The sequence below is a fragment of the Fringilla coelebs genome (genome assembly GCF_963513975.1).
Source record: "Fringilla coelebs genome assembly, chromosome: 7".
NCBI classification, from domain to species: domain Eukaryota; kingdom Metazoa; phylum Chordata; class Aves; order Passeriformes; family Fringillidae; genus Fringilla; species Fringilla coelebs.
The window spans coordinates 12,799,650-12,943,828 of NC_140035.1; positions in this window are offsets into that span (position 1 = coordinate 12,799,650).

A 144,179-nucleotide genomic window follows, 5' to 3' on the forward strand; every position below is an offset into this window, starting at 1 on the left:
TTACACAGCAGGACCCTAGAGGTCTGTGACAGCTGGTAAAGAAATGTTGTGTTCCTTTGAATCCTTCACAGTTTGGATGTGTTGTTGCTCTGCTTTCAAAAATGCAGCAGCTTGTTACTTCTGTGGTGAATTGTACAGCTAAAAACTCTTTGTAGCTTTTGATGAATGATCTTTATAGCTGGTTCTTAATCTTTTGATGAATGCCTTCATGAGAATAGATAAATATTGTACTATTTTATTTTCTTGACACAATCTTTGTTACACGAATGAGGCAGTAACTTTTAATGTCTTGCGCCTCCTGTGAATTATAGAAATCTGCTTTTAACTTTCTGACCTTTTTCAGTGGGCTGTGTTTCCAATAGAAGGCCACTCTGCTCTATTTTATCAGCTTCATTTAATTTGTGGGGAAGGGACAGGCATGTTCAAGTACAAACAGTAGAAAGTACTTACTCTTTTGTGCTTACAGGATGCTATTTAATGAGTGATATACAGCATCAACATCCAAATGCTTTAGCAGATAAGAAAATGGAAGACCTACTAGCAGAAATGTATTCCCACAGCAACAACAGGATGCAGCACATTCCTACTGCAGGTTTGTTATGAAGCTGAGACAGAAGATCCTGCACTTCCTCCTAGATGAAAACACAAATATATCCAAGGATCTTCTCATATAAATGTAACCAGTGGTTATATTTCACGTTAGTGCCTTTAAATAGCAACAGCAACAACATAAATAACAAACAACACAATTTTAAGACCTAGTACCTAGAGTCTCTGACCTTAACCAAAGAGTGACATTACTTATTAAACGGAGTAACTTCAAAAAGCACTAGGGTTTTTCTCAAGGATCAACCCCTTAATAAAAATATTAATTAAGGGCTTAATTTGGTGTAGTTTGTTCAGCTCTAAACCTAAATCCCAAGCTGAGATAAAATATACCATGTGGTGATCCTCAGATGTGACTGTCATAGTTTGCATGCTAACATGGAGCTGATCCCCAGAGATCTCTTCCAATGCCAATCATTCTATGAATCTGAGATTGTCTGAAAGCTCTTCTCTAACATTAAAAAGAATTTCCTGTCTATTGATTGTCATTAGAAGAGGAAGCAATGTTAACAATTAAAGTGCAACTAAATTAATTAATTAATTAATTAATTAAAGTGCTGTTACCCTTCTACTTGAAACAATCCAGTTTGTCATTTAACAGAAGTTAAATTCACATTGAATATAAGATATGAGGTTTAGAAATTCAGGGGTAGTTAATATTCCTAAACATTAGAATAAATAGTAGGTAGACTACCAAACCCCACAACCTGTGCTTTCTTATCCTCTTCAGTATGTGTCTGATTAGACTTTGCACAGGGAAGTCCATCAAACTCCTAAAACAAGCCATGCAACAGAAAAGTGAGCTCATAATTTATAATTTTAATTGTAGAGCTTAGCACTTGCAATCAACCACTCACCCAAAAACAAACTCTGTGCTGCCTATTTATTTTTAGCCACTGCACAATTAAAACTCCATTAAATATTACACCTGCAGCTCCTTTTTCTTTCAATCTGTTGCTAGGTCTTTCAGCCTCTCTGAACCTTAAAATGCTCCAGAATTTTTCTCTTTTTTCTTCCTTAAGAGTTTCAAGTTTCAATAACAGTTATTGACAACAGTCTAAGGCTTAAGACTACTACTTATTTTTAAACTAGTCATGAAAGGGTTTTTTGAGCATGTACAATTACACAGCCATTGTGCTGGAAAAGAGCAAGGATACAGTGGTATCTTGCCTGTTGTATTTTCCAGATACCTGTGGATAGGTAGGCTAGATCTGTATTTGTGTAGCCTTTCTGGATTATTCTTCAATAAAATGCATGCAATATTTTTTGCCCCTAATTCTCCTTTTTCCACAGGAAATCTAAAGCATAAGCACTCCTACCCTATTCTGCTACATGCATGTGGCTAATCCTATAGAGGTGGTGTGTAGGTGTTTGGACACCCCATCTACAGCTCCAGTGCTTTATTTAGATAACCCACTACATACCCCACTTTCTCAATCCTCTTTCATCCCTCTTTCTGATGTGGATGTGGATGTGGATATGTTTGGTTGGCAGAATGCACAGGTAGAACACTCACATCTGCTGAAGCCCAAGTGACACACCTTGAGTAAAGCCCATTGAGAAGGAAAAACATATTGGATGTTTATTTAAAGGTTGTTGAACTGAGCTGTGCATCCACAACATTAGCTGCTAATATTATTTCCCTAGCCTACAGCTTTAGGAAAGACCTTTACAGGAAAATTTACTGCACACTGCTTTAATTCCTTGTAAACCAAAAGCAAACAGTTTAATCCTTGCTGGCATTACTTGCGCTTTATTTGTCAGAGGGAAACAGAGAGGCGTAATTAACTGTCATGTTTTGCATGGACAACTGGCTCACAGAGAAATAAAATAAATAAAGGAGAATATGAAACTTCTGTTAAGGGCCTGCTGGTGCCCCCATAACACATCCCAGACTGAAGCTTTTATTTTCAATTTGAATGATGTCTTCCATCCACAAGGGTGTCCAAGTAGGGTCTCAAAAGGGAAAGTCTTTCATTTCTGTCACCAATCCTCTCTTCCCCTTGGCTTAAACAAATTCCATTTGAACCTTAAAAAATGACATTTAAATTTTACACATTAGTGTAATGAAGCAAGGGAAACAAATCACACCTCTTCCAAAAGTCTGCCACAGCTTTTTTCCCTCAAACATCAAAATCTCCTATTTTCTATGCAGCAGATGGCAATGTCTTCAGACAACTCCCAGCCTTATAATGACAGAGAATTGTGGTGTTACATGCACCCCTGATTTAAATCCCAAACAGTCTGGGTTTTATTCGGATCATCAGAGAAGGATGTTCCAGTAGACAAACAGCCAGACGACTGCCTCACATCTTTAAATCTGGAGAGTATAACAACATATGCCACAGCCAGTTTGGACTGCTGCTGGGAGAGGTGGCCAAGTTCCCAGTTCTCTGCAAAGAGTTCTTGCACCAGGCAGTTATACATAAGACAATAAATTCTTACTGTATTTATGCAAAAATGAGGAAAAAATAATAATCTTTTAGGATGAGTTGAATTCAGATCTAAATATCAGTGGTACAAATTACTATTAAGAAGCTGTCATGAATTTGTGTATCTGTCAGACATAAAAAAACAAAAGGTGTAGAGAAAAGAGGAAAAGAAACTTTCCTATTTCTGAACCTGATTCAGTACATTATGAACATCACAGCAGGTTGCCTCTTGAGCAAGGCATGACTCACCTCCCCTGCCCACACCTACTGCCTCTCCCCTACTCGATGTTAAATAAGCATCTGCAAAAGTGCTAGTTACTAACAGAAATTCAATTCATCACACAGAAGAGTGAAAAGAAATATCAATCTTTTAAAGCTTTTGTGTTTCTTCTTCCAGCCCCCACCACCTCTTTTTCTGGCTCTTAATTTGAATAGATTTGCATTTGAGGACCTTTCAAGGAAGATAAATTGAATTAGGTGCCCACATCTGATTGACATTCACCATACTAGTTTGAAAATTGCCACAAAAGACATTGAAGAAATCAGCACAACTGATTCTTTTCTGACACCTTTGTTTCTTTTCTTACATCATTTTCCTCCTGTTCCAATCAAAGACTTTCTTCTCTTGACTTCTGGATTGTCTTTCACCATCTCCTGTTACAGCTTCTTCTGTTCTGGGCTCCCAATTATGGTTTTTAAATTTCTGGTTTGTTTTGGTTCTATTGGTCTCCATCTTATATCTTGAACTGTTTACTATTATGTTATGTAAGTTATTCTCTTGTTACCAATGCTGTTAAACATGGATTCCTTATTTTTAAGTGGAACTTTTTATCTCCCAGGTTTGGGAGCTTTTCACACGTTTTTAAAACAGAAGAGTTCTCTTTGATAGCAGAGACAAATGTGCTGACTTTTATGCAGACAAAGTGGGAATTGAAAGCATCTGTAGACACAAATGGAGACCTGAGTCTGATCTCCAAGGCCACTAACAGAGTACTACAAATAGTGAACAGTTGATGGGTAGGAGATGTAGAAAAACTGTCAATACAGAAAAACTCAGGGAAAACTACTTGCAGGAAAGAAATTGTAGAAGTGCTTATATAATTAGGGGGCCAAGAGAGGTGTTGTTTGAAGTCCTACCACTGAAAGTACCTTTAGAGTTCCTGACAAAGAAGACTAATAGGCTGAAGAAACTCTAATGTCAGAGCAAATTGCTAAGCTGGCCAGGTCTACAGAACATTTCAGAGAGGACATATATAGATGTATTTACTACACTAAACATATCCAAGAAAGGGGAAACCCTGTTAAAACTTGTGTGTGTGCGTGTGTGTGTGTATAAGGTATCTGTGACACCTAAAGATGGAAATGGCTTGGGTGGGATGAGCACTTCCCTGTTCCCTTATCATGGCACCAGTCATTGAGGATAGTGAGGCTGAGGGGAACAGCACCACAGCTTATCCCTCCTGTCTTCCTCCCAGGAAAGGCATTTTATTACTTTCATTGAAACATATTTAATACACTCATTAAATATAGGAGAACCACAAGAACTTCTTGTCCTTCACATGTTCCCTACACACCTGCTCCCAACCCTAGCCCTTCTTTTGCCATCAGAGATTTCAAAAAAGTCTTTTCCATTTAGAAGACACAGTTGTTTCTTGAGGAGGAACACACACATGAAATATATTAGGAAAAAAATATGACTTCAAGAGTCATTAGAATCTTCAAAAGACATCTCAATTACTTATTTGGTGAAGAAAGGAAAGGGAATAGTGTGAAGAAAACAAGTGAATTAAAATGAGGAAATCAAAGAGAAACCAGCCTAGTGGAATCCCTGTGGTCTTTCTTTACTTGTTTGTTATGACTTCTTAACAAATGTATTTGAACCCCTTTCATCTATTGCAATTCTTCAACAATATTCCATTAGGATGTGAGAAACCATCCATTTAGACATGAAGAATATGTTTCATTTAATTTTATTTCATTTCATTATTTAGTGCATTTGGAAGAGATTTATCACGATTAATCTCAAGAGGAAGAAAATGAATTAGATACCTTTGGTGTAAATCAACCTTGTAGATGATGAACTCAACGGTTTGTCTGGCTAATTACAAAGGCAAGTTGCCACAATACGAATCCTCCTCTCTAAAACCTGTTTAAAATCCTCTTCCTCTTCGGGACTTTATAATGAAACATATACTTAATTGTAAGTTACACACATTACCTTTGTCACTGCTTAGAAAGATGACAGATTTGGGTACGTTGAAGTGCCTTTCTGATGTCTAATTTTTTAATAGTATAGTGACCATCATTTTACCCCCCAACCAGATAGAGTTTGTTAAAGTCTGAAGGTACTTTATACCTCTTCAAGTTTTTTTTATTTCAAAGTCTGATTTTCTAAGTTTCTAAGTTTCTAAGGACATAATTTGGCTGGCACTGCTGCAGGAGAATCCCCAGTTCACATAGACACAGTCCTTACCCTCCCAGGGCCCCCACCACAAGACATCATTTGCAGTTCAGTGAGGTTCCATGACTGCATCCATCCTGAAGGTGTGCTGGCACTGTGAGCCCAGGGTGGCTGCCAGGTGGGTGAAAGCTGTGTAAGCTTTCATGGGTCACAACTCACTGACTAAATGCCTGATCTTAAAGAACATTGACTGGGTATTTCTTGTTAATGGCAGATCTTGGTGTGCAGTTTGGTTTATTTACGGGAACCAGTATATGCACTTCTCATTTTAAGTGAGGCTAAGATGGTGGGAACTCCACATTTCGTTGTAACAGATCCTCAGCCGGTCTTGAGACAATGAGCTTGATGAAATTATATGACATCTACACTGAACGGGGATTTATTCTGAATCCTCCTTAAGATACAGCACTTGCACCTTTCTTGCCTGGTGCTTGGGAGGCCAGAGCTGTTCTTCACTCCGAAGGCAACTTTCATTAATTCTATATTATCTTGTAATGGGATGAAATAGTGTGAAAAACATAAGTGAAAGTTTTTTTTCCAGCTTAAATTTTGCCCCAAAAGGATTTTTACTGCAACAAATAAAGCAACATACAGCTGGCTTCATCAAAGGAAATTAGTTTTGATATTAAGGCTACAAAAATTCTTCCTTCCCTGTCTACAACACATTTTCCAGGGAATTTCATTTATCTACCCCTTGCCAAAGAGAAAACTTTCTATGCTATGAAAAGGTTTTGCCTTCCTCTTCCTCTTCTTATCCACCCCACTAATCAGTACTGAAGCTGCAAGGTAGGCCAGAATGGCTGTTTAACAGATTGACCAGTGGCCAACTTTTATCTAGAATGAAAAAAACTAGCAACTTGATTGTAGTAATTGTGCTTACAATTCCTTTGAACCAGTACACCATTCCAAAATGCAGGATCCAAATTTTAATTAAAAATTACTTAAACATTGTCTAAATTGGCCAGATAAACTGAATCCCTAATGTGAAGTGTTCTTTGTGGTTAATGAACCATTCCCCTGACAGTAAAAGCTTGGTACAAAATCACTGGTGTTCATAATGTGGTCCAATAATAACACTATTCATTATAATGATGATTACTTTTTGTTACAGTACAGCTTAAGGGAAAGGATGATTCATTAATAAATTTCAATTATTTTTTCTAATTCTGATAATTACTGCCTTTCTATTTTGTACCAGCATGATGTCTAAATTCAAAGGTTAAGCAATGAGTCCTAAATACCTGGTAGGCCTCCTGCATGCCTCAGGATATTTTATTTGTGAAAATTTAAGAATTACACAGAGTTCTTCTATCAGTCACTGAGGTTTTCTGCATGTTGTATGTACTGAGTTTATGATATATTGCACCAAAGCTGATGATAGATCTTTGTAGCTTTCAATCCTGGAGGAATTATTAATGCAAAAGGCTTGAAAATAACATGGAGAAATGAGAGCAAAGGGATGTCTTTTCTGTGGAGATATTCAGCTTTTCCTAGGATTGTTTAGGTTGGAAAAGACCTTTAGGATCACTGAGTTCAACAACGAACCCAGCCCTTCCAAGTGCTGGATCCTAAGGGTCCTAAGGGTCACAAGCCTTTTAAGTACACCAGCAATAGTGACTCCACCCCTACCCCTGGGCAGCCTGTTCCAGTGCTTGACAACCCTTTCAGTGAAAAAGTTTTCCTGATATTCAAGCTAAACCTCCACTGGTTCAACTTAAGCCATTTCCTAATATCCTCTCACTTATTACTTGGAGGAAGAAACCACCTCCCTCTGTCCCCCCCAGCTACAACTTGCTTTCAGGTAGATGAAGAGGGTGCTAAGGCCACTCCTGAGCCTCTTTTTTCCAGGTTAACCTCAAACAGTGGGCTGACTCTAAGTGTGATTTTTGTCATGGACAAATATGTGTGTAAGCAGTAAAATATGTGATTAAACAAATCTTTAATTTGCTTGTGCAATACATAAGTGCATGAGGACAACCTTCCTCATGCTGAATATAGACAGTAGGAGCCAGGATTGGTGAATAGTTCATCGCACAGAAACCGTCTTCATTGCACTTTTGATCAACTTCAAATGGCTTGATTATAAAACTGCCCTAATTTCAGGAATATTTTGATATGTAATGTACTTTAAACACATGCATACATGAAGTACCATGCCTTGCTAAGTCTTTGCAGTGCAGTAACAGGAAAGCAGTGTGTAGTTATGGACTCTATTTCCAGAAAGATAAATTGGATCTCATCTACTGCAGAATAGATGGAGCACAGGTGAAACAGTTTCAGACTGAGACCTTCTTGCTAAAGGAGCTGTCCTCAAACAGCAGCCAACAGTGAACGCCTAGAATCACACCCTGACAATTTGCTGGCCCTTTCTGAAACTACAATGTACAGTTTTTAGATTTTCCAAAATAATATGCATATCTGCTCCCAAGCTCCTTTAGCAAACAACTCAGTAAAACAAGGTTTCTGCCCACTGTTATGAAGCACTAAATGCCCTGGTTAGATTAGTCTGAACTGTCCAGCCAAAGCATTCACTTGCAAAGCAGTCACACTCAAAAAATACACAACTGTCTGTATTTACTTCAGTGGCTTCCTAATCTCATGGATGATATGTTTTAGAGATTTTAGGGGTATAAAAAAATGCCATCTATGGCAAGAAACCTATTGATGGTGGCATGAAAATATAACATAAAGCTGAAAAAAAGTAAAGTGTCTCTGTGTGAGTTCAGCTGTGAAATCACAAAGCAGCTAGGTCAGGTAAGAGCACTAGCTCTCTTTCTCATATATGCCACTGGCTATCTCCAGATGCTTTATATAAACCAAGATATTGGCAAGAGATATCTCAAAAAGTAATTAGCTGGTATTTTCAGAAATAATAGAGAGCAGCAGACTGCCCTAGACTGGAGTGCTGAGCCCCTTCAGCTCCCTTGGCTTCAGCTGAGAGAGGAGGAAGCAGAGTGCTGGCAGGCAGCCAGTGCAAGGTCTTGGTCTGAAGCAGCTGGTGTAAATGTAAGACAAGATAGGCTATGACTTCCAACTTCAAGACACTCACCAATATATATGGTTTGGTATATGTATTAGCTATAGGCCTGAGGCTTAACACTGAAATCCTTAAGACAAATTCTTGCAGATTAATAAAATAATGAAATGTAACAGACACTTGAAAACTTCCATGGACATAAAACAGTGAAAAAAAATCTCGATCTCACATCATTAACATAGTGATTCAAAGAAGATTTGGAACAAATTGATGGAAAAATTGAAATTGGCTTAACACACTCCTCTTCAGAGATTGTCTCTAAACCTGCAAAATCCTCCTCAACACCACTGAAGTATCCCAGACTACTTCCTCAGACACCTCTAAACTGCGCCAGAGCCTAGCTGTTGTAAAATTCCAGGTGAGAAGTCTTTTGATTCTTTTATTTTTTTATCAAATTTCACAAAACCTTCTATCTCCTCACAAACTTTTAGAACATCTGTCCCAGCAGTAGCCTGTAGAATAAGTAAAATCCTTCTCCCCATAGGCACAGCAATGCAAGATACTTCCAATATTTTGCCAGATCTCTATCATTGTGACCAAAACGAAAAACTGAGAGTAAACAGGCCTTATAAATGCTACATGTCATTGTGATGTGCCAGTGCTGTAACAAAAGCACGTGTTTGGGTATCTTTTGGTCTTCTTTGGAGGGCTGACAAAGTCCAGCTAGATCCACCTGATCTGTCTGACCAAGTCAGAACTCCACTGCAACTTCTCAGAAACATATTAACGTGTTTTCTATATACCAAGACATAGCAGCAATATAATGCCAATGTATTAAACATAATTTGAGTCTGAATTTAATCCACAACTCATCTTGCCTTGTTGAGACTTCAGAATGCAATTATTTTCCTTATTTTTGTTAAAGAAAGTATAATGTCATTGCCATTATAAACACACAGGACATGCATTGATCTTTTCCAGCTCCATTCAAGTTATTGGAAAACTTCCTATTAATTCTGTTTGGAATTTACTCAAACCCTGTGAAGAGAAATGAATTCTTCTCTAACTTTAATTTTTTTAAAAAATGCCATAATATATTCAGGGCGGAGGCACATGCTCAATTTTTCTGGTGGTGTATTCATTACCTGTAAACCCCAAAGGTGATTGGTGGACCTTAATATAGGCTCAACAATTCACAAATAAGTCTATAAAATGGCCTATGCATTCATCTTTTCTTGATGGTAAATGTTTATGCCAGTGGCATTGCAAATACAATTTCAGTGGGTAACTGAGAAACACATAGCATGTGTTAGAGTGAATAACTTATGACTTGTTATTTGAATATTACTGTTAGGGCATATTTTGGATAATTGTGTCTAACAATTTCTTACAATTCACTACAGTGGTTTTCTGTAATAGAGCCCCTTATCTCACAGTTGCCTGGAGGGAAAGGTTTTGAGGGGAGAACACTTGAAAGAAAGGCTTCTAGAACCACATTCTGGCAAGTGTGATGGTTTTGGTTGAGATAATTTTGCTCACAGTAGCTTGTATGGGGCTGTGTTTTGGATTTGGGCTGGAACCTGTGTTCATAATGCAGAGTGGTTTCAGTCATTGCTGAGCAGTGCTTGCACAGAGTCAAGGCTTTTTCTGCTCCTCACACCACCCCAGCAGCAAACAGGTTTGGGGGCATAAGAGGTTGGGAGGAGACACAGGTAGGGCAGCTGTGGGAAGAAGAAGGGAGGGGGGACATTCAGTGTGGTGGTGTTTGTCCTTCCAAGTTGTGTGATAGAATCCAGCTGCCCTGGGGATGGCTGAGCCCCTGCCTGCCCATGGGAAGAGGTGAAAGAATTCCTTTGTTTGCATGCGTGGCTTTTGTTCGACCTTTTATCCTGTCTTTACTTCAGTCCAGGATTTTCTTACTTTTACTCTTCTGATTCTGTCTCCCATCCCACTTAGGGAGGGGGGAGTGGATTAGCAGCAGTGTGGGGCTGAGTTGTTGACTGAGGTTAAACCACCACAAGGAATGTTATTTTGCCTTCTTTTCCAGTGTATATGTGAAATGTGGATAAATTTCAACAGAAGTACTAGTGATAAAAGGAGCTTTAGAAAATAAAAGGTGATTTTCTTCTGCCAAATACAGCATTTTGCAAGGAACAGATTTTTATCCACACTGACATATAAATACAACAAAGGAATCTGATCAAACTTCAGAAATGAAAAGCAGAAGCTTGTGTATCCCTAGGGTCAGACAGGGAAAACAACATGCAAAATGTCAAGTGGGAGTAAAACATGCAGGATATTCTGGCAATATCAGTCACAAGAATTGCAATAGAAGAAGCAGCAAATCTTTTTCAACAGTGCATTAAAAGTTAATTTTTGACTCTGCCCACTGCTCTCTGCCAACATGATGGGATACAGCACTAAAATGCCTCCATTTCTTTCTGCCTTGGGATATAACAAACAACCTAAATTTTCTGCTTGGCACCTAAGAACCATGAAGGCTGTTGCTCAGTAGAAAGTTCTCAATAAACTCTGAGACTCTGATGTGACTATAAGGCATCTTATATGTGACTATACTGTCAGACTCATTTAGTGGACTGTGCAAACACAGACACAGAAAGATTGTGAATGCTTCAGAACAAGAGGAAAATTCTGTGGGAACCAAGATAAACTTCAATTATGTACTTCAAACTTCACCCTGAAAAATAATGAAACTATTTTGACCCTGTATCCTTATCTCTTGTAACCCAAATCTAATGATAACTTAATCCAGATGATGATGATTTAGTCTCTTATTTGATAATTCACACTAAGAAACTGATGGGAGAAGGAGAATTACTGGCATTTTTATTCATTGAAATGAAGGAAAACCTTTGGGCAGAGACAGGAAAAAGTATATTAATAATGCTGCAAGAATGAACAAGATATGTGAAGGGACAGCTGAAACAGATATCACAGCTATAGACTTTCACAGACTGAAAAAAAAAAATTTGAATTATGCTAAGCAACACTTTCAAAATGAAGCCTTTTAAAAGACTGAAAAACTGGTTCAGTTTCTTTTCTTCACCCTCATGCACTGTTTCCTTGCAGCCAAAACTGAAAAAAAAAGAAGTGCTGGCAAAGTCATAGCAGGACATTTGTACTTGTGACTAGAACAGTTTTTTGCAGAAAAAAGAAGATTCAGCTGTCTAAAGTTATTTTGCAATCATGAGGAAGTATGGCAAAATATCTGAGTCAAAGTTCATTTAAATAATTTTGCCCTTAAATAAAGATAATAAAATTATTTTGACATTTAAAAAAATTAAATATCTTTATACTCTCTTTTGAAACAATATTGTTTTAAAATCTGCTTGAATTCAAAATTATAAGAGAGAGAAGGAAGACGAGAAGTAAAACTTATAAATAATTTTGAGGCGGAAAAAGTAAATATTGTGATGAATTTTTAATTCTTCTGTTTTAATCAAGTGGAATATCAGCTGTCCCAGAAGTTTAAATTTTGACAGGTTTAGTCCTGTTTTATTAAACCATCTTCCCAGATGTGGCTTTGTCAAAGTGCTGTATGCTTTTCCCTATGCAACTGCATGTGAAGGGAGATTGTAATTTGAATGAGAAAAAAAAAGAGCCAATCATGGATGTTTATGCTGCTCTGCTTTCAGATAGTCAACAGTGAATGGACTCTAGATCTCTAGTCTCAAATAATTTTCAATGGGAAATAGAGGTTTTATTTCAGAATGTACAAGTGCTCCTGGTTCTAAAATGCTATAGCCCTTTGGGATTGAACCAACAAGAAAAGAGCAAGGGAAAGAAAATTAAAATTTAAGACCAGTTTGATTATTTCTTTGTGATCAGATGGAAATTGCCCTGTACTGAATGCATGTAGTTTAATTGCAATGTTCTTTTTGAAATTTAAAAACTCCAGACTTGTAGTTTTACTTCTGCTGTGGAGATGACATCATTTTATGATACCTCTTCATTTCTGCTAAGGAGACAGAAAAATTCAGTGGGAACTGGCAGTGGTCTCTCTCTGGTGCAATGTGCTCTTTTAATTGTGAGGAACAATTCCTATTCAGTGATGTTCATCAGGAGAACACAGTAAAATAAGGATCTTTTTACTCCTTTATTGCGTAGGCAAACCTTTAAAAAAAAGAAGTGAATAGCCTAAGGTGACTGGCACAATAATCATATTGATTTCCAGTCCATTTGACTGGACCATGGGATAGGAATTTTTGGCTGAACACTCAGCATATTTTTATGTATGCCCCTTCCTCCTCAAGGGGACTTGAGGCTATAAGAATTGAAATTGATATCATAATGAGTAATATATACTGCAGAGAAGAAATCCATCAGATGGTAGTAGAGGAAAAGCAGTTTTCCCATTATCTTTGTATTTGCATTATTTGTATGATACAGACATCATTTTTCTTTGTCACAGGTATTTATTATTGACTGTGATGAGCCTATTCCTTGGTTAATGAGTTTCCATTTTGTCCAGTAAATGTAAAACCTTTGCTGTATCATAAAGGTTCTATCCACGATCCAGATCCTGAAGACTCAGAAAGACTACTTCAGGTGCACCCTGAGAAAAATGACAGGTAGAATACATGCCAATTGGGACAGTGACATGGGAAACAGATTTTTCTGTGTGTGCAGCAGCCTGGCTCCCAAACACACCTCGTGGTGATGTTGTACACTGAGCTTCCCCTGACAGTTTTCAGGCAGCCAAGAAATCAGCTGCACAGAATGAAGAGTAGGGTGGAACAACACATATGAAAGGGAGGACTTTCAGTGGAAGAATGGAAACAGACCACAAGATTCCAAGATTGCCATTGCCCATACTTGCTGAAGGACTGGTGCCTTCTAGGATGAATAACAAGGTTTTGAATGCTTTTATGTTTGCATCTCTGGTCTCAGTCTAAGCTGGTCCTGAATTGGAATTATTACAGAAACAGTACCACCATATGAAACTGGTCATTTCCACCAGTTTTCCAGTGACCAGATATCCACACTATGATGTCATGATGAGGAGTAAGAGGGCAGCTGCCTTCAACATGTGCCTTTTCTACTGGGCTTGTGGGAAGGCAATAGCACTGAGGAGTGCTGGGGAGCTGTATTGTCATCACTTGTGATGGATCAGCAACAGCAGTAGCTATGGTTGGAAACTAAAGTCTTTGGTTTGGGTCAGAGAAATGAGGTTCAGTTCCCAGAAACCCATCTCTTGCAAAGCTTCCAGTGGTCTGTACAAATCCAGGAGCTGGTGCTTTACAACAGGTTTATTAAGGAATAATATTCCAGTCATGCTTCAGGACTCGGGTAACAGAAACTTGTTTGTCAGCCTGTATGAAGTAAGGATAAAAGGTGAATATCGCTTTTTTGGGGAAGAGGAAACCAAATGTCTAAAGTAACCAGAGGAGATGAGATGGGCATTTCTCTGTTTCTGAAAAAAAATCAGTGATCTCTAGGTATTACTGGCCTCTGCAATTTGGAAATGGGTATTTCACACTATCCTCAGGATGCACCTGATTGCACTAAATAACATAGTGCTTTCAAAACCTAAAGGATCAACTTCTCTGTGTATTGGTCTATTCACCCACTGAAGAAAAGCTTTCCAATATTGAGAGAAATGAGGGGATTTTCCCTTCCAGGGAAGAAAAGCAAGGACACAATCTGCAACTGTGAAATGTGATACAGAATTAGATTGAAAAGCAATAGAGGAGAGCCATCATCCTGTGCAATTCTTTGATTTTAAGCATCAGCGAGCAGCGAAGCAGATGCATCCCCAAAAGCACCAGTCTAAGTTTGTGAGATATGTGCCACTCACTGCCCGGGCCTCACTTGATAGGGGCTTTTGCATAAGGAAGACCACGAAGACCTAGAAAAGAAAACATAACCTTTGGCACCACAAAATTTGATTGTAAGGAAGATGAATGTCTCCTGCCAAAAGGACAAAACCAAAGTAATGAAACGAGGATTTGATTGACAGGTATGTTAACTGATAAGAATATTACCCACGCTATGCTATAGGTCTCTAGCATGGTCTCTAAAAGTGGAAAGGGAAAACATAGAGAGATTCAGGACTTTATGAACTTGAGAATGCAAAAAGGATTTTTCATAGGACATCATCTAAACTTGAAAAGTTGTCAAGGCAGGAAATAATCTGTTCAGTAATGAAAAAAAATTACTCAAGCTTTAATAGAGAGAAGGAAAATCAACGAAGTCACAGATTTTTTTTTTCCCCCACTTACGAAGCTACAAACACTGGGACTGATCAGGGTGTAGAGGCCTATGGTTTGTGTAGATGTAACAGATTCATTCACTCACCTGTCTGGCCACAAAATTTCCTATTCCAGTAATGGTTTTTCATTCTTTAAGACACTGGTTAATCTTAATTGCCCTTGCAAACTCAGGATGCCAAAGATAAAGAGAATTTTTTGAGGACAAGTAAAAAAATTATTTTCAGAGGTTTTTTTTCAATTTTTGCTTATTTTTTAACTATGATATGCCATTATTTCAAAACACTCTGGGTTACCCTTGTTATTTTGATTTCTTCCTTGGTCTTTATCTGGAAAATAATCTGAAAAGACCTCATTCACATGGTAGTTTTTGGGGGAAAAAAGACATCTTTCCCCCATAGTTATTATTCTATGGCACTTGGTTACACTTGTAATGTGCAGAGTCCTGTGGTTCTACAGTCTACTCAGAAAAAGACCCTAAAAAGATAGGTAAGAATTTGTATTTTTAATAAATTAGTTACTTAATTAATTAATTTATTTCTTTTGTGACTGTAAATTCAAAAATATTAAGAGTGTTAGTCTACAGATATCACCCTGAAATTTGAAAGACAGAATTTAGAAGAACCTGCCAGGACTGTAGCAAGTCTCTTGTTATCTCTTAAATACATTAGAGGTCACAATTGTTAAATCCAGGCCCAAATAAATAGGCCCAGAGAAAGCAAGGCCAAGATGAAATCAATGCTACAGGAAGAATTGGAATAGATAGAGAAAAAATAGTAAAATTTCATTACAACTTTGATGCTTCTAAATTGTTTTTTGCTGCTCTCTGCCTACCCTTCAGTGTATTCCCCAAAGGATGTCAGGTTAAAAACTCCATTTTCAATAGGAAGTGGGTGGACAGATTTTAAATTTAGGTGAGTTTTTGTTTCATTCCCTCAATACCTCCATTAGAACTCCTCTCTCCATAAAACTTTTTGGCTTTGAAAGTGTATTTCAGCATAAATCTGTTTTGTTGAGACAAGTTCTCTGAACAGATTTAACTAGAGTTTAGGCAGCGCTGTAGGTCTCTAGACCTCATGAGTGCAGCATGAAGGGCAAATGCCTTCAGTCTGCATTAGCCCAAGGGAATGACAGAAGTTCCTTCACTGGGAAAAAGGGAATGTGTTTGATGAAGTAGAACAGTTGCCATTAAAGGTCTGTGTTTGGGGGAAAGCAGCCTAGGTTTGTGCCAAAGGCAGTTAACATTTCCTTCCAAGCTTTTTCCTTTATCTGTGTGGAACTCTTAGGTGAATTATTTTTAATCACACACCACAGGTTGAAGTCCCAGCAGGGAGAATTTTCATCCAAAGCATCAATTCTTTCTTCCATAAAGAGCTCCAAAGCCAGGTGGCTGTGTTTTCCAGTGCATCATGAAACATGAGATGCTATTCCAGCAAGCACCCAAGTGCGTCACACTTTACAGGATATTTTTGAACCTGTTGAAAAGTGCTGGTTTTAGTAACTGTTTGCATGTAATTTCTTTTCCCTATAACTGGTAGTGTGTTAGTATTTAATGAATCATTTCCTCATTAAAAACACTAAGCTGACATTTTCTCTGGACAGTCTTTTATGTTAGATTATGCCAGACCTAAGGGTGATATCAAATTGTCTGTGCTCCAGAGAGTTCCAACATTCAGCATTACAAAATCCTCAAAGGTGAAGAGAAAGAACAGTGTGTTGAGTAGGAAGATGAAGTAAAATTTAGAATATCTTTTTCTAAACAGGCTGCATCATTTGTTTTTAGTTGAATCTCTGCTGAAAATACTACTGTGAGTAAAAATACAGGCTCTCATTTTTCTGATAAGGTTGTATTTTCTTCTTTGTAACGGTGACACTTTTGACCAGGTCTTATAAGAGGGTAGGACCGTGATGGGTTTTCTGTGAGAAAAATCTTACTGAGGCAAAAAAAGGACAAGATGTTGAGTATATATTTACCCAAAAAGGGGTTTTGATTGTTCAAGAATGGAATGGAGAAGTGCTTTTTAAACAGACAAGTACCAGAGGGGGCACATACTTGGATTTGGTTCACTGTTACAATCCTTTGTTAAGTCTAATAGCTGAGACAAAGTCAAGTGATTAAGCCAGGAAAACACACGCTCTCTAAAACAGCACCACATAACAATGAATTGTCAAGTGTTCTTCTGCAAGCTATGATACAGGATTATAGATATTTTCTTGGCTATGTAGTAAAAGTTAAAACCACACTGGTGACCTGAGGTGGCTCTGTAGTCTACAAATCAGATGCCTGCATTTCTCAGTACAAGTGACTGGAATAAGAAGTTAAATTAATTATGAACTGCTGATGCTAACCTAACCAAAACATTGATCTGATATTTTTTTAATTTTTTCCCCTTCTTTTTTTTTTTTTTTTCTATTTAGTCTTGATGTAAGTTAACATTTATAAGAAAAATAAAATATTCTCTTTTTTCCAAAGTTTCCTTTTTTAACAGTGTCCCATACTATAATAGCTGAATAAAGACAGAGACAAGGTGTCCATCAGTTCTCTGTAACAAGTGACTATCTGATGTTTAAGAAAACAGACTGGGCATATGATGTCCTGTTCTACGCTTCTATCAGTCACTGATTTTAAAAAGCTCTTTAAAAAACAGCAGAGGAATAAAAAATCATTGGAGGCAGGCTAATTCAGTGTCCACCTAGAAAGACAACTCTCATATACCCTACATATGCTGGTCATTTTGAGATATATTTCAGATGTAAATAAAATTTTTAAAATTTAAAGTAGAGTATTTGTGGAAAAGCAAAGTTTTTAAGATCTAAATAAATGTCTTCTCTCTGCACTCCTCCTACACTCTCTGCCACTAATGAAAGTAGAAGAAACATAGCAAAAAATTGGATTTCTGAGGCTGCTCTCTTTGAAGTCAGTGACTAAACTCCCATTAATTTCTATGGAAGTGGGTTCAGATTTTTCATTTGCATTGACCATTTCATGGTGGAATGTATATATTGCCTCAGCAGCACACCTTTGTGCTGCCAAAACCCAGATGCTCTGCACTGACATTTAACAGAGCAGATTAAGTTTTGTTAACAGTTAGCTAAACGTACAGACTGGCTGCTTTTCAAATGCCAAATTTTGAGATTTTCCCTCTTTTCTCTTCTACTCTGGTAAAATACCCGACATTCTTTGGGTATTCTGGGCAAAACAAACAAGATCTTAAAGCATATCCTGTGTATTGATTGAGCCCTCAATAATCAGAGGGGGTGCCATTCACATTTCTAATATCCTGTCTTTGTAGAGTTCACAACTGCATCTATGCACAAGTGATGTGTAAGAGACTCAAACCTGGATAAATCATGTTAAAGCAGTGCAAAATCTACCATTAAGTGCATTTGACCAAGTTTAAATTTTCCTTCAACTGATTTAGCTGGTTGACCTCTGTAAACTCAGCCAAGAAACTACAAGAGATGAATTGGCTGAAGTCCATCATATTAAACTACCACATCTTTTCTTGCACAGTTAACTCTTAAAAATAAAATTTCAGCCAAAAAAAAGGAACTTCTTTCAGAGACTGCAACTCATGAATATGACAAAATCATAGAATCATTTAATAGTTTAGGCTGGAAAAGACCTTTAAGATGATTATGTACAACTGTTAACCAGCACTGTCAAGTCCACCACTAAACCATGTCCCTAAGTGTGACACCCATCTTCCAAATTCCTCCAGGGAAGGTGACACAACCACTTCTCAGTGCAGCCTTTTCCAATGCTTGACAACCCTCTCAGCGAAAAACTTTCCCCATATATCTAGTGGCTGGGGTGTATCAGTTATATCAGTTTTCTTTTCACAAGGAATGCCCCTTAGGGGCTCAGACAGAGTAGGTTTTTTGGATGTTCAACTCTTCTTGCCCCATCGATTGGATCACAAAGCTTTTCAGAGTCCCTGAAAGTGCAGGTGCTTTGTGATGGGCTGTTTGAACCTTGCCAAGGGAAACTGGCTCAACTTCTGTCCTTCCTGCAGCAATTAAACACCATGAATAAAGCTGCTCTTAGGGTGCTGCCAAGGATTCACAGTAGAGTCCAGGTAAAAATCCCAGAAGCACTGGAATAACAAAGAGGGAAATGGCTTCTAGTTTGTGCTCAGGGCATGTATGCTCGAAACATTAATGACTGGGAGATGAAACACTGACTGTACTCTGAAGAGCAACAATTATATTACATTAGACAGTCAAAGAATAATGGAAAAATCATCAGAAGATCTATTGCACCAGGACTGAAATGCATATATCCCACTCTGAACTAAAACCAAACAATGCTAAAAAACTGATTCATGTAGGTTTAAGAGATGAACTTTGAGTTCTGTCTTTTATACGTAAAGAATGGGGGTGCCAAAGGCCAAAGGTCTGTTGAGATTTTTGGAGAAGACGAACAGAAATGCAGCATAGGAAGCAGAGATTATATACGCAATTATTTGTAACAGGTCCAACTCCAAAATTTTCATATAGCTGCACTACACTGAGAACCACTGATAAAAGCACTTCCCAACTAAGTTTTCTGAGGCTTCAAGCAGTTTCTTGAACTAACATCTTGGAAAACATATTTCAGTTTATTTTGATGGAGGAATGTTTTCCCTCAGTCATAAATGTCCCAATAATCTTTTGTGAATGGCTGAGGATATTGAAATCTCTGGCACTGCAGCAATATATTCCTTCCTCTAACAGACAGCCTTCTTTTCTGAAGGCCTATTGGAAAGTAAAAATCTTATATAAAATGTACTTCAGATAATTTAACTTTTCTATCTCCTTTTATCATCCAATGAATTTTATTAATTTTAATAATCCCTTTGTGGGCGAAAAGATTGTAGGGCTGAGATTAAAATGCAGTGCATATGAATCTGGGTTCATTACAAAAAACTAAATATCTTCTTTCTTATAAGGTTGCTATTACTTGATTCAGACAATGCAGCTGAGATATAGGATAAGAGCAAACTACCTGCTAACTGATTTTTATTCTTCTGTGTCTACACAAATCAAGTAGAGACGGTTTAGCTACTGTCTAAATTAGGATTTATAAACCTGACACATATCTGCAAAGAGTCCTTTCTAGAGATATTAAACCTGCAGCCCATATCAGTATTTTTGTAGCACTATCAGTCAATGCGATCAGTGACAAAGATTAGCAGCGAGCTTATGTCCATGGCAATTTTTCCTTTCTCTGTTTCAGCAGAGATGGGCCCAATACTGGAAATACAGATATGACTGATTGTAAAGGTGTTAGCCTTTGCTGGCAGTTGCCTTTTGAAAACAGCAAAAAGTGAAACCCCCCAAGTAAAGTACTTATCCTTTGATAACTGTAGCCTTGATTGAAGCCAGTTGAACTGTAGCCCTAGATACTTGTAGTGAAAAACCTTTGTATTCCTTGGCTTTCACCAATAGCTGAGAGAGACAAACAAATGAGAACTGCCTTATTTCTTACTTTGCAACTTAAGAAAAAGTTATCAAACTTAGCTTCCAATAAAGAATACATTCCTGTGAAACTGAGTATGATTGGTGTCTTCTTGTAAATTTAAATAATGCCGTCTAATGCTTTATTGCAATTCTTACAATGCTTTCATTTTAAGACTGTTATTTCTGACAAAAGAAAAGGAAAAGGAAAAGGAAAAGGAAAAGGAAAAGGAAAAGGAAAAGGAAAAGGAAAAGGAAAAAAGGAAAAGGACCAAAAAGTCAGAAATGCAAAGTACCACTCTGCTCTAGGGCCAAAGTTGCCCTCATAAGACACTACCCTCTGACAGGCAAGGAATAAAGATGAAGACACCTTTTGGGATCAGCTTATTTAGAAAGATCAAAGAAAAGACAAAGGTACAGCTATATCCACATCCTTATCTTTGATGTTGTGCTTTCAGAATAAATTTTAAAATTCCAGTTAAAAATTGGTTTGTATGAAGACAGTTCTGCCCTGTTCCTTTCAGTAATCTTAACCACGTCTAGTTCTAATGAGGCAGATCCAAAATCTTGATGGGTGAGAGAAGTGCTCAAGTACAGAGTGAAAAGAGTTCTTCCATCTTGTTTTGAAGATGGAAGACACAAACTGGACGTCCAAGAGCAAATAGCTCATCCCAAGAATGCTCCAAATCCATACTCAAGCTACTGATTGAATGTTGCATTTCTGAGACATCTTGTGTTTCTAGAAATGGAAGGCCTTATAATCACCGTAGTGGTAATTTATTTCAGTAGCCAAAACATAGGAATATGGTACATCCTAATGTGATATATGTACATTAAGTTACATATGCTAAAGCATAGAAAAATAAAGTAAATAAAGCTAAAGCATAGAAAAAAAATTTAACTGTTGAATTTTATTCCTCCATCTCCGAAAGACATCACTATCTGAGATGATATAGTATTGTAAAAAAATGCTATTACACATTTTCAAGTGTGTCTCCAGTTTAAAAATACCACAAAACAACAACTAAAACCTAGAAGAAAAAAAAAGTCTGGTTTTACTGTTACTGTTGCTCTTTTAAATTTTTTTAGAAGGCTTGTATTTGGTGAAGAACTTCGGGTAATTATGCCAATTTGAAGTGTCCTTACAACCCAATGGCAAGATGTAGAAGATATGATCTGTAAAGGCTCAGCCCAATGAAAAGCAGTAAAATCTGTGTATCTACTTCATGGTCAAATAGAGCAAAAGATTTACAGAAACATGAATAAGGACAGACACATAAATCCTAGACATATACAAGACAGGACTTATTTGAATTTATCATGAAAAATATTGGGCATGTTGTATTTTTGTCCTCATATTTGTGTAAAGATACAAATAAATTATACTTTTCACTTTCATAAGGTCATTAGAGACTGACTAAGATTAGTGAAGGTGTAGGATGTTACACTACTGCTAAGCAGGGACATTCTGGCCCTGGTCCAAAATTGTTTCTCAAACGCCAGTTTCTTCATATCCCATTGAACACATCTTTGTACTTGTGAATGGCTCCTACTTTTGGGGTCTTCTCAAAGTGGATGTTATGATGTTTACTCCTATAGATAAAGGAATATAAAGTGTTTGTATCTATAAAGTGTTTGAACACATTAAGTCCCATGGCTGTAAGGAAATTGGTCAAAGCTGATACAGAGAAATACATGGAGAACTTCACAGCATTAGCTGAAGACAAACATTGTCTGGATAATCACAAATCACAATATGACATAACCAAATAAACTGAAGGAATGCATGACCTCATATAGTGAGATTTTCCAGCTGCAGTCGAGTTTCCATGGTAATTCATATGCCTAAGCCAAACTATTCAGAATTGAATTTCTGCTTGTCTTTATGTTGAGAATTTTTCCTAAACTTCAGTTCCTTTAGGTCATAACTGAAATATTAATTAGTCTGTAATGTAGACTTGAGGGACTTCTAACAAAATGCAGAATAGAGATAGATTCAGGTTAGTATAATTACAGTTTTCCACCATTCTTGGTGAGCAGAGAAAGTTCAAGATTAGTTTTTCTTGTTGTTTTATACTATTTGAAAGTAAATGTCAGACACATCATGCTAAAATAGGATATTTTTCCTACACAAACACAGACAGTGCACTAATGAGCTGACTCTTCCATCAAATTTGGAACATGCAGGAGTTGACCAGGGAGCATGTCAAGAAAGCTTCTGTAGTACATTATTTGACTAGTAAATAAGAGGAAAAGTAGGTCAGTGGTGCTTACGACTCCTGCAAACCAGTGAATTTTCACTGAGAAGTATTGTCTAAGCAGCATTAAAAAAACCCTGGAACTTGCAAATTAGTAGAATATCATGCAAAAACTCTTTTTAGGAAATTAGATAAGTTGGAAAAATACATTGAGGCATGCTCAATTAATGAGTGAGAAACTTTTCAGATAGTTTTGGAAAAAATAAGAGCTGAAACCAAGATTTGTTAAGAGGTGAATTACTACTCACTTTTCCCTCTCCCTACCAGAAAACCTGATGTGTAATGCACAAACACTGATGGCTCACTGTTCATCCTCTAATGCCTTTTTGCTTATATATTTATTAGGTGGGTGACTGTCTTCCAACAGCAATGCTTAATTAGAAAGCTTGAACTCCCATTTGTGACTTTAGCACAGGCTGATGACGGTCAGGCACAGAGTGGATCACAAAGTGCTGGGAGCAGAACTGACTACATGAAATGCCCATTACATCTCCTAACTGAGCTGCATTTATTGAACAGGTGTAAAAAAGGATGCAAAGGCCATTTTAATGTCTACTGTCCTCAAGGAGTAAACCAGAGAGAAAACTGCACTCCTTTGTGCACAGTGCTCAGGATTATCAGTCTCTGCAGTGCTGGCAACATCTCAACAATCCTGGCTAGGCTCTGTGTGGCACCATAACATCCTGAGTCAATAAATATTAATTCATATTCAAACGACATCAGTACAAGGCCATAGCAGAGTCTGCATGTCTAGTATTTAAATAAGGGCAGTTTTTCAGTGATTCCAAATATGTTGATTTGCGACAGTCTGGACAAAGTTCTATCTCATTTTACAACATGATGTAGCTAAACCATGAGATTCTATACATAAAGTGGGACCCAATAAACCTTTACAGTTACATGGCAAGAGATGATGGAAGGTTCCCCTTTTTATGGAATGAAAACCCAGAGGTGATGCAAATAAGCACAGGGAACATTTACAACACTGGACAGTGATTGATCGCCTGGTTTTCATTCATTGTCCAAAACATGAATCTAAGTCTGTACAAAAAAAGGCACATGAAATGATCATAGACTATTTGCCCTGACACCGATGAAGTCTGTAATTGATTGTTAACCTCACCTTTAAACCGAAGGAACTTCTGTGATGAATTAAGGTTTCGGCCACCTCAAAGCAAAGATTTTTCATTCCTCATCCCACAACTTAGCCATGAAAACACCTAGTTTCTGCTTCTGGTTCAGGCTCTAGGTTCAGACAGTCTTTTCTATAGGTATTTTTCCCTTTTTATGCTGCCCAAGTCAGAGCATAACTGCAATAATGGAATTCCTTTTCAGAAATGGAGCATTTAGTAAAAACTTTCTGTATCAAATAATTGGGTTCACCGACTGTGAAGTTAGGTCAGATGAAAAAAAACCATATAAAGATCTTGTATTCACTAGAATGAGAATGATTCTTGTTATTGTACGAGTACTTCTAGACTTTTATTCAGAGACAAGTCACAAATTCAGGATGCTAAATAGGATGCGGCTGAGCAACCTGGTCTTCATTTTCCTTGAGATGTGAAAAAAATAGAAGAAACCATACACATTGCAATTTATGGAGCAATAAATGGACTGAATAGCGAAATAAACATCAGTAGAGAACATAAAAATGCCATGAAACATTTCCACCAAAATGGTTGAAGTCTCGCTTCCCTGACAAATCCACCAAGAGACATTTTCATTCCTCTCTATTTCTGTAAAACTAAGGATAGTATGAACAAAGGGAAAAGAGATCATTAAGAGATTAAAAACAAAAGAAGTTTTAAGTTCGCACATTACATGTCTTTCAGTGATGCTATTAGGGAAATTAATGAAACCCATTTTCTTTACTCTGGGGCTCTGGAAAAGTCATTAGATTGGAATGAATATATAACACTACATCAATCTAATTTCAAGAGAGGGAATCGGCAAACCAATGAGCAGATGCAGCTTCAAAAAATTCACCTTAATGGCAGTAATGTAAGTTTCACGAGTTACAGTAGAAAACAAATTAAAAACAACACAAAGAGACAATGATGCAATGGAGCACAAACACAACAATTAAGTGCCTCTGTCTATTCAGCATCATCTTGACAATTAACAATGCCACTTTACTAATCTCAGTATTTGGATCGTCCTATTTATTTGAATGATACCCTCCCAGTGCACTCTTCCTCAGACACAGATTGAAAACATGTTCCCTTATATAGCAATGCATTTGGTGACTTTGAAATTTCACTAAGGAGGCAATTTTACAGAATATTAATTTGGAAGAGTGGAAAAAGGATTTCTTGTAGCGTTTTAAAAATGTAATTACTTTAGAATTGTACCTGCTTTAGAACACTTGAAACCTTAGCATACACTATCCCTCTTTTTAATGATGCATTTTTGTTCTTTTAATTAAGCTTTATTACTTGTATTTGCTTTAAGAGTCACTGTGATACCAAATGAAAAACCAAAATTGATGCATTAATACAAGAACCAGAAACAAATACTGAGGATATCTGTGAAACCATGAAAATAAGAGAAACTGAAGATAGAGAATATGCTCAGGCATTGCAACATAGGTAACTAAGCTCCTGCTTGTAGTTTCTGCAGTTTCACAAAGACCTTTGCTGATTTATAGAGGTTTTACATACCTCCTGTCTACAGTGACACTTGAAAAAACTCACATTCTTCCTACAGAGGTTGCCCTTGGACAAATATTGCATGATGAAGAAAATGCACCAAAATTTCCATGCACCCAGTGGAACACAGTGCTCCCTGGTTCTAACAATGCTATATGCAAAAGGCTTATAGTGCCTTCTGAGAGCAGCTGCAAACATATACTGCATGGTCTGCAAAGTAGCCTGTAGGAGCCCATAAACAGAGTAGTCAGTTCTACCTCAAATCTGTGCTTGAAATAGTCCTATGCTTTTCACAGGCTTCTGACTTAGCCTTTGGAACTGACTTTTGACCAGGTGGCCAAGTAAAGCAAAGCCAAGTCCATATTCTCACTGTTCAACCACAAGCTTTCAGACATGGGTTTCAGACCAAGGTCTAGTACAGCATCCTACTCTGCCAACTTCTACGTCCTTTGGAAGAATTAAATGAGCTAAATTCCCACATCTTGAAGTCAAATTCTGCCCTTTCATTCAAAATCTTAAAGAGATAAATGTTCAGCTCTCCAGTTTAACTCCTTAGTCCTTGACAGGAGTCAAACAGGCAATTTGCATGGGCAGCATGTTCTCAGTACTAATGTCTAATTCTTTGTGTGCATACCTGCACAGAAGCACAAACACCCTTGATTCCTTTCTTACTTTATCACAGTTCATTTTTTATTATTTCTCTTCTTCGTAATGTAGAATGGTCCATTTTCCAATGAAAAGTCAAATACAGTCTGTCTAAAGCAGCCAAGTGCTCACTAAGAATATCAAACACCAAGTCAATGGTTCACTGGAGTCTGCTGCATGGAAATCTTCCTGCAGAAACAACTTTTGCTGGTAGTGAACAACAGTGAATAATATCCAGTGCAAAGGATAGAGGCACACTGCTGATGTCACATCAACAATAGCAGGCTATAACAATAGCAAGCATCCCACTTAAGGTTTACCAGCTGCCAACTAAGATCTGTTGGCAGCTGGTAAATCTTAAGTGGGATGCTTGGATCTTCAAAATGTGTGTGAAGGAGCACAGAGCTTGCATGCTGGCCAAAATAATCACTGGTGCAGGGACTGTATCTGATGCTGTATAACAAGTGCCCTTGTTGAAAAATAAAAGACTCTGTGACCCAGCACCTCTGTGACAAATATTATATTCTCAGCAATTCTAATTCATCTGCACCTAAGATTTAGTGTGACAACTGACTGACTTGTCATAAGAAACAGGCTTGGAAGCAGTATGCATTGCATCTTTTCACAAAAATGCTGTATTTTCTGAAGTGGTACCTATCACTCCACTAAATTTAATGAACAGCAAAAATAACAGAGAAGATTTACAAGCTTATTGCTTTATTGCAACTGCAACAATGTTTTTGTAATCAACTAAACAACTACACTATAAAACTATTTTATGTTTTTCCTGGTAGAAAGTTATATAATATTTTATAAATGTCAAGAGAGGTAGGAAAAAACAAGTGAGGGGGAAAACGTGGAGGAAGTCTGGTCTATTTATTTATTTCTGTCTCTTGGCAGCTCTGTTCAAGAGACAGTGATGATATTTGTGAATAAATGGCATGACTTCAGAAACTAGTAAGTTTCTCCAAGAGGAGGAATTTAAGAGGCTTGAGGAATTTGGTGCTAAATAGGAGTTATTGTAATTGTGAAAGAAAAAACCATCTGGGCTGTGCTTTAACACACAGACTTGGGTGGGAAAAAGTTTACATTTTTAATAAAGTCTCTGAAAGCAGCTTAGATAGGCGCTTAAGCAGATTCTGACTTGCACAGTGGTGCTGTCTTACTCTTTCCCCAGCAGAAGTTTGTCTGGAATGTCACTGTTGCCAGTGAAATGAAGAAAGCAGAGTTGTGGCAGTAATTACTTGCTGCACAAGGCACTGACAATGACTCCTCGCTAGCAGTAAGCAAGGGGGCACTGGAGGAATTGTGATTCACTGAGGTGCCTTTGCTGTTCTGCATATTCTGAATGTCCTGGATGCACCAGCACAATATTTTAAATGTGACTCAAACATACATGTGTTGTTTCCCTTCTGGTGAATTGAGGGTGTGGTTACAACCACTGTTTCACTGATGCTGCTTCAGGCTTTTGACAGAATATGCTTTACTGCTGTGCCCCCCTGTCCTGTGGATCCCCTTTTCCACCCTTCTTCATGGTGGGAATAGTGATCCTACACTGAAGTCACACCTGGCAGTGGGAATGAGCTGCTGACAGGAAATGGAGGAGCAGAATTATTCTTTTAACAGCCTCTTGGTACTGAGTTGGCTGTAATGTGAGCTCGATCCTTAGCCAGAGTACTTTCCTTCGGGATTATGCTCCAGCTCTAGCAATTAAAGTCAGAGTGATGCAGGCAGGTAGAATGTGATGAAGTGTGATATCTCATGCAACAGGTTCACCCCATATGAGTGCTTTTAAACAAATTTAAACAATCAGTGTGAAAGGTATGAATTCGCATAACTGTGGCATTTTTGCAGTTACCTTAGGAGACTGAAAACTGAATTTACTGTGCCAACAAACCACAGTGTTAGGCACTATGTCTCTTGAGACTCCTCGTCAGCTGGTGGACCTTATGCATATTCCATTGCCCAAAGCACAGCCTCAGATCCTCTGGATTGTTAGAAGAGAAAGAAATAGCATAAGCAGAAATTTTCAACATCTGGGTAGCAGAAAGTTTTTATGACAGCCACTGCTCTTAGTATTAATCTATTCTTAGCATTAGCCTTCACATAATAGCTACATATCAGACATATCCATAACAGCTACACTAATGCAGCTCTGAGGCATTACCTTACTAATTAACACCTTTATTTTGCCCTTTAAAATAAAGGCAATATTGTTTCAGTCGCTACAAGAGACTAATTCTTGAGAAAAGTTGGCTATTCCAGTGTACTTAAGTAATGTTTTGCCTCAGCTTCTACAGTAATTGGGGTTTTTCCTTTACAGTAGACTCAGTCGATTTTTTTTTTTTCATGCAGCAAAATATTTAGGTTTATTATTACTTCATTTTCCTTGCAGCCTAAAGGTAGGCTTTCAACCATGATACATAGTACTTGCCTTTTCGTTAACTCTTGACCTGCTCGATTTTGGCTGCACCTTATCACAACACTGTGAATATTTCTGAAGAGTTTATCTTGAGAAAGTTTGTCATAAATTTGCTATTTACCTAAGATCATTTATAGTGGACAAAAAGTATGCATTCACCCAGAAAGATGCAGAATTTCATTGATGCTTTGCAAGCATGTTTTATTCAGACCTATGATCTAGGCAGGACTTAGCTTAAGCTCCTTTCATTGTGGACCAATTTTCTCTGGATTAGCTACTTGTAAGAAGTGCAAACACTGGCAGTTACTACAGAACAGGTGACAACTTTCTATATAGTCTTTTTTTTCCTATGCAACTCTTTTTCTAAAATTTTTTTTTATAAATCTCATCCATGTTTCCAACAGACTTCTACTTATTCATCAATTTATCCCTGCCAATGAACACAAAGACATATCTTTCCAAAGCACTGGATAGAACATGCCTTAAGAAGCCCTTTTATTTCTCCTACTATTCTGTATTTTAATGGTTTGAACATGAGAGGATCTGAGAAAACACCTGTATGAAAAGTCCCACTCTTCTTGCATTGCTGAAGATATACCTTGGAAGAAAGTTTCCTAGTGATGTAAGTGATTCAGAACCTAATGTTTTGGTCTTTACAGTCTGGTCCTTAGATTTTGCTTTCAGTAATGAAAGTTACCCCAAATTCTGAGATGGCAAGCAGAAATGGGGTCGTGAGTTGGGCCATTTCTTTGCCTCCAGATTTTTCTTCACTCACTTTACCTGTCCAGGGATTTCTGGAAAGAAGCAACAAACTACAAGCAATTAGTAATTAAAGTTACTAAATCTGAACATCTGTAAACATGACAGAAGGAAACTTGAATGCTTTCATCTTGTTAACTTAACATTAAGTGCTTAAGAATAGAGAGGCCTGTGTTTTTTGAAAATCAGATCTTGCAAAAATTAAAAATTATTTTATTTTTTTTCCCTGAAGATGGAGTTGTTCAGACAAGTGGAAGCACTGTGGAGAAAAGCCTTCCTAATATTTAGATGAAACCTAGCAGAGAGGTTGCACTATACCTTTCTCCTTGCTTTGCACATTTCCAGGAACCCTCTGAACTGTAAAACCTCTCTGTGCCTGCCCATCAAAGTGTGTTGGCTTGTTACAACCTCCATCTCTTCCTTTACCTTGCAGTGAGCCCTCAGCCACAGGAAGTTCTGAAAGAGCCTGTGAGAAGAAAAAAAAAAGGAAAAAGAAAAAGAAGTATGATTTATGAATTTAAATGAGAATTGCAGTTATTATCTCTTTAGGCCAAAATAACAATGTTAATGTCTGAGATCCCAAGAGCAGCAGACTGACCTGAAACTGCCAGCCTCATTCTCACGTTCAATTACACACAACCTTATTTTCCTTACTTCCAGAGTAGGGACTATTCAGTATGCAGATGCACGAAGCAGCATAACACAGTATGAATAGACATGGGCTTAGACTCTGCTGTTTGTACTCATGATGATTAATATTGTACTAGAGCTGCGTGAAAAATGGATTTTTTTGTTTGTCAGCCAACAAAGTAAACAAATGGAGAGAAATTGGGGACTGAATAAATATTCAGTTCCAGCCTTTTTTTCCCCTCAATTTTATTTATCTTTAAAAGAAAAATTTGTTTGAAGACAGAATTCATAATGAAACACATTAAAGTATTCTGTGTGGAAAAAGACAAAAAATGGAAAATACTTTTTTCCTTTGTGAACTCAGTTTTCTCAGGCAGTCTTTATGTTGAAATCAGTTAACATATGATTTAAACTGCAATTATCCTGCAATTTTTGGTGCTTTTTCGTTGTTCAGCAGCCTGCCTTTCCCAGAGGCTCTTCTGGGACAGCTGCTTCCCTGTTGCTGCCTGCAAAGGTCTCCTAGCCCCCCTGGTCTGAGCTTGTGGGCATCCTGGGCCAGGTGGTGAAGCACCTGCTCCAGGCAGAGCCAATAAGCCAGCAGCCCCAGCAGTCCTGTGCTGCAATGGGCACTGAGTGCACCAACAACCCCTTCTGGTTTAATTTTTCCTTGAATGTAACTCATTGTTACAGTCAACATGCAACATCATCCACAGATCCTGCCAGTACCTGTCTCAGTATCCTCTCTGCTACACCATGTTCCTGAATTCTTCTGAGCTATGTAAGCTGGCAGTCAAGTCCTTTTTACCCAGAATCTAAGTGTTTCTATGTGTGACAGGTGTGTGTAGAGAAATACTTGCTTCAAATGTAGCATTGCTAACCTTTTTAAAAAACAAAGAAATGAGCAAAGTCCTTTTATCTCCAATCCACAAAATTTCTAGCTTTTAGATTCCCAGAGTTTGGTTCAAATTATTTTACAACCTTGCTTAAAGACAACTTAGCTCATTTGTCAAAATATGAATTTAAAAAACATAAGGAAAGATTAAAAATAGAATCAAAGATAATAAAAAAGGCAGCTCTGACAAGACTGGCAATGAATATAGGTGAATAGGTCTTGGGCCCCTGTCATCTTTCCTCCTTGCTTCATTTCACAGCTCAGTGCACTACATCTTCTCATTTCACTGGTGTGAGGTGGCCATTTAAGGGTCATTTTGAACACAGTGTGCAATTCTGGATATACCACAATTAACAAAACACCTGCTCTAAACAACTGTGCTAATATGCTAGACACATCCTATGAGCATTCTATACAGCTCTCATGCTTCTAGCTGCCAGTATGTAGCCTGCTGATTGTAAATTTGTCTTTGCTGGACAATATAAGGGACAATGAGTTGCTGTTTACCTTGAGAGCAATCTGCTTACAACTCCAAACAACACTACAGGTTGCCAGGAACTCAAGTGTGCATTTTGGGACAGAGTGAAGGACCATCTTCAGCTCAGGAAAGAAACACTGTCAATTTGGTCAGCTATAAAACACAATCTGTACTAATTGGAACACGACCATCACTCAACAAGCAGTATTTTGCACTGAAAGAAAATATTGTGTCCTCAAGAATTCTGCTAAGTGAAAGACAGTAAAAGAACCAACAATGACATAAATAGTGAGAAATGGCTGGTGAAAGCATTGCAGAAGAGCTGTTATCTCATCTAGCTCACCGCTTTTTATTCTCTACAAGATTTGATCCCATTTGCACAAGTATACAGGATGTACCTTGTAACTTCTCCAGTGCTGTTTTGTGTAGCTCTCCTGAAGCAAATGGAAAAGAATGGGAGTGATGGTTTCCTATGCATGAGATGTTAAACTCTGCAATTTTTTTTACTTCCTTCCTCATAATTTTTATCTCATTGTGTTCACAGGTTTGGCCTTCTTATATTTATCTCTTCTGTTACTTTTGGGTTTGCTTTCTATGCCATCTCTCTGAATTGAATCATTGAATTGGTGTTTCTTGTTACCGGAGATAAAATCTTCATTATTGCAAAATTAATTTTGTTCTACAATCTTAAAAATTTCATAGCTGACTACATGCATAAACACATAAACACCAGACACCACTCCTACTGCTAATTCATAAGGTTGCATTGCAAATAAAGATGAGCAAATATAGGCATAGCTGATGACACAGGATCACAGGGCTCTCCTCCAGCCACCTGCTTCTTGAGACAAAATTTCTTTCCTTTATTTCTGAACACCCCAGTGAAGGAAACTATTGGCAAACACCTCTGCTTTTGGTGCCTTCAAGAGTCAGATGTTTTGTTCTTAGTGTTTTTTACTTGCCTCTCACCTCTCTAATCTGCTTGGCAGTGAAACATCACTAGTTCTTTATAGTCTTGATAGTTCTACGGGGTGTGGAAACACAGCACATGATTGGTGATTACTGGAGATACCAGATAATGACAGATCTGCTGATCTGATTTATTTCTACACATTCACTTTCATTCATGTTACAGAACACTCACTCCAGCTTATACTAAGAAAAAGGAAAGATGAGGCACTCCAGGTTTGCCAAAAATCAGTGGTTTATGTACTAGAGAGACAAAACATTGAGAGTGGCTTTGTGGGAAGCTGGCCCTGATCACTTGCATGTCTTCCTGTTGCTGTTCCCCTGCCCAGCTGTGAGATGCAATGGAAGGTCTTTAAGGATCCTCTTCATTGCCCTGGCACACGCTGAGCACCATGGTTGCATGCCCCGTATGCTTTCTGTCTTTGCATATTTTTCTCTTTGACAGCCAGGCAGAGAGATTTATCAAATATATTATCCCTAAAGCAGACTGCCTTTTTTTTTTTCCCTTTGAGGAGTAACCAAAGGAAAAAAAAACCCCTCACTCAATTTCTGCACTGTAGAAAATATTCTTCTGAAACTTTGCATCTTGCTGATGAGATAGCCATCACAATCCTGTCCAAGAGCTTGGTTCTGTCTTCACAGTCTGCTTATCCTTGCAGAACAGGTTTGACAAACATACGGCCTCTATCATCAGTTGAGAGCTCAATACAAAGTACAACAATCTCAAATGTTCAAAAGACATTGCCATTCTAAGTAAAAAAGTGCAAAATTTTAATATGGCATTATATCCTGAACGTGCAACAAGCCTTCTTTATTAAAAAAAAAAAAACCACATACAACTAATGGTGGCAATAATGACAAGTTGTCTTCTATAACAACCAGGTTTAATTGTTCATTCTGACGTGCTCCAGCACTCTATTAAACACAGATTACTCAGGATTGAATAAATGAATACAAAGTAAACTGGTCCACTGCTCTGCCGATATCAGTGGAAGTAATGAATTACATCATTTCATGAAAATGCATAAAGGGCCATGGAAGGTCAAGAGCTTGTTATAGTTTCACATTGACCATTTGTACTCTAGTTTTCTTGAGTATAATATATCCTGGGAATGCCTTATTTCTTGCATGAGAGGTCATTCTATTTTACAGACTGAATTTTCTTTCCTAAACAAGAATTTTGTATTATTTAGCTGGCAGGTTGTTTTCTTTCAATTGTTTTAAAATTCTAGAGCCCGTATTTTTTGCTAAGACACTTACGAACTGATTTTTTGTTGTTGCTCCTTAGGGTAGTGATTGATTTTCCTAAGAACACACAGCAGGAGACATACAACCACAAGCAGAGGGAAGGGGCATGGATTGTCTAACATATGCATTGTTTTTCTAATTTACTGTTCTTGCAGCACCTTGAGATCACTAATAGAAGATCCTATTTTGTTAGATAGCATGCAGTGACAGTTACTGCGCCAGCAAGGAAAACCATCTCACTAGTGCTTTCAGAATGTACATATAAAAATTGCATTGAAAAATTATCAAGGATTTCTGGGTTGTGCTTTAACAGATTTGGTTAGTTTATAAGAGAATGTCTAACAAAACAAACCCACCAACAAAAAAGGATGCCATGCATGTTATTGCCTTATGTCCTAATAAACCCTGCACAGCAATTAAATGGGTAATGTTCTGTGAAAACACACAGTATACAAATGATTCACATGAATGGTGTGCATTTTACTAAACCCATCAACCTTCTTGCTTAGTCCAAGGGACAAACTCACATTTTCTGTAGTAGCCCAAATCTGTGATGGAATAGATACAGTGTCCTTTTCCCTTTGCTCATGTTTTGACATTTCTGGAGGCCTATGCAATTAAATTCCTGGAAAGAGGAAAAATAAAACTGCTGCTAATGGCACTAGTGTTCCCCAATGAAATATCTGCCCTTTAATGCATTTAGGAAAGTATTAAGAACTCTAGAATATGCCATATAAGTTTTTTGTGAGGTTGGAAGAAGGTCTCTCAGATAACCATTTACAGACGTGCGTCAAATAAAATCAAGAGCTCAAACAGTTGCTTTGCCTGGGAATATGACTGTAAATTATGACTCAAAAGGCTTTTTCAAACTGTATATATAGGAATAGATCCAAGGCCTCTTGAAATCATCAAAGCCCATTACTGGCTATGAAGACTCAATACCAAACCCCTACTTACATGGAAAAATCTCTGTCCTTTTCTGTTTTATTTTTACCATTTATATTTCAAGAGCATACCAAGGTCCTACACTGAAAGCCTACACTCCTGAACTCAGCTTCCCAATTTACACCGAGTCAGTGCCAGAGAACTGGGCACAGACTAGTTTGACTCTCTGAAGATTTGATTCATCAAATATTCTTTCAGTTTCTGTGGGAGAGCAACCAGCAAGATTTGCCAGCATGAGGAGGGATGCTGACTCTGCCCTACTGCAAGAGATCATTTCTTCCCCTAAGGAAACACAAGGATATACATTTCTGTAGCACAGATACCACTTAAAGATATAGCCAGATGCATTTCAAGGTCCATGGCTCTCCAGAATGGAGAAGGCAGCATCAAAGCCCAACAAACAGAGCACAGGTTATCAAAGTTATGTCAAAACATGTTTGGATAAAAGAGATGATCACACAGACACAGCAGGCAACTCTTGAGTCTCTCAGGCCTCAATCACTTCCTAGCATTAGGGTTTAGGAGGACTGAAGGAGGATTATGGACCACCTGTCTAAAACAGGAGGTCTTTGAAACTTCTGAAGCATCTGGCGGCTGATGGACCATGTAATACACAGCTTTGTGTCCTGATGGCAGTTCCAGTGCTGTGACAGGAAGATGAGCCAGATGTGAAGCTGAAATTCACTTATGGTAGGTTTCATGCCACTGGACTTAATAAAGACACCACTAACTTGTTTACTTTCCCTGCTAAAGCTTTTACAATGCCTCCAGGGATGGAAGTGAGTATACAAAGCCTTTCTTCAGGAAGTTATGTTCTGGACGCAAATTTATGGTAATTGTAATTGTTCATATAAGTTGCCTCTTCTGCATCTGCCACTAGCCACTATAAGCACCTAGTGACTACTGGTAACTGCTGGATCTGCAGGTTATCCCAGGACCCTGACACTGCTCCAAACTCTTCCTATAATCCTCTCTCTTCCATAAAACTATTTCTTTAACCCTTAATTGGAGAAACAAGAGGCAACTCAAAACTGGCTTACTTCTATGAACAACAAGTACAAAGCTGTACAGTGGAAAAAAAAAATTGGTAAGTGATTAAAAGCCTTCCTATAGTCTGGCATCCTTAATCTAAAGGATCCAAGTTATATCTTCCTTCCCTCACACAGTATATAATGTAATTTTTTAATAATTATAATCTCCCATTGTGTAATTTTAAAGTGATTAATTACTTTACCCATACACAGTGGGCACACATGCTCCAGTCATTAGCAGCACCATGTGTTCAGTTCATGCCACAAATCTTTAAATAGTATTTTGGTCTGCACATAATGTCAGTGTTGTCTGTGGTGTCTTGTACAGATATTTGGCAGTCCTTGATGGAAGACAGGCATTCTGCTCATTAATTTTCTAGCCGTTTATCAGTCATACTGTCAAGTCCCCATTATTTCAATTGTATGCCTACAATAATTAGTGTCTTTAGACCACCTTAGCCTTGCTCCAGGCTACATGCTGACGTCTGCTGGGTTTAAAGTTTATTCCAAATGATTGTATGTTTACTTGTCTCCCAGGTGTTGTATTTTTAATCCTTATGGGGGTTTTCTACCCACTTCAAACAAGCTCACAAAAAGTAACATGCTCAAAGGACTAGAGTTTCCAACTGAGGAAGCTAATTAGGAATTATCTGACATTATTATATGCAGATTCAGTATCTGAGTGGCCTGGTAGCCGTGAAAAAATCACAGGGTATCTGGATGCTTAGAACGTCAATTTGCTAAAGGTGTCTCACTCAGAATATATCTCTTCATTTTTCACAATGTCATATTAGCATTCTCAAACTGAGTATGTGTGTATCACAAAACTTATTTTCCACCCCTGCAAAATATACACTAAGACACTGACAAGAAACCACGATGATATCAGATTGAATCAGAAAACTTCAGTTGTATGTTAAATCAAGTTTGAGGTTGTCATGACCTGAACTCTGACTAAAAACTTCGAGCTGTACCCTGCACAACACCGAGAGCACGAGAGCAGGCTGAATTCCCATCCATTGCAGATTCTACATCCCACGGTAGGCTCTCCTCCGTGGAAACAGCAAGATCAGGCAATTCCGTGAGTCATCTCCTCCAGAGCCGCTCCAAACACCTCCTGCCCAAGCAGCACCTGCCCCGCTCCCGGCTCCGCCTTCTCAGCTGCAGCCCAGCGTTCCCCGCAGCCCCTGCCCGCGAGGTGCCCGCGGTGTCCCGCTCTCCTCAGCCGGAGCCACGGAGCAGGGCGCACATCCCGCCCCGCCGCTGTTCCCGGGAGAACGGAGCGCGGGCACCGCGCAGCGCCGCGCCCCCGCAACTCCGCCATCGAGGCTCCGCCAGGTGTGCGAAGGAGCCGTGACCCACCGGGGCGGGGATTCGGAGGAACGCCCCACCGACACCGCGACATTCCCGACACCGCGACATTCCCGACATTCCCGACATCCCAGAGGCCCCGCGCGCTCTTGGAAGGGCCCCCAGAGGGCCTCTCACGGGAGCGGCAGCGCGCGACCGGTCCGCGCGCACGGGCTGTGCCCAGTGTCCAGAGCCCAGCGCCCAGAGCCCAGTGCCCAAGATCCAGTGCCCAGTATCCAGTGCCCAGGATCCAGTGCCCAGGATCCGGTGCCCAGGATCCAGTGCCCAGGATCCGGTGCCCAGGATCCGGTGCCCAGGATCCAGTGCCCAGGATCCGGTGCCCAGGATCCAGTGCCCAGGATCCGGTGCCCAGGATCCAGTGCCCAGTATCCAGTGCCCAGAGCCCAGTGTCCGGTGCCCAGTGTCCGGGGGAGCAGCCGGAGGCGGCGGGAGCAGGCCGCGAGTGGCGGTGGGAGACCTGAGGAAGAAGGAAGGGCCTTGGAGTCCCCAGCCGGCCCGTCCGGTTAAACCCAGAGCGTGATCCCGGTCTCCCAGCAGGGCTGCGCACGGAGGCGCAGGGAGGCCAGTGCTGCGGTAGGTAGGTGTTACTGCTCTGCATGGAGCAAAAGCTTGGAATTGTTCCAGGTATCGCCTTTCCAGTGACACTGAGAAGTGGGAAGGCAGGTGCCTCACCCCCAGCTTGTCACGAGAGCAAGCCCATGACTTTCTTTCCTTATCAACATTTCTCAAAAATGCTCATAAAGAGCCCCTGGGCTGGGGCTGCACAGGCTCCCCGGAACTGCTTATTCCACGTTACATTTGGTATTTTTACTTTGGAATGATTTTTAGGCCTCACCAGTTCTGAAATAAACTTTGCCGATGCACTGCTGAGCACAAGGTGATACTAATGACCTAAAGTATGTTTGCTTTCCTTGCTAGTGCTTGTTTCAAATGATCTGTTATTACCACTGGAGGAAAAGAAAAACCAAACCAAAAAACCGCAATCCCCCCAAAAAACAATAACAACACAAAACACAAAACAAAAAACCAAAAACCAACACCCCCCCCCCCCCCCCCAAAATAAGATTTACCAAAATCAACCACCTGAAATTAAAGGTCATAAATTCGATTAAAAAACATAGGCAGGTGTGAACTAAGGTCCTTTTGTAGAAGAGGTGGAGTACAAAACAGCAGTGGGAGGCTTAATCTCATAAAAGCTCCTATCCAGCTTAAGACTAGCATTTGAAATGTTTTTGGAAGCTGCCTGAGTGTGTACTGTGGGTGTTTTCCATTGTCAGTGAGGGATAACCCAGAAAAACATTGATATGAAGTGGATTGCTACTACAAGTTTGGCCAGTGCATTGTTCAGTTTAATTTTCCTTTAAAATCAAAAAACAGCCATAAAAAATAAAGCACAAAAAAAACCCTAACCGAAAACCAACCACAAGGCCAAACCAATACTAGAACCACCAGCCTTGCAGAGTTGAGAATCCTTGAGATGTCACTTGACTGTCCATTGCAAGACAGAAAATACCTAAAAGTTCTGCCAGCTGATTTACCTGGCTTGTTAAAAAGCAGAAAATACTGAGGGAGAGTCCTTTCCTCAATCTCTTCACTTTCAGTTTCTCCCTTTAAGTGTCAAACAAAATAATTTCTGTATAAACGAGTTCCAAAAAAATGTATTTGATTTAGGTTTTCAGCTGAACACCAGAACTTACTGGTAAAAATGTATAGTGGTAAAAAAGCAAAGAGGATGACTTTCATATAGTATCAAAGCAGATTCATGAGCATCTTCAGTGTGTCATTCTAAATACGGCACATGAGGAGGCAGGATAGCAAAAAAAGATGAGAATCTTATTAGATTCTGGCTGGGAAATTAACACCTCAAACCTCTTTATGAACCTACACTCTATAAACAATAAACTTGGTGATTAAAATTATCTCTGATTTTGTTTATCCTCAAATACAAGAACTCCACTTATTTACATATAGATTCATTTTGCAACCTAATTATGCTTATCTAAATTCTACCAAATAAGTGCACCAGTTGATTGCATGTGTTTTAACCCTAGTTAACAAGGCTTTGTCTAATTGCATACTTGGATTATTTGCATAAAGCATTGAAATCTGAATGGTGTTCTCCCCCAGGTAATCATTTTGTACACAAAACTTGTCAGAGCACTGGTATTACTGTGTTCTTGAGAAAACGATTTTGAAAAAGCTTTATTATCTGCAGCAAAACTAAAATGTATTTGAAATATATAAAAAAGATTTGTAAGATCAGCTGTAATTGATTAGAAATTGAAAATAATGTGCAATATCAATCCAACCTTTTTTTTTCACTGTAGTTCAATAGTGCTTTGTGAGTACTATTGCTAGCAGTACTATTCAAGGGATAAAATTCTGTGTGAGACAGAGATTTTCATGCTGTAATACCAAGTGGAGCTGTGAAGCTGTGTGAAGGCAGACATTATAAGCACAATCTACATAAGAAAGTATTCAAAAAAGCCTTCATAGTTAGTCCCTTTGCACAAAAGTAATGACAGTATTCATGTGTTACTGATTAACATTCTGACATGGCAGGCAAAGATTTACCAGAAGAAAGGACCGTGAAATAAGTACTGTTTTAATTCTCATTAGAACACAGGAATCCTGCTTTACCCAGGGGGTGTCACCTTGTCCTACAGCCTGATTTTATTTCTGCTGCAATTAAAAGCAAAGCTGCCATTAATATTGATATTACAGGACAGTGGACTAGTGAAGTCAGTGCTCTACGCAAGTATTTTAAAAGTGTGGGTTCAAATGGAAACTCTTTCTTCATCTTGTTCCTTGCTCTTGAAATACAGCAGCCTGAATTCTGTGAGAGCAAGGCAAGAAGTAAAATTACTTGGCAACAAAAAATGCAGGAAAAAACAGACGTTTCAGCCCCACAAATTGCTAATGTGATTTGAGTAAAATAGATTCCAAAGCTGTGCTGAGCCTGTTAAAAACTATGCTTTGTAAAATCAAGCTCAACCAACAGTGAACTAGAGAAAACAATTTTAAGGTTTTTATGGTAGTGCTTTTTTTTTATGTAGCACTGGAGGGAAAAACATCTGGAATTCTGTGTCATGTATTATGATGGTTTTTACAGTGTGAAAGCACACAGAACAATCAGGAGAAACTACAAAGCATGGCTACAAAAATGGTGCACACAAAAGAAAATGAGATATGTGAGCTAACGCGCAGGGAACTAAACTAATATATGGCTGGGAGAAGAGGAGCCTCAGGGGGGACATGATCAAAGTCTATAAATACCTTCTACAGTCTATAAACACTTTCAAGGTAACCATAAAAATAAAGGATAGAATTATAAAGCCTTAGAAGGTGGCAAGACAAGGATCAATGAAGTAAAGCTTGAGAGGGAAGAAGTTAAATGTAAAGGTAAAATGTTGGGAAATAGATGAACCCCAAATATGCCTGGTAATTAGAAGCTGTCCCTACTCATACTCTAGAGCAGGATTTAAGTCATTATCATTAAAATTTTATCATAGATGCACCTCTGAATTTCGGGATGACTGAAAATAGAGTGGGCTTTTTGGAACCACTGTCTAGACAAAGAATTAAAATCACAGGTTTATTTTTAAATGTAATGATATGTTGCATTTAAACACATAAATCCACCACAGAGTGCATGAAGTATCGTAACAGATGCACACCTGAAAATTATCTTTAAGGCCCTTTCAAGATGAGCGGCATTTGCCTTCCTGCCCAAATGTATCTGAGGGGCAGCATCATACTCATTCTCACCTCTTCTTGTTTGTACTTTTGAGCTGTGCCAGACAGGCTGTATCCATGTTCTGTAAACATAAAGGCCAGAAAGAGTTTGAGAGAAGTCCTGATGCTATTAAAATCAGTAGCAAAACTCTGACTGCAGTAGGTCCAGGATTTCACTTGACTGTTTGTGTTTCTCTGGATTAATTTCAATATAATATTTGCCTCTTTAGGACATGAGGTGGTAGAGACCTGGAGGAAAGCTTCTGGAAGAGGTGGAAGAGGATGAATCCTCATGGATTCCACCATCTGGCTCAATCCTCAGCAAGAGTAAGTGAAATACAGACAAAAAAATTCTTCCCCTATCTTTCCACAAGATAAGGGTACATGAACCAAGTCTATGATAGTAGAATATGTATATTTCATATGTAATCAAGGTCCTCCCACCTTTTATTTGCTGAGGTAACAGTGGTACCTTTCAGAAGCTGGCACTTATCTGTTCTTCTTTCCTGAGCTGAGACTCAGGAATACATGGAAAAGCTGCTTTGCACTAGGTTGTGCTGCTTGCACAGTTTGACAGTGACATATGTTTCTGACTTGTGCTTAGAGCCTACGTCAATTCACAGGTGAAAGCTGCTCATTATCTCAACAAGAAGCAAACAATGGTAAAGTGCTAAAATAATAACTGGTGAAGTTACTGAACACGTGCATTTTCCAGTGACTTCAATTGGAGATACTGGTGCACTTGCATTGTTAAAATATGAAAATTAAATATGGCATGTCTCAAATTGGTGAGACAAATTAATGCACTATTTTCAGTGAATTGATCTTAATCTACTTCTCAAATTCTCTGAACCAGTATCTGGCAGAAGTATAAACTCTCTCTCTGAACCAGGGTCTGGAGAAAGAATAAACTCTCTAACTCTCAAGCACTACAGGCTCACCTGCTTTCTCCTGATAAGCGAATGACAACTGCAAAACTCCCGTTACTTGAAAGTGAGTTGGAAGGAGATTTGAAAAAGAGAATTAGCAATCTCCAGTGCTATGAATAGTAGAAGTTAGAGTAATATTAAACATGAAAGGAAAATAGGAAAGGAGGAAACATAGAGATGAGATCTGGTAATATGTATCATTCATTGAGCAATTCAGTTTTTTTAAAGTTCTGTGCTGTGATAAAAAGAATGGTTCTGCTTTGACTAAACCTTTTTGTTCTTTTCTCAAATTACATATCAGAATGCAAATACTTATTTGTTCATCACTCTTGCAACCTTCAATATTTTCAAAACATTCCTTTTGGAAACTAAAGGTTAATTATAAAGCTTTGTGATTCTGACTGGAAAACTGCGGCTTAGATAGTCAAACACTGGAAGCTGCTTGTACCTGCAGCCCCTTTGCAGTCAAAATCCAAGTGCTATATTGATCACAACTGATCAAGGTCAGTGGCCACTTACTCTCAAATTTTGCATCTAGTAACCAGTCACAGAGGATTACAGGAGAGATCAGATTATCAGAATGCATTCAGAGTCATTTTAAAGTTTTCTGTTTTGCTGGTTAAGTGCTAACATAATAATTGGTACAGTAAATTATGGTACTCTGTATTTAGCAGTGAATTAGGAAAAAACTGTCTCTTCTGAGTGAGGTTCTGTCCATGCCTCAGACTTGGGACTGCTGGAAGTCACCTATTCCAGATTACTTTTTTAGGCTTCTTCATAATCAGACCAAAAGGATGTAATTCAGAAGCCAAAGACTGTAATCATGAATACCAACATAATCAAAGGAGAATTGCTTAACCCAATCCTGCTTCTGTTTTGGATGTGTTCTTAACTGTAGGGAACTCTTGAATTATCAGGTCTAGTAGTTATGGGCTGTGAGTTTTTAAAGCATTCCATTTTTAGACGTGTGATGAAAAGGAAGGGTCATACTGGTTAAGGTAACAGCTTGATGTTTAGTGCACTCTCCCAGCATGTGCCAATATTGACATTTTATGAAAACTTAGCAACAAATAAAATAAAACAGATCTATGCTAAAGAATGACAGGAACATCAGGCTTCTATGTGTAGGGACCGGTGACTTAGTGAAACTTGGAAATACATATTAAAAACCACTCAATTAGCAAAGTGTAACCCCTAAAAAGGATTTGCTTATGGGGCAAACTTGTCCCCTGTTTAGATACAGGTGTATATTAAGGCCATAAGTTCACATGGTTTATTTCATGAGGGTATTTTGTATCTGGATGTTTTTCTGCTCGGGTTTTTGTCAAAAAACTAGTGGCACCACTGGACAACAATTGGAAAAGCATGACAGTAACAATGTGATGGTGACTTCGTTAAACTAAGAGATCAAATGGAGAACTACTGTTGTATCAATCCACATACTTTTGAAAGATTCAGTTGTGAAATTATTAAGTCCCTCTTGAATGAAAGGTTCATGAACCTGGGTAAGATGTAACCTTGTAATGAAATCAGAAACTGGAATCAGTTGTCATGGTTTCCAATGTTATAGCAACATTTCCATAGAGCTGCGAAGATAAAACTATTGAATATAAAAATTTAAATTACGTTCTTAAACAGTGACACTTATAAAGGGATGCATTAAGTATAACCCTGGGGAAATGTCCTGATAAAAATTATTTCTGCCATAGGATTCAGTGACTCATGTCTTAATGTGAATGTTTATGTTTTGTTCACGTTAGTAAATTTCAAAAAACCCTATCGATATTATAAGTCAAAATCGTAAGAAAATTTTATTCTTTGTATACATGCTCATATATCAGTCTTCTTAAAAAACAAACTAATGATGTTGTGTGCACCTTGTCAAGCAATGAAATCTTTTGGCTTCTTTTTTTTTTCTGCCTCTTTTCAGATTTCTTTCTTGGAAGGCTGGAGATAAGCAAGCTGACAGTCACATCAGCTTTGCTGAGCCAGGCTCTCTTCTTGATCTGGGATTAGTATTTTAAGGAAATCTTTTTGCTTTTATCAGTTTTGAGGTGTCTTCCACTTTTATCTAAATTAGTTAATACCAAGTTAGATAACTAATGCCCCCTCAAAATTATGTAAAACACCCTATAAGAGAGACATGGGAAACTCGTATCTTCAGAAGTAAATGTTAAGATCACCTGTCCAAGTCCACAGATCTTAGGGAAGTAAATATTTATATCCATTTGACCTAAACAGCCCTTCTGCAATAAAATAAAGTAAAACCATTGTGCAATCTCTGAAGCTTTTTCAATAACCTTGTCTCTTAAAGTGGTTGGATCACTTCAGAATTCCTCTGTAGATTCTTTCCATTCTATTTTTCTCTGTTTTATAGCTATGATGAGAACATTATTAGAAGTTTTGAAGAATGACTATGTAGTTTCCTTATATTTACAAGTAAGTAGATACTTGCAAAGGTGGAAAACTGATACAATCCCAGTACAGACCAATACTTATAAAAGTATGTCCATTTAAATGCTCTCTGTTCCTTCATGAGGCTGATAAATTAAAATGTGCTGAAAGATATGCAAGAGTTCTATACTTAGGGAAGATTGTGGTCTGACTTGTAATTGTTCTCTGCACTTCTGTAATCAGTACCAGGAATAAAACACAGCACCGAGAGGGAAACACAATTGCCTTGAACATGTTGTGTCTCTTTTGCCCTCACTGTAGGGAAGCACTAGTCTATAAGAAAAGTACTGATCTCATATCTCTTATTAATCCCAGAAGGACACTTTCTGCATCATTTTCTCTTTCATGTCACAAGCTCAGATTTGTTTTGAACCAAAGTAAGAGAATGGCTTTAAATGAAAATACCAAACCTCTGGTAATACTTCCACAAAACAAAACAGAAAATAAAACTCCCAAAATGTACCTAAATCAGGGACAAATTTGAAAATTGGTGTGCAGGAGTAAAGTTTTTTCCAAATCATTTGGGGAGGCTATTCTCTGTCCTGCCCAGACCCCTAGTTCCTGAGAAAGGTCAGGAACAGTCAGCTGTGAAAATCAGTAATCTGAAAATCTTGGCATCCCAGGGGCTATGGAGACTTATATGTCTGCAGAGACATACAGCTTGTGTAGAATTGGTCTAGGTTTCTTAAGAGATGAAATCTTTCACCTCTCAAGCCCACAACCCTTATATAAAGAATCCTTCAGGAGCCAGCAGTGGCTAAGGCCACCTATAGGTCACAGGAATCTAAAAACACAGGCAGCCTCACAACTCATAGAGGAAAATATCTGGAGACATGGACAAGCATCCCTGAGACTCCACGAGCTAAAAAAAAAATCTTAGTTTTTGATTCAGATCAGATTTTTCCAGCACAGTTATTGTTCTGTCAGCCAGATCCTGAGATTCATTTGTATGGTGCAAATCCTGGTAGCAAAGCAGATCATAGATCCTTGCGGTTGCTCTGAGTAAGCTGAAATATCTTGAATTATGCAATATCATGCAGAGACATTGTTTTGGGTTGCTGAAGCAATTGAGACATACCACGTTGGCGCCGTGTGCAAGCTAAATAAGTCTGTCTCTGAAGAGCTTAATCTTACTACTCTAGTCAGTGAGGTTATTTTTGCTTTTCAAGCCTGGGTTATCTTGAAGTTGGACTTCCTCTCCATGATGAAAATGAATATTTTAAGAATTTGTTCCTTAATCTGGTTGATTTCAAATGTGGAGTGAAATCTATTTGAACGAAGCTACTGTAGTGTTTCTCATGGTTCAGTAGCTAGCATCTAATGAAGTCACAGAAGACCCAGTCTGATTCCAGAAGAGCTGAAATTGCAAAGTCTACATTTTTTTAGGTCTTTGTATAAGACTTCTCTTTATTGTCAAACTTTTATGATCCCTGCAGTGTTTGCAAACTGAGATAGGTTGGGGTTTTTCCCACTTAACTGTGAAATCCCAAAGCCTTTTTGCTCATATTACTGTAACGGTAGCTTGATGCTAAATGTGTTTGCTTCTAGTAAAAAAGAGTGGGACATTCACTTATAATTTTAATACTTATTTGGATTGTCACCTCCTTCTCCCAGGAAAAATAAACAAGATCTCCCTTAGCATGAAACAAACACAGTGTCAGCATTTGCATTTGAATTTGCTGAGAAGTTCTTCTGAGTGTTAGATTTAACATTATGTCTGGTTACTGCAGAGGAGTGTGCCTAAGGATACTTTCCATAATTTCTCAACTGTGTGTCTCAGCAAGATCTCACTCTGAATACATTTTTCACTAAGTTACAAACTTCCACAAAGATTTACATTGGGCCTACTGCATTGTGAAAAGTGTCTTTCTGTTTTTTAGCTTTGATGTGATTTGCCAGATGCAAGGTACAGCTGGTACCTGAAGTTTTCAGTTAAATAGGTAACTAACCAAAGTAAAGTTTGGTGTAGACTCACTGAAAGATGATTCTCACATTCAATAGCTAGGGTTATCTAAAAGCCTGTCTTTTAATTTCTGAAGCATGTAGAGCTTTTCTACTTCAAAACAAAGGAAAACTTGTAATTAAAAAAAAAAAACAAAAACAAAAACCCAGCCCTCAAATAGTGAGTTGTAAATTTTCCAGCATATAATTATATTTAAATTAACAAAATGTTATAAGACAAACGTTTCGTGTCAAAAAATCATAAGGCATCTTGGAAATGTAATTTTAAAAAATATTTTATTTATATTTTTGGCAGAAAATGTGTGGCTTTTTCTACATCCTGATGCAGCCTAAAATTTTTTCTAGTATTATTCCAAGCTTCCCAGGACTAGCACTAAGTTAGCCACTATCAGACCACTTTTAGTCCTCTTTTACCACTTGTATCAATGAGACTGTTGTCAGAATCTGTCTCCAGATCAATTGTGTCACTCTTAGTACTGAATGAAAGAGGCTTACATTTACTTTACTCTGTACACCAGTTAAGGCAGAGATATCCAAGTGTAAAACTGGACCTTCAAAGTTGTCTCTGCACTGAGTGTTTAAAATTGATATAGATGAGAATAATTCCAGGACTAGAAATGCAAGCATGATTAACATGTTTGTTAGAACCTAGGGTAGCTAACCTACGTATGAATATGGGGGCAAAATAGGTTTTATGTGATGTCAGCAGCTTTGGAAGCTGAGGGTCTGTTTCATAGGAGCAAAAAATGGCTGCACTAGAGAGAAGGAACATGTTGCATTTCTGTGGCTCTGAATTGCTTTTCTAATTTCTGCAGTGAATTTTGCTTATTCAGATAATTTCTTGAACTTTTCATAATGAGATTAAAAGGGAAAAAAAGGATCCTTATTTTGATGCACTTCCTATTACCAAAATTGCAATTAACAAGAGAGATTGTCTGCCTTTCAAGCTTTCTCATTAGTTGTTGGGGCAGGGGAGCGTAGTACAACAAATTCTTCTTCCAGTTCTGGCAATAAAGCCAGGCGCTTTTTGTTTTTGTAGTTTGTCATCCAAAAAGCACATTTCTCCTCCTAAGATCATATCATCATTCCTTCCACAAGGGGTGTTACAAGTTTTACATTTACCTATTAGGGTCCACATGTTAAGATTTGAGAAGGTACCAAGGCTTCAGCAAAATTATTTTTTGCAAGCAGAAGTCATTAATGTCTTGGTAAAAGGATTTTCTCTGTCTGTGTGTACATGCACGTGTATTTATGGATATGCATTTACTATGAATAAAATATAAAGTGAAACCGCAACTGTAAAAAAATGAATTGCATCATTTAGAATATTGAAGGATTGAGAGAATAAGAAAAACCCACAAACACAAAGACACCAAATATGTTTAAAACATCATTTTAGCTGCAGCATATTAAAAAAAAGAATTACTAAAAGTCAGCAAAATGCCAGCTGCTCATTTGCAGCAAATAGAATGCAGAAATATATGCATTTGACTCCTCCCATGAAAACACCACCAGCCTTTTTAAGAGCCTTTAGTAACTAGTCATACATAATCCTAATAATATTTCACCTTGCCTTTCTTCTCTGTTCAGTCCCATCTCATTACTTTCTTATTATGTGTTGCTAAACATTTGTTTGTAAGGTTATTGTAAGGAGGTGCCATGTATCTTCTGCCTATTTGGGTGGTAAATCAAGGCTGCTTTTACTGCCGAGTGTTAGCGTTAGGGTTCCGCTTAGGGTTAGGGTTCTGAAAACCACAAAGCCTAGAGCTCCAAGCACACTGCAGCTGCAAAAGCCATGCCAAGGGGAACACAGGACTGCCACAACATGGCTTCCTCCACAGCTTTCTCCTTTCAACCAGCCTTAGCCCAAGGTTTTTTTTACTTCTCTCTCTAGGGTTTGGGGTTTTTTTTTGGGGTAGTGTTAGGGTTTGAATTAGGGTTTACTCTGTTAGGGTTACGGTTATGTGGTATCCTTCAGCTAGTCTTTAGGCCTCTAATTATAAATAATTTCAAATTTATTGCAGAAGTATGTGACTAGGGTTTGATTTCGGCTTAGGGTTAGGCTTAGGGTTTAGGGTTTGTGGTTTGTGTTAGCGGTTGGGCTTAGGGGTAGGGATAGTGGTCAGGATTAGGGGTTAGAGTTAGGGTTGCTTTTAGGGTTAGTGGTCAGGTTAAGGGTTAGGTATAGGGTTAGGGCAAGGGTTAGCTTTAGGGCTTGTGGTTTGGATTAGGTTTAGGGCCATTTGGGTTAGAGGTAGGGTTAGGTGTTAGGGTTAGGGATTAGGGTTAGGGATTAGGGTTAGTGTTAGGTTTAGTGGTTAGGGGTAGATGTAGGGTGAGGATTAAATTTATGGTGAGGGTTAGGGTTATGTAATCGTGGTTAGTTTTCCTGTAGGCCTCAAAGTGTAAAGAACTACAAATTTATAACGGAAATATGTGATCAGGTGAATAATTAACTTACTTATAGAATTTGACTGGTAGGAGTAGTCCTAGGCCATTGGGATCTCAGGCCTCTATCGGCTGGCTCATTAGGAAGTAATTTGCTCAGCCAGTAAGGACTAACCTCATGAGCTGCTTCGTTATATAAGGAAGTAAGATCTGAATAAACACATCTGTTGTTGCATCAACCCAGTGTGTGTTGTCACTTGTCTGTCTCTGAAACTGTGAAGGGGTTAGGGTTAGGGTTAGGTTTGGGTTATGTGGTGTCCCAGAGCTGGCCTGCTGAAATAGTTTTGGGAACAGGGACATGACATCTATGTTCCCCATTTCTTAACAGCTAGCCTAAGGTGCACTGCACTGGATGACAAAAATGCCCTTTTGTTCCTTCCCCATTCAGAAATCCTACAGCTTTTTTTTTGTTTGTTTTTTTAAGAAAAACTGTGGCCAGCACAAATAAAATCTCTGTGGATCTTTCTAGCCTCATGAAATCTCCATGACAGAAACTGGTTCATTCACAGCTAAAAACATTTCATTTATGGCTCCGGCCTGAGTAAAACGATGGTATAGTGCTCATCTACTCGCCCCGGGCGCACGTCAGAATGTCTGTGAAAGTGGATCTAATTCAACAGTCTGATATTCATACTATGAGAAGAGATGATGCAGAATTAATTATCTATGGGGACAGTGCTTCACTTCCGCTGTTTCAAGTGTTCTCTCTGTGATTGAACTGAGCTTCTCCAGCAAAGCAGTCTGTGATAAAGCTGGTGTTACTTTTTCCAAGGGATCTCTGTATTGTCACACCAATAGTCTGGTAACACTGACTTAACTTTTCCAAAAGAACACACATACAAGTTCTTGAATTTCTGCAGAAACACAACATAAATTTCTATGAAACATGGATGTTTATCAACTCCCCTCCCACACCCTCCTCAGTGCCCACTGGGAAATGAGATTGTGTATCTCCTAAGGCCATCCCAGAGAGAAATGTTTTAAATAAATAACTAAGACCTATTTGTCTTTGTCAGGAAATATCTTTTAAATAAATCTCTGCTTGTCCCTGTTGACTGTCACTATGCACAGCTGCAATTCGTATTTCCCTGACATCCTATTCCATTATTGTTCTTGCTGCTCAATACAGTGCATTTTTCTTTTTTACTCTCATCAAATAATTTTGTTATCAGTTTAAAATCTAATTTACTTTCCTTGCTTACAGTTTTTCTCACCAGTAGATTCCCTTTTGCATTATTATTAATATCTAAAGTATAGCTGATCTTTTCTATACCCTTTAAAAATCTTCATTACAGTTATCTCTGTTGTAAGATAAGGATAGCAATGAAAGCCAGAGACACAGATGAGTTTTTTATGCTTGACACAGTACAGGGACATTCTTTAGGGATGGGAAAATCAAGTAAAAATTTTAGTGCTATTCAGCCAACTGAACACTGCTTGAATGAGGGAACTGCAGGCCCTGCTGCAGACTATCCATCTGAGATACATGTGCAATGTAAGAATTGTAAGCAAGGAAAGAAGAGACTGGGATCTATAGCTTAACAATTAAATGTTGATTAATATCAATCAAAGTTTTAATTTGAGCAGTTTCCCAAGCTGTAGACATTGCAGAACTGTGTTGTATAGGACATCCCATCCAACACACCATAAAATAAATCCATGTACATTAGCATCTAACAAACCTCACAAATAAGTTGGGGTCTTCTGCAGAGAGCAGTAACATTTCTTTCAGGAAAAATAAAAATAAGAATTACAACTAAATATATAAGAGCTGTATTCAGTGTTTATCAGAAGGCAGATTTGCCTGTCTCTGCCGGCCCTTCTGGTGCATTTCTGTAAAATGGCATCTAGTTATCAGACTCTCTAAACACCACTGAGGCATGAAATATTCTAATGAGTATTAAAGACAGTTCTAGGGTCTAGGGGAAAAAAAAGAGGTGTTCCTGTGGATGCTCCAAAGTAAAGAAGTCTTCAATCCCATGCCCTCATCCTCAAATGTATAATTTAGGTTGACTACAGACTTCTCAGAATGGTCATTATCTGCTAAAAAGGGTAGGCATCTGTAAGCTTACAAAGTATTTGCAAGGCAGTAAAGAGCCAGTTAAATCTCTGCCCTGATACACTGAAGTTTTTACAATGTGCTCTCCAATGAATCATATCTTGACACTCTCTTCACTTTTCAGTTATAGTTGAAAGACCTAAGGGTCTGAGTTTCTTATCACAAGCATCAATACACTAACCTAATTCTATTGGACTTAACTCATAGTTATACTAATGTCTTTTTACACTATTGAGCTTTAAATTAGATACCAGTATACAAGAGTATTAATCAGATTCAGGTGCTGAAGTCTTGATTAGGATTCCTCACTTAGAAAAAACTGAGAAAATAGACTCAGCAGCTGAGGTGAGCAGCTGTTTTAAGTGCGGAGGTTGCCCTTTCTATAAAGAAAGGAGCTGTGAAGCTCTTTAGTCTGATTGAAAGCTGAAATATCTTTGTTTCTATGTTCTTCTGCTTTTATCACCATAAAACATAAAGTCAAGAGAAAAAGAAGGATGATTAAACACCCACTAGTGGAAATCCACAGATGCAAAGCCTTTCTCATCTGGGCTCTTAGCTGTCAGGACTTTTGTTAGGCAAAGGTGGTTTGCAGCAGCATACACCTGTCAACAGTTACAGAAGTTACTTTAAAAAAGTTTATCTGCATCCATCTGGAGAAAAATAACTCTTAGTGACAGAAATGTACATACCCACAGTCAACAAAGATGATGGCAGTGAACAAGTCAGAAACCAAAATGATAGCTATAAAAATGTTTGTTTACATTTGCAGAAATGTATGTTTTCTATAACAGCCTGAAGTCTGGAAGGCTTCAATGTCATATACCATCAGAGGCAAGTGTGCACCCCTCTCTCCCAGGATTTCTCAAGGCACAAACTGCATCAGAGTTATGAGAATGAAGAAGCAAAGAAATACAGCAAAAGGTAAAATGAAGGAGAATAAACCCAAGTACAGTTAAATCAGGCTTTCTGAATATCAGATCAAGGGAAAGGGTGTTTCTTAGGGAACAGACAAATGAGCTCAAGAACAATTAATCATAATACTGCTTCCCATATTGATTAGGTAGCTTTGCTCAAATTACTGAATTTCCCATTCTTCATTTAACACGGCATGCTGGTTTTAGCTGAGATAATTTTCTTTACAATATGGGGCTGTGTTTTGGATTTGGGCTGGAACCTGTGTTGGTAATATAGAGGTGTTCCACTTATTGCTGAGCAGTGTTTGCACAGAGTCAAGGCCTTTTCTGCTCCTCACACCACCCCACCAGCAAACAGGCTTGGGGGGCATAAAAAGTTGGGATGAGCTGACCCCAGCTGACCACAGGGATATTCCATGTAGTGTCATGCTCAGCTTACAAAGCTGGGGGAGGAGAGGGAAGAAGGGACATTCAGTGTGATGGTGTTTTTCTTCCCAAGTCACTGTTGTGTGATGGAGCCTTGGCTGTCCTGGGGATGTCTGAACCCCTGCCTGCCCATGGGAAGAGATGAATGAATTCCTTGGTTTGCTTTGCTTGCATGTGCAGCTGTTGCTTCACCCATTAAACTGCCTTTATCTCAACCCAGGATTTTTTCCATTTTACTCTTCTTGTTCTCTCCCCCATCCCACTAGGGGCAGTAAGCAAGTGGCTGTCTGGGGCTCAGCTAATGACTGGGGTTAAACCTCAATGCACGGACACACACAGGCACACAGACACGGGCACACACACAAGAAAAGACAGGTTCAGTTCATTGTTTAGTTGGCTTGAAATTCTCAGATAAAGCCTACTGAACATGCCTGTTCTAAATGTCAACAGCTTGCACAGCTGAGGCAACCTGGAACTTCTCTGACAAAGAAGGGTGGTTGTAGAGCTTTGCCAGCCACTGAGGAAGAATGAATGTAGAGAAAAAAAAAAACTGCTTCTGTAGAAAAGTAAAAATGGGTATATATTGACCAGATGGTAAGAAAGTCTTAGTGTGGTAAAGGAGAAACTGCAGTTCTGTTCTGGGTTACAGCTGAATGAACCTTTAGTAACATGATATTTTAGAGATCACGTCAGTTTCCGCATCTTTAATAGAGATATGGTGTCTACCTATATCAGGGAAGAAGAGAAGGCTTGGGAACAAGTCAAGACTTGAAAGTCACACTCCCTCTGAGCAAATGTTTTTCTGCATAATGCTTCACTGTGATTTCTTTTATGTAAGATGAAAATGTGTAGCATTGTTGTGGAAAAAAAATTCTGTGACATATTTACTACTTCTACATATGAATTATGCTTGGACTGACTTAAAATAAAGTCTAATTTTTTTTACAACACGATCCTGCAAAGTTCCTTCGTGTTCTAACTCCAGAGTGATTATTCTGGAGATGACCAATGTACTTTTTAATACTTTGTTTCTTCCCAGATCAGATCACATTTCACATTAACAACTTCACTATTTCCTAGACACTAATTTGAACTTTGCCATTTTCATTTACTTTCTTTTTCCACTATATGGACTTTTAACAGTGTCTGCACAAGTGTTCCCATCAAAGCCAATTTGAAATTAATCTTTCAAGTAGGAGCTCATGTCACAGTATCAGATGTTCTAACATAGTCACTAACGTAGTGCATCTGCTAAATTTCCATCATCCCATAAGATTGTACTTCTGCTTTAAAAAAAGCACTGACATTTTTGCCTGTCAATATTTTCTCATTGCTCGTGACATAGTTGTTCTCAAAACTCGCAGTGAATCCTTTCTCTCTCTATATACACCATAATTATGCAGGACTGAAATTTAGATTTAACACATATAATTGCCATAATCATGTATATGGACTTCTTTTTTAACTTGGAACAAATCCTTTCCCCACTTTTTCTCTTGCCCCAGCAAATACCCACAGATGACAGTAAATAAATTGAAGGTCCAGTATCTGCCTCATCAGATCTTCCTTTGACCAAGCTGTGTAGCACCTCACTGGCTTTCACTCTGAAGCTATTTGGAAAGCATCCTAATCTATGTTACCAATGGGTGTGCTGTCTTCCATTCTTTATGAAAGACATTCTAAAGGTGAAGTCAATTAAGGCTACCAAGTTTATATGAAGCAAAATTACTCAGTGAGTCATCCTTTTTCATTTGCATATAGTGCTTATTCTGTCTTTTAATTTTACCAAATAGGCAATAAGGATGGCATTTACCTCACAAAAAATTAGATATTGCTGGTATATAGTTATATCTGATCTCATCACCTTGGGCTCCCTCTCTAGCCAGTGGAGAGACTGATCTGTTTCAGAATGATTAATCTGATCTACAGGGTATGTCTAATTTTGGCAGTAAAATTCTAGGCAGAGGCAGAACCAAAAACTCAGTACTGTGTGCGTAACTAAAGAATGAACCCCCAAAGGACTTTCTTTCAATTAAAACAGGATCTTGTGTAAAACAGTATTCAATGGGTTGTCTTTGATTGTTCCCATTTTGATTATTTGATATACAGTGAAAAGAGTGTTAGAAGGTGAAAGTGCTTTCCAGAGCCAAAGTACATACAATAATAAAATATTAGTTTATAGAACCATAATAATTGGTTATGTTTTATGATGATGGATGTCTTTCATTAGTAGTACTACTGCCATTATTAATAATGATTACCATCTATGATGATTCTTACATAGAGGGGAAATGCTGGTGAGTGTAATGAAAAAGAGTGCAAAAGATCTTTTCAGACCCTGAATGTTTTTCATTTGGTTTGCAGTTTGGTGAAACATGTTCAGAAAGGAATCACAGAGCGATGGGGTGAAGCAGCTGCCCAGCACATCTCTGGTGCAGTTCTGCCCTTCTGGTGCAAAACACCAAACTGTTGCACTTCCTGAAGAAAGCACAAGCCTAAGAAGGAAACCTCAATGTTTTTTCTGATAATGATTCCTTTGTGAAAGAAATTGGTTCTTTTTTTAGCAGAATATGTTCCTCCAAAACTGGAATTCTGATGCTTAGTAATGCCACCACTTCATATATCTGATAGCACCCATCAAAGATATTTATAAGGCAGCACAAATCATCTGCCCTATCTCAGTTGTTTACTTTCAGCAGTTGCCATCCTCAGCTGTTTTCCCTCTATTGTTAGCTTTGTTTCACATGCTGTGGATAAAGGTTCTAAAGACTCGTCTTTGTCTGAAGCATTCTCATTTCACCGGGGTCTTTCTGAGTTTTCAGACCTCCTCATATCAGGAGGAAAAAATCCCTGCCTGTCTGAAAAGTCCAAGTTCCCAACAAGTGAATAAAAATTCCTGAGAGAGTGTTTTAAGTTACATTCTTGATAAAGTTCCCTGACGGTGCACCTAATATTCAGATTTTTTTCAAACAGAATGCTAGTGTTTTCTTGATCATTCACTTTCCTTTTCCACAGGGTAGTACCAATCTGACAAGGAAAATCATGATCTGTGTTTATATAGTCTAATAGGAACTGTCAAAACAGCCACCAGTCAATCAGTCATCTGTCTCTCATTTTTCAAAGCATTTTATAACTCTTTGTGGACTTGTACAGGTTCCAGACAGATATGGCACAAGATACAGTTGATTTAGAATGTCATGCATTAACAATAAAAACCTTCAAGGACTCCTCCTTTGTCTCATTATGGAACAGAAGGAAAAGTGCATAGCAGGGAGAATAATAGACATGAATAGACATGATTTTTTTTCCCCTGAGTCCTTAACATGTCATGAAACATACGTTACCTTGATCTTTACCTAATGTAACACTGAGTGCCTCATACAGCTCACTTGCCCAGAGGTGCTAGAGCTTTAAAGTGTAGCATTGCTCTGCTATATTGCTGACCTCTCTGTTCCCTTGGGAATTGTTTTAACTTTCTCTTCCATTCTGTCAGAGAGAGCTCTCGTTGCCTAGAGGAGTGCTGCCTTTCTGTCCTGCATTTCCAAGACAGACACCTACTTGTGTGTGGTTTGCAGCAAGAAGCAGCGGCAGTCATTTTTTGCATGTGCTGCACATGTAGTCTGAGAACAGGCTGTGTGTCCAGAGGACTAGAAATATGTTCATTAAAGGAGCAGCAGTCATGCTTTTGTGTTCTACCTGTATCCCATATTTCCATCTGGATGTATAATTTAAGAATAATTTTAAGTCTAAGATTAAAGGTTCTCTCTCCAGCTTAGTTTGCAGAGAACATGCCTACACTGAACAAGGATCCCTCAAGGTAAATTATTTATAATCATATATCATCTAAACTGACAGGATTTAGAACAGTTTCCACATCACTTACACATGTTGTTAACTTTTTGACCCTCTGCCACTGAGGAAGGTACTACATTGTTCTTCCAGGAAGGAAGGAATCAGATCTTTCTAGACCATGGTAAATGAAATGAGACCAAGAGCTAAGAGGCTGATTTATTTGAGTCTGAAAGCTGGTATTGACAACTACTGGTCAATCTCTTTAGCACCAATTCTAAACTTCCTTCTGAAGACAATGGAGACATTTTGACTTCTGTAAGTTGAATTGTAATTGACTTTAGTTTACATAAAAATTGACAACTTCCTAATTTTGGAAAGAGCTGCTAGAACCAATGAAGGAAAAGCATATATTCAGAGGTGTGAATTTTTTTTAAGCTCATTCTTCTTTTAAGCTTCTGAGAATGAAATACTGTCAAGATTACTGTAAGCCACAGTCTGATAACTCAGGACACAGTTTTATGCATATCCAGACATAAATACCTCAAGATTCATGTTTATCATACTACAGACTACACAATCTAAGATCCCATCTCCCACAACGCATACATGGGGTATAAGATAATGGCATGAATATCAAAACTCCCATTCTTGTTAAAGCCTAAACTCTTGCTTGCTTGCAATGTTCAGGATACTTCTCAAGATAAACCCCTTTAGAAAGCACAGATTAATAGAAATTCACCCAATATATCCAAACTCAAGAAATTAGCATTACCCACCTAAATCAGGCAATCTGGAACTTGCATTCTGTCTTCATAAACTCTGAGGGATTGGGCATCTCCCAGGTGCAGCCTGACTCAAACTGCTTTTTGGAACCACTTGTTTCAATTGCCTGCAAGAAGTATCTAAGAGGGGTAACTTGTGTGCCATAAACTCCTAAATTATAGAGGAAAATTCTATGGCACAAAGATTCTCTGAGTTGGCCAAAATTTTACCCAGAAAAAGAGGGCTTGCCTTAACTTGTTTCTGTCTTTTAGCCCATACTCTTTCTGCTCTTTCTCAGGAAAATGTGAGAAAATGCATCACGTGTGGTTTATTCCTTGGCTTTTCCCTGTCTCCTATTGTATAACCCTAGATGAGGGATGATAATTTAATTGCAACTCCTTGCACAGAAATGGCATTTCTTTCAATGTTTCTAGACAGATTATAATGGCTTTGAAGGAATGTTTCACTTTAGATGCTGAGGAAATACAGAAAGAGAGATTGCAATTGAATGGTATGAGAAAGGATTCTACAGTAATACTGTAGAATGTACAGCTGAAATGTTACTGAATAAAAATCAATAGTAAATTGCTACAAGTGCTACCTAGACCACGAAGCATAAAAATTTTTTAAAAAGTTAGAAAATACATTTAAATTAACTTTCCCAGGGAAAGGGTACTGGTTTTGTTCGGATGAAACCAAGTCTATCAAGTTGCTGTGGGAATCAGTTGTAATCAACAACCATAATAAAGAGCCTAATAAAGATTTGAGGAAATACCTGAAGTAACTAAATTGTTTCTTTCTGAGCAAAATGCAATGGCCAATCCAATTTTATGATTTTTCCATCAGGAGTCCTGTAGTCAGAATTCTCTAATTCTATGCTATTTTCCCCTCTTACAAAGGTAAAATCCTTTAGAAATGTTTCAGTGCTGAAAGGTTTAGATAGTCACAGAATTCTTTAGTCAAAGTTGTTAATTTAAACCTTAATTTAAAATGAGAAGTAAAATTGAGATATTTGGAAGTACACAGCTGGCCTGAGTGTGGCCACTCTTGAAATAATCAGCCAGAGAGATATTTTACTCAATAGGAAACATGACAAACTGTAGCCTTCAGTTTTGGTATAAAGCTACACTGCCAAATTACAAAGAACCAAAGATCACTGGTTAGTATTATTAGCTTTTACTTGTAGCTTTTGGTTTTTACTTGGAGTTTGAGTTAAGAAGTTTAGGGGACTGAATTCTCCTCTCAGTTATATCCATGCAATTGCACTGAGCATATATATATGAAGATATCATGATGACCTTCAATTGTTTATGAACATTGGTGAATCAGTCAGGAAATCAAAGTAAATATTAAATCATAAGCATCTTTCTCCAATACGAAAAGGAAAAAAGTATGAAGAAAGTATTGCACCATAGGATAGCTAAGGAAACTGTCTCCTTCCATTTGTCTCCAGTGGCAGAAATGCTTGATCCAGACTAAATGTGGAAGCACAAACAACATGGTCAATCAAGGTGTCTCTCCAGGTCTGCGTTTCTATGATTCCAAATTCACACATAATTCAGCCTTTAGCATGACAGGGCTAGCCTTCAGGTAACCCTAAACATACACTGATCTAGCTGGTCCAATCTTTGTGTAGGAAAGCTTCTGTAAATCCACGCATGATTTGCACAGTTTCAAATAACTTTATTTCAGCTTGAAGAATTCAGACATTTCACCTCCTCTAAGGGGCAGTTACAAAAATTTTCATGGCTAATAGCTTTTACCACTTTCAATTTCTAATGGGCTAAGGCTGGTTGAAAGGAGGAAGGTTTGGAGTGAGCCATGTTGTGGCAGTTCTGTGCTCCCCTTGTCATGGCTTTTGCAGCTGCAGTGTGCTTGGAGCTCTGGGCTTTGTGGTTTTCAGAACCCTAGCCCTACCAGGCAAAGCAGGAAAAGCAGCCTTTGGCTTAGTCTGGTACCAAGCAGTTAGGTGGGGGGGGAGCCATATTGTGGCAGTTTTGTGTTCCCCTTGGCATGCCTTTTTTTGCGGCAGTGGGCTTGCAGCTCTGGTCTTTTTGTTTTGACTTAGGTCAGTGTTTGCAAAGGTGATTTCCCTCTTAGTGAAATGCAGTCTATTGTATGAATTATTACTGTGTTTTGAGGGATTAATACTTTTTTTTGGCCGATTTTCTTCTTGATTTTGCATTAGTGTTGGAGATATTTTTTCCTGTGTTTTGCAAGCGTGTAAATGAGATAAGCGTCATTGTTCATTTGCACCTAAGCCTTTACTCAGATGGGGATATACTTCATTCCTCCTTTCTTTGTGACATGGGGCAGCTTGAATTATCAATCAGCTTGTTTAAGGATTTTTCCGATTCCATGGTAAAGAGATGAGATAATTGAGAATTGGCAGTTATATCCAAAGGAAGCTTGACTAGAGACATATTATAGTAGTCTGCTTCTTCTGGATTGCATCTTGAAATAAAAAATGTTCATTTTTCTATCTTCTTGTTTTAAATGAAAGAAGTAAGCTGAGTAGTGAAATCACAATTTTTTTTTGGTTTTTACAAAAAACCTTTAAAAAGTGGAAACCAAAAGACAGATGATTAAGGCTATAGTCTAAGAAATAAGTAATAAACCTCATCATTGTGGTTTAGGCTAGAAAATGTGAAGAATTATCTCTATCTATTACCTGAAGCTGGATCAGCAGGTGTGGAGAACAGTGCCAATATTTCTAACTGTGCAATGTTTAACCACTGAATCAGTGTGGAGAATTTAATGACTTTGGAATTATATATTTCATGTTTAGTTTTTCCCTGAATTTAAACTGGCTGCTGTGTTCTTGGTAAAATATACCAAAATTTTCTTACAGAAAATGTATTCTGAAAAAAACCCCAGTTTTTATATGAGAATTCAAAAACTTGCCAACTCATGTCTGTGCTTCAGACAGCATTGTTATCAGTCAAGTTCCATCATATCTGGTTCCTGACTGGATGATATTATGATTGTGTCACATCCTGTGTCATTTCTAAATGGATAATTCAATGATTTACATCAGAAACATTACTGGGGATTTTAATTTGGGGAGAAGATTTCAGGTTTTCAATAGAAAAAGCAAAAGTATGTTACTTATAACCATCTAGTATAATACAATTTTCTCTTTCAGCTGTGAAGTAAAGAAAATATCCTCTTATTTTTCACAGACTTGTTTGTATATTGGTGACTGAAAGCCTGGCATTTTCACACCCGGTGTTTTTGTTTTCATGTTCGTACGTTTGGAATTTGTATAGAAGTATTTCAGAATCCTAAAAAAAAAGGCCTGTGGAAGAGTTGCTGAAGCCTCCTCAAGGCAAAAGGAACCACTTGTGACAGATATACATCTAATCTGCTTTTACAGCTCTGATGATGAGGGTCTCTTCACCTGTCTAAGGCAATTTATTCAAGTTTTGGCTGCTCTTTCGGTTGCAGACTATTTCCTGGTATTTATCTGTTAGATATTACCAGATATATGTGAAGATGACAATATTTTGAAGTAATGTTGCAAAGGACTGGCACACTGTGGGCAGTAGTGATACGCATTTACTGTACCACAAATAATGTGATATAGCACAGGCTGTGAGGGAGCAATGCCCTGTGTTTTAGTCAGTCCAGTGATTCATACAGCAATTAACTGAAAATGACTGATGACTTGAGTATGCTTGTTATGAAAAATTAAGCCATGGTCCTCTCAATCAGGCTGAATTGGTTGGGAAATTAGATCCCACTTTTCAAGAAATCTTGAACAAAAGCCTCTTCATGTCTTACCAGCAACTGAATACAGTCCTGATGGCCCATGACTTTAGCTTGGTCTGTACTCTTGGTCTGTACTTAGTCAAGTCTGATGCATTCCAGTTACCGTTTAACTCCTGCTGAAGTGAGTGAGCTTAGGCCTGTAAGGCACAGGTGCTGAGTAAAGTTCACTTAGAGACATGGGTCTCACTTCCCTGACAAATATTATGACTATAGGAGGAGTCAGTAGTAAGACTGAGTTTCATTCCCACCAATGTGATGCTTACCTGTTTTTCTTATTTTGAGACCTGCTTTTCCTTTTTTTGCAATGAGCCTGGGAAAACACTTCAGTAGAAGAGCTTTCTGGTTTTCTATCAGAAAATGTCAGGGTGGATTATACTGAGGGCTTTTCTGCCACTTGGTTTCAGAGATGCTCTGCTGGTGTTGGTGCCTCAAAACACTCAGACTGTTTACAGTCTGCCCTAACAAGCACTGGAAGCTGAGTTCTCTATTGAGACACCGGTGAACTAAGTTGTCTTAGTTGGCTGACTGCGTGTTTTCCACATAGTTTAGGGTTCTTGAATTGATGATAACTTTTAGTGAAGGAAGTGGTTTTTATCAGTCTGGATTTATAAGCCTTAAACAACTAGAAGGTCCATAGGTCTGGTCTGAGAGGTGTGTAAAATGATGTAGTATATTGTAGAACTGTCTCCTTCCTGCAATCTGAATACATTTTGATTACTTCATCAAAATCTTTATTCCAGCACCTAGAATGGCAGAAACACCTGGTTGGTTTTTTCCCCTGAACATGGACTGATCAAGCATGTTTCAAAATCCTGGTTAGTGAAAATAAATAAGTAAATTAAAATAGTAAGAAATATAATCAAAACATAGATATGCATCTTTGGAAGCATTCATCTCTGAAAACTTGCAGAAAAACACTTTCTATGCATATGATGTGTTATTCTATAAAAGAAGGAAGGCATTTGTTTCTTTCCTATGCTAAAAGATCATCTCAAAGCAATAGATTGCACTGCAGAATAGAAAATGTTAAAACGAATGAGTATGCATTTAATTACACAGATATTTAAAGTAATTAGGTATTATCTTTCCTAAAGGCTCAATGTGTTTATTTAGTGTTTTTCTGTATCTCTGATGCAATATTATCCTCCTTAAGAAATATATTTACCTATCATGTTTTATCAAATAATAAATTAAACTATATTAGTAGTAAGATGTAATTTTATTACAGATTGTGCCCACGTGTGTCTCATACAAGCACTGAAGCACAAGGTACCTGTCTCACCCCGTTCTCAGCTCAAGGAGTTTATGGATGCCAACGAACTGGAGTCTCATGAGCTAATATTTTGCAGATAGACAAGAAATGAACAGTACTAGAAAGAAAATTTTATTTTGTCTGTTGATTATGGTGTCCTTGCACTAAGAAAAAAGTCAAAATACAGAGAGAGTGTCTTGTTGCTTATGTCCTTTTTTTGTAGCATGGGTAAATGACTCACACCAGAGTCGTTGTAACTCTTGGTAAATATATGTGAGCTGTCAGTACACTAAGTAAAAAAAAAAAAATCAACAGCTATCTGGGGAAGACTGTAAGGGAATTTTATTATTTGCTCTGTAACCTATGTGAAATTCTTTTTAGAAGTAATTTATTACTTTAAATCATTGTCTTAAATGTGGGTGAAGTTCCAAGTTAATTCTTTAACTCACTGTCAGAACTATCTGCAACAACCTGAATATAGGTGGAGTTTTCACTCTGTTTCCTGTGACACCTTCTGCAGCTTATAAGATTGAAGAACAGAAGAGACTTCTTCCATGCTTACATGAAGGTCAGGGGTAGTTTCTGCATTTTCAATAATCCAGGATGAAAAGAGTTTTCATACTTCCATGTTTTAGAAGTGCCCTGTTATTAAGTGAGCAGAATAGCCTTCATAAATGAAACTGATAACTCTGAGCTGACTGAGAGCTTGTATTTTGTTTGAGATTCATATAGCTTAAGAAAGTCACAAGACTTTTGAATAGACTCCAGACTGTGAAATTAAATTAATTTCTTCTAAATTCCTGAGAGACCTCACATGTTTTCTTGAAGAGAATTAAGAACACTACTTTCATGGCAGCAAAAGCAAAAGTAGTTGAGAGAACAGTCAATGTTCTTTGGTATACAATATGTTTATTAAGTCCTTTGTAATGAGAGAAAAGTAACATTTCTGAATTTGTGTTAAGGCTGTATAAAAACAGAATTATTCATGGAGACTTCATTATCTTTCACCTCATATTACAATAATGACATTCACAACAGCACGGTTGCACTCTGCTTCTCAAATAGCATTTGTAAAAACTAACACTATATCTAGAGTTTTGTTTCTTTTATCCAGTCATAAGAATGTCCTAAAAAGAGCATTAACTATTCAAATCAGAGGTCTGGCTAACATTGTGTGCAGTGACAGTAGGCTTCAGAAGCTGGCTATGGGCGCTGGTAAGAGCAGGGAGGATGTGTGGATGTGTGTGACGTATTTTTACACCCACAGGGCACCGCAGGGACCCGTTTGTGTTTGGTGGTTGTGTGTGTTCCAAACCTGCTGTGAGGACAGCACAACCCTGCTGTGCAGTCTGTCAGGCTTCAAGGGGGCTTCCTTTTCATGGCACTGCCCGAGCCCCAGATTGCAAATGCATGTGGGACAGTCCTTATTTCCCTAACTGGAGAACTGCTTTCTTATCTTCAGTACAAATCCCCAATTTAACCAATTGCCAGAGACAATTGCAGTCTTTTTAAGGCAGAAGATAGGAATATGATGCTGATAAAACAAAAGTGAGAAGACCAAAGATGGGAAAGAAGGAAGTTGAGAAGTTGAGAAGCCTGAGCAGCACAGGACCATTTTTAAGAATTTTGCCCATGTACAGGAAATGGTCATAGGACCAAGCAGTAGGATTTCCATGCAGGGTCATTTGCTCAAAGAGTAGATTGCCAAATGCTCTAAATAAAACAATGAAATTATTAGATCTCCATTACTTTGGATAAGCACAATTTAAATAGAGATCTCTCAAAAAATATTATGTTTGTAATTACAGTAGAGAATTTGTTTCACATGGTCATCCTTTTCCCCAGAGTGTCACTTGCAAAATTTATGAACAACAACTTGCATGTTTGTTGCTAACGTGGTTTTGATTTTACTGCTAAAAGACAAATTAGCCTCCACTAGGCCAAAGCTGTCTGAGTATTTGGATTAATTTGGTACTCCATCTTGTCTGAAATAATGGTATTTAGTAATTCTGCCAGCTGGCCAGAAAAATTAGAATGAATATGGATTTTGCTATACCCTACAAATGGCAATATAGTCAGGAGGACTAACTGAAAATAACATGACTCTTCTTTTTCTTTTTTAACTTTCAAAATTCACAGAATATTTAGATTAGCAATTTTTTAAAACCCAACATTTGCTAAAATTTGATTTCATGAGGCATGAGACAAAATATAAAATCTAGAGTTTGCTGTCTTATATAGTAACTGTGATTAAAATAATCTAGAGTTCTGCACAGTTAACAGGATAGATTTCATTTAAATGATGGCTAATTTTCTGTTGTTTTAAGTGGATACTAGTTTTGGCCTTGGCAGAAAGAAGGGCGTTTATATGACATCAAGAAAGCAAAGTGTATTTACTCATGAAAGCCCATCTGCTACTGACTACAGAGCTATCAAAGAAGCAACATCCTGTATGTGTATACCTACAATGTGTGTACTCACACGTGTATAATGTTTTGCTGAACTTCTGATTGCCTACAATGACAGCAGCCCATCCCATTCCAGTTCTGATGGTCATTTGGCCAGAGGGTCACAGCTGAGAAATCTCCTCTGCCAACAGCAGGCAGCTGACCATCAGTGCTGACAGATGTAGCCTCAGCTGTGACAGCAGGAAATGGAGTGATTTCTGTACAGACAAGTGCCAAGGTCCTTAGGGATCTAGTGTGTGGCTCAGCAGATGTTCTTTATTTTAAGGAACTAAAACACTCCCATTTTTTTTAACACCATGCTTAAATTCTTTGATGAAGGAAAGGCTTTGAGAAGACCTGACACATGTAGTGGAAGATGGTGCTCTATTGCTTAGAAACTGTGGTACATTTGCTTAACTAGTGTGACTTTGTAAAAATGAAACCCCTGTTGGCATAAAGTCTGCACACAGTTCAGGGCATAGCCTGTGCCTAGGACTGCAGGAATGAGATCATCCTGTGGGGGCAGAGAGGAAGGTGAGTAGCCTTGTAAAACCTGCCTTTGTTGTCAGTTTGCCCTCATGGTTACAGATTTGTGCCCAAGCCCACTCCATTTAGTATTAGAATATCATCAGCAGAGCTTTTCAGTAGTCTGAAGAGAAATTTTTACTTTTTGTTTTGTCCTGGGTTAATCAAATCTACTTCACCTCTTGCTGTCTTTCGTAGTTGTCACAAAAATGGGTATGTGGTAAAAAGCCAGACTGTGGCTGCCTTAGAGAACCAAGGCTGTGACTGTGTTGCTACATAGGAGTGAGATGAGGATACAAACTGCATCATTCAGCTTTGGTTCCTTTCAGGCAAGAGATAAAGAAGCAGCAGAGGAGCCAAAAACAGTATCAGAAAGCGATCTTACAGTTAAACAGCTGAGGCTAAGTCTTGAAGTTGGTTAGTTGCCCTACTTTGTGGTGTGGATATTTTCTGAGACTACTTTGCCTTAGTAGGACTGATTTGGAGATCTGGCTTGTAAGCCTTGCAGGTGGAAGTATGGAGAGTACTTGGACAAAGCTGAGAGAAAAAGCTTGTTTCCTGACTGCATTTTTTTTTTACAGGGAAGTTTCCTTGACATAAGGGTGCTTCATTGAAATAAAGCTATTTACTGGGAGCTTTAAAATGACAAAAAAGTTTTGTCAGGATATTTTCATCTAACTTGTTTTCTGACACTGTCTGTGCTTGTTCAGCAGCATGTGAAGTTACATGACATATGAAGGTGTTGGATCATAGAGCCCCTGTGATGCTCCCTAAATAGATCTCAGAGCTGTATTCTATGAAGAGTCTTTTATTCCAGTCCATATATAATTAACCAGTGTCATTTTGTTTCATTTTAACTAAGGGAAAACTAAATTTACAGGGGAAATCTTTGCTTCTAGGTTCATGCTGGTTTTTGCTTTTCCTCAGTTGTGAGCTGGCTGATATCTCTGAGGTGGTCCCTGTGCACTCATAAATCATTTGTGGTATTTTTCTACCTTTTCTTTCTTGTTACAGCCCAGGCATAGAATGATCTTCTTAAGCATTCATAAGAAATATAAACAGGAAAAAAAGTTTTAAAAATTTCTAGGAAATAATATTGAATCTTTCTGTATTTAGCAAACAAAGGAAACAAATCAACACAAATTAATTTCACTTCTAAAAGATTAAAAAGAAAGTTTGCTTAGTTTTTTTTTTTTTTGGTGAAAAAATGAAGCTTGACCATTCAGAGTCAGAAGGAATCACATGAATTTGATCTTCCAGCACTGCTTTGCCAGTCCCCAAAGCAGATAAAGAATGAAGACAAAAGAAAAGAAAAATAGGGGGAAAAAAAGAGTAAATGTAAAAGCACAGTAATTAAGTAACCACCTGGGATTAGTCCTAGTTTTGTTCTCATTACTAGTTTGGACCTGTGTGATTTTTTCAAGCTTCCCTTACCTGCTGGGAGAGAATAACCTCTCATGTGTCTCATGTATAAATACATCTAAAAGTCTTCTTTTGGTGAGCTGGAAATCAGGGAGAAGTTAGGAAAACTACTTTGAAGGTTCTTCAGAATGATGTAGAGAACTGATAGGTGTGATTATTCTGTGAGATTATAGATTCTGTAAAAATGTTCTTGTGCTTTGAGCTTTACCCTTTTTTTTTTTTTTTTTTTTGACTCTGGAGGACAGCAAATAATTTTCCAGAAAATAGAGGAGTTGAAGTGTATACAGCAGTGGTGAGTGCTCAGCTGGTATGCAGTCCCTTTTCTATCTAAAAAGATATTTAAAATGTACTGGAAACATGGTACAGATTATATAATATACACATGATATGTATCCCTAAACTCCATCATAGTGTCTTAAAACAAGCCAGTCATTTCTACTGTCTTATCAGGATTGGTTCATAGTAGAGTGATCTTTGTTTTTCTACTAAAGTATAGTTGCTTTTATTTACTTATTTAATTTCTCCAGTACATGATCCTGTCCTCAATAACAGTGGGTTGACAGGAATTTGTTTTCTTTTTCAAGACACAAAAATAGTGTTTTTTGCCAGAACATGCACTGATTAATTTGTTTGGTCAATACCAATTCTATTTATTTTATTTTTAGTCAATATTTTGACAGAAAAATTGCATTGACATAGAGCTAAGTGAGCTAGTAAATAGAAGACCTGGATTTCTCTCTAATTTAAGCAAGTAATGTGATTACTGTTAATTCAGTTCAGCCAGGTCTTATGTATGCAGATATTTCTCCTCATTAACAGTGTGCACCTGTTTTCATGGTTATCTGAAGCTTTCTGATTTTAATTTATTTTAATAAGAAGCCTAGGTAAGTGCGCTGATTTAAAATTCTCAGGGTGATCCCATTGATTTTAAAACCTGTTAATTTCCAGTACTTGGATTTCTTAGAGCTGCATTATTGGGAATAGTTCAGAGGTTACTGTCAATGCCAAACAAAATTGCTGTCCATAACTTATAGGTTATAGATCAGATTAAGCATCTTTTTATTGTATTCCTTTGATAAACAGTCTGGCGGAAGGGAAAAGGAAGATAAAACAGGGAAGGAATGTATGCACTCAGATTTTAGTGAAAGATTCTTATTAATAAAAATTTTAATTTTTTAAGTGTATCATTATGTAAATTCTTCTATAATAATCTACAGACTTTCCATAATTCGGACACTGCATAAATTAAAAAAGTTACCTTTGAGGATTTTAACTTGAGACAAGGTAGTTAAAGAGTTAAAATAACACAGAATTTATAACTGCAATTGGATATGGAATGAAATTTGGATTTGTCTGACTATATTGAAGTCAGGAGAAGATTTGTAGTTTAATCCAACTGACTTGCCTTACAAGAATCAGGGAATTACTCATTGCTCATGGGAGCACGTTTTGGTTTCTCAAATTATATTTTCAAAAATTATGGAAAAGGAAAATTAAGCAACAAATAAAAAAGGAGAAAATTTTGTGGAAAACATTAAGCTTGAATTTCTTCTGCCAAATAATCATTGCTAAAAGCCATTTTAGGTTTGGAAAATGTAGGAGGGACAAGGAGGTTAGTGAAAAGAGTGGGAGAAAAAAATCCCTCTATTGCTTAGTAAAGAGCACTCCAGTGTGAAAATAACATACCTTTCAGTAGCTGATTGTAATTCTAAATACTGCTAAAATGACTTCTGTGGCCTTGTTCCAAGTACATTAGTTTAGCCTAAAAGTCACCAATGCTTTTGGGAATGCTTCATTTTAGTATAATGGGATTATTCTAAGGAAACATGTGGGAAACTACACAAGAAATTGCTTATAAATTTCCATGTAAAATTACAGCTCTCTAATAAAATAACCAAGCATTCAATTTATCTGAGCAAGATTTTTGGTGCCTTTCCTTTAGTAAGAAATATTTCTGGGTGCCTGTGTGCATATTGTATACATGCATAATCCTTAAAGAGCACAGGGAAGATGTGTCTCCGTGTTCTCACTGCCATGTGTACTTCCTGACTGCCAGCCTCAGGCTCCAACAGTGTATTGTGAATTGATCAAATTAAAAAGATGGCTTTGCTGTGTCATTTCTATTTTTCCGCTGAGGAAATGAAGGAAGAGACAGTCAATGATGGGTTTGTTGTTCTGTGAGATGTAATGAAGAAAGCAATAGAATTCAGAAAATACCTTGAAATTTAGACTTGCCATTGAATCAGGTAGCCATACTCCAGCAAACTGCTTTAAATGTCAATTTAAATTACAAGCAGAGAGCAAGTATATTTGGTCCTTAAATTTACAGCTTTGTAACCATGTTATACAACTAAATGTGTAACAGAGTTTCTTTAAAGAGGAGGGTGACAAGATTATATTGTCAAAATGTGTCCATTAACCTAATCCAGCACATGAAAATCCCTGTTCTATCAAATTGTTATAGGGGTAATTTTATGAACATGAATCCTCTTTTAAAAAATTTAGTTATATATCTGATTATTCATTGGTGTATCAGGCACCTCTGTCAGAGAAAGTGTGTTAGTTGGATTTCTATTTACATTCATTTTGGTAATTAATGTACTTTCTTATCTATGCATATACATTTCATTCTTCCTTGTCTTACAAATACATATGTATATTTAAAAATAGGTGAACATAACTTAGTTTACAAGATGTGGATTCTGTATAGAACTCAGCTTGAGAAATAGAACAGTTACTTTTTTTTTCAGATTGCTTTCTTTTTATGTCTCTAATGTGCTAGTAGAACACTGGGACATTTGTGTTACGGTCTCTGTGATGATATCTTTGAAATTAAATAAAAAGCTGCTTCAATTACAAGCAGATTTTATACAGGTAAAGACTTAAAAGCAGTAGTAATATCTACATGGAAGAAGTTCAAATGTTTATCTGTCAAACTCCTGAAACTCTGGCTTCCCTTATGGCCCAGGAAGAAAAAAAATGTAGAAACCCAAAGCCATATATATTACCATAACGTAGATTTTTAAAAGAGTAATTCTTTGCTGTTGTATCAATTGGGTTAGTGGGAGTCAGTAACACAAATCAGAATGTCTGGTAAACTTAATTTATTGTTAAAACGAGTTCATTTCAGTTACTGTTGAACTGATGGATATAACTTTTTTTTCCCACCAAAATACCCTTTCACATGGATACCATTCCCATGGTGCATTAAGCCAGGAGCTACCTAGACATCCTGCTTTTTCTTTTTTCAGGGAAAATAGACTTTAAAAAGGACTTAGATTGCCATGCAAAATATAAATACCCCTAATGAACTGAATGAGATACATTAGAAGAGTCTATATTTATCTGTAGCATTTAGCTTTTAATCTATTTGTTCAAAATTAACTTTTGTGAAAAAAGTTATTTTCTTGCTAAGTCAAATAATTACTCATGGCACAGTTTTTGTGCATAAAGTATTTTTTTTTATAACAAAGCTCTTGAGGATGAAGGGTTGCAGCTTTCATCCAAACAAGAAAATATCAGACAGACACAAGTAACATTCTTGAAAGCTTGAAGAATGCAGGTGCTAATTATACTTAATGCATAGGAAAGAGCCTAAAAAGCCATTAACAGACAGAGAACTTCATTTTCACATACAATCTTCTCTGAAAGGAAGCTATGAGCAAAGAGAGCTGCTAAGAGGTCTCCTGGGATCAAATGTTTGATGGTTTATTGATCTCATTCAATGCTTTTAGAATCATTAAAAGTCACCTTTCCTTTGTCATGTCCTACTAGGGAGTAAATTGAACATTATGTTCATGTAGGTCATTGAGTACTTTTTACTGTAGTTTATTCAAGCAAATGGAAGAACGTGCTCCTCCTAACTGACTAGCAAGATTAGGATATCAGAGGAGAAAAACTGTTAAAGAGAAACAAAGCACCAATTTGCTTTGTAATAGGCTGCTCTTGAAGAGCAAAAGATTGAATTACTTGAGTGAGATGTCTAAAGGGGCTGTGGATATCATATTTGTGTCTTTGTGAAAGTCCTTGTCTAAAAGAAATAATTACAGTAAATATAATATTTTTCCTGTTTTAGGGGCTCAGGAAGCAAAAAAAGAAAACAACCAGTGCCCCATTCTTTTGTCATCTCTAGGCAAATAACTTTTAAAATCATGTTCAATGTAAGACTGTAAACAAACAGAGTATTCTGAGAAAATGAGAACAAATACCCTCAGAAAAAGACTTTTTCCTAGGAGGAACTCTGTTATGTGTAGTATTCAATACAGATGCTCAGTAAAGAGACGTAGTAAAAAAAGCACCACATCTGGATGCAGGATTTTGAAGCTGTTTTAACGTTTTCTCCCTCCCACTATGCGGGAAAATAAATATTTTGTTGTTTATAAGCATCTTGTAACCAGAAAGAAAAGAGCGTGTTTTAAAAGCCCACAGAAATGATTTCTCTTCTCTTTTTAGTACCAGGCAGCAAATCAGTGACAACCACATGTCAATGAGCTCTACTGTTGCACTGAAGTGCAGCACCCACAGCAGGAACCTCTTTTTGTGGCAATCCAAAGCAGTTTGCTAAATAGTAATTCATCTGGTTGACACCAATGGTATCTTTCTCTGTTCTTGCGCTCTGATTTCAGGGCCTTTAAGGTGGTGCAGCCCAGTGACTCTCCCTTTATCTGAATGTAAGCAGGGTGCCCATACTATTATCTACATTGCCTGCTGCAGACAGGGTGTTCATCTGCAGTCTTACAAAAGCTTTTTTCTCTACTTGCCACCTTTTCCAGTGGAAAAGACTCTGGGTTATGTGTGCTGTTAGGTACCACACACAGGTTAGCAAGCTGTTTTATGACACTTCAAATCCATCCTCCCCAGACCACCAATTAGCAGGAATCATAATTTCTCCTTGCAGCTTTATGATAGTGGATTCAAATGATGGATTCAAATAATGCTTTAGCACTTCATTTTGTAAGTTTTGGAGACCACTTGGTGTTTTTAAACCTATTTGTCCTCACCTCTGCTTAGATATGTTTTTAATTTCTGTGTGAATGAGTGATCAGGAAGCATGTGTTTTGTTTGGCTTGAAAATAGTGAACATGAAAGACTATTTTAAAGGAATTTTTTCTTCTACTCAGTGTTGTGTCAAATATAAACAATTTATAGAAATTTAAAAATATGTAGTACAAAACCAACATGCCTATATTCAACTTACTTAAAACTTAGAAGTATTTTATGAGAATATAATGTAATATAACGATATTAATGGAATTCTGTACCAAAATGTTGCTTGGAAGGTACTTCTGCAGATCTGCAGTCCAGAATTCTCCTTGAAACTGAGTAATTGTGAAGATAAACTCAGATATGGCTTTCTGTGACTGTCTTGGAAAGCTCCAGTGATACACAAGGTATAGCTTCTCTCTATAACCAGTGATGCACCATCCTCCTCTTGAACATATTAGATGAAAGATTAATTTAAATCTTCATCTTGTCTCCAACTAAGGCCTGTATCAGATGTCTAAGAAACAACAAATACATTTCCTCATAATACTCTTTCAGCATTAGACAGCAAAAGTCTTACCAAAGTACTCTAAAGATGGTCTTTTTAAATGTTTTCCTTTATTTCTTTCTTGGTTTGGGGTGGAAGGGGAATAATTTTCCCTGCACAAGTATTAAATATGATTAAAGGCGTATTTCAAATACTCACTTCATTTGACAAAGTCCCTGACTTTCAGTCACTGTAAACAGAAGAGAAATAACTATTTCAATAACATTTTAATGAAAAATATAACATGAAATCTAGACCTATTGCCTCTGTAAAATTCAGAAAATGGAATAGTGTAGATAATTTTTTTTATTGAAGTTTTTTGGTCACCAAAGAAGGGACAGAAAAGAAACTGCCATTCCATCATCCAAGCCTATTGCTTTCCATTTGATATCTGAACTCATTCTACTGGATATTACTGTTCTTGCTTACAGATTCCTTTGCTGAATATACACTGCTTTGAGCCAGGCCTCTTATCCGACCTGTTTCCTACTTCCACTTTGAAAAAGTAAAGAATATTATTCAGACTTCCTTTCTTACCCTCTCCAAAGTGGCCTAATCTGTACTTCTACACCTGAGTCTTTCAAATACTGACTCAAAATCAGTTCATTTACCAGCAAATGGTTGTCTCATGTAAGTTTCCCAGTATAGTTTGTCATATTGAACTAAACTGCCCAAACTCAAACTTAGCTCTTGGAATTTACATTACCATTAATGTATTCATTTCTTCAGTTCATGTAACCACTGATTCAAATATGTCACTCTGCAAAGTTTCTCATAGTGTGATGTGAAAAAGATAACCAGGCTTTTGCTAAATGTTCTTTCTTTATACACTGAACAAGTCTCAAGGCCTTTTAAACTCCAAATTTCATTATTGGTACTTTCAACAAGACTTAACAAGGTAAGGAAAGTTTTCTTCTTTCAAGATAGAGCTTACAATCTTCATTCATCTTCTTGTATTTATTAAAGAGCAGTACTAGAAAAGCTTTAAGTGTATGATATATGAAGAGATTAAAACCCACACATCAACAGTCTCTTTAACTTTTCCAGGAGATCTGCACTCATAAAAAGAAAATTGCTTAAACAACAAAAAATAATGGCATGCTACTAGTTGAAACAACTGATTTTGCCTCTTTTGGTAAAAAATCCCATGTCAATGGAATTCAGTTTCTAAGTTTTTCTTGTCAGCTGTCATTCTGACACCACCTGTCCTGCAGTTTTAGCTGTAGGAGCTATAAGATGACAAACCACTTACTACAGGTTCCATCATTATATTGTACTAAGGCTCTGTCAGATGCTGGGGCCACTGGGAAATTGCTACTAGCTTGATAGAGATTATTTTTGTTTTACTTCTTTTTATGTCCCTGGCTCTATTCTCCCTACTCCCATCTTTTCCTTGAGGGGATCATGGTGGAGAAATAGCTGGTGTGATAAATTGATCAGCAGGGTACAATAGCAGCATTAAGCTGTCCATCCATCAGGACTGCAGTGCATTTGAGTGAGTAGGTGCTGGTTGGCTGATATTTCAGAACCCTTTCCAAGTGATGGAAAGGCTTTCACCTCTGTATTCCAGCCTCCACCACATTAGAAATCTTTCTAACTTTAAATTGTTTCAGTGTATATAGAAATAGTAAATAATAGGATAAAAGACTTGTTCTCTGAGGGGCATTTCTATGAAGTACAACAAACTCTCTTTATATTGACTGTTAAAAAAATGCAATAAATTTTTTATTGTAAAGAAGTCACTGAGGACTAAGAGTAACAGATGAAAAGATCTCTTCTAGTGATATGTCAGTCCAGTGTCTACCAGGCTGTCAAGTGTAGAGTGGATTAAAATTCTTGAGTACTAGATTTGTTTTATGGCCTCACTGTTGTGTCTACATTGTCTAATGACATGCTGCCATGAACAGATGCTGAGTTGCAACTTTAGCCATAATAATTGTATAAATCTTAGGGGGGATGTGTCCGAAAATCTGCCAGGTGCACCCCAGACCTTTGTGTGGGCATTCGTTGTTGTTTGTATTCCCTGAGAACAGCTGTAGCTCAGGAGAGGTTTACATACACATCTTGCCTGTCTTACTGATTTCATTGCCACTCCTTAAACACTCAGAAGTGTGATTTTTGGATGTTAATTTCTTAAGGCCTCTGTACTTTTGCTGAACACCAGTATTTAAGAAATGACTGAAAGCTGAAATCCAAAAGACACTGTATAATAAAGATAGCACATCTCAGTAACAGAACCAGAAAATGAATGAAAAGACTTCCCCCTAAATCAAAGAACTCTCTTGCCAATGCTCACCTTCAAAGTGTCTCATACTTCCAACAAAGGAGGTGAATAGAAACTTTTTCTGAGCTCATCAGAGAAAATTCTACCAGAAATGGTCCTACAGCTTGTGATGTGTGGAAGATGCAGTGATTCAAAGCACACTAATGAGGATCTGCAACTGATGAGACAAAAAAATTGTGCCTGGTGACCTTGGCTGGATGAGGAGGACACTCTCTCTGGCAAGGGCAAGTGGGTTCAAAAGAGCATCGTTACTCTTCTCCCTAAACTTTCACTTGAGAATTATAAAATTCAGTCCTATAACTGCTACTCGCTCCTGCAGAAACCAGTTTAAGGATTTGTGAGATATTTAGCAAGTGTTCTTTGCCTGTTTTAAGTTGTTAATGTAGTTTTTCTTTTACAACACCTTATCTCTTGCTTCTCTATATAGTCATGACTGTGCATGCGGAAATTAAGTCTTTTGTAAGTCAAAAATTTCATCTTGAAAACTTCCACGGTAGGGTTCTTAGGGGATTTTTTTTGGTTTGGGGTTTTTTTTTGGGGTTTTTTTTTGGTTTTTTTTTTTTTCATTGAGAAACCCATCTGCAGTATATGGCTTACAGAAGATGAGGCCAATCCACCTTATGGCCAAAATGAAACTTTCATACAGTAAAGCATCTAACACCTACTGAGGATGTAGGTTTGATTGCACCCACTTTCTTGGTAAAAAAGAAAAAAATTATATTTTGTAGTTGGTGGTCAAGAAAATGAGATTAAAATTAAAAATAATTAAAATAATTAATTGAAAATAATTTTTTGACACTGGACAATAAATCATCAGGGTGCAGCAAAATTGTTGTATCACAAATGAGCCAACTTGTAGCTGTTATTTTAGAAAGAGGTTAATCTAAAATGTATGCGAGGTGAAAAAGTACATGTGTATTTTAATGAAGTCTGTTTTTGTTAAGGAGAAATATTGTCATAATTATCTAATAGTTCTAATCAAAATAAACAGGTTTTTTTCTTCTACCCTAATGTAATATTCTGTGTTAGATAACATTGCATCTTTGCTTTCCTCTTAACACAAAATATTCAGTAATGACATCAAAGGGTCTTTCTCTACTACAATTTGGTATCACAAATAAGCCTTCATTCATAAATATAGGCTTAGGGCTAATATTCATTCATTTGTAAAGGATTTATTTCAAGCAAACAATGTATCCAGTGGAACAAGCTGAAAAAAGCTTAATGCTGTACAGCTGAAGTCTAATTCATTAGCAGAAAATCAGAGGCATACTATTAGTGAATACAAAGGACAAAAAATCAGTGAAGGCTACAGGATAAATAAAAATCTGTTAATCAGATTGTATGGCTGTTTTCTGGTTTGTTGTTAATGAGGCATAATTTTAATCCTCTACCAAATGAAGCTCTCAATTTCTTAGCTTACTATGGGCTAGGTTTACTTCTGGCACAAAATTCGTCATCTAGTGAGGTGAAAATAAAGGGGAAATTCATCTAATGACAACTACAATGCTGCACACGTAATTGAGGTGATAATTGAGGACATAAGCAAAGCTTAAAGAGAGGAAACAATGTAAAAAAACCAAGGAAGTTTTGATGTGCACCATTTTAGTAGTAGCTGCTTCCAGTGTGCTCCTTGTCATTTACTGTGCTGCTTACATTGAACACACTGCTGCACTTCTTCAGGTTCTGCTGCTGTTCATTCTGGAAAGCCTTGTCTTCTTTCTGCAGGACTCTCTCTTTTCCTGCACTGGCTTCAGGCAAGTCAGCTTCCATAGGAGACATCTATTGGACAGGGGGAATAACTTGCTCAAAGCATTTTGCAGACATTGACAAAACCAAATTCAGGGATGAACGGTAAGGAAGTGTTTAACATCTAAATGAATAGTAACCTCTTTGACCTGAGAAGGTGTCTCAGCCATCAGCAGGACCATAGTACCAATGACACAGAGATATTGAGACAGGGAGACCAATATCTACCAGAACAACTGAAAATTATATGCAGTACAGTTTTAGCAAATACAGGGTTTTTGAATGTCAAGGGCTGTGTTAGAGGTAGTCATTGAGGACGACCTCCTGTTATCTTCTCTGCATCATGGCATGCCCTTCCATGGGGAACAGTGCAGAGGGAGGCTGCGATACTCTTATCTATTGTTTGGGTTTTGTGCCTTTGATATAAACCACTTATGTGTTTAATTCATTTAAAAGTTGCAGTGGTGCTGCTTGGCATTGGCATGCATTGAGGATAATCACCGGCAAAATATTTAGTCTGAACAATGATTCAGCTGGGAAAGTCATCTTTGGCTCTTGGGCAGCTCTTCTTTGTCCCTGACTGGCCTTTTGGTGGAACAAGAAAGGAAATGTCTAGTCCAAGTTATGTTTCATATTTATCAGAGTTGAAGAGGACTGATGTCATGTGCAAGCTGTGAGCTACAATTAGAGTAAAATGGACAGAGGAAAGTTAGTAGGTTTGTGTTAGTGGCTGACATCCAGAAGGTTGGAACTTTGTAGTAATTTGGGAAGTTATATTAAGGGCATAAGGTACTAAATCCTTTTGACATTTAATGGAAAAGGTGGCCGCTGTATTTCCTGAGCCTACAGCTGTAAGCCATAAAGAACTCCTTAAGGCGGTTATCAGGTTCAGAGGACAGTAAAGTCTTTTTGTCTGTCCTAGTCAAATTGTCACTTTCTTGGTTCTAAACCTAATGAGATGTGTATGAGCCACTGCATTTCTTAAACAGCATTAATGGTTGAGTAGCCATTTAATATCAGGGTCACCCTACCACAAATAGAACAAAAGGCAAGGTGTCGCAGTGCACAATATAAAAATGACTTTGGACACCCAGACTCTTACCTGACAAAGAAAAGGCACTTAGCCAGTTCTGTATTTTTTTTGCCAGGGAAGATTGTTAGAAAAAAGAAAATATCCACATTATTGGCCACTTTTGCTGTGCAAATTATTACTATTAGTGTTTTTCATCTTATGTTTGCAACATGCATTCACACTATTTTGACTCTGTGTACTTTCAAGGAAAAAATACCTCATGTGGAAAAGCATAAAAAATTGTTTCCCAAGTATGCCTTGAAGCTTTCAGGTATCTATTTCAACCTTTTGTAAGTTCTTATGCAATGCAGTTTGGAGATCTTGTGGACATTGCAGCTGTTCTTGACCAATAAGGCACTAAGGCCTGCTTTTCCTAATGACTTTTTGTGGCTTTTTTTTAAATTTATTTTTTGAGAGGAGTATATGACCGTTGTATGACTGGTAGTCACACGCTGATCAGGTTGACAATGTGTCTTCATTTTCAGCCAGCACAGCTGGGCTAGTCATGAGAGAAGAAAAGATGTACAAGTGTCTTATATAAGGACAAAGCAGAAAAAATTTATCTATCAAATGAAGACTGGTATTTCTGGGAAACAGAGATGACTGTCTGCATGACATATGCTTGCACCTACTTTTTTCCCAGGTTTTGTATGCTCACTAATCATTTGCACACAGTTTCTCTGGGGTAGTTTTGAGAACTGAGCCAGATTGGCGTTACTCACAAGAAAGTTAAAGCAAAATTACCTTGCTGCAGAGTCTTCAAGGCTGATAAACCCAAACACAGAAATATGACTTCATGGTCCTCTGATCCTGTCACTTTGTGTGCTGTTTATTGTTTTACCCTTTAAAATACCAGCCACAGGCTGGCAACAAGCAGACTTTCCCCCTGGTGACAGAGATTTTCTTTGTCAGACCATTGCTCTGACTAGGTATGAGAAGTGCTCTTCTCCCCCAGTTGCTGGATTGCTTGTGTATCCTTCTAAGCTTTTCCCATTGCTTTATCCGTTTTTATCTAGAGAAAGGTACATCCATGGAATGTCTGTAGTCCTTGCTGGTTCTTGTGTGTGACATCAAAATATACTGTAAACATTTTGTATTTCATTCAGAAAAGGCTCCCGATGTCTAAATGAGCATCCTTTAGGCTATGGGGTAAAAATTCAATCTGTTAGATATATCCATAAGCTGGCATTTCAGCAACACCTCATTTATGCTGAAACTCCAAACAGACTCCAGCCATACCCATTCAATCATTACCTTATTTGAAACCATATTCATCACAAATATCCCCTTAAGGCTTTACTGGTCATTGCATTGGGGTACACTGGGGTTTTTACTTGCTTTAAATTCCTTGACTTGAATACCTCCAAGCATGTTGTAGTTGGGACTATGATCTGAAAGATCTGGCATACTTCTGAGGGTTTTTAGAGTAGTTTCTTCAAAGGGTTGAAGATGTAATTCAAGGAAAACACAATCTTCTAGAACTCAAGTGTATTCAAACCTAGTTAGTCTTACCTTAGAACAAGAACAGAATTTTGAAGTATTTCTCCCATGGAACATGACAAGAAACTGAATTAAATAGGGTGACTGGGTTCCCCACAGGGCATAGCACAGTAGGGGTTTCTGAGGAGAAAAAATAGTGTTTCTATGAGGTTTGTACTTAGTTCCCTGCTGTGTCATTTTAGAAGCACTAATGTGCAATTAGAGGAATTTGCAAACTGATCTCCAGTTTCACTTGAAACACCACCTGGTCTCACTTTTCTATAGTCAGGGAGTGTTTCTCCATATTTTATTAGAGGTTGAGCCAATTGGCTGGGAGAAAAAAGGGAGTCATGAGAAGAAAACTCAAGGAGATTGAAATAATTTTGAATGATTTTGTCATGACTTTGAAAATCTGATTAAAATTTCCTTCTGTGTGAAATTACATGAATATCACTTCAGTTTATATAAAACTAGAACTTTTTATCATAATTTTCACCACTATGAAAAAATAAAAAGCAGTGTAAGAAGTGTTTCTAACTTTATTATCTCTTTTTTGTCTGCTCTTACAAATGGGAAAAATTACACTGTGTGAAATGTGTTTGCAAGTTTTTTATTTTAACTCAAATCACAGTTTCTATCAAATGGTTGCAGTTTTAAAAGTATCAGCAGCCCAGCTTTGGCATAGTTTTCATCAGTTTTTAGACTTCATACAGTTCAAGTGTCTGTATGAGCTGAAAATATTGACAATTAACTGCATTTTCTTCAAAGATGCAAAATGTAAAAAACGCATTTTTCTTCTAAGTGTTGAGAATATGGATTATGATAATTACAATCTATTGGTTACCTATTAACTCTTTATATATTTAATAATTTAATAATTTTTCATTAATACTAAAATTATGTTGTAATTGCCTTTGAAAAAATTCTGCTTATTGTTAATGGTTTCTCTCCAGTCCAGTTTGCAATAGTTGCTGTTTACTGTTCTATTCTAAAACAAAGCAACGGTTTGAAGTTTGAATTGCACATTTCCCTCAATAATTCCTCCTTTCCTTTAGCCACCTGATAAGCCTGCAGTAAAGACTCATATATATGTCTGACTGCACAGCATAATCTTCAGTTCTCAGTACAGTTTCAGAACGTTTTGCTGCTTATGTGTGTACCAGAAAGAGATCCACTGTTTTCAGCAATAATTTATCTCTTTCATGTTATCAAGAATAGCCGTCTGTATTCTATCAATAATGAAATCAGACAGAACTCAAAGCACAAAAAGAGCTTTTCTTGCTTTATTCTGACACTTGTAGTTGAATTTTCCAAAGGTTGAATTTTCCAAAGTTTGGAGCCCATTCCCTGTTAAGAATCTGGATTCTGAATCTCATTTTGACACTCAGTGGATATTGATTATCAATTATTTGTGCTTTTAAAAATAATATTTTTTTCTTTTAATTCTTTATTGATTTCTGGAAAAATTCCCAGAGCATGAATAAAGTCTTACCAATGACACACACCCCTAATAAATCAAAATGTTAAATCACAAAGCTCAGTGAAATTTGAAAGACTTCAGTAGAAATTGCACTAATGAAATATTTATAGAAGTACAGACCTGATAAGTAATTTTAGTTGTATTCATGTGCATAGATGATTTTTTTCCCTCTTTCATTTTTTGTTTATGTTTAAGATCTTTGAAGTCAGGATAACATTTTTGATCATTTTTCATGACATCTTTTCAGATTATTGCAGAAAGAGGTAGTAATCCTTACAAGTTGCTGAGAAAAGAGGCAGTTTTAATAAAAAATGAATAAATACTCTTCATTGAGGAAAAACCTAACAGTTGACCATATTTGATTTGCACTGAGTAAATAATTAGAAAATAAACATATTTTAACTTTCTTACATATCTATTCACATCTATTTCTTGCATCTGTACTTGCTATTTTAGGTGCTATGTTGGAAAAAACCCCAACCTCCAGATCATGATCTCTTTTTTTCTTTAGAAAATGTATTATATGCCTATATCTGTGTATATGTTCGGGGGTTTTACTCAAGTTTCAGAGTTTTGAACATGCTGGTAGGTCTAGATGGACAAGTTCTATAGAATGTGTAGAATGTCAAAAGTATTTTGACCTAGAGAAAGAAAATAAGTACTTTTTTGGAAATAATTTTATATAGCCTAATTCTGAAATAATGTTTTCATAAGACAGAAAATAAAGATCACCTTCCTTCTCTTAGAAATATATATCTATATATATCAGAAATATTTAGAAATATAGAAATAATTAGAAATATTTGTATATATATACACACAGTTGTGCTGCAAAATACTTTATTAAAAACCCAATAAAACACAAGAAATTCATGTAAGATACAGTTCCAAAGCAGGAGGTTATTTATTTCTATTTTCCTAGGAAAAAAGTACTCTGGCAACTGTAACTGAGGTGAAATAATTTGGCTACTTTCCAAACTGGTTTGTTTTCGTATTTTTCCATCTTTTCCCATCAAAGTGAAAGTATCATCATTGTAGTGATAACCTTTGTGCTTTCATTACCTCTGGGAGATTTTTTTTTTTTTTTGCATGAATAGGTGTTTACAGAGGGCTGTGTACATGGACTCTATATAGGGTAAAAATCAGTGTCAATGTACATATTTTCTTGATGTGTCAAAGTAAGCAACTAACAATTAAAGCTTTGGGAACTTCTTTGATAATTTTGAGAAGTTCAGCTTACAAATGCACAATTGTAGCTGTTAGGTCTGGCCAGACACTTCAGTGCAGTAGGACTGACCAAAATGTTGAATGTGTTGGAGGATTTGTGCCAGAACATCCCCCTTCTGCTGAGTTTCTAGTTTTTATCTTGAATTAAATGCAATGAGGTGGATTTGGACTCTTATTTTGCTTAAAATAACATTTTCATCCAAGCTAACATTGATTCACCCCAAATGTGGATTGGCTCATCATATAGTTTTGTTTCTTGTTATCTGCTAACAACGCAGTAAACTTTTTCTTTCTTCTCACTTCTTAAGGAACGTAACACATTCTGCATTGTAGTCCTCAAAACAAATGTGCTGCCTTTAGCTTAAGGGGAAACGCAACCTTGAAGAAATCTTTTTTTTTTTCTTCTTATGATTCAGTGTCCTGTAACAATATTTCATCTCTTTAAATGTTCAGAAAACTTTTCCTGCAGCTAAAATTTTGCTTTCAATTTTTATCCTAAACTCGTAGTTCAAATGTAAAATGCAATGAAACAATTTTTTTCCTGTGATCTTTACTAAATTTACATGACTTAGAAGTGACAAATTTGTTATTTTCCCCCTTATATCAGTAAGCTTACATGGTGGTGTTGTCACATGGTGGAAAAAAAGGAAGAAAAAGTAAAAAGAAAATGAAGGAAGGTCAGATTCTGAAGTTGTTAGCCAAGTCTTAGGCAAATGTTAAGCTCACTGGGATTTTGTTCAAATTCATTACATTTACTAAATTAATTAGGAGTTTATATTTAAACTATCCTTTTAGTCCCCTCTCTTTATTCTGGTTCAAATTGTAAAATTTATGAGTTTGTGGGGTTTTTTTTATACCGCACATATCAGAGTAAGAAAAACATAAAGATCTGTACCATAAACTGACCCAAACCTACAATATATTTCCATTCCCAGTTATTATTTAGAGAACATAGCAATACAGTAGGCACATGCTACTGGACCTTGTAGTAACTAAAAGATTGGGGATTAGTATTCCTAGTGTCAGTTATTCTTATTTTGGAATTTTTTTCCTATGTTGTACCAATGTCTCAATTTAGAGGATTTGAAGACTAGGAGATAGTAGAGAAAGCAAGGCAAGTATTCAAAATGCCTTAAGCTGTATTTGGTAGAAATTTGATAATTTCATTTCCACACACAAATTCTGCAGAGATCAGTCCTAGGCTATGAGTTAGACTCCCTGCTGAGCCACTTCATAGCTCTTGATTAGCAATGGATATTATAGTAATTGGGTCTGTTAATGCCTACCTTCCCTGCGAGGTGTTAGCTAAACCTGGTCATTAAAATAATGACCACAGAAGAAAAAAGAGGGAGAAGGAGAGAGAATGTAAAGATATGCACAGTATTTCAAGACCTTGGAATTATAATTCCTTCTAACACTGTGTTCAGAAACTGTTGAAGAATACTATAACAGCTGCTACTTTACAATTAAGCTGCACTATTAATTTGATTCAGAAAATATATTTTGGCAAGTGAAAGGACAGAATCGATCACCTTTGTGCAACACTGCAGATTTTTATTACTCTTACTCACTCAAGCAACAGCTCTACTTATAAAACATTAATGTTCAGATGCCAATTGACAAAAGCACAGGGACTTATTAAATCAGAAATATTGTGACAAACTGTAGAATTTTGTGATTTTTCTCTAGGGAGCTAATCCAGTAAAGCATTTAAGAGGCTGCTTAATTTTAAGCATAGAAGGACTCCCCAGAGAAGGTACAAAGCAGATGCTAAAGTGTTTTCCTGGATGGAGCACGCAGTTGGTCAAAATTTGCTCTTTTGTGTCATTTCTTTTTGTTTTGCTTTGTTTTATAGGAAGATGTTAAGATTGCATCAAGCTCTTTAGAAGTCCATTATGCATGCTAAGTATTCATAGCATAATATGAAATGTTATCATGTGCAATATAAAATATGAGTATTGGAGTATTACATAGAGATCTAATAAAAAGTTACTGTGCTATGTATGGTGCTCACATAAAGAAAACTGCATCACTAGCCTCAGAACACTTTAAAATATACAGCCTTAATCTGTAGTTCTGGGAAGCTGCTAAATCCATTTGATAGAAATGTGTGGATTTTTTCGTCCTGAAGTCCTCTGAGTTCAGGGAAACTGTGTGATACATAAAGCTGTCTGTAGACTGTGCAATACAGGAATATGTCCATGAATAAGGTAAGGGACTTCAGTTAGTGTGAAAGAAGTCCCAAACCTCAGAGTTACAGGCTAGCCTCAAGTACTCAAAGCTGTGCCATATGAGATGCAGATTGAAATATTATAAACATTTCTATTCATACACATGTTCAGAGTTTCCATTTCCATCTATAATCCTACTGTATTTGTTGTCCTATGCAATCTCCAAGTTATTAAAAAGATCAGTTAGTGAAAATGAGCCAAATTTTATTCTATTTGGGGTTTATAATTATGCCTTTTGAATGAAAATACTGTCTTTTCCAAGTCTGCACTCACTATGATACCAATGCTGCTCCTTAACCGTAAGTCTTGTACTCACATTTGTAAGCAGTTTTCCCTGTGAATGTGTGGAAAAATGGAAGCTTTACCTTGAAAGGGAAACTGATTTAACCTGGGGCCTTTCCTGCCTTCTTTTGGTTATCCTTTTTCTCCCTGACTGCAGAGATAAGATGAAAACTCTCTTTCACAAACTCTCATTTTTCCTCATGTTCAAAGGCTTCTGTATCACTTTGCTCAGTATTTTCATCACCACATCAAATAAGATCTGTGAAATATCTTATTTTACTACACATTTTTTGTTTAAATGAGAGGACGACACAGAGGCAATATTCGGCATCTCAACATATTTGAAAGGAAAAAAGTAATAATCCATCTGGCTCTGTGTTGAATATTCTTCCTGTGCTGTTTTCAATGAACATAGACCTTTCTTTTATTGACCAATTAGTAATTGTAGAGAAGCTGTTCAAAACAGCTGCAGAAAAAAATTACGGAATTTTAAAGGAAGTTGATTGATTGCATATTAGTGCTGTAACTGCTCCTATGGCAGAAACCCTCTTGGCCAACATTCAGGGAATTGAATTAGGAGAAACAGAATCTGCAGTTACTGCACCTGAACTAGAGAATCACCATGTACCCAATGCAGTGCAGAGCCAATCAGTGATTCCATCTTATCCAAACCTAATTTGTGGATACTCATATAGAATTTCTATGCACAGGTACACCCTTGAAGTGGTAGAACTGTTCAGCAATGTATTTGCAGGATGAGAGTTTATGATTGCCCTCCAGAATTATTGGGAATACATGCAAGCAGCCAGCAGCTTGTCTGAACATTGCAGGTTTAGAACATTGCCTCTTTGTGAAGCAAACTGGCAGTGCATGCAGAAAGGCATACTGACCTTGAGCTCAAAGGAATTCCTGCAGGTGGTCAACAGTTCCTGTTCCTAGTTAATTCCAGCTTGAATAATTTACTATCACATGAGATAAAGTGCATCTTGACATGAGGCACTCCATAAAAGCCCCACTGCTGCTGTAGTTGAGGTGATCTGTTTGAATTCTCTCTTCATCTGACTGTCAGGACTTTTCAAATATCATGGAGAGTGGCTTGGCAACTACAACAACCAGTTGCCTCAGGACTCTGGAATTTTAGGAAACAAATATTTAGGGAAACAAAGCAGTCACATTCCTACTGTTTGCATTTCAGAGCAATGGGAAGCCTGCTACTGCTTTCACTTCTGTAAGCAGAAGTTGTTATAGATGAAGGTGTGATTCTCCTTTTGTGAGTAGTGTGAGGTGTCATGATTTCCAGTAACACATCTATTCAAGTCTGGGGATTTAATCTCTCTCACTTATTCTGCACCCAATATTTTTTCCTATATAACTAACTCCTAAACCTAAAAATACTGTCCCAAGTACCTCTCTTCTTAAACTACATATTTATCTTGTTACTGGCACAGTTCTGAGAGTTCAGATCATTTGAACCTGACGGAATAAATAACAACTTCCTGATGATTTTGCTACAATGTCAATTATCTTTCTTCCTTTTTTCCTTCCAGTGGATTACATATTTAATACATCACAGTATGGCTAAGGATAATCTGAAAATAAATTGGCTACATCGCAGTAATATGGAGTTGTTTAGGGGACTTCTCCAGTTTTGAGATATTTTTCTGTTAGAGAATACAGAATGTGGGAAAGCTTCAGCCAACTACTTAGGCAAAAGTAGTTTGCGCCTAAAATTGCTAGACAGCAGAACCCCAAGTATTCTGTCACTAGCTTCCAAATTAAGGAGTTGTTTAAAATCACATTGCTGGGATAAGCAGGATTTTGGGCTTTGGATTTCAAATCCAGTCTCAAGGAAAAAGATCTCAGTGTGAGAGTATGAGAAGTATGAGAGGTATTCTGGAATTGTTAACAGTGCTAAACAACCAGACCTTGGTTTCTGTTGTATGGAATATGCAGAGGATGTTCAGCTGTGTGAACAGAAAAAATTAATCCACTTCATGAAAGGAATGATTTCACACTTTTAAATCATCAAATTTTGAATGATTGCTGGCTGATACTGAAAATAAATATTTTTTGATTTTGCCCATTTTGTATTTTTCTCATTTTTCAGTCATTATCAAAAATGGCATAAGATTAAAGAACTCTCAGATGCATGTGCACAAACACACATGCAGGCATCCTCTTGTTCCAGCAAGCTGAAATATTCAGCTGACTTCACTGTTTTATTTATCCACTGTATTCTGTGTAGTGCAGTCTAGAATGAAGAAATAGAATCACTAGATCTATTGATCATGCAGAGAAAGACATGCTTTTATACTTTGTGTTTGTAATCCCCTGGGTTCCTTTTTCACTCAGGTACTGTGATGAAGAGTAAGCTACAATTAAGATGGCAGCTTTTTAAACTCATGAGTGTTGTTGCTTCCAGAGAGCTGTTAACTCCTGTAAGATTGCTTCAAACAGGCAAACAGCACCAAGAGCAGGACACTTTGTTGACACTGTAGACTCCTTTTAGGACTTCTGCAGAAGAGTCCCTCTAAACAGCTGTAGCTGCCCAAGCTGTGTTGTTAAAGGGGGTCCAAAGAGACCCTATTGTCACAAACCTGGAGGGCTTTCCCAGTTGTTATTAGGAGTTTCCAAGCTTATTTTAGGACTAAACTAGGTGTTTCCTTAATATGTTGAAAGTGTTTATTAGATGTCTTTTGAAAGTGTTATGTCAGTTTTTTTGCTCTTAAGAGTTCTTTCTGATAGTTCAGCCTAATCCCTCATCAAAGCTTTATGCTTCTCCAGCATTTCCAAACTAGTTCCAGTATCATGGACTATGACTATTAGGCATAAAAATTGACATTATAAGCTGACCTTTATCACTATTTAGAAAGGCTCTTGAACTAGAAGTACTCAATAGAAAGAGATGAGACCTTGGTGGCAGGACCTAGTAGGTGGGTTTTTTTCAGTTTTAAAGAAAAGAAATAAAAAGGTAAACTTCCTGTAAGCCTAAAGATCATGTGCTGAAATGTTCCCATTGATGTTAAAATGTGAGGCCTTTGATTCACAAGGTAAACTAGTTTGCATATTCCGCTGCTGGAATGGCAAGCAAAATAACTGGAAAAATTATAATTCAAATAAAGTTACTGTTTCTCCTGAATTAGAGGCAGGATTGTCTCTTTTGTACAAGAAGACAAAATTATGGGTTCCATGGACTCAGACTTATCCATATGCTTTATTTATCAAGAGAATTTTAGTATCAAAAAAAGGCATATAGATGAAGTATAGGTTTTAGTCCATGAGCTGTAAAATGATGGCATTTTTCAGTGCATCAAGTATGAGAACCACTGCTAGGATGGATTTAAACTGGTTGCAATTGTTGAAGGAGCCCTGGAATTTTCCTTCCTACAATAACAGTATTTTGCTAAGAAATACCCTGCTTGCTGGCTGGTCACGCACAGGACAGATTGGGAGTTGGCAGCCATTCTCCTGGGTAGGCATTGATGTGCAGAAAGCATTTAGCAGGTGTGAGGAGGAAGAGCCACATGACATACACTGCTGTTCATATTTTTCTTTCCCTTCTTTTGAAAATGAAAATTCAACCTAATGAGTATACTGTAAAAAAAATAATGTCTGTGGTTTTTTTTTTGAGGATAATATTTTCCCGACAGTCCTGTCTTTGAAGTTTTTCCCTTGTCTGTATGTTCCAGAAGTCAGACTGACATAATAGGATGTGGCTTATTTTTAAAGGCTATAAGCTATCATCTCAAGTGTAGAAAGGCTGTGACAAGTCTTTAAGTTCAGCTTTATAGGAGGGAATGTCAAAATTTACCACTCATTGGGTAGTACTGAAAAGTCAAACTTCTCAGCACTGCTTTAGTAGAGTTGTTCATGAGCAGTTAGCACATCTTAGTTCTGTGCAATGCTCAGTTTACTTCCCTCCTTCTGTTATCTCAGGCTCCTGAAATAATTTGTATTATAAGCCTTCAGTAAAACTTCCATTACTGCTGTAATTATTTTTGGCTCCTTTGTTCCCAACTCTGTGAATTCACTGCTGAGCATTTGTAATACAAAATCCAGACTTATTTGTATTTCCATCCTAATTTTCACTGTCAAAATACCAGACCCTAATTCAACTGAATTTGTCTAGTGCTCCATTAAGCCTCTTTTTGCGCTTGCTTTTAGCATAATAAGTTCACTGAACATCAGCTCCTGTAGTCACAAGACTGTAGCACTTCAGCCACTAGAGGATATTGAAAAGGAGGAATTAAGGACTAGGTGTCCTGGGAAGAAAGATTTCCACTGTAAATCTGTAATCCAGGATTAGGCTTCTAGCTTTGAGATCCAGATAAGTTTTGACCTATTAACACATAATGTAAAGGCATCTTGAATGTTAATATACAATTTGGACAAAAATTCATTTCTACCCTTGTTTTTCATGCGCTCCAACAGTGTTATTTGTTCTGTGATACAAACACCAAACCCCAACACAGCTTTGTTTCTAAATGCTCTCTGTACAGTATCCAGTTCTGGTATTTGCAGTTGCAGAAGACTCATGGAAAAGATCACTAAAAATAATTCAAGGAAGCAGAGAGAAGTTTATAGAGGCAGTTGAGGGGAAATTTAAATTACCAGGGAGAATTATTTCAACTATAGGAAAACATTTGATAGCAGAGGGTAAAAAAAGAATATCAGTTTTAATCAGAAAGGATAACCAGACCTAGTAATGAAAAGTGAAAACTGCACAAAGTCAACATTGAACAAGAAGCAGTTTTCTAGGACTAAGTGCAAATTAAATGTTTATTGGGTAAGATTTCAGGCTTTCAATCATTCATGCTTTTAAAACAAGAAGAGATTTTTTTATATACTGTTCATGCAAGGTAATGCTTTGTCACTTATTTGAACTCATTTCTGTGGTGAGGAAAAGAAGTACTGTTTTTTCCAGGAATGGTAATCCTTTCTGTCCTTAGAAAGCATAAATACATTTCACTTCCCCTTCAGTAATGGGAGCAGGTGGCAGGGGATTTGGAGAGGGCAGCTTGGACAAACCCAATTGAATAGCCTGTTTTTCCCTCAACACAATTATCAGTATTATGAACATTTTAAGATGGCTTTGGTTTCCCTGTCTGCTTCTCTAGAGAAGACCAGAAAGTTTTTTCTCCTGTATTTTTCATAAGAAAGGCATTCTGCTGTGTTTGTTGGTTTTTCATTTCCATGTTCTCTGAATCAAGGAGCATGTGTCTGATGGGAATAGTTCCATGATATTTGCAACACTAATCTGTTCTGTGTGAATAGCATGCAAATATTAATTACATTAAATAATCACAGGTCCTAAAAATTAAAGCAAGGGGGTTCAGTACTGGAGCATCTGGGTAAAATGATCTCTGAAATACTCCAATAACTTTGTTCCACTTTCTAAGTGATGTGATGAAATGGACTTTTCTGGTCTTGGTGTGTGAAGAAATGAGTCATTTCTTGTTTCAATCTAAAGGTGCACTTTGTTTAATTTGCATTTTAAAGGCTCACTTGTTGATTATAGCATGCTTTTGAAGCAGCATGGAAAATTGAGTTTGTAGCAGGCAACTGATTGGCAATGTGATATGATTCTGCTGTTTGCACATCACTTAAAGGTTCAGAGCTTCAAAATCACTTCAAGATGTGAAGCTTTAAAAATTGATTTTGTCATGTTTTAAACTAAAGAGAAGAATAACACTGCTTTTTAACAAGCATTTTCAATGGGCTCAAAGATGGGTTTATCTGTATTCTTATGTGTCTTATGACTTGCACACAAGAGAGTTTTGCAGAAGAATGAGGTTGGCAGGGGGAAGACAAGACAAAAAGCTTTAAGCAATTAAGGTAGGACAGAATGAGAGCTGGATCAGATTTTTATCAACTGTGACTACAGGAATAATAAAGGAATTCGTGCTTTCCTTGAAACAGGTGAAGAAACTGGAAAGCCAAAACAGTTGGGAAAATGATGGAAAAGATTGGTTTCTATGAAAAACTGTAGACATTTCCTTTTTTGTTTTTCAGATAAATATGGCAAATTTACCAGGTACAGTGTGTCAACTTTGAAATAATTTCAATTCTATATTTTAAAGAGATTTAGGTAACAAAAAAGATTTTTTCATTTTTATAAATAAATACATATACCACATCTGAAGTCATAATTAGAAGCAAATTCTGAAGTTATTAGTTTCTCTAAGACAACCTATTTGACCAAGATTTTCCTACTGTTTAACTTTGCTTTTCGTGAGACATATTATTCCCTTTTGTTTGTATTTCAGTAGTTCTGAGACTACAACTAAAGTGAGGTTGTTCGTGTTGTTATTTTTATGCAAATACAGTAAGAAACACTTTGGATCCAAAGAAATTATATTGAAAAAGCTGAGAATATGTAGATTTAGGAAAAAAATCCAAAAAGTGGACTTTTTTTACTACTCTAATAAAGAATCAGGAGGCTTTTCAAAAAATTTCCTAGTACATGAATAAAAAAGATGATTTTTTTCCTTTTGTGTACTAAAGATCATCCCATCTTTCATCCTTCCTTTTGCCCAGTGCCCCAAATCAATTAAACATCAGCTAACTAGCTTAGGTCATGTAAAGACCTTCAGCCTCATTTCCTGCAACTTAAGTCCTTCTAAAAGCTCAGAGATGCTGTGAGAAACCTGAATATTCAATTTATTTGAATGGAATATTCTCCTTTATCTGAAGACCTGGCTGAAAAAGTGCAGACCTTCTTCTAGTCAGTTACACCCAGCTGAAACCCCAGGTCTCCCTGTAGATCTTTATGCATCCTTTAGCTTGCACTTCTCCACTCAAGTTCTCTGTAAATTATGCTGATGAGCAGTAACTCATCAATAGCCAGGAGAGGTAGAGCAGTGTAGGAATGGACAGAGGTACACTTATGCAGGAGGCATGAACATCCAGGAAGTAGAGAAACATGAGAGCATTGGTATTTCTGTGAGGATAAAGGTTTTGTTTTCACCCAGTCCACTTCTTTGTAACTTTTCCTTATTAGCAGTCTCCTTTTCCATAAGAAGCCATATCTGACAGCCCTCTCTATAGCCTGAAAGATGCAGGAATCTATGTAAGAAGAAAATAGCCTTCATGAAGCCTTGAATGTCTTTCCAGCAGCTTCCTGCTGGTCACAAGAGCTTGGATTATCTGGCTCCCTGAAACCGTGTCCAAAGATTACAAGTCTATCTTGTAATATTTGACAAAAGTATTTTTCTTGCAGGAAGTGTCTCAGCAGATTTCTGGGTCTGATTTTTAGAATAAAGGAGCTACAGACCAGCAGGGGTGTATTCTTGATTCCTGACAGTTGCAATAATCTGGGTCAGCATTTCTGTTTGGAACAACTCATCATCCATACAGTTATAGAGTCAGGAGTTTTGTGTGTAAAAGAACCATGCAATGTTCCAAGGATTATTGAAATCGTGTGGCACAGTAGGAAAGGGGTATAGAAGTTGAAACTCTTCTGTGTGGTAAGGACTGAGTGTGGTAGGAATAAGAAGAGATGAACTGTGGTCAAAGGTATCCTATGATCATTAAAAATCCTCTGCTTTCACCACAGGTGGGAAAGCTAACCTTAATATTCTGGCCAAAATCCAGCTTGAGTAACTGCAATGAATTCAGTTTTAATTCCTTTTGCAGTTTCAGAAGATTCATTATAGTTGCTTTCACTCCTGTACTAATGTTGGAGAGACCAGTTATATGTATATACAGCAAAGCTGTCCTATTTTAGCCTTTTTCTGCGCTTCAGTCCTTATGAGGTGTGCTTTGGAGAGTCACAGCTAGGAAAGAGTGGCCTCCTGTGCCTTCTAATATGAGCTGGATGGGATCAAATGATCACATGGGGAAAATTCTTCTTGCAAAGACAATGACTCAGACAAAAGATATTTTCACATGCAATTTAAGATGAGGCAATGCAATTAAATCCAGTACATTTACACAGTCAGATGTGTGATTTAGGTTCTCAGTGCCAAATGCAATGAGGAATCAGATATATCTGACAAATTATGGCATAGTGCTCATGCTCTGGAAAATACATCTCTTCTTCCCTCTCCTTTTGATGAGTCTTTCTGGGATTATCCCTTTGCAATTCCTTTAGATGACTTTTCATGTCATCTAGTCCAGTTTTGAAATTCATGCACTTGTGTCTCGGGTTATGGATTTGGCAATGTGAAGAGTGAGAGATGAAAATATCCATAAGACCCTTTTCTGCATGTTCTGAATATCACACAGGATTTCCGTCCAGATGGAGAAAATCTATACAGTAGAGACCTAATATTGTCCACATCTTAGAAATGTGTTTATAAAACATCTCAATGTTATTTATAGTTAATCTTAAATGACAAAAGTTGTATCTACTCTTCCAAACCCTACTTGTAGAAGGACAGCCAGATAAGAGCTGACAGTATTGTCCCCAGTTCAAAAGCCCCTACTGCCTGTCTTAGTATTTCTAAACACAAAATTACACCTCTTTAGAATCTCAAAATATTACTCATTCTGTCCTATTTTTATTCCCATCCTTCATTTTCACAATAACATGTAATGAAAAGCTCACTTTTTAATTAATGAAGCAAAAAGAGAAAAAAAATATCACTGTGGTAATGGAAGATTAGATTTTGCTTTTTTATTTAATTGATAATCCTGAAGGTACTGAATTGAATTAATAGCAATTCCATTACTTTAAATTTTCTAGAGCTATTCTAATTTAGACCAGAAGAAAATCTTGAATAATTTATGATACATGTATTTAAACAACATAAAAGTATAGTAAGCAGTGTATTTAAGAAGTTATATGAAAGAGTTTTTGCAGGTCCTACCCTTTAGCTTTTGCAGAATAGTTTCAAGTACTTGGAACTCTGCCTTATATGATTTTTTAAAACCTATTTTATGTTCGGGAGCCTAGCAGTATGTTAATAGAAGAGAGATTATTGCATTTTATACAACATAACATACACCAAACAGCAAATAACTGAATGAAATGAAACTTTACACCCCCTTGCTCCTTGTTCTGAGGCCGCTGCAATATGAGCCATAATGGTTGGTGAAACAAAATACTGCATTCATGACTGGTAAACTCATAGAATACGCAGTTTTCACAAATAGGTCTGAAACACATTCAACATCACCAAGGATATTATTTGTTGATGCACATTCTCTTTTGCTTTATGATGATTTAAATTGACTGCTCTTGTACTTCTGTGTTCTTCATGTGCTTCTCAGGAGTAATGAACCCAATGTTATTATTTCTTACACACATATAAATAATCAGATTTTCCACAGAATTTATTTCCCTGGGAAGTACAGTCCTGTACCTGGACTTTTGGATGTCTTTTTAAAAAAACAAACTGGGTTTGGCTGCAGTCTGGAACAGGATGGGGACTAAGGTAAGAAATCCCATTTGTCCTATTTCCCATCCCATTGCCCTATAGTTCTGCCTATTTTTGCAAGACCATTCAAGTTCCAGGCTTTTGCTGCTGAGGAAGAAAACATTTGTGGACCTTTAGGTTAAAGTCTTGTGGGATACATGGGGAGGAAGGTTACTTCTATCAGAATTACCTAGGATTGCTTCTGAGGGCTTGAATTCTCAGTGGCTCTCAGTGGCATTTGTTGATTTAATCAGCAAGTATACAGGTTGAAAATTTCAGCTGAGTTCCTTCAGTTACTAAGTGGAAGGAACTGCTTGCTTCCTCTCTATAGAATTTTAGAGGTTTATGAATTGATCAGGGTTTTCTACCTCTTGCCAAGATGGGAAGAGCTTGTACGTCCTTGAGGTAAGAAATAGCAACCAGCAGTTCTCAGGGGTATAACAATTTTTTGTCCTTCCAAAATTCATCTGTCTCTTTTTGTCTCTTTTGGCAACATAGTACAATCTAATTTCAGCTCCCTCTACAAAACAATTTGCTGTTTCATTATTCTGTTACTTACAGCAGATATGTAGCTCCATTCATATACAGTATGTGAGAGATTTCTAAATGATATTGTCATTATCTCTGTTATTATTGAAAGAATTTGGAGGATGTCAGAAAACTGTCAAATCCTATGGAATCAAACTGCTCTAAATAAATAAGGAACAGAACACACTTAAGAAAGGTTAAATACTGCTCATCAGCAACAGTAGCTAAGGAAAAAAAATAGTGTCAGATCTCCTTGCTGTCTCAGCCATTTCTGACCACATTAAAAGGTTATTTATTTCCAGAAGGAGGAGGAAGACACTTCTGCCAATTGGAAAGTCTTCTACTCTCTGGAAATGCCTTACCCACAAAATTGTACTGAGGTTTGTAAAAATTAAGTAGGCAACTGTAGACAAGCTAACCAACTACAAGTGGGTACACATCAAGTTATTCTGGCATCAGAGGTCTGTACAATTACTTAAATTCCCTGAGGTTCTCCTCTTCACCAGTCACAGGCTATCCTGGAGTTTCTCTAGGTGGCAGTAGTGGCTGTCATTGACCCACATAAATTTGCTTCCAATTTGTGCTTCCTCCTAAGATGTGCTAGGAGTGAGTGATTCTGCAGATTAGGTGTCCTTTCATGCCTCTCTCTACAGAGTTTTACATGTGGATGTGTGCATGTATGCATTTGTGAATGTGTGGAGCCAGAGAGCATGGACACACCGCACACTTGAATTGTATATACTAAATAAAAGTGCTTCAGAAAGGGACACGTTATTGTGAGAACAGATTTTTGTGTGGTAGCATTTTTATGCATTTGCTGATGCATATCATTCAAGTCTGGATAGAACCTTTCTATCTTCTTTGGATTCTTTTTTTGGTTGTTTTTTTTTCCTAAGGGCCTGAGCAGAAGGAGCTTTACCAGAGGTGGAGTCTTCTTAAGTGCTTTATCATGATAGACCCATATCTACTGGGCTTTTTCAGAATAGAGTTATACAGTGAGAGGACAAATTACAACTCATATTTTTGATTGACTGGAAGAACCTATTGCACAGGTAAACAGAACTAAGAAACTTTTACTGCCAGAAGTCCATACAGCTTTTGCTACAAGAATTGCTCTTGAATTTCTCTTCTCCTATATAATACATCTTAGAAACTGAAAAGAAATAGAAAAGAAATAGGCAGCATTGCTTGATGTACCGTATCACAACGTAAGAAACTCATCTTTGGCAAGATCAGATTTTCATAATACAGAAATTTATTGTCAGCTGTGACATGGAAAAGATAGTAATACTCTCTATCAGTTCTAAATCAGGGCTAGGCCTCTGCTGGAGTTTAAAACCAATGTTCGAGGTATATCAGTGATGTGACATCACTATGTAACATAGTGTTCTAACATCAACAGAAATTGTTAAAAAGGTGTTGTTTTGCATCTGTTAACTGTCTCAAAGTGAAAATGTACAGCTATCTGAGAGCATACACTCAAGCCCTGTGTTTTAAACCTGGAAGCCAACTATTTGCGCTGTTGAAAATCTTTCTGGAATATGAATCTGTTGATCCTGAGGTTTGCATGTCAAGAAAATGTGAATTTGCACTGAAGTAGTTATTTTCTGGTTAATTTTGAAAATTAATTGGGGAAAAAAAATGTAAGAAATCTTACTGAATTCCAGAAGGATTCTAGCAAGAGGTAATGTTGTTTAGAGAGCAGCAATTTAATCAGAATTTAATATTCCACCCTAAAATGTCATTATGGTGATTTAATTTGCATGAATATCTCTCTGCAGACAATCTCTTAAACATATATATGGCTCATAGCACCCATGACATCTGAGCACTGTGTACTTCCTCTGTGATGTGGTGAAGTGCTATTGTTACAATTTTCAGAGTAACAAGGCACAGAGGATCCTATTTGCAAAGATAGTGGTGCACTCAGTGAGGACAATAGGGTGTCGTTATAACTCTTTCCAAAACAGAATTTTTTGTCCAACTGTTTCAAAGGTTTGTCCCACCCTTACTGACTCTAGAATCATGTTTTTCCCGGACCCTGTCTTCATTTTCAGTATTATTATATGTGCATCCTGTGCTGAGATTTCTCTACACTGCTCCTAACAAATGCAAATCTGAACCCACTGTTGGGGCCAAGACTGCCCTTCCTTGAAAATATAAAAAAATAGAGTGTGTGTTTTAGGAGGCTGTCTCAGCCCATGCCCTGGAGATGACTGGAAGCTTAGAGACTTTTAGTGAAATAATTTGGGTTCAAGCCACCAAAATGGTCCAAGATGGTGATAACTATGCATACTATGGTTTTATCCATCACCAAATGTCCTGACATCAGATCTTTTAAGTCCTGATTTGGACATGCTGTGTTACCTGGGATCTTTGTTAGCCTTACTTTTGGCATAATTAATATAAAGAACTAGTTATTGCCTTCATGACTACCTTCAGTCTTCACCTGATTGAACTCAAATCATACAAGAAGCATGAGTTCCGGGGAGGTAGGAGAGAAATACCTTTCCACTTGAGAATGAGAATTTTCATCTACTATATAAATTAAGATGGTTTTGACAATTAAGACAATAATAAAAGCTAAAAGCAGACACTCTCAAAATTATTTTTTCATTGTAAGAAACTCCTTTTTCTCAAAGCTGCTCATACCTCCCTGCACAGAACTATCTTTAGAGAAAATTCTATAATCAGTCTATAAATTAGGTTAGCCTAAAAATTATATTTTTCCTGAAAACTGTAAATGTGATAATTATGACATATGAATTGATGTTTGATTTCCTGCTTACCTTCTTTACTTGAAACTAATGATTGTGGATCATAATTTTATTAAAAAAAAAAAAGCTGCTATTAGGTTTCAGGAACAAGCAAGTCATCCCTTATGTAAGTTTTCTGGAGCTAAAAACATAGAAACTTCATGGCATTGGAAGTTCAGGTTTATTGGCTTCTATTTATTGAGTCCTTCCAAATAGTCTTTTCCACATCAGGAAACATCAGATTATGCTTTGTTTTGAAGGCTTGGCTGTTCCACCTCCTCATCTCAAAGGCAGAAAGCAGAAATGCCTGTTAGCAGCCCAGCTGACAACACAGACCATTAGATAGAACTATAAATGGTAAAAGATAATTAACAAGAGATGGTTTAGAAAAATTCATTTCAGACAAGTCTATGCAGTGACATTTTTAACTAGTAGACATTAAGATAAAATCAACTACATGTATTAGCTATAGAATTAGTCATTAACATTTAAATGTAGCCAGGAGGCAGAAATTAGATGTCCTGCTGGCAGCAGCCACAGGACGTATGTACAATTCTCGAGAGTGAAAGCTGTTAATTGACAAGGAAGAAAGGCAGATTAAGGGACCTGGTAGGTGAAAATTATCTCTAGCAGATATTTGTATACATGCTGATGTACCAGACAGTTCTTTGCACTAACATAAGATCTGCTTTAGCTGTATGGTTAAGAATTTTATAGACAGCTGCATCCTGCCATTTGAGCTGTTGAGGTCACCCAGACATTGTGCAGGTGGGAAACTCTTCCTTTAGAAATTACACAGGGAAACAAAAAGGAATGCATACATACCTTCACATTCTGAGCTTTCATCTCCTGTTTTTTTCTTGTCCAGGCCTCTTTTGGGAGTATCTTCCTCATTTACTTCCCCACACTACTGCTATTGTAAAAAAGTCATGCCAGCTTCTGCATTCCTACACTTCAAGCATCCAAAGAGTTGCAAAAGGACTGCAAAACACTATATGACATGAAAAATTCATTTTTTTAATGTGGATTTAAGAAAAAAAATGAGCCACTAGATCCTCTTGTCTTGACAGTATAGTTTCTAGGCTGACACTTTGCATCCCTTTGGTGTATCAAGGCTGGAATTCCTTAAAAAGGGGTGTTGATGCCTTTGAAAGAGAAAAACCATATCAGCAAATAGCATTTGTGGTAGAAACAAGGCCATGTGCCTGAAACAGGGGTCTGCTTTTGGCAAACTTCTCCAAAGCATGAGACACACATTAATTCTATCTTCTGTCAAGAGATGTTTTTTCAGATTAGCAGCTAGTGTCTGGGGCTTATTCTGATTTCAGTTAATTCAGAATGTAATTAGTTTGTTAAGTTTTTAGACAGAAGGATAATACAACCATGAAATTAGACTGACGTGTAATTTTCTGATGAGAAATTTATCATTGAATCTCAAGCCAAAAATTACTTTTTGTGGCCTGCTAAAGCTGGTGTGTACAGTGGTTGACTCATACTAAGAGGATGGAACAAATGGAGTAGGAAAAATGAAATGTAAATCAAGTGCTTAATTTAAAACATGTTGTTAATATTTATTTTGTAGATCTACACAGAAAACCGACAGACGTCTGAAATAACATTTCATTTTTACTATATGGATCTCAACACATCCATCAGTGAATTCTCTCTCTTTTGTTTTTATCACACCTTTCATACCTATTAATTCTGAGGTTTGGCAGATGAAGCCAGTGTGAACATTCACTTGATAACTGGTTATCACAATTAATATAGAAGCAAAGTATGTTGGTTTGCAGATAGGCTTCTATGAATGACAGAGTGAATATAATTGTAGAAGGGTAAACAGTATTAACTGAGCTTTTGAGCAAAATCTGCCTCTACTGAGAAGCAAAGAGCATCACCATTTGCTAATATTAAAACTAGCTAGTTTGGTTTTGAAAAATATAAGTAATCATTCTTCAAGTATTCTCAACTTCCTAGAATTAGTACAAGTTTTGTTTGGTGGTGGTGGTGTTTATTTCTTGAGGCCCATCTATGCATGTATTCTCATATAAATCATTGCATTCATATACACAGATATATAGTTACAAATATATATTGGATTTTAATTTTTCCCCTTACAATCTGGAAGTCAACTTATTTGCTAAAGGTTCCAGAATATGCAGAAAAACTTGATTATATTGGATCTCTCTTCAATTGTAATATAGTGGGGATAGCTTCATGTCTTCTGTTTCGCTTTCTGTTCACTCTCAAATCTAGTGCATAGCAGAAAGAAAAAAATTTGAAATATGAGCTGTTGTTGTTATTTTTTTTTCAATTGTTACAAGAATTTTTATATATTCCTTTTGTATTTCTGAGTTGCAGCTAATAGGCCTCATTTTTTCTGCCTGCCAAGTGAGTCAGCAATGCAACTCTGAATTTCCAACTAAGATCATAAAGAATAAAACCCCTCTGTGAGTCCTTTAAATATTTTGTGAAGTATTTGCTAATACATACGGTTTTTGACTGCTTTAAAATATTTTTTATGTAATCAACATGAATTTGTGGCATTTATTTGAGATTTGATTATGGAATACCTTGTTCACAATGTTTTTCCAATTCAGCAGCTTACACATTACTGTTTATGTTTTCAAATCAGTAAGAGATGCACACTGAGGTGAAGTGAATTTCCTCAGGTGAGAAGGGCATTGTTTGCCATGGCTGGGAGTAGAACTCCACTCTCCTTGCTTAATTTTCTATTTTTTTATTTCCCTGAAAACCATTGCTATGTGTATGAAATAGTTTGGAAAATGAGGCTGTTTTCCTGTCAGCCTGATTTCTTGATGTACGTGTAGTAAACCCTCAGTCTGTTAGAATTACAGCAGATGATAAAAGGAAAGTGTAATTAAATGAACAATATACACAGAAAGCTAGACTAATTATCCTGTGTTCTCTGAAAATGGTTGAACAGAGGAAAAGAATACAAGATGTAGATAAGATTTTTTTTTCATGAGCAGGAGGCAGGTTTATTAGTTTAGAGAATAGCATGAGGTAAATACTATTCAAAACCAATTCTTTATGACCCACTTTTTCAGTATGCCTTTAGCTGCCTTCAAAGATGGTTTATAATAAAGCTGAGATTTAATTTAGTGGAGCCATAAGGATCTCTTGTGTTCAAGTGGGCTTCCACTGCAGAAATGACAGCAAATACACTCTAGAATATGTGTGTTTATGCACATCACTGAGATGGGTGACCAGATCTCAACTGAGACAAATCCTCCCGTTTCTGAGGACATCAGTAGAGTTAGAACCACTTACCCTACCTGCTTGTTGGGTATATGGTGCACACTCTGTGGATTATACAGGCAATGTCCCTGCTCATAAAATGCACTGGACCTACAAAGATCTAGATTTTAAATAATGAACCAGCTCTTGGACCACTAGAAAATAGATGTGTGTACTTTTCAGTCTAGACTCTAGTTTCAATCATCTGCTTTACAAGACATAATCTTTGCTATCCTGACAAGGCCCACTTGTCATCTTTTTTGACATTGTTCAGAAGTTGTTGTAGTAGTTTAGAGATGTTAAGAGCAGCAAACTCTTCAGAGTGTCAGAAGAGGTCACATATGGATTTCATTGGCTTTTGGATAAAAGTGACTATGGTGATTTAATGACATCTTGATAAAAGGATGGGATTGCAGTGTGTCATTCATGTGAGGAAAATCCATGTTCAGAAAAATGTGAGTTAAAAAAATTAAAGGTTTTTCTATTCTAAATAGGCCAATGATTTAGAAAATTTCCTTCTTTACGAGAATTGGGTTTTGCCTTCATTTAAGATTCTTCATTTAAGACCCCTTTGCCTACATTTAAGGCTTAGATGTCTGATGGAGCATTTAATTAGATCATCTTGATATAGAACTATACATCCTCAGATAGTCAAAAACTCTGCTCCTCACCAAAATATTTAGTACATATATCTAAAAAAAAATATTTCCTCTATACTAACCCTCTGGAGGGTTAATGTTGGATTGTAGTGTTTATGGTAGTAATTCTACAATTCTTATGGCTTGTGATGGCACTCTGCTGCCTTATCAAAAGATAGTCCTATTGTTCCAGGTAGAGAGGAATTTATTACTTAAACTGATCAGACAAATAATTTCCTTCTCTTTGTTGCCTCTGACCAGCAAGCCGGACTTACCCTACAAAATATAAAGCATGAAAAAAAAACTGAACTTGTAAAACAGTATTTTTTCCTCATTATATTTCTGCAGATAAATTAATAAAGTCTCAATTCTGAGCTACAGCAAAATGCAGATACTTTCAAGCTTGGAATATGTTGGTCAACAACACTTTACACCAAACTAAATGCATGGTAAATGAAAAATAAAATGGATTTTTTTTACTGGAAAAATGGAAAATAGTGGAAAAAAGTTGCTCTGCCCTTTTCAAAGTACCTTGTTATGAAAATTACAAAATGCATGTTTCTATTCTTTTTGTCTGTGGTTCTGTATGTTTAAATGTTTTGTTCAGAAATTTCCTAGAAATTTTCTAAAACACTATATTATCTTACTAACATTTTTCAGTGAAAGCCTGCTTAATTAGGAAGTGTTCAAATACATCTGCTATTTTTTTTTACTGCTCTGTTTTCTGAATTGAGTACTGCAAATGCAAGTGATATTTGATAGACAAAGTAATTATACAGACTATGATCTGTCTATATGAAAAAGGTCTCAGGTTCTCATTATTTTTTAGGGGTAGGTTATTTTTACATATGCTTTGCAGTTGAGCATTTAGGCAGGACCAAACATTCTACAACAATTAAATAGGACAAAAATACTATTTCTGAACTAGTATGATGTGGAACTCTTGAGAATGGGACTTTTTTATGTTGCTTAAGTAGTTTCATATCCTATTCTATCCATTATTCCAAACTTGACTTCCTTAATGACATGTTCATAAAATATACTTATAAATATATAGCATGGAGGACATATCATGTTAAAACTCTTATTTCCCAAGAAGGTCCAAAAATACTCTAAAGACTGATCAGGTTTCAGGGGATCCATATAATTAAAATACAAACCACCAACATTCTGTCCCATGAAGATTTAACTTTTTTCTCCACTTGAAATTATTGGTTTTATATATACATATATCAATCACTACAGTTGGGACTGTCCTTGTGTGGTTCCCTTTATTTCTCATTATTAAATACCTGTTGCTGTTTGTGCTTTGTAAGTTGGGCAGTGAAACTCTGCTCTAGAAGAGAGCCTGGGTGTTCTTTGCATATCCAGTTTTCCTTAGCATGGGTGTGGAAGACTGGAAGAAAATTGCTGCAGGAAGCAGCTTCAGCAGCAATGTATTGGCTCAGTGATAGAAAAGCAAAATGTTTAAAGGTCCTTAAAAAACCCTTTGGAAGAGTATTGTGATGATGGACTTCAGCACTTGACATATACTGCAGAAGGATAAGTGCCAGCATCAATTTTAGAAATGGTCCTTGGGAGCAAAAGACATTATGATTTTAGATTATGTCATTTATATTTCATAACTATTGAAAATATATTCTTCATTGCACTTTGGGACAATAAGATATTTAATCAGTACAGTTCTGAGATTTTTTTTTATTTATTCAGTTATTATTATCGTTACTGACTCAGTGCATGGTTAATTTCTTTTAAATGTGTAACAGGCAGGTTAAATGTGTAGTAGAAATTCTTTTAAGACTCCTGGAATTCTGTTCAGTCCTGACTTTTGTTTCCTTTCTTTTTTAACTGTGAATGTTTACTGAAAATGGGTTTCTGCCATAGTTGAGTTATATTGAAGTCAGACAGCATGGCAAATAGAGAAACTTGACTGAGGCATATGTTAATTTAATTTTAAAATATATATACAATGCCACTTGCAGTTAATTTCTACCAATTTGCAGATAAAGTATGCTTTGAGACTGAAGATGAAACTTCTGACCTAATTCATTGAAAGTTCCTGAGATTCATTCACATGTTCTGTATTTTCCCAGCTGGGAAATGTGCATGCTGCCACAAGATACTAAATTGTGCTGTTGCATTTCTGTTCTCAGGCAGAGGCTCAGAACTTCCATGTCTGGGCTCTGTGAGGAAAAAACCAACAGAAAGAAATGCATTTTCTAGCTAGTCTTGTTCAGTGTGTGTGAATGTTCTGTCATTTTATTCCACCAGTTCCAAATCCCCATTTTATAAAAAAATCTTTGGGCAGGATCTCTTTCTCTGCACTGCTGTTTAGTCTGGCAGCTCAGACCATGAATTGCCTGACTTGTTATGAAATCAGCCCAAGGCTTGGATTTCCCAAAGCACTGGTCTAGTTGTGGCCTAGTCAATTTTTTTTCCTACCAAAGTGTTCATAAACATATTTTTGGCTAATGTGGTGCCTGCTCTAACTGCTTAGACTGTGCAATGCATAACACAAGAGGAATCTCTGTTCTGAAGAGAACACTCCTGTTTTAAAGAGAGCACAGATCCTGAAAGACAAGACAGTCAGGATACTGACACACCTAAATATCTTTAAAAACAGTCTTAAAAGATTTCCACTGATAGTTCAAGAGACTTAAGTTCTTAATTCCTTAGATACTTTTGGCATTTCAAGTGGACTATTTCACTACTGCTTATTAAATCTTGGCTTAGGCCAAAGGCCTCATAAAAAAAAGGTATCAAGAGAATCATGGAAATTCTGTTTCTTTGCAATTTATGAACATGGCTTTCAAGCTTCTGCATCAAGTAGACATTTTGGAAAATATCATTAGCCTATTATTTAGCAAACAGGTAAGGGATTGACCACTCATGTCCCTTTACTTCTAACACAGCTCTACAATGGATTCTCTTATCACAAAGCAGAAGAAGCTGGGGTGAACACCCTGATATGATGAGCCAGTTCACTGGATAAAGTTTCCATCTCATAACTCATGAAATAATGTTTGTCTTGGGAGAAAAGAACACTGCCAAAGCACAGAAACCACTTTAGTGCTAGTATGTTTGTTTCAGCTTAGAAGAATTCTAGCCTATTCTTTGCACATATTTTTCAGGAGAAGTTAGGCTTCAATGCTGTTATATTTCCAGCTATAACTAATTTTTCATTGTTCAGATAGTTAAACCTTCAGCTCTTCAGCAGAGCTGCAACTAACAGGTACCTTGGGATGCTATGAATCCAAATGTTGACATTTTGTAGCAAAGCTTGTAAGAGCATTTGCCAGGAAACCGAATTCTGTAGCGTTTAAACTAGCTGACTTGTCCTAAACACCTTTGGCAGTTTTATTATTCCTTGCAAACATTTTCAGAGTTGGATGGGAATCCTAGTGCAGTGGCCAGACAATCTGTCCACAAAACACCCTTGTTCTGAAGATGCTTGATGGTTGTTTTCACTCTCCATTTGCTAACAGTCAAGTGCATGGGTGGCTGGGTGGACTCCTCAGTGCCAGTGAAAGTGGTTGAGAGCCACATAGCTTGAAGTGAAGGAAATAATCTGGATGACAATATGGCAGCATCTTGCTCTTCCATGGCTTTTTAAATTTCAGAATCTTAAAATAATTATTAGGCTAATCTGAACTACTTTCAGAGGACAAATTCTTACTACTTTGAACAGGCAGGAGCTCATTCCTGTCATACTAATGTCCACATCTAAGATGGTCCCTGCCTCTATGACATCTCTGCAAACCACTAACAAATTTGGAATCCCAGCATGTTCAAAATTAATATGTTTGATAAAGACAAAGATATGCTTTTAGGATAAGAAGACATTTAAAGGAGTTCAAAGTGATCAGGAAATAATTTGCACCTTGGGGGAATACATGGTATCTTGGAATATATTTTATTTTTTTCTTATAAAGAAAACTTTAATTATCAAAGTTTTTAGGAATAAGCAGAAAACTGAGACACATGGGAGCTGCCATTGTTTTGGGAGCTCATTCAGCTGAGATAAAATGTTTCTATTTTGAATATGAAATTTTGACCAAAAAAAAGTGCCCCCCAGAAGTGCCACCTAGTGACCAAATACTTGATTTGATTAACGTCTTATAATACATTATTTCTATCAGTGAACTGTTTTATTTTGAAATTTGAGGGTTTTAATGTTGTTTTGAAAAATTCTAATTTCATCATTAACATAATTAAGGCTTTGTACCATGGACTTCCATGTTTACTAGGAAAAATCTCAAGAAGATTTCAATGGAATATTTACAACAAATGGAAGAATAATTCTAAAAAAGAGACAGGCAAATGAGATACATAAGTGAAGTACTAAAAATAGACCTTCCACACTCAGAGTTTATTTGTTACTTCAGTGACTTCAGAAGAAATCTGCTTGGAAGTGTTAAGTCTTTCATTTTTTGAGCACTTTTCACTCAATTTCATAGAAATGAATTCACTCCATTGTTTTAGCCTAACTTAGTAGTGAAGGACCTTTGGAGGTCATTTATGCCCATCTCCTGCTAAAGCGGGGCCAAATCATCTTGCTCAAGGATCAAGGTTCTTTGTTCCATTCTCCAGACATAACCCCTGTAGTATTCTGTTCTTCATAAGTAAATCTTCTTAGCATTCAGCCTGGAAGTCAAAAATGGAAGTTTACAAGAACTGCTTTTGCATCTTCAATTCTGCATCTTTTGGGTGTTTTTGATAAAAAAATATTAGAAAATAAAGAAGGCAACAGCAAGAGAATGCACTAAAACAATAAAAATAAAGATTTAGAGAGAATAACAAAGGAATCAAACTGACTGAACTGAAGATGTCTTTCATGTCTTTTTTTTTTCTTTTTTAAATAAGAGAGACTTTTTATCTAATCTTGAGTGTAGAGTGTATCCAATCTAGTGATAAGAAAATGTGTAATGAGCATACTTGGAAATGATAAGCCTGTCTTCCCAGGCTGGTAATCATCCATAGTCAGTTGGCACAGAAATATTTGCATGCTATGGTTAATGAAGCCATTATTTTCTTATTTTTGAGCTAATGGAAGTCCGCAGATGTTCTGAGTGTTAGAAATAAATTTATTAACATCTTGTAGTACAAATTCCCTTTCTGACTATATAGAGCACATTTACATGTTGATTATTCTTAAAACCTTTTGTCTTTGACCATAGTTTCTAATAAAAATTGGGATTATGTTATTCATTGGTCTGAAATCCCATGAAGACTGGAGTGGATTATTTTGCTTATTGTTCTGGAGTCACCTGAAGTGGATTATGCAGTTCGCTGGACTGGAAGCCCTGCACTGGGTTTCTGAATCTTATTATTCTCTGAGCTCTAGGCAAATCCTTGGAATGTCTGCCAGAGGAACCTACTTTTCTTTGTTCAGTAAATTCAATCTTTAGTCATTTCTAAGCAGTTAAGAGAAGTTCTGTTTAATCTGAGCAACAATAGGTTCACCCATTTGTCAGTAAACATCCTCTGATGAAAGTGGGAAGTGCATTAGAGCTTGCTAATAATTTTAATTGAGGTGAAAAATCCAATCAGTTATTCAGAGGCTGGAGTTCTCCAATAAAATCTTCCTTTCATGTGACTTTGCACCTGGTTAGACTAAACACATCTCTGTGACATTTAAACACCCAGAGAATGTGGTGATTATTTGCACTCCAGTAGAACCTAAAGGACCTATTGTGCCAGACTTTGCACAGAAGACTACTGATCTGTAATCCTTCTCTATCCCCAAGAACATATAAGAAGAATTTGATGACTGAGAAGATGTGACAGAAAGAATTGACTAAAGAGTGTATTTTCTTGAAGTAATTATTAAACTTTCAGCTTAAACTCTGTTTGAAGATATACTGTATTTATTTTTATTTCAGCTGCGATTTTTATGCAATTCTGTAAATAATTTGGCCCAACAGTACAGCTTTTAACTAGAGTAAAGTTGAGGTGGTGTCATGGTTTAGTCCCAGCTGTTAACTGACCCTCACACTTTTTCACTTCCTGCCCTTGGGATGGGGAAGAGAAATGTAAGAATAAAAGTGAGTAAGTTGATCAGCTGAGATAAAGCATAATAGGTAAATCACAGCCAAACAAACAAAACCCAAGGAAGGAATTCATCCACCACTTCTCAAGAGCAGGCAGGGGTTCAGCCATTCTTGGGACAGCCAGGTTCCATCACACATAACGGTGGCTTGGGAAAACAAACACCATCTCTCCCTCCCTTCCTTCTTTTTCCCCCAGCTCCATATGCCGAGCGTGATGCCATATGGGATGGGATATCCTTGGGGTCACTTGGGGTCAGCTGTCCTGGCTCTGTCCCCTCCCAGCTCCTTGTGCACCTCCCAGCCATTCCACTGGTGGGTGGTGCAGAAAGGCCTTGACCGAGTATGCGCTGCTCAGCAATAATGGAAACACCGTGAATTATGAGCACTGCTTGCAGCACAAATCCAAACCACAGCCCCAGAGCAGCTACTGTGAAGAAACTATTCCAGCCAGAATCAGCATAGGTAGAGTAGTCTCTGAGGTGAGAAGAAGCAGAAAAACCTTTCATTTTTCAGCAACAAAATATAACAATAAAGGATTACAGAGATAATGCTGGCGAGTTGATCTTAAAGGAGTGATCATTGACATGAAAGGGATGAGGGTAATTCTGTAAGTCTCTAGGATACTGGCAGAAATAATTTTATGAAACACAGGGATTTATGTCTAATAGATGTGATTTCTTACTAAATGGAATGCTGCTGGGAAGACATCACTTGGTTATCATGAAGAGCTTTAGAATTAATAGACCAGACCACAGTCTGGTTTTTCTTACCACAATATTCTAGAGAAACTTCTGGAGACAGAGTTCCAGTATCCATATGACAGATTTATATATTCCTTTGTAATATAGTAAAATAATGTGAATAAAAACTCCACCTTGCACGGATATCCATCTCTCAACATATCATTGTATCCAAAGATCCACAGAAGTGGAGGAACCTATGAGTCAGCTTAGTTTTGGTTTTGCAGAGCCTGCCATGAGTACAGGTGAACAAAATCTAAATTCTGATTTTTGTGTAGACTAGTAGATAGCTGGATTCATACAAGTCCTTGAGACCGGTTAAAATTACCTGTACTTCTAAGTATTTCAGGAATTAAAACCAGTCTCTGAAATGTTCAAGAGAATTCAGGATGGATTGCTGGAAGCTGAAAGGCCAAGAGTTAGGCAAATACCTGAAGAAAGAGGAAGAAGGGAGTAACAGTAGTAGAAAGACAGAGCTGAAAGAGAGAGCACCCAGCTTTCTGCAATTCCAAGCAGGCAAAACTGGTGCAGCCATGCATGGTTTGGGAATCAGCTGCCCAGTCTCAGAGTGATCTGAAGATCTGGGGCCAGTTTGTTGCTTCACACCTGCTCTGAATTGATTGTAACCAATGAGATGTTGTGAGCTGCTTATTTGTGACACCTTTGTCACTACTCGGTCGCAAAACCAGTACTATGCTAGTCATACACATAGAGTTGTCTACCACCACAGAGGGAATAATTCACATGCTTAATAGACATCTATTTTAGAAATTCCAAGACCTACAGTTGGGGTTGACTGATAAGACCTAGGACCTAGGAGACACCAATACCTTTTCATTGTGGAAATTGGAATGTTGACAGGATAACTGGCAGTGCTTATTTTAGGTATTGACATTGCTGCCATAAATCCTTCTTATGTACCTTCCAGAGATGAAAACCTGTTCAAGAACTATATCACCCTTGGCTAAATACAGTAAAATGTGTTGCATGTGAAGTTTGCAATAGAAATGGAAAAGAAAATAAGGAAACTTTATGTTAAGTTATAGTAGCCTGAAGATTTTCTGAGGAGATATGATACAGCCTTACAAGGAGGAGCTCTGCTGGGACTATTGCTACTCTGATTGAACACAGGAGTTTTTCTACCACCTGTCAATGAATTTCAGGACAAAATCCATGCAACAGAGCCTAAGTGTAACCCAGAACTTCCTTGTTTTTCTCTTCCCACCTCAGCCCGCAGGTTTTCTTGCCTACAACATCAGTTACTCAAAGCTGAAGCCAAAATGACAGCTAGGCTGGAGATTGAACAGACTCAGGACCTTGGATTTAATTATATTACCTCAGATTTAGAATTTAAATACTAAGGTAATTGGTTTTCCTCTCAGTTAGGAAGATGGTGAAGGGCCTGGATGAGAAGCCGTATGAGGAGAGGATGAGGTCACTTGGTCTGTTCAGCCTGGAGAGGAGGAGACTGAAGGGACACCTCACTGCAGTTACAACTTGGTCACAAGGGAAGGCAGAGGGGCAGGCACTGATCTCTCCTCTCTGTGGTTATCAGTGGCAGGAATCAAGTGAATGGCCTGAAGTTGTGCCAGGGAAGGGTTAAGTTGGATATTAGGAAAAGGTTCTCCACCCAGAGGGTGGCTGGGCACTGGAACAGGAACAGGCTTCTCAGGGAAGTGGTCACAGCACCAAGCCTGATGGAGTTTACAAAGCGTTTGGAAAATGCTCTTTGGCACGAGGTGACTTTTAGAGATGGTGCTGTGCAGGGCCAGGAGTTGGACTCATTGATCCTTGTGGCCCCCTTTCCACTTGGCATATTCTGTGATTCTGTGGTTTTGTGATTCTGTGAAAACATTCACAAAATGTTGGCATTAGCAGAAATCCTAATAAATGAGTGAGTTTGGGAAGAGTAAAACAATTTTCCCCAGGTAGCTGAAAAGTGCCTGCTGTTAGGAAGGTGATCCTGACAGGACCATCATTTTAAACTAGAATTTTCCATGCCTGGTACAGTGTCTTGTCTCTTTCTCTGCTTTCTTGGTGCTCACCCTTTTCATGACTGGCTGTTAACATGTTACTGTCAACTACTATCTGTGGCTAAACAAATGTCTTTGGGTACATGTAGTGTCTGCAATGATCATGAAGATATTTTTCATGGGCCCCTAAACTCCAGTGAAGGGATTCCTTTTTAATCTTCTAAATCCTGAATGATAGTGGTATAGGAATAGGAAAAAAGCCTTATGAATACAAAATTCAGTTTGTAAGCTTTGTGTAACAAATAATAAAATGTCATTAGTTTCTATAAGCTATAGATAATTTTAACTTAATAAAACCAAATGTCAACCAGCAAATCCATTTTGATGAAGATGATTTAATTACCACAATTAAAGTTAACAATGACTTTGGGAATGCTGTTGATGGGATTTTGTTTCATTTAGTAAAAAATAGAGCAGCACAAACTAGTATTATATTTAAATACACTGTTTTAGAAGGCTTGATTTTGGGAAGAATTGGGAGGATTTAGGAGGAAGAAAGTGAATGAAAACAGAAAGCATGATAGAAGCCTTGAAGGGCAAAAAACGGTGATTCTGCAGTCTGTGAAGAAAAGAAGCTATCACTATTCAATTTGAAGGAAGAAATTATAAACAAAGCACAAGAGGGAATAAAACAAAAGAGAAGGAGAATGTATGTTTATCTTAAGGAAGAGAGTACCATTTTTAACTTAAAAAGCAGAGGAATGATTAGTGAATCTAGAAGTGTTCCAGAAATATTAGTATCTAACAATGTGTAGAATAAGCAGGAAAAAATGTATCAGGGATGAAGCAAATTCCTGGTAGAGCTTTACAATTTAGGTACCATATGGCATTTATGCTCAGTATACAAACTAGGGCCAAGGGCATCAGTCAGTTCATGGTGAGAGATTATTTTTCATTTGCACCATTTTTAAATATGGGGTTTATTTCTCTCTCTTTTTGATGTTTTCCTTTTCATTGCAATTGCCTATTAGTGTTTTAATATTTATTTTATTATTTAATATTGTTTACTTTCAATTATTAAAATAACACAACCCAAGAGTTTTCTCACTTTTACTTTTTAATTCTCTCCCCTTTCCCACTGAGGAGGAGTGATTGAGGTGCTCTGTGGGGCTGAATTGGCAGCTGGAGTTAAACCATGACACCCTTGAAGGTACATCGACTCATATGTCCTCAAGAAAATCTTAAATCCTCACCTTGTATGTACCAGAAAGTGAAAAAAAGAAGTGTGTCAGCATGAGGTCTTTCTGTCATGTGAGGGTGTTAATGAACCCCTTAGAAAGACTCTCTGACTTAATTTTTCATGAACTTCATTAATACCAAATTTTCTATTGCAAGCATACTGAAACCTAATCAATAGACTTGCTCATGGAAATATCTTGTCTATGGCTATCATTCTTAAAGTAAATCAATAAAAGCCAAATTCCCAATGTAAGCAAGAAAGAATTGAAGACTGCTTTTCTCATTTTTATTCTGAAATATGATATTGTAAGTTAGCAGCTCACAGCAAGAAACTCAGTAAAAATTATATAAAGCACACTAATACAAATTGTCAGAGCATACCTCATTGCAAAAGTTGCCATGTAAATGGAAACAAGTTCCTCTAATTAAATATAAACCCTTTACAGCTGTGAAACTATAAATTTTTATCTATACTAGTAGCAGCTGTTAAATTTAATCTAAGTTGAAATAGATTTTTCTCCCCCTCCTACATAAAGACTTACATGGAATTAGAAAATTCTTTTTAACTTCTTCCACATGAGCACTACCTCTCAGACATCAGTGTGCTCTTCCCAGCAGAAATGTTTATCTGGCTTAAGCTCATTAAATAGTCCCTTTCATCTTCCCCTTTCTTTTCTGTGCAAATGGTTTTATTTTTAGTGAGAGAGGAGAGAAGCTCAACCTTTTTGCTTCTTATATCTGATGATCTTGTAAAAATAAAATCAGGTTTTTGTGTTGTGCTGACCAGCTGTGTTTGAGGCTCTGGGGAGCAGATTCATAGTTAGGGTACCTGCACTTCTGGACTCCTGTTTGAACCTCATGAGAGGTGTTTTACCAGTTCAAATTAAAACCTTCATGAATTTTAGAGGCTAGGTATATATTTAATAAAAAATATATTGAAAAATAAAAACTAACTAAAAAAGGTCCAAGAATGATTGTAAGGGGGGGAAATAGTTTTCTCAACCTCAAAATTCTCCATGTGATTCATCTCTTGCATTAATCTACTTTGGATTTACACTGCAAAACCAAATGGGACAGAGTCCTGTGAGCTGGTTCCAAGGGCAGGACAGACTCATAAAGACACTGTTGCCAAAGCCCTGGCCTTCTGTGTAAAAAGCATAAAGAAAATCTCAGTGCACAGTAGGATAACTGGCCAGCACTCCTCCACAGTTCTAGCCTAGTTAACAAATCCTTGGATATCCCTTTAGCAGGCTCACAAAGCAATTTTATTCACAGTCTTGGGTAGTCTGGGTTTTGTTTTTGCTGGTTTGTTTGTTTGGTTTTAATTCTGCCCTCTGAGAGAATCACTTTTCTAGCAGTAAGAACTGTGAGAAAGAAATAATTCACAAAGACATTCAGAATTCACACCGAGGCCTGTTTAATCCAAAATCAGATAAGTTTCATATTTATGGTGATGATGAGGAGGAACCTATCAATGCAGTTAATCCAGTTATGATTAAGTCTTCTCAACTTCAGTATTATATTCAAGTTTGATCTACAGTGTGTTCTGAGAGTTCATGCTATATAGATCCAGATCTGGCTGTTACAAGCCTCTGAGGTGCTGGTCTACCCTGGACATTTTTCATACAATCCTGTTACATGTTCTCTGAGAAACAGCATTTTAGGTGGGGCATTTAAACCTGGCCCTTTTGGATACTAAATATTTTGTAGCATCCTTGAAGGAATATAAAACCCAACACAGAAGTACTGGACACTTGATAAGTGAGAAAATAGCACTGTTGTGCCGATTGTAAATGCTGAGGTTTCCAGCTGGATCTTTCCTACCAAAAATGGAATTACACTGTAACACTTGAGCTACCATAGAGTAATCTAGACCTTCTTTGAGAAGTGGGAATTCCTGGAGTGGTGTGGAATCCCTTGGTACAGACAGCAGTGTGAATCTGTCAGTGTTTGTTGACATTCCAGAGTGTGATGGCTGCTGCTGCTGACATGAATTAGCTGGATGTTCATAAACAAGCAGAAGCACACAAATTAGCTGGATGTTTATAAACAAGCAGAAGCAAAAGGAAATATCACTGCAGTGGGAGAAGCCCACAGGGAAGATAAGGTATGAGTGCATTAAGGTGCAGGCCTGAGATGATAAAGAATGTCTTTATTCAGTCCTTGGTGAAGGCACAAGTTGCATAACCTCATCCTTTACCTATTCCCAAACTGCAAATTAAATCCTTTTTGCTGTAAGGCTGTAAAGCAGAGCTGGAGCTGGAATTTTATTGTGCTTATGTGCAGTACTTAGAATTCTTAATAACCCAATCCTAAGTGAAGTGTCCAAGTACTATGAATAATAATCAAACCATAACAGCAGGAGGTACCTAATGAACAGAATTAATGTATCTCTTGTTCCAATTTACTGAGATTAGTAAACTTGTTATAATCCTAGTGATAAATACCTGGCACTGATATCTTCACTGTTGGCATTGTTGAAGGATTATTTGATTACTTTTTTTCAATGCTGGTTTGTTTTTTTTTCCCAAATGTGTTGCTAGACATTATATTTATGTCCAAAATCAGGTTCTTGTGTACCGTTCCTGACTTATCTGTCATGAAATTAGCTTGGCAGCTTCACAAGTATTTTCATCTGTATCAACACTTGAAAGAGTACAACAGACAAGTGTTGCTTTCACAGTAATTCAAGGGATGTTAGCCTCCATTAGAGGCTTTTATTCAGATTGGGTATCCCTATAGGCAGGGCAAACTGATCTGTTTTGTTTGATGGTAAAGGACCTTCTGATTTTTTTTTTTTTAAATACAGCAACACTCTGCCTAAAAGCCACAGAATAGAAACTGTTCTTTTTAATAGCTCATGTTCAAGGCACTGTTTTCTGCTGTGTTGCTGGAGAACAGAAGTGAGTGCAAAGAGGATATTTATCTAATCCCCAAATTTAGAACACCAGACAGTAAGATGTACTCTTAAAATCCCAACTTTCTCTGCCAGACATTATTTTTTGTGTGTGCAGCTTGATGTAACTTTCCAGAATTTTTGTATTCATAAATACAAATAATACAGCTGTTCTTTTCAGTGTTTCTTCTGGGTTTCAGATACTGCAGTGAGAATGTTTCCTCCAAAAGTGTAATTTTTCAGTTAAAGAGATGATACCGAACAAGAGTATTCCAGTAAACAGTATTAGACAGATGGAATAAATTATGAACTTGAAAAATTTAAATCTTTACTTTCAAGTGTGCACCTTGACAAAGCACTTCTTTTGGAACACTGCACAATTTCAGCTACTTAGAAACATTTCATGTGTCAGATCTCACTAGGTTTAAAAAACATGATTTTGAGTGGAGTGGGATCATAATGGCACTAAGATGCTTTAAGGGAGGCTTTATAGGGAGGAAAGTGGGGGAATCTACCTTCAGTTTTTCTATCAAAAGGCAGACAAGAAAGAGCGAGACCTTTGGAGGGGCAAAGTAAATGTGCAAGAGGCAAAGGAAGGTAAATCCTGATTTGTTAACAGCAAAAACAAATCACTAAGAGGATGGTCAAGCGTGGAAAGAAGGTCCAGAGAAGTGTGGAATTTCCATTCTTGGAAATTTCTGATAGTTCTCTAGAAAAACCTATACATGAAATCTAAATTTTTGTTGGCTCTTTGAACTGGGCATTGGACCAGAGCAGTTCCAGAGCTCCCTTCCAGCTTGCTTTATTCTGGAAGTACAAACAGGAAAGCCTAGAAACAGTTGTTTGTTTGTTTGTGGGTTTTTTTAAAAATTTCTTTGGTTTTGTTTTCCTTTCTTCCTTCCCCCTATGCCCGCATGGAGATTGCCCAAGGGCAGTGTGTGCAGGCAGGGCTTTCCTGCCTGTTAGAGTTCTCTCTTCCTCCACACACACTCCTCAGGTCCTGCTTCATGAAGGACAATTTAAATTGGCAGATCTGTTGACATTGCTGCACTGTTCAACCTCCTGCTTCTGCACTCAGGTAAGCTGCTCCTCTGCACTTTCCAGCCAGTGCTTTAAGGCCAGCCAGCGTGCCTTAGACCAACAAAGTGGACAGTTGTGCGATTCATCAGCTGGTTCTCAGGGTGCTCACTTGTCCTTGAGATGGGGCTGCAGGAGAATTCCTTCACCTTGAAGCAGTAAGATCCATGGACTTTCAAAATCACTTTGTGTACTGCAAGGCTCATTTACTGCATCATAACTTCCTGTGGGGATCAAGGCTAAGATTTTCTACTTTCAAAAGCAAAATTTAAAGCTGTGTGTTAGTGTTTGCTCATAGGAGATACTGTAGTTTAAAGTTACACAAAGAAAAAAGAATTTTCTGTATTATCAATGCAGTCACTCTGAATTCACCTATGAATAGCTATCCAATGAATCTTTAAAAAACAACTTGCTCATCAGAATTTCATAGTGGAGTACTACTTCTAAATAACTTTATCTTGACATAGCCTGATTTCTCAAGAAATTATATCCTTAAATCTACTGGTAAGCATAAACTTCCCCATGGGAATTTTCCATTTGGATTTTGTTTGATGAACTTATTGTTAGTTCCAGTGACAGGAATGGGATACCTGGGTTAATTCGGGACCTCTTCATGGTTCCCCAAAAACTTGTATAATTTGTGTGTCAATTGTGTTTCCTCTTTGTCCCAGAGTGAAGATTTTTGATAAAAAGAGGGCTTAAAACACATATATTTGAATAGGATATGGGGAAATTTCAAAGAGAATTTTTAGGTGTTTTTAATTGTATGGAAAGGAATTACTGCATAATGAATGAGGCCTCTTATTCATAATCCAAGCAATTGCTGCATTAGTTTTATAACTTTTGCACAAGGTTTTGTATGCCTAGATTGGTGATTTCAAAAAGCATAACTCCATTGCAGCTCATAAAACCGTTTTTGCACAAATGAAGAATTACAGTAGAATTCAAAATGAATTCCAGTGCAAAGATCCATAAATTCCCATTAGCTAGAGCTGGTCATTATTGCTGGTACCTGAGGGCAAAGCAGCCTTAAGCCAGGAATTAGTACACCTACACTGACATAAGGCAGATCCAGGAAAAATGGATATTCCAGACCTACAGTTATCCTGTTTCTAGACCAGATGCAGTATATTTTGGGCCAATAGCAGCAATATCTGCAATAAAAATAAAGATATCAACGCAGTTCATTCTTTAAAAAGTCTCTGCCTCTATCAGTATCTTTGTTGTTTAGGCTAGGATATTAGGCCAGATCCACCATGTAAAATGGATTTCACCTTTAGTTGCCATTGAGTTGGCCAAATTCTAGTTACTTAGCCATGAAAGGGTGAGCCTTGGTTCAGTAGCAGAAATAGAACAGATGGCAGTTCTGACACAGGCTTCAGAAACCAGAGAAAATTACCCAGAGAGTGATGGAGCTTGTGGCATGCTCGATTACATTGGGCTTTCAGGAGTAGGGCAGGGAATTTAATATGACTTCAAGGAATCAGCTTGTTCTAAACACACACACACACACACACACACACACACACACACACACATATATATATATATATATGCTTTGACTGCAGTTATTTAGATTATTTAAAAACCTGTATGGGGGAATCTTGGTGATTACACTGGGGCTGGGATAATTCCTGTACCATCCACTCACGTCGGCAGAGATTTATTTCACCATCCTTGGTGCAGCAAAATATCAGTGCCTGTTGATGAAATGCTTGCTGTGGAATCTGTGGGCTTAGTTGTTGGATAGTTCTCTGATTAAAAAAAAAAAGATATTGATGAAAGATGCTAGAGAGCAAATTAATGTTTTTTACACTTGATTAACTGCTTAATATTCCTAATGTGCTCAAAGTACTGGAAACACTTGGAGGGTAAACACAGAGACAGCTCAGGACCTGAAAGTAAAAGTCAGTGAGGCCAGATTTTAATTAAATTTAAATTAAAAAGAGACAGGAAATTAAAGTATCTATCACATTTAAAAAATTAAAACACGTTCAGCTGCTAAAAAAACCCAACTCCATTTAAAACGAACAGTGTAGCTTTAAAGAATCTATAGGGAATTTATTGTTACAGTGAAGGAGTTTTTGTGATCCTCTGGGGCCAAAATTCATTTGGTTCTTGTGCTGTTAAAAGAATCAGGAACCATATAAACATGTAGCTTAAAATCTAAAGTAATTAAAAAAGTTAAATTCTTATGAGATTCCATAACTTTACCCAAGAAATCTCTCTATATATGCAGGCCAGAAAGTCAAAGTAAAATTTTGCTACATTTGAAATCCAGGTATTGCTGGTGATACTGTATTGCATGTTCCTTGGGCAGGAGGGCATTATAATCCACATTTGTGTGATCTGTGGATCCATCAGCGGGATGCTACTTTGGAAGGTGGCTGAAAAGAAAAAAAGAAAAGCAGGTTCATAAAGACAATCCATTTTTTTCATCAGTCCTGTGTAGAGAATCAATATGTTATGGGCCATTTTAGTTACAAATACTTCTTACTTTATACTTCATTTTTAAGATAGAGTATTTTCAATCTTTTAAGTTAACTGAAGTACTTTAGATATTTGCTCATGAACTTCAGGTTAAATTGAAATGGAAACAATTTTTTAAAATAAAAACTTGTGAGTTGTAAAGACTGAATATTAAACATGATAAAAAATGACTGCCATTAAAATCCATTTACCTTAAATCTTTGATATAATACCTATACCAAGATTCCTGTATATTTATGCTAAAAATTTTAAAAGATAATTAATGTGGAAATTCTTAGTTCATTGAATTGAGTGAAAGAATAGTCCTACAAAAAGACTGCATTCTCTGTATTAGAGAGTGAAAAAATGTGATGCAATTTCCTGTGTGTATCACAAAATATTTCTGTCCAAAGAGCTGGCTCTACTGAAGATTTAACTGATGTCCATACAGTTGGAGTTCCTATGCTGAGCCAGGCTGATCCCTTTGTATCACTTTGCTATTGCTCCAAGGAAAATAACAATGCCTGTTGTAGACTTATATGGCGGATATAGGTGTGGATAAATTAATTCATTTATGTGAGGTGCTGAGGTTCATAATGGAATATAGTACAATCAACTCACCAACTAAATTTGAAAGCAGCCTCAGTAACTTTATGAGTTGATTGATTTTGTTTCCTTGAACCCAAGGTCTACTAGATTTTATTGTTCCAGTGTTCACTTGGGTTCATATCCTCTTGAAATGTGTAAGGAGATGGTGCCTTTGTGCTGTCAAAAATATATGCTTAAATTCCAATTAATAAGGCACATAAATAAGCAAATGAGTTTTATATGTATTACCGGAAGAGTGAAAAGTGGACAGGAAGCTCAGGAGAATGGCAAATTATATATATTGCACATTGAAATTTCCACCTCTTGTTTTTTTTTGTTGTTGTTTTGGTTTTTCGTTGTTGTTTTGTTGTTGTTGTCTTTTCAATCCTGATTTTTGTTTTAAAATAAAACCAGTTTTGTACTGAGCCAATCAAATTAGCTATCCAGGAATTACTCTCCAACTTCATGATAAAATCATCTTCATTACAGACAGTCACTGCCTTCCTCCTGCTGGCAGTCATAACACACTGTGGCAATATCACTATTGTTATGGTTGAAGAAACACGAGGCTGCTTTCAAGGACATAAAACGAAAATAATGGCCCCCTAGGCTGAGATTTCTCACACTTGTTTTTTACCCTAAGGTGATGTCTTTTTTTTTTTTTTTTGAAAGCTTCATAAAATACAAGTTGGGCATTTTATTAGCTATCCAAACTTGGAACACAGAAGAAAGTATTTCTCCCAACTTACATCAGCAAAACAAACAAAAAAATTAAATGCATTTTATGTGTTTGAATGTGCATATGTATGCTTTTCCTTTGAAATTCTAAAGATATACCAGAAGTGCTTTCAAGAACATCAGAATATCTACATAAAAATCTTCTGATTATCTCTAGCAAAGAATATAAAAACCACTTCTATTCCTCTTTCTACATATGCTATCAAAATCCAGAGAAACATCTGAATACATTTTGCAGGATAGAAAGAAAAACTGAAGGGATTTACCTCTAAAACTCATTCCTCTCATTTTTGTTACATTTATCTTTCAAGTAGCTCTGAGCAGATCTTTTCATGCAAGTGTCTTTGTAACCCCAGATTTTCCACTTGCTTCCAATTTGCCATATCCCATGTGTCACTGCATTCGTTGTTGCCAGATATCATGAGATTTGTAGCAGAAGCTGGAGCAGGTATTTTTATTCAAATTCCAGCTTCTGGATTCAAATGACTTCTATTACTAAGCCCAGTTTTAATTTGGACTGAATTTCTAGTCCTTAATAGTGCCTTGTAAATACAACTTTCCATAACAAAATAAATATAAGAAAGGTTTTTATTCACCTATTGACAACTTGAAAATTACCTCAGACTGCTCATGATTATATATTCACCTTCAACTGCTAAATTTTTTATTTTCATGACAGGCAGGATCTTTAATCTCAGAGGTTTTGGTCATGACTGTATTATTTAAAAACATCAGTGTGGGTGGGCTTATATAAACTGACATATTCATTGTAAGGATGCTATTCATCCATACTGTAGCCTGTAAAAACCCTGATTCATGCTCTACTCTTTTGTCCACTTATTGCTGCTTGACATTTTAACATTCAGCAAAACTGAACTAGAGAATTGCAAAGCCCTCATCTTGCAGTTTACTGGAAATGAGAACCAGAATGTATCTCAAGAGAGAATGCTGGAAAAAAACACAACTTCCCCAGAATGTCAAATGTTCGAAGAAGCATCCAAGCTTCAGTTATGCAAGACAATAGTTCTTGCAAGAATATTTGGTTTTAATGAAAAAAAAAAAGTTTACTTTGTTTAACATTTTCTGGAGAAATATAATCCTTTCCTGCCTTGATCTAAATAAAAGCACTTTTAAAAACATAATCTGATTCTGCTCTTGGTAGTTTCTGCTCTCGGTAATTCAATGCATCAAAAATAAAAACAAAACAACATTGACTTTTCACAGAACTGTAAAATGCTTTCCCTACAAGATACCCTGACATTGGCTTATATAGTGTACTCAATAAATCTTAGCTCACCGAATTCAGTGTCTGTAGAGATGTGACTTGCAAAAATACAACTTTGTAGAGTACTTAAAAGATAGCTTTGCACTTAGGGTTAACTGGAGAAATAATGTGACATTTACAGGGGTAATTTTGGGCTGTATCTCAGTTGTGTTTGTCTTACCTTTTGTTTCTGTTACAAACAGGTATTTGCATGACATTTTTCTTTAAAGAGGAAAAACACAAGAAGGAAATTGTGTTTGTACTTTATGCTGATTGCCATATTATCCTTTAGGAGGAAAACAATGGCATGCAATTATGAGACTAGTTACTCCACAGACTTCACACAAATCATGGAAGTTAAAATTCAGGTCTTCAATGACGGGACTCTGAGTAGATGAAATTAAAAGCATTGTAACCTTCTTAAGCTGACTGCTTTTCTTTCAATCCAAAATTAATGTAAAGAAGTCCACTTGGCAAACCAGACTAAGCCCATTACTGACTACATGCCCACTGTAGTGTAGGCATTTAAGCAGAGGAAAAATCAACACTTTTATTAATTTTTCTGGGGAAGGACTTGTGAGCAGCTGGAAAAAGAGGACAAAGGAAGAATAGATTAGAGATCATATCAAAACTCAATGAGCCAGAATTTCAACCTATGTAAATCAGACTCTCTTGGGGTGGGCAGAGCCCTGCTGTTTTTAAACTGAGGAACTTTCCCTCACCAGCAGTCTGAAATTCCAGTAGCATTCAAGAGGTCAAAAGAAGTTACCCTTCCACTAACTTGTGCAGGGCTTAAGCCTTATAACGCTTGTTACAGTGAATACTTTTCTCATGGTTAAGGAAATATGAAACAGCCTGAGAATATGCAAAATTGTGTCTAGTGCTTTAAAGAGAATAGTTATTGATGTTGACTTTCTTGCTGAAAACTGTGGTACAGTTGTTTTTGGACTGACCACTGATGTCAGTCAAATGTTGTGTTGAACGTCACCCACTTCTCAGAGAATAAACTGATCAATTTGCTCTCGTTTGCAAAATGGAAAATCACCATGCTTGTGTTAAATGCAGTGGAAAAACAAGAGAGTTGGAAGAAGCAAAATTCCTCTAAGCTTTTGACATGACCAAAAGACATTGACAAAATGTAACACGGCCAAATAATTGGAACTCCAGCTCTAGAATTGTTGTATGTCTGCTTTCTTTCTGATCAGTCCTGCAGTGTCCTTCTCGCATTCCCCCATCTGCATAAACACTGCCAACCAGATTCTCCTCTGCATTGCTTCAGTTTTCCACCAACAGGATTTTGAAGATAAACCTGCAGTAATCTAGTGAGTAATCAGCCCCATAACCAGCAATGAGCCCTCAAACTGCACAGCACTATTTGAGTGTGAGTAGCATTGCCTTTCCTAATGCCTGGTTTTGCCATTATTTTACAACACTTCTGTTCAGTCTTCCTCTCTTTGGAGATGGTGTGCTTTTTGGGAAAACCTGTTGTGAGGCAAAGCATCCTGCTGAAGACTAAATGAATTTTTGAACTCTTATTTCTGTGCAACTTTGCCAGTAACTTGGTTGCACAGGTTCCTACAGGGACCTAATTATTGTTTTCTCTAAGTTGAGTAACTTTCTGGTTAACCTAGCAAAGTCACGACTACATTCACCTGTCAGGGATCCTCATTAGTTCTTCTATTATTTTTGTTCTTCTAAATCTGATCTTTAGTGCAGCTAGATATTTATGATCAAGTGGTTTTAATGAAGAGATTGTACTAGCAGATTTACTATCTGTTTGCCAATGGTGCCCTTACCCAGTAAGAGTATAAAGTTCTCACAACAGGAATTCAGCTGTCATCCATTTTTGGAGAGAAAAACTGCAAACCTTTGCAATCTTTTTAATCCTTGGTAAAGGGAAATCTGGAGAGAAAATATTGGTTAGCTGAGAGTCTTTTTCTCAAAATATCTTCTCTTCTTCCCTTAGGAAAAAGTACAGTCTAATTATCCAAGCAGTGGGTGAGAAACATTGATAGAAAATGTTAAATTGTGCCATTTTCATATGTTTTTTGCAGTTCTTATTCCATAGGAGTGGTTTCTTTTACAAAATGCTGTGTGGCCATTTAGAGACAGCTCAGGACAATCTGAAAAGAGTTTTAGTGACACAAACACTATCCCAAAATAATTGCAAGACAGACTGAGGTCTATTTTTGAATGTTAAATTAACAAAATGCCTCAAAGGGTTTTGTCTATTTCTGGTTACTCATTCCTTCTGCATACAGTAAATCCAAGGAAAAAATTTAAAAAGAGATGATCACATAAAACATGATTTCTGCTAAACCATTTGGTTTATATCTCTGAGAACCTCCTATACAAAAAGGAAGAATGTCTAGTTCCGTCATTATTACTTCAATACTAGACAGTAGGATAAATAAAATGTACCCTTTACACACAGAGTGACATGTAATTGTACTTCAAAATCAACTTGCACTTCCCAGCACCATTAAACTTAAGTGAACAGAAGCTGCTATCTTGAATAGTCTTCAGAATAAGAAGGCCTGTAAAATGTATTTTTTTTTGCCATCTTCAGACTACAGTTGTTTATGTGAGTCTCTGCAAACCAAGCAACAAAACATTTTCTTTGATAAAGTAATACTCTAAGCACTACTGGAGGTCAGCTAAAGGATTCTTTGTGACATTATTGGGCTTGGATTCAACCTCTAATGGTCTGTGCCAGGCGTTTTAATGTAGCATTTATGTTGGACAAACATTAAAGTATAACAAATCTTACATTGCTCCCAACCCTACTCTCCATGTTGAAAGCCATAGCAGATCAGAACTTTAAGACTTGAAAGAATCCCTCTTTTGGCTTGTGTTTTCAGCTCCCCATTTTGCCTTACTTATCATTATTGAAAATTTCACTCCAGTCTCCATTCACATTGATCTGGGCAGAGTCTGAAGGAGTGACAGACAAGTTTAGAACAGCAGATCACATAAGCAAGAAGAAAGAGAAAATCAGCAGGAAAGTTTCCAGAGGCTAGCACTGGTGAGGAACAGGCTGGTGAAGCTGAGCACAAAGAAGTAGTCAGGTGTGCAGTGGATGTTAATGATTCTGTTTCCTCTACAACATTTCTGGGTAGTGATTAATGAGGCCTTGGATCTGGAATGTAAAACTGGACTTTTAAGATATCAACAGGTGCAATAACATACATTTGAAAAGAAGCTGTTGTGTGAGAGGTTTGTCAGGCATCTTACTACCTGCAGTTATTGTGAATTTGAATCCAAGGGTCCTGTTCCACCCACAGGCCCCAGTCTTTCTCAGGGCCACTCTTCCTCACAGTGCAACCTACTTAGTTCAGTACAAAAGAGATACAAGAACAGTGCCTAGGAAGAAGAGGTTTTTTTTTCAATATTGTAATATTTCCCTTCACAAAATTATGAAGTGCCACAGAATTCCTGTTGAAAGAAGTAAACTAAAGCAGCACTCTTCTTTATATGACCTCTGTCTGGTAAAGCAATGATCTCTATCAAAAAAAAGAACGGAAAGGAAGGGACTTAGATTTGGTGTGAAGAAACATCAGATTGTTCCCTAAGAATTAAATAGTGCCATATCTTGTCAGACCTATAAAACATGCCATCAAATATCTTTTTAGCCTATTGCATAGAGAAAATCCTTCATTTTAGATCTGAACAAAGAACAATAGGAATCAAGCTAAGTTGATTTATTGTGTAAATAGTGCTTTAAAGTTCAAGGACATCATAGGGAAGTGTTTCATCAAATGTATTTATTACTTTTAACCAGTTTATCTATTCTGAAGGTGAACATCTTGTTGCTGTTTGAATATATAAAGTATATAATAATTTGCAAAAAAAAAAAAAAGATTACTTATAGTGGATTCTCTACCTACTTGAAAGTTTCTATATGAAAATTTGCTGGATATTTTGTTATCAGTAATTGCCTGATATTGTGAACAGAGAGATGCTGCAGGTAAAAATGCAGACAATCCTTAACTGTTTTCTGAAATAACAGTCTGTTTGAATGTTAAAAGTATAGAAATTTACTGGAAAGTTACTAATTATTTGGCAACACTTAGGCAACATCTTACCAAAGTTATAAGGACAGCCTTTACTTTGCCACTGGTTGATAAGAAAGAAAAGGCAATTCTTTCTCTGTAGTATTTTTATTTCCTTTATTTTGAAGACTTTAATAAAGATTTAAGTTTTAAAAGATTATTTCTAGACCAGTGGAATTTAATAAAATTGGAGAATGTGCTATTTTGAAATATAATTTCGCAGGCTATTTTTAACCTTAATTGATATAAAGGGATGTCGTAGGAAATAGCACTAAAATGAAGAATTAAAACTATGGCTTCGAAGGTAATACATGGATTTTCTCTTAGTATGCTCCAATGACAAATTTTCTGCATTGGCAGTTGCATGTTGATGCAAATGCAAATGATTGCATGTTGCATGTTGATGCAAATGATTCCATATCAAAATTTCTGAGCCAGCTAGACCACAGTACTGACAACTCAATCAACCAACCTCCTTAGAGACACAGAGAAACTCCAACCAATTCTCCCTCCAAAACCAGGACCTTCAGCAGCTCCAAATGGCAGGGGATGAAAGCATCTGGGCACTTTGTATCACCAGCCTCTGGCACTCTTGGGTTGACCCTGGCTGGCAGTCAAGCACCTGCTCAGCCAGGCACCCTTTCACACTCCTTCATGTATAGAGGAGAGACTGGATTTTATGATCTGTTGTTTTCTGTCATCCTCAATAAAGCCAAACCTTTGGCTGGAGCTTTGGTAGAGCTGGATGCTGAAGTTGTTCAAGCATTGTCCAGAGCACTGTGGAAATTCATGAGTTCCTCCTTTCAGAAAAGGAATTAACAGAGGCATTCAGTTGTTACCTGCCTTTTCTGAGACTCTAACATTCTTCTTTGGTCTGAACACAAGTCCTTCTCATTTAATAATTTAGTCCTAAAATTTCTGTGCTTGCCTTTGTAATTTAAACAGTCAATTTCTATTCTGAGCAAGATGTTCAGTGAGATGTCTAAAATCAGTATTGCATATAAAATTAACTTTGCCCATCTCTACCAACAATCACTTCTGGGTCAATGGAATTCGCTAGGCCTCTGTGTAACAGATAGAAAATAATTCTACCTCCTTTTGACACTATAGGAAGAGTTCTAATAGCTAATCATTTGTGGATGAGGTAGATATCTCTCGACTTGTCATGAGTCCCTGCAAGCATTTTATTTAATGTATCTCTTGATAATTATCTAAAATTGTATTTAACAGCATATAAGAATTTATCAAATCTAAATGTTTTAAGCTTTCAAGATGTTTTCTCTACCTCTTTCCAAAACACTTATTTCTCATCCAAACTATGCTTCTCAATGTTGAATGAATGATGTTGGGTCCTTGACAATGCTGAGTCATGATTCATTGATCCCTGGAGACATTGATCACTTTCTGAAGCAAGATATTCTCTTCCTGTAACACCTTGCTTTTCTTGCAAGGTTTTTCATTTATGTACTGATCAAAAGCAACTTTTGTTTCCTTGTCAGAACAGAGAAGCTGCTTCAGAGATGATTCGTTCCTTACTTTATTTCTAGTGTTCTCTCCTGCTATCTACAATAGCCATTCCCAACTACACCATCAACTCTGTAACAAAATCACATATGTCAATGTGTGGAAAATTCAAGTTCACATTGGCACTTAGGGTGAAGTTTTCCCTTTCTCTTTTCTTTACATGACAATAACCTCAAAGGAAAAGAGTATTGCCTATATCTACTAAGTTGTAGTAGCTACAGTATGTAGCATACAGGTGTTAGCATGTAAAAAGCTTGAGCAACATTTGATTTAATTTTTTTTCTGTGACAGATTATAAAGTGGAGCAATATTGGTCTAAAAAGTTTGTTCTTTTATGGATCAAGTCAAATGATACAGAGAACTTTTTTGTTTTTCTTCTTTTTAGCTAACACCCAGAATATTGGAATGGGAATACTAATGACAATAAGCAGACAGCACTCTATCCAAATCAAATGGACTTCAAGATGACTCATTTTCTTTTAGAATAACAAATGGACTTGTCAAGAATAAACAGAAGTAACTATAACAATGAAACACCTGCTATTTCTTTTTCACAGATGTAGCTGCATATGGGCAAAGATACTTAAATATAAAGCAGTTGAAATATTATATGGAAAATTAATCATTCAGTGGTTTCAAAAAACTAAACACAACTAATAAAAGAAATAAGGAGGCACTTTAAATCTGTACCTACTAGCACAGTTCCTATGAATCTTCTACCACTAGTAACCATGTTACTGTTTTCCTAAGGAGTTTTATAAAATGTTTTACTTAAACTTCAATTTGTTACAACGGTTCAGACGTCATTAACACTGCTTCTCAGTTTCACTACACTTTACAACAGTGTCAGATATCTGTTTAATTGCAAAGAACACATTTTCTATGATTCTAACTTAAAAGATGGCTTCTCTCTTCTTTTCACATTTAGATATTAAAGTTTTGGTTTCTCTTTTGAACCTAGTGCCATTAAAATCTGGATAAACAATGATGACAATTATGGATTCTTCAGTTGCCTACAGGAATATATGGGTTCTGTTTAGTTCATAATGAACCAGTAATTTATGCATATATCAGCATTCTGTAGATGGAATTATGATTCACTTAAAAGCCAAAAGTTTAGAGCCTCTGATTTTAGCTTTCTTTTCTGTCATCCTATGGCATGGGGCTCCTGAAACTTTTGCAACTGAAGGCAAAATTCTAGTTCTCCCAAATCAAGGGAATTTTATAATTTAAATGAGATTTCATCATCTATCCCATTTGCCATTCATAAAACAGATGTGTAAATACTTCTTCCTACCAGACAATTGTTTTTATTTTTTCATAGGCAAATATACAGTATATAGGAGAAGATGCCTCAGTGACTTCTGGTTTTGCTAGGGTAAATTAATGAAATAATTTCAAAATAATCCTTCTTAGAGACTAGAAAAACATGGTACTTTTTCATAAAACTTCTAACCTTTTCAAAAAAAAGGCTTTTGTAATTGTTATTAAAACTAATCCTGATGGGTTGTAGAGAGTTATTATTATAAAATAGGATTTCATGTAGTATATCTTAATTAATAAATATTTAGTTATAAGGTCTATTTCACACATAATTGGCAAGTATCACTTCTATACCATATCAAAATTATAGTTTACCCATTCTGTGCTACTGTGGCTAGTGTGGCTAGTTCCCAATGTAACATTCAGAGAAGAGTGAGTGATATTCTTTCAAGGGTATAAAAACCAAGCAAGAGAGAGAGGGGGAAGCTGAAAGTTAGCTAAATTGGAAGGAGAGAAACTCTCATCATAAGAATTCAAAGGGAATGTGACAGGTCAGTCTTGATGTGTTTACAAATCGTTTTCAGGAATTCTTCAGTCAATTTCGTAATCCTAATCCCTTACTCTCTATAGTCCCTGAAAAATGGATCTAAGAGAGAGTGGAAATCTGTGTGTATTTGTTTTCTATAGCAAATAAAGGAAATAGCAGCTTTTGTCTCTGTTTCCTTTCCTCAGCTCCTGTGCCTTTCCATGCCAACCCCTATGAGACTGAAGTGGCAGCAGATGCTGCTGCAAGGGTGAGAGCAGTGTGGTGAAAGAATGCTGTCCATTTATAGGAATTTGCATGGATTGACTGACATGATTTCCCTGGTGTTTACCACCCACTGAGTCTATTGTTGGAGGTACAAGGTTATTTACTGGCAGCATTTTCTGCAGATTTCTTTTTTTGTGTGTCACAGAAAATTACCATGTTCCTTTCAGAGCTGTCTGACAGAGATTACTCTTTTCCCTCTTTCTATGTTGTTTCCCATAGATTTATTATGTTAAAGGGTCTCATTTGTGCTTGAAAACAAGGTCTATCTACAAAAGTGTTTGTGATGACTGGGATGAAGTGTGTGAATGAGTGGAAAAACAGAAGACACATGTTTGTAGCTTATAGTTTGAGTGTACTGACTTCCTTGAGTGTGCATGGCCCAATACAGTGCAGGCAGCTGAAGTCCTGCTACTGAGTGCTATGTATCCCTAGTGCTTCTCTCTCTGCAAATTGGCTTCTCAAAAATCTGCTTTGGAACAGATGATGAAGTGTGGCTAAAGATAGTTATAGACACAGATATCTAGCTTTATTCAGATAAATAAGGGTCCCAGACATTTGAGGAAGCCTTGGGGTTCTTGCACTGCTGTTTATTTCTCTTGGTATTGGTCCAGACTGTAGTTAACTCAATCAGAAGTATTATTTACTCCTCCAAATTACTTTGCTAACACTAAACCCCACTCAGGCCTGTAAAAATACAGTGCTAAATCATTTGCAGCATGATTCAGAGCTCTTCTATGTCTGTGCAATTTGCCTCATTAACTTCAATGGACTTTGCTGATAGTACATGCAAAGAAATTGTTAGGTTAAGAGCACAACAATAGCAAAGTTAAAGCCTGGCTTAACTGGATGTGTTGATATAATTCTACTTAAATATTTTACCTGTGATATTTCACCTGCAGTTCATGATGGCTGAGTGCTAACTGAAATTACAAAAGCAAAAGTATGCCAGCATATTTAGCAGAAGTGTTTGGTTGTGTGCTACAACTCTTCCCCCTTTGAATAAATTGAAAAGCAAGTGGAATGTTCAGCTGTAAATAAAGAATATTGTCATTGCAATATTAGAACAACTACCTTTTGCACATTCTGTAAGCACAGAATGGCTCCAAAAAACTCACAGGAAAAAAATACTGAATGTTACAATGCATTAAAAAATCCAGCTTCAGCTACTGTCCCTAGACTGCTTTTAATACAAAGCGATGGTTGGCAGCATCAGTTTTATGTTTATCAGTGTGAAGAGGCTGACCTTCACTGGAAAGTTTATTTGCCATGAGGTCCAAATGCAGCACTGAAAACTGCTATTGCACCTTGTGATGGATTTAAACTCATTTAAACTATTTAAACTCATTGTACTGGTGAAGATGAGACAAACTCTTTATCTCCATAGTTAAGGCTGGTGATGTTTGCTTAGAATATGTCATGGGAATTTACTTCACCCCTTTTCCATTCCAAATAAGGTCTTCGTCTTTCAAGGTTTGTTCATATAAGGTGATCAGACACCATTTTCATTGTGAGAATAGTAAAGTTTTTTAACAGAATATATCTGAGGTATTGCCCACCTGTAGTACCTGATGTATAGGAGCTAGAACAAATAAAACAAAATAAAAATCCACAGAAGAAAGCCTTGAAAAATTATATCCAGATGAATTTTCTGCTGGAACCACAATGACAACCTTTAGGGAGGACAAGACAACACCCAAACCTAATCAATTTCCTTGCTTGCATCTCAGAAGTGCTCCTTCATGGCTTTTATTCAATGGAGAACATAATTCTCCTTGTTTATGTTCTCAAAGGTCATCTGCCCTTGATAGAGTTATTTCAGCTTTATACCTGTACAAGAACAATGTCAAGCCCAGTGAACCAATGTTTGCTCAATTAGAGCCAAGGAAATCTCTATGCAGTCACAAATCAAATACCCAAGTCCTTCCTGGCTCTGCTAATGGTTATGTAGTGCTGCTCACACACAGATAAATCCTGGAGATTCCAGGCAGGAGTTACTCATTCATGACAGTATGTATACACATAAATATGCAAATCTTTATCTCTGAATATATGCATATTGAGGTACTTATATGCATGTGTGTATGTGAAAATGCATATCTGGATATGACACTTTCTTTTACAATACATTTTTTTTAAAGTATTCTCCACTACAAGAACCATATAAAATAAAACAGTCATGCAAGGCAGGCCTGGACACCACTGCACTGTTTTCTTTTTTGGTGTCTGAATGCAAATGAAGATAAATGTACCAATGTCTGCAATTTCACATGCAAATAGCTCTGCAAGGTTGGTCACCTAGTCTGCAGGTGCAGTAGGCAAATTGGGAGAGCAATACAGTTGTTCAATTAATTGGCTGCCATGCAGTGCCAGAAATCATATGTACCAAGTGGTCATGATAGAAACCAAGTCAGACCACAAATCTGTGCACACAAGTTGGTAATTGCACAGATATCTCTGAAGTCCTTTCAGTTTAATTTCTCAAAAAGAATGTAATTGTAAAAAATGAGCAACACATTGGGGTTTTGTTTATTCATTCCAAAAAAAAAAAAAAAAAATGCCATTTTGTTTGACTTGCAACATAGAAAGCCTTAAAAAATACTTTTTTGATAACATCTCAAAAACTAGTTCCTCAGAGAAGTATACCCAAGTGTGTAGTTGGTCACAATAGAGTCATTAAACTCTGGTTTTAGTGTATAGAAGACTCAGAAAATCCATCTATTACTGTGGATGCACTAGCCTCATCTTTAGCTCCGGGGCTTCTTAAATGTTTGCTAGCTAGCAGCTGCTTATTATGGCCGGGTTTTTTTCTTCAAAAAATTAATAATGATACATACAAACCTCCCAAAACACATCTTAAAATGTCAAGTCCCAGAAGAGGATCTCATAAAACTGCAGTGTCCTGTTACAGTCAGAATGATAGCCATTAGTTCAGCTCTAAATATCAGGAGACATTTAGCCAAGTGCACTCACTGGCTGTGAGTCTGGTTTGACATAGACCCATTTTTCTACAGATTGACAGTTAAAAACTATGTTCTTTACAGTCTGTAAACTGTGATTTCATACCCAGCAGTGATTTGAAAAACTACTGCTAATGCAGATTTATAATAATGAGCTCTTTGAGTGAATACCCCCATTAGCTGGCCTATTTTCAAGACTTCTAACAATATTAAAAGTTGCCTTTTTTATTATTATGTTTTATTAACACTATTTTTTTCCCTTTGCATTTTTGTCATTACTGTTTTGAACAGGAAACCTCATAATTATCCCGGCTACTCAGTCCCTTCTACTGATGATTTCTTTATCCATCATTATAGTGTGATCACACTAATGATTGTTTCTCATACCTCTGTGGTGTAATTAATGTGATATTGCCGGCTGAAAAAGATAATTTTCAAAAAGCCTCTTAACTTTTATATATTCATTTGCAGCTATTGAATAATGTGCTTATACTCTGAAACACATGAGCTGCCATAAGAGAGCACTGTAGTGGTCCATCTACTGTGATATCCCATCTCAGATCACAGCCAATCACATATATTCCAAAAGAAAATATAATTTCCCCATTGGCTGTAACAGTAAAAATAACTGAATAGCACTGCCTTACCCATGGGGGAAGTTTGTTGCAATTGTATTTAACTGTTGTAGCATATCATCCACATCATTCACTCCCAGTACAAAGCCCTGCTAAATTCAGTGATGTCTGGGGCATTTTAGAGATCCAGGGAGGTGAAGGGGGAAGATTAATACATCTCATTAAAACAATTGTATGCCTCTGCAGTCAGTCTGAACATAACATCCAGAGATTTGCCTGAACTTGCACTCTTCTGTCTCTGCTTTGAATTATTCCGATTTTACATGGTGTCATCCCTACTCTCTGACCTGCCCAAGTACTCCGCTTCCTAATAGAAATCTGGACTGTCTATATCCCATGATGTTCTGCACATCTCTCCCTAAATTTCCCAGTTATGCTGAGATCTCTGCACTGTAATTTGTTTCCTGGCCTGGTCTGTCTCTGTGGGTGATGCAGGATACATAATGACAAGATTTACCTTGCTCTGACTTCCCAGGTGTTTGTGGTAGGTTTTAAATGCCAATCTGTTAATTGGAATGGGAATGGAAAAGCAGAGCAGACACAGTCAGTGTAGTTGTGTCTCCAACCTTGCATCTCCATGAACACAGAAGCCTTATCTACAGGAGTAAGGAAATTCTCCTTCTGGAGATGCTTCACAGTATAGAGCTCTTTATGGAATAAACTTCACTTAAGTTTGAAAAGTGTTTTTCTGACAGTTCATTGAATAATATTCATCCAGAATATATAAACCTTGACAGGATTCCTTCCAGGCTGTCAAGAATAAGCTATGGACCACCTGTGTTATCTGGTCAGCTCAGAGAGTAAAGCACTGAATGGATTTCAGACTCTCAAGGTTTAATATTGTTACTTTCTTAAGTGAGGACAGACTTTCACAACCCCTTCCCATCACAAATCTTCCAAATGCCTAGAAAATTTTCCTTCAAGTTCCCAGCCGAATTACCAGAACTCCTAATTTTTCTGTTGATATTAAAGTGGCTGTAAGTGTGTGGTTGCTGGTGGGAGATTTAAGCCATTTCAGTATCATCTTGAACCTAAAGTGTGTCTGTAGAGTGACATTTGCCAAATAAGTGCCATATAACCAGCACACAAAGAGTTTTATTAAAACCATTCCGAGTCTCACACCATCTGTTTGGAAGGAAGACAAAATTCATTGAGCAAAGTGACCCAATCAAACAAACTGATGTGCACAATGTTACAGTGAAAACAAAGCAGAGTGACAAATTCTGAGTTGTATTCTTTTCCTCTGTTTTGGTAGGAACTCCACCTTTGATTTTGGAATTCTGGGATATGGATTCAAAGGTGGAGACAAGGTATTTAGATCAAAATGCCAGCCCCTATTCATTTGGGGCTGATTTAGCACAGCTCTTCTCTGAGCAAGAGAAGGCCCAGTGGGTCAATTCTCAGGAGGCAGTCAGATCTCTACTGCCTTATTAGACAGGGTGCCTTTTCTCTCATGTGTCATTTTTTGTTTGTTTACTCAAGGCTGTAAAAAAAGTTCCCAGTCAGCATTAAAATCCTTGTAATTAAGATAATATTTTTGCAAATACTATTCGTTCCCTAGTCAAATATTCAGAAATCTTTCCAACTAGCAGAGGCCTCCTGGTCTACTGCAAGTGACTCACCCAGGCAGTCTATTCTTGCTGGTTTCCTAAGTGAACTTTGGAATGTAGACTCTTAGAATTAGCTCCAGTAAATTTACATTAGAAATTTCTTTGAATGGAAAGAAATCCTAGAAAACTAAAAGGCTATTCAGCTTTCTCTTTCCTCTATTAGAAAGCTTTGCAGTAATATTTTGCTCACAAATTGCAGCTTTCCTCTGAGACTTGAGCCAGCTTTGGTCCTATCTAACAACCTGACTTGTAATAAATTCCAGTATTTCAGAGAAAGTTGCGTAGGGACTTGCTTCTTGACATCATTTCTGGGTTAAAAGTAGCAAGATGGAAAAAACCCCAAGATTACTCTTATTGAGTCCTACAGCCCAAACATCTGTCACAGTCTTTCATTCAGAAGTTGAGGAAATTATTGCTTTGGTTGCTCATTTAAACTCCATGTGCATGATGACTAACAAAACACACCAAAATAAGATTTCAATTATAGTGGCTAGAAAACTGATCAGATGTTAGCTTCACATAGAAATGCTATAGATGTGCCTGAAAACCAAGAGTTTTTACTCTACATCAGAGATCCCTACAGTATTTCGGAAATTTAACTCACCATCTGCACGTGGGACAGGGAAACATAATCATCCCTTTAGAATTAGAAAAGGCTTAGGGAAGGTAACACATTTTCATGAAGTAATTTACACTGGAGATATCTTGCCAGAGTGCTTATTTGAAAAGCTCAAGTTGTCTACAGGTAGAATTGTCCTTGGGAATTTGATCAATTCTTCTTTCATCACACTTAATTTCCATAGAAACAAAGGTAGAATTAGTTCTGGTAATCAGCTACCAGCAAGGCAGATCAGGCCTTTGGACTTCCTATTTGATTTCAGGTTAGGGAAATCCCTTTTTGTTTAATATTTGTGACCTTCATCAGTGAGTATTGGAAACCAAGTGTGAAACAGGCACTCTCCTGTAAGTAAAGCCCAGTGTGACCTACTCTTTGTTCCCTCCTGCAAATCCTTGCTGGAGGACAGAGCCAGAGGAAGAGGCCTGCCAAGGGTGCCTAGAGATGCCTTCCTCCTGTAACTGGAGCTAGCTTTTCCTGGATCATCTTCATTTCTGAGAAATGATGGCTTGACAGATGGAAGGACTTCATGACTTCTGCAAACAAGGACAAAAGCAACGGTAGCAATTATCAGGAAGGAGAAAGTGAAATACCTCCAAAGTGCTTTTGCTTCTGCGGCTGTAAATGTGGAGCATGATATATGTGGTAATTTGTGCTTTGTTTTTCCAGCTATTTCATTATACATTTACTGTTTTCAGACATACACAGTAGCCAAGTACTCTGGAATGTTTAAAACAAGAAGTGATGCACTCTCCTTCCCCGGCTCACTCAGCTGAAAAGACCAAATTCCTTGACTGTGTAAGGGCAAAATGATAGATATGATGGATTGCACACAATTCAAGATGTGAACAGTGAAGCAAAACACCTGCTCAGAAATATATCTCTGGGATGAATTCCTGCAGAAATTAGCTATGTTTCAGGGGTGGAGAGGTATTCACATACATTTATTGCAGTTGAAGTTGGCAAAGAAACATTTTCTATTTCTTTAACATGTGAATTGCAGAAATGGATTTTCTAAATGAAAGATTTCCACCACTAAATCCTTTTAAGTGTGTTCTAGTTCCCACAAGACAGCTTGGAAATTGCTCCAAGGCAACAGACACTTATTTCAATGTGTAATATTCAGTGAACCTTTCAAAATATCCTTAATAATAAAACCCCCAAGTGTGGACATCAGACTAATATAGGTGATTTATTGATTACATTTTCTCTGAAATATGAACTGGACTGGTTAACTCAGTGCCCCTGCAAACCTGAGAAATGCAAAGTATAGAGGGGTGATTACAGAATCTGAAGAGAAACACCTTCCTCAGCAAATTAACAGGTGTTTGAATCCTCTTCTGTAAGCAAATGGCAGAAGTAATGATTTAAATCCCTGGCCTATGTGTGCTTCTGCTGCACAAGAGGAGAATAGCCACTATTTTGGTGGTGAGAAAGAAGTCCACCTAATCAAGAGTAGTAATTCATCTATGCAATACCTTTGCCTAGCACACCTGTGATCATGACTTACCTCTACAGTTTTTAGTGGGGTTACTGGAGGTGAATATTAGCCTGTGGGATATGAGCTAGCCTCATGACTTTGCCTCTTTTTTATCCAAAAACAGGGAATAAAATCAAGATGGTTTATTGGCTCTGAGGTTGATTTTGGAAAAGAGGTGAGGTGTAAGTTCAATTCAATTCATACACCAGTGAAAGGGAGTCTACAATTTTCTGAATACTGTCAAATTGGTTTTTCTGGAAAATTGCGAACACTAAAATATAGTGAACAGACTATTGAGTTAAGAGAAGAGAATGCACTTAGTGCCTATGACTTTAAAGTTGAATCATAGAGTGGGCTTTTATCTTGCCATTGATTAGAGACAGGGGAAATAGTTCTAAATTTGGAAAGGAAGAAAAATGAAATCAGCGGATCTGTGAAGAATTTTTTGGTAACTAAAGAAAATGGGCAAACGTTTTAATTCAGTGAGTGAGAGACAAAACATTAATTATGTTTTAAAATAATTGTCCTCTGGTGTATCTGCCCAGCTATGATTGTAACCAAACAAAACAGAAGACTGAAATGTGCAGTTCTTCCCTTTATGCTAGCAAGAAACTAACAAAAGCCCTCCAAAACAGCCCTCTAGAAAAATGACAGAAGCCAGTGTTTGCCTATTTTGTAAGATGGTTTATTGAAGGTAGCCAAGGTTCTGTGCAGAACTTGTTTTAGGACAGTTTGAACATGCTGGATGTTTTACCTGTTCAGAAGCCTGGATGATCAACTGCCTTGAACATGTTCCTAAGCCATGCACACTGAAGTTCTAAACTTGACCTTCATGCTCGTTTTTGGGCACTTGACAAGTCTTTCTGGGCTCCTGTCCCCTCATCTACACAATTGAATACATTTCAAAAGGATGGTTGTGGGATTAGGCAGGCAATGTGTGCTTGTGCAGTTTTCTATCTCAGTGCTACAATTTAATATTTTGAGCCTAAAATACAGATACACAAGTATATTACCAACATATCACAATTTTCTTGATACATAAATGAATATTACACAGCTTCCAAAGACACAGAAAAACTAAATTTATTCCAACACCCTCTGCAATGCAAAACAGATTAAATATAACTTCACCTTCTCCATATTTCTTCTATATGGAATTCTTTTTTTGGCAAATACTGCTGTAGCCATGCAAGTTACTATCCTGTGTGCACCCAATATTATATTTGATGGTGTCGTGGCAACTGAGAGTAAACTGTATTGACAGACCTTTCTTGAATATAATGACTCCAAAATAGTAATCCTGAAGCAATTAATAGTGTAACTTTAATTTTGAGGCATTTCATTCAGAAAACAATCAATCTTGTGGCATGGAGCCAACTTTCATGCCTACCCAAGGAGTATTAGATTTGCATAAGGAGTCATTTATATCACTTTAAGATCAAGAGAATGGGTTTCAATGGAAAGAGTGGTCTCAATGTAAAGACCAAGTTTAATCATTGTACACGTAGACCAAGACGGTTCCTATAACCAGCAGAGTCCAAAACAGAAAGTTATATCCATGTGCCTTTATTTAGTTGGGTGTCCCCTTCACTGGGAATTAAAGTTACTGTAAAACCAGTGAGAATTTCCCACCATCCTTACTAATTGTGCTGCAGCAGGAGGAAGACAGAGCCTCTCTCAAGATTCAAATCATAAAGGACCACATAATCAGAAAGTATCCCCTATAACAATAATGAGCAGGAGACAGCAAGATTTCCTTTTTCCCCTCTTTAAAGAGTCCTTTTTCACACTCCTTTAGGACAGTAACAATCAATATATGATATAATGCGACACAGATGAGTAGGCTGACGTACAGCAATTGAGTTTAAAATCTCTGCTGACTGAAGGGAAATTGCCATCAAAACTGCAACTCTGGATATGAGGAGATCAGAATTCAGGCTCTTGGGGGATTTAGTGAGGTCCTCAGAGGAAATGTGACTTAGTCTGCTCAGTCTGGAGAAGAGGAGGTTGTGGGGAGAGCTCATCTCAGTTACATCTTCCTCATGCGGGGAAGAGAAGGAGCAGACACTGATCTCTGCTCTGTGGTGACAGTGACAGGACCCAAGGAAACTGGCTGCAGTTGTGTCGAGGGATGCTTAGGTTGGATGTTGGATAAAGTTTCTTCACCCAAAGGGTGGTTTGACACTGGAACAGGATCCCCAGGGGAGGGATCGCAGCACCAAGCCTTGACCACAGAGGTCAAGAAGTGTTGGGAAATGCTCTCAGACACATGGTGTGACTCTTGGAGTGTCCTGTGCAGGGCCAGGAATTGGACTCAATGATCCCTGTGGGTCTCTTCTAACTCAGCATGTTCTCTGATTGTGTGATTGTGTGACATTGGGCAGTGCTGTCTGGTTGATAAGGAGCTGTATGTCTTCTCTAGGTGAAGGATGTTGTTCCCCAAGGTTGTGGCAGAGGATGTTTTTCATTATCTTATTTTTTCCAATGCATTTCAACACTTTTTTGCTTAAAAAATCATGTTTGTCAAGTGAACTTAATGTTTGCAACTCCAAAAAATAGCTTGCAGATGTTGGAGTTTCAGAAGTAGCAGTAATATGGGGGGCTAGATCAAACGAGAAAAATGTTTTGGATTACTTTTTTTAGGCCTGAATGGTGCTTTTTCACAGATCTCCTTGTTATTCATGTTTTACTCAACATTCAGGTCAAGACTTTATAATTTAATTTCATTTTGAATATTTCAGCTTTAATATGTACCTAGAAAGCCTTCATGAGAGGAGCATTATGTAACTGCTCTTGGAGATAAATGCTCATTTCCCTCACTGAAGTCTTGAAAGCTTGTAAGGTGGTTGCATGTCACAGCTGTTTTTTCCAGCACAGGATAATATGTCTTTCTGAAAACAGAATCTTTTGAGTAGCAGCTAATACATATTGCTAGATACTGCTGCTAGTAGAACGCATAGTATGAGTTTGAGATAGCAATAAATACATTAGAAAAAAATAATTAATGATTATTAGTCATGGTTACAAGCAACCTAACAAATAGTTGTCCTCTATAATTGCTGGTTTCAGAAAATGTCTTCTAAACATTCATTATTTTTCATTTTGATGGAGGTAATCTCCCCTACCACCCCGTAATATAATGTATGACTCAGCCCAATCTTTGAAAAATTATCTGAGGATAGCAGCATTACACTTCATTGAGCATTTTTTCCTTTGTAAAAGTGATTATGAGTATTTTACTTAAAGAAGTACTGCAAAGCTTCCTTACAGTTCAATGTGCTAATACGCTGTTTTAGAATCAATACTATAGAACAGAGCATATACACACACAGTCTGCAAAATATTTAAATTCATGCTGAAGTTACTGTGAAGTAAAGAATATTTATCATATTCTTTTATCATGTTATCCTATAAGATATTGCTAGAGAGTAGCTTTCTTTGCCCCATTTGCTAGATGAGTGTAATAGCTGGAGCCCAGTCACTTTTGGTGCTAGACTTAGAGATTCTTATTCACATGTTTTAACACATCTGCTGTATCTGAAAAGAGAGATTTGTTCTCTAATTAAAGTAAAAATTATTTCTTTTTTTTTTTAAATTGACTTCTGCAGTGGCAGGAAAAAGTCCCATGATCATGTGTATGTGGTAAAGTAGAAGACATTCTTACTCATAAATATTTCCAGACCCCTGCACAATCAATAGGGTGATACAGTAATTGGTAAAAATCTTTCTAAGGCAGTAATTTTTCCTGGATTTTTTTTTTCCTCCTTCACCTTAGCTAGGTTTAATAACATCTTTATTCTTGTAAAGTTTAGGTATCATAGCTTGATGAACATCAAGCTATGATACCTAAACTTTACAAGAATAAAGATGTTATTAAACCTAGCTAAAATTTGGCAAATTATGCAGAAAGAAAATATTTTATTCCAGGTTTCAGGCTAGCTTAGTTTTCCCAGGGTTTTAAAACAATTTTTCATTTCACAAAATAGCCAATCAACTTTTATTATCAAGCTATATATTTTTATATTTTCTTCAAAAAAGTCCCCAACTCCCTCTCCTGTCCCCCCCCAACAACTTTTTATTTGTTTTGGTTTATATGTACTTTCATTATATGGATAAATGGAAAAGCAGAACTGTGTAAGAATCAGCTTTTCTGCAAGATTCTCAGCCTATAAATAAAACAAAACCTCAACAAAAAGTCCCTTTTCAAAAACTGATTTTTCACCCTCGCTTACCCTTTTACTATTGTAGTCCTAAATTAGTTCCTAATTAAACAAGTTCAGAAGGTTTTTCTCCAAACAGTGCCCTGCAGGAATGAGAAATACATTTTAGTAGTGAGAACAGTTCTTTTCATGCTTAACTTTGTCATATCTACTGAAATCTACTTGGCCAAAGTTTAAAGCTGTGAAGAAATGCTGGCAGCACTGGAAGAAGGTAACATGTAATAAAGGATTCATTTAATAGAGCTGGACTCGGCAAGCAAAATCATCACACAAAGCATTAAAACCAGAAGAACTATACTTAAATCGTGTTTCTTTATTAATAATATCTGCCAGAATTTAATGCATGGTTAAATGTCTCCATTGCCTATTTTTTTTCCCCTTGTAGTGATTACCAAAAAAATTTTTAAAAAAAGCTTAGAAAATATTTGCAATAATTTTAGGAGGCTGAGTAATGCACATCACTCCTTCATGTACAATTAACAGGGAATCAGGAGTATCTCCAAGATGTTAAGCTGGGAGAGGGGAAGTTCAGGAGTGGCACAAGTTCTGTCCATAAATCCTATGGAGTCTTGGGGGAAAACCAGCTGAAAATCTCAAGTATTTCTGATCTTACATAACTGAAGGGTGGACTACTGGCTTGAAAGATCCCAACTCCTTCCTCATTGCCTTTCAAAGAGTGTGGTGCCTTTCCTCATGCTTTTGCTTGCCCCTCCTTGACACCTCATCCTGAATGGCCAGGATCATTCCAGAAACATTGCCAGCTGCAATGGTTTGTAATCAATTAACCTCAGAAAGGTTAGATAATTCAGATGAAGAATAGGTGAAGTTTGCGGCGAGGCACTTTAAACAAAGTAATGACTTTTTCATTCTGAAACAGGAGTTAATATTCTATTAATTTGCTTTCAATACACTTTTTTTCTAGGAGTGAACATGAAAATTTTTAAATGAAGATTAGAGGCAAAAATAAATAAAACAAATGATAGTATTGCCCGTTGATTTAGTGCGGGGCACCAGAAGGCAAAGGGAGTTTGATTTGAGAGCAAATATAAAATAAAAACAAAGGGACAATCTCACAAATATGGTATATGATTCTGCCTCAGCAATTTTGTTTTTTAATTAGGACAAGTTTTAATTACTTTTTTGCAATCTTACAGTGTACACAAGCACAGCAATTCCTTTTAACATTCAGTTTCCTAGAGACAGGAGGTTAAAGTCAGAACCATAACAAATGATGCCTTACTCTGTGCCCTGTTCCTTCACCCTCTGAAACATATTACTGGCTCAGTTCAATTCAATGCCAAATCTCAGCATGGGGCTTCTAGTAGTTTATTTTTTCTGTGACTAAGCTCTCTGTCCAGGTTGCATAAAATCTCACATCTTCTAGGATTTTTACTATCCATAGAGCTCTAGTAAAAGAAAATGACGAAATGCTTCATCCAAACATCTCAGTACCATATCTGGAAATCTTTAATTTCCTCCTTTGGCAAGTAAGCTGCAGAAGTTTACTTTGTTTTTTCTTTACAGTTACATCTGCTGGAAGTCCATAGATAAATGCAACCTAAATAGTCTTCATAATTTATGGGGTTTGAATTCTTACTCAATTATGTGTGTCCTTTAGCATCCCTACACTTTTTAAAAGCTTCCCTGTTCTTCCTGACTTTTAAGAAGGAAAGTTCCTAAAATAAAAACACCCCAAAATCCAAGGGCTAGCTAAACAAAAATGTCCTACTCCCCTTTTCTCACTACTGATGGTAACATGAACATCTTTTTTAAGATGAAGCTTATATAAATGTCATTACAGCCATGAAAGAAATTACAAGAAAATTAAAGCAGCTGAATATGCAGCATCTTTTTGGAATCCTAAATGGTGGGGTAATTCAAGCCTATCTCTGTGAAAAAATTAAATCTTTCAGTGAAATGTAGAGACAGGAAACCCTAATCTGGGGTTGTTACAAGGATGATGTTTGCTGTAAAAGAGAAGGAAAGCCAAATCATGCTGGCAATAAAGGCAGAATTTTGTTTGCACAGATTTCTCCTTCTGTAGGCTGACAGTCTAAGATGACAGCGGTTGCTGTAGGAAACTGTTTTATACTAATATGAGTATCTATTTAGCATGAAAGAAAGAAATTCAAGGAAGTTTGGTTAACATGGGCAGAGAAGAACCATGTGTAACAGCAGGAAAAATGCCTTGAGATTAATGTTGGTACCCACAGGTGAATAATCAAGACAGTAGGAGGAAAGAGCTGACAAAAAAAGCAAGCCATATGGGTTGACACTTTGTCATACATTTATAGGCATGTCAATCCCATTAGTCACATGTTCTTTTGAACATGCCAAATGAAAAATGCAATTGAACATTTTGCTTTCAGTTATTTTTGAGTAAGTCCAAAGCCTTTCTCAGTTTTCCCATGGAATTACTGCAGATTTACTCCCAGAGAAATGGCAGCACAATTTGCTTCATTTGCTCATGAAGAGATATACAAGCACCTGTCACCTCTTGCTTTCTCTGGCAGCCTCAGCAATGGAGGAGAGTGCTGCCACTGGATAATGGAGAAAGCTTCAGAGTAAACCTCCTTCATTACCAACTACTGGGAAAGCATTCTTCAATTATTCACTAAGTCTAAAGGGACTGAACAATTGTGGAAGGCTATTTTTATCCTATAGGAGAAAAGCTGTTTTCTCGGGGAAAACACAAAATGAAATAAAAGCTGAGTACTGACCGCATTTCCCCACCTATGTCCTGTAAAAGGCACTGTAAAATTGGGCAGGGGAGTGAACACTGTGTAACCACAGGCCTGGCCTCCCTTTTAGCAGCAGACTTTTCCAGCACTGGTCGACAGGAAGGGAGAGTCATTTTCAGACCTGGGAACAGCAGTCACTGCTGCTGTTGGGATTCTGGAAGGGTAAAGATCACAAAATTATGGAACAGTTGAGATGGGAAGGGACAGCTGTTGGTCATCGTGAGCAACCCCCACTGCTGTTATTTAGAGCTGGTGTCCCAGGACCACATCCAGGCATGTTTTAATATCACCAAGGACAGAAATTCCTCTGGGAAACCTGTGCCAGTGACCAGTTAATTCTACAGTAAAAATGTGTTTCCTTTTGTGACATGTGACTCAGGGATTGTACTGGTTGAGGAAATGTTGCACATTGTCAAGGAGAACAATACTTTCTGGGCAGGAGTTCCAACAGTTTGGTTTCACTCCATTGCTTTGAAACAGTTTCTGGGACACTGAGTATGTCCCTTGCACTCTCCATCTTTTTCTCTGATTTGGGATATTAATTCTTTTCACTTACCCTTTGTTCAATTTTGCTGAGTTACTGGGCTCAGGATAACAGGTGCCAGGATGTGGATGCACAAGCACAGCAGATCTCTCTGGTTACAGGTACCAAAGCTATAACAAGAATTAATGGACTTTCCCTTTTCATACAGCATGTAGATGTCTCCTGGGCACCCTCTAGTCATTAGGACTCACACTTACACAAGCTCAGTGTCTTCTGTGTTCTTCTAGAAATATTTCAAATGGGGACCTGAAGAGTATTGTATGATGAGATAATGTGACACATAGAGACTAAGAGAAAAAAGTTTCCAGTTGGAACTTGGATAGTAAAAACACAGCACAGATATGCAGGATTTTTTGCCAGTTAATGCATAAGATTTATTATGAGTTGGAAGAGAGATGGTATTAGCTCTGAAGCTGGGTGAGAATAGGGGAATATAGACCTGATCCTGCCAAGGACAAAGCTAATTTGCTCTTGTGAGGATGGTCAATAAGAAAGTAGCCAGTAGAAAGGGAAAAAATTGAGGGGAGTCAAAAAAAAAAAGAAATTATAACTGCCTGATTTAGAGGACTCTTTTAGAGGTCATTTGCTTCTCCAGTGGTCTGGACATTTAGGAGTGTATCTTTAATAGGTGCACTCTAGAACCTCTAATTCTCCCTTCCTCATTTATGCAGCTATCCTCTGCCTACCTCCTTTCCTCACCTGTAGTTATAACACCCAGCTATGACTATGTATGGATTACATATTATCGAGATGTAAATTATTTTTTTAAGGTGGTGTGAAGGGGTTGAAAACAACATGGGTCATTTGTTTTAAAATTTCATGTTAATTATGTTATTCTTATCTTGAATTCCCATACCATCCAATTACCTGTGCAAATTTTAATGTGGTCTGTAAATGTAAGCTTCCTCCTCCTTACTATTATTAAAAACAGTTATTAGTTTCATAAAACTTAGCACATAATTAGCAAAAAAAGTAACACAGCCCTGCTGGCTCATCAGCTTCTGCATTGGGTTTATTATGGAATTAAAAAAAAGTTCTAAGCATTTACCAAATATCTACAAATAGTGCTTGTCAGTAATGCCCATTTTTAGGACAAAACATACTGCTACTTTTGAGAACACTTGTAATGAATGTTTTCCTCATTAGCAACAGGATTTGGTAAAACTTGCTACTTTTGATCTTGAGCAGCTCACAGGAGACTCTCAGCCTTGTCTCCCAGGGATGTGGAGCTCACATGCTCACTGTGTCTGTTTAATCTGCTGGAAGGAGAAGAGCATCTATTTGTATCTTGTATGAGTAGGAAATGGCTCTGTCATCTCAAGTGGTTTTAGACACTATGGCATTCACATGGAATGTGGATTGTCTGTGCCTGAGATGCAGAAAAAAACTTTGGAGCCTTGACATTCAAAGGCTGAGTCCCTGCCACAGGGCAGGTGGGCCATTTGTGGGCTCAGTGGTCTGTCTGGCGCTTGTCTTACTCGTTTTTGAGAGCTCAAGGTGTTCCTTAGAAAAGTGGACAGCTGTGTATAATCTATCTTGTCCCAGCTTTGGGGAATGTCTGAAAGTGTTTGGGAGACCAAGATTGCTGGAGAACAAGATTGCAATGCAGTTGTCATAGTGCCGGAGCTTTTTATGCCAAAGATGGTCTACACAAATTCTAGGTCAAAACAATCTTTGCTCCAGTGTTCAAATACTACTTCTTTCCTTCCAAGTTTGCTTTAGCAAAATGAACAAGTGGTTTCCTTCCAAGTTTGCTTTAGCAAAATGAACACCTTTGCTACTATATTTGTGATTCCTTGTGAGCCTGCAGGGACACTTGTACCCTTTTAGTAAATCATAGAGAATTTACATTACCTTCTGCTGAGGGACAAAACATCCACAACTAACGGAGACAAAAATCACTCAGACAGTAACCAGACAGTAACAAATGTGCATGTTTCATAGCCATGCTGCCACTCAAGGAGTAAAACCATGGTCTTACACTCATGATTTTGAGTCTCAAATACCTCCAAAGAGCTAAGATGAAGGTGCTTGCGAGTCTGTAAGTGAAGATTAAAGATTCTTTTGTAACACACTCTAAGAATTTGGAATGTTATAGTTCCAGGACTCACTGAACCTCCATTTAATTTCATGACCATTTCATTCCCCTGAGTTCACTGTTTTTGGTATTGGGCTTTGTACCTTTTATGCACTTCAGGACTGAGTATCAACTGAGGTTACTGTGGATCTGCATACTTAACAGCCTTCCCTTTGAGAATTTAGAGTCAGTTGTATCAAGGGAATGACTAGACTTCTAAAAACATCTTGTGTGTTTACATTTGCGAAAGAAATGAAGCTTTTGAAAAGCAGATCAATAGAATTTTAAATGTCTATAGGCAGCTCTACCTTACAGTTTACAATGCACAGAATATAACGTAATAGATGCTAAAATTTTCAGACACTGACTGTGTCACAGCCTGGCTCTTTCAAACAACACCATTAAGGTAGTGGGACTTCTTTCAGTTTTTTCCAGGAAGCATTCCTTTCATCTCAGTTGAAAGCCTTTTCCTATCATTTTCTCTTAATAATCTTCAATAGAGTACTGTGTATATTCTGCCATGTTTTTTTCTGGACTTCTCCCCAGCATATCTATACTACAAGCAGTCCAGGAACAATTTCAGCATAAAAAGCTCACATAGCCCTGTAGAGTTTATCCAAACCCACAGGCTTTCAGGTACCATTAGTGCCCATCTAAGCACCAGCCACTTGTCAGATGTCAGAACTATTCAGCAAAATCAGTGCCATGATTCAGCCTAGCCTGACCCTTGTCCTGGGCCTTGTCACTCCCAGCTTCCTCTCTAATCATTTGGAGAGAGGAAAATTGTCTCCCCTATTAGTTGCCTCATTTTAATGCAGCCCAGAGTTCTTTTCACAGTGACCCAACATTCCTTTTCTTACTTCAGGATCTTTACCACAAGGCTTTATATTGATTTGCTGTCATAAGCTTTCTTTTTTGAGCATCTCAGTCTCATAGTTAGTTCTCAAGCTCTCTCAGTATGGCTTTAGAGGCTCCAGGTTGTTTATTGATGTGTATGTTGAGGTTTTCTTCCCTCCTGCCTAGTATCTGATCAAAGCAATCAATAAATGAGTGCTGTTATTATATTTCCAAACTCTTTGAGGATCTGTTACAGAGAAGGCATTGCCTGGTTAATTGATGAAAGCAAAGCTAAAAAGAGCCTCTTTGGTGGCACATATAGACACCCAAGAAGTAGAAAAAGGAAGAGACATCCCTTTTTCCTCATGGGACCTTGAAGTATGACTTGAAAGGCTTCTACTCTGTCTCTTACTGGCAACCTTTTAACTTAGAGACCTCTGAATTACCTGCATCCACAGCTGTACCACTATACTCCAGGTTGGCAGGGTAAGCAAAGTACAGTATACTCCTACTCCTTTTTTTTTTTCCAAAACTCTTTAATTGGCAAGCAAAATTTTGAGATT